We start from the raw sequence: 144,179 nt of genomic DNA, 5'->3' as shown, positions 1-144,179 counted from the left end.
AATTGTTAACATCAACAAAACCTTTTGGCTGTTGTATGTAAACATCTTCCTCTAATATGCCATTCAAAAATCTAGATTAAATTTCAATTTGATAAACATTGAAACCTTTGGATGTAGAATAAGCAAGTTAGAAAATGTCTCTCCATTATCAATTCTTTCTTCTTGTGCATATCCTTTGCAAACTAATCTTTCCTTGTTCCTTGTGACTTCACCATTTTCATCTAGCTTGTTTCAGAATACCCACTTGGTTCAAATCAAATTTTTGTCTTGTAGTTTAGGAACTAGAGTCCATGTTTTATTTTTCTCAATTTATTCAATGTCTTCTTCCATGCCTTTATTCCAATCAAGATCTTCTAAGGCATCTCTCATTGATTTAGGTTCTTGCATGCTTAGTAAACATGTATCATTTCTCAATCTATTTCTTGTCATTGGTTTAGCATCTTTATCTCTAATAGTTTATGTAGTAGGATTATGTCTCTTGACATATTTGGACAATCGTGGTTAAGCTCTAGTTTGCTCATTTTGTCTTTCAACTTTAGAGTCACTGTGTACATCTCTGTTAGGTAGCTCGACATCTCTTTCATGTACACTAATCTCCAAATTAGAATGTGCTTGAACTTCATTCTATAACTCAACATTTGAATGTAGTTTATTTCTTGAATGCAACTCAACATTCATAGTATGTGACTGGGTAGGCACTGAAACTTGTTGTTGGTTTGTAGCTTGATTTGCAACATCTTCTTCAATAGGCTTATCTTCATAAGAGTATATAAATAATTTTTATTCTTTTGGTTATTTCATAGGTTCATCCATATGTACTTCTGTATATTCATCAAAATTTACAGTTGCACTTTCCACAACTTTGTTAGTGTTAGCATTTAAACACTTATAAGACTTACTTCTTGTGGAATATCCTAGTGTCATGCCATAATTTTACAAGGTGAAAACATAACCAATAATTTTTTTTAAAAAAAATTTCTGATGAAGAGAGTGATAGTAAGAGCATAATAAATTTTTGAATCAAGAGGCAATGAGGAATGCTAGTAGTAAAAGTGGTTTGCTTGGCACTAGATCTCAAGCTCCTCTTGTGGTGGTAATATTATCTAATTTCCAAACTATGCAGGGTGAAATGGTTGTGAGGTTTCACCCCTTTGTACCCCACATTAAAATCTCCAATACCTAAGTGGTTTCAAATTTTTGTTATTGAAAGTTCCGAAGTTATAACAAGAGGATGATATATCAAATTTACCATGTAATTTCTATTCTATTTTATTCTTATTACTATTATTATTATTCCCCTTTAATTTTATTTTCCTTTATATCCACTATCATTATTACTCAACTTACTATTATTGGACATATATTTCTAAGGTTAATGTATAGCAAATCAGTTTATGTTAAAAATAATACATACTTATTGAAATTATTCCCAAAGTTTATTATATAATCTAATTTAAAAAGTCCCATTTCCTACCTAAATTACCACACTTAAATATATTAATATCCTAAACAACATTATCCATTTTGTTATCAATATGATAGCCAATGTTCTTTCTACCTTTCTAATTCCTATTAATAGATTTGCTACAATATCCTACTCATTTTAACCCTACACTAAACTCTATTCTAAACCTAACTAAGCATCCACATAGCCCCTATTCCCATAGGTTAGGCATGGGTGAAAGGATTTATAAAAAATGTTTTTTTTTTTGTGTTTGTTTTTAAATCCTAACTTATACTATGCGCTGACAAGTGGGAGGTAGATGATGACAAGACTTGTATTTTACAAGCCTTTATACATACATCTTATCATGGAAAACTCTACCCACTCTACCATAAGTACACCATTTTACTTGTTATTGGTGTGCAAGGGAGGTTAGTTGACAAGGAAAATGTCTCATCATGTACCCATGCTGGTCTAAACACATGTTCTTCCCTTTTGAAAAGCTAGGTCATGTTAACTTCAGCAAAAATGATGATGTGGGTAGCCTACTTTTTGGTTGGAGGCAAAATTGCTTAGCGAAGGAGTATTAAATATTAGGATATCCAAATTTTTATATCATAAGCATCATAATCAAATTACTATTCATCCTTAGATTTAAATTTTTTTAGAAGGAAACTAACATTTTGTATTACATCAAAATCTGATAATATTATGTCATAAAACTACACCCAAATATATTCGAACATTTCCTATACAATAACAGGTTTTTTTGTACATATAACCATGTAAGAAACTACTATAGTATCAAATCCACAAAAAAGGAAAATCCACTAGCTATCTAACTCTGTCAAATTATCAAGGTCTCAAATATCAAAATGTGCATAAAACATCTAGGTTATAATGGGTTGGGGTGAGGCCTCACATCCTCCCCCCCCTAGGCATGAACTTCCTCCTGAAGTTCATCAAAAAGATATGGGTATTGTGCCTTCATCTGATTTGTATCCTCACATGAAGCTGAGACCTCATCATAACAATCACACTAGACCTTAACTTGGTCTAGCTCTTTGGCTCAATGTGTGAGGGTCCATCGAGCCAAAATGCAAATGGGCTCCAATGTCATCTATTATTTTGACTCCACCTACAAGGCATCCCAATCTATGATTTGAGAATAGTCATATACATACTTCCTCAATATAGATACATGAAATACATCATGAATGCATGATAGGCTAGGTGGTAGAGCTAAATGATAAGCAATTGGCCCTATCCACTCCAAAATCTCAAAAGGGCCCACAAAATCAAGTGCTAACTTAGAGCCTTTTTCGAAATGCATTGGACTCTTATGAGGCCGCACCCTCAGAAAAACTTTTTCTCCAACCATGTACACCCTATCCTCCCTCTTACCATCTACATATTTCTTTTGCCTATCTTGGGCTTCTCTAAGGCATTTTCTGATCAAAACTACATATTGTTCCATGTCCTTAACCAACTCTGGCCCTATAGATACCCTATCTTCAATCCTATCCCAACTTAGAGGTGTCCTGTAAGGCCTACCATATAAGGCTTGATAAGGTGGCATGGCTATAGAAGTGTGATGCCTGTTATTATAGGAAAATTCTACTAGGTGAAGGTACTCTTCCCACTTGGACTGATGGTCCATCACATACATTCGTAACATATCCTCAAGGATATGGTTAACTCTCTCTATTTTCCCATCCATTTGAGGATGATAAGAAGTGCTAAAATTGAGCTTGGTTCCAAGTGATGTCTGCAACTCCCTCCAAAAGGATGATGTAAATAAGGAGTCTCTATCATATATTATCTTATGAGGAATGCCATGGAGTCTAAAAATATCCCGCAAGAATAGCTATGCTACTGTGGGTGTTGTGAAAGTGGTACAAACTAGTGAAAAGTGAGTAACTTTCATAAAAGTGTCAACTGTCACCATGATGACATCATTATGTCAAGAAGACATTGGAAGACCTACTATAAAATCCATGGAGATAGTGTCCAACTTCCACTCAGGTATCTCATGTGGCTATAAAAGTCCACCTAGATGACCGTGTTCTACCTTAACTCTTTGACACTCTAGACACCTTGCAATGATGTTGGCAATCTGCATTCTCATCCCTAGCCAATGATATAACTACCTCACGTCTACATGACTCATCCTTAGGTATGTGGTGTAAAATGTGCTCCCTCAAATTTGTGCAAGTAACCATGGAAGCAAGCTCATGGTGTCATCTACTTAGGGAATTTGCCACCATGTTCTCCTTACCCTTAATGTAGTGTACATCAAAATAATACTTGCATAGGAACTCCATCCATCACCTTTACCTAGCATTAAGATATGGCTATGTGAAAATATACTGCAAGCTCTAGTGGTCTGAATGAAGTTCAAAGCATCAGCCTAGAAGGAAATGGTGCCATCGTGCCAATGCATGGACCACTGCTACAAGTTTAAGATCACGAGTAGGGTAATTAAGCTCATGCCCCTTGAGTTTCCTTGAATCATAAGCTATGAATCGAACCTCCTACATAAGGATTGCTCCAATTTCATCCAAGGAAGCATCTGTGCATACTACAAAATCCTTCGAGGGGTCAGGTACTGCTAAAATGGGTGCACTAGTGAGTGCTCCCTTAAGCTTTTGAAAAGCTTCTTCACACTTTTCTATCCACTCAAACATTTTCCCCTTTCTCTGCAGAGAGGTAATAGGGTGAGAAACCTTAGAGAAACCTGCCACAAACCATCTATAGTATCTTGCTAATCCAATGAAACTTCTAACCTTCAAGATGTTGGTAGGGGTTGGCCAATCCATGATGGCTCTGATCTTGGATGGGTCCACTGAGATCCCATCGCCTGATATTATGTGACCCAAATAATGCACTTCCTATTTGGAAAAGGCATACTTTGAAAAGCTACCATAGAGTTGATTCTCCCTCAACCATTACAACACCTACCATAGGTGCTCTTCATGTTCCTTCTCATCACGAGAGTAGACCAATATGTCATCAAAGAACACTACAAAAAACTTGTCTAAGAAGGCATGAAATACACCATTCATGAGACTCATGAATACAACTAGGGAATTTGTGAGACCAAAAGGTACCACTGTGAAGTCATAGTGACCATATCTCATGCAAAATGATGTCTTGTGGATGTCACTTTTCATAATGCACAATTGATGGTACCTTGAATTCAAGTTTCTTTTGGAGAATACTCGAGCACCTTGTAACTGATCAAATAAATCATCAATCCTAGGCAATGGATATTGCTTCTTGATAGTCAACTTATTCAGCTGCCAGTAATTGATGCATAACCAGAGTGATCCATCCTTCTTCTTTAAAAAAATTATCGGTGCTCCCCATGGTGATACACTAGGTCAGATATGACCCTTCTCCAAAAGTTCCTCTAGCTAAATTTTAAGCTCATTGAGCTCATGAGGGGTCATCCTGTAGGGTGCTCTACATAAAATTTTAGCTCCTAGTATGAGTTCAATATGAAAATCAATTGCCCTAGGTGGTGGCATACCTGGAAGCTCTGATGAAAACACATCTGCATACTCTTGTAATATTGGGTAATCATCGAAAGAAGATTCCTCCCCTACATCATTCTCTCTATCACTAATGGTGATGAGAAACAATTGACATGCCCTTCACATGCACTACTTAAGCTACATGGAAAAAATCATACGAAGGGATATTGGTTTCTGAACTCTCAAAATCACCCTCGGTATACCATGATCATCCACATACTCAATCCTTTTCCATCTACAATCCACCTTGGTGTTGTGTGTGTTAAGCCAATCCATGCCAAGGACTACATCATAGGATCCCAATGGAGTAATATGCAAGTTTGAAGTGGTGACCGCATCTCCAATCTAAATTAGGCACTTATGGATCAAAGAATCAATTGACACCCTAGTCCTTAAAGCTAGCTCAACCTCCCAATTAACATCTTATCTAACTACCACTAGCCTGTGATGCTCTACTAGAAATGGTGAAATAAAAGAGTCTGTAGGTCTAGAGTCAAATAGTATATTCACCTTAAAACCTCTAATCATACCTATGACCTCAATCACTATAGCCTGATGGTCAGCCTAACGGTCATCAACTACTGCAAAGACCCTATGGGACCTGCCCATGTCACCTACTATAGGCTCTGAAGTAGCTCCTTGTTGACTACCTATTATGGAACCCTATGACCAATCTCTAGGAATATGACCCATACCACCACAAGCATAGCATGGCCCATAAGTCTAAATCTATACTCCCTGTGGCCTAGATTGTTGCTAATTCCTATCTGGCTATATGTACTTTCTTTGTGGTCTCTGATCCCATCTAGGGCCCTGTGACTACCACTATTTGGGCTTTGGGCCCTAATAACCTCATGATGGTCTCTGCCTAGTGTCCTGCTGCCCTTTTTGCTATATTTGTGGCCCCTTTGAGGGCCATGTTGATCAACTCTAATTCCCTTTCCAAAAGGGTTTCTATTGAGCTGACTTTTGGGAGGGATTCTAGTTATAAGACCTATCTCGAGATTCTTATCTAGAATAAATATCCTCAGCAACCAATGTTGTCTTGACTATCTCTCTGAAAGTATTAGGAAAAGAAAACCACACTAGTCCTTGCAGTGATAATTTGAGGCCCTTAATGAATCAGTGGATGCAAAGTTTCTCATATTTCATGTACTCCACATAAGGGAGTGTCTCTAAGAACCTGCTCTCATATTGGGCCACTATGAGATCCCTCTATTGGAGATCATGGAACTCTTCAACCTACCTCTATCTAAAGTGTTCTGACAAGTATCATCCCCTAAAAAAGTCCATAAAAGACTCCCAAGTGAGCGTCTCTATATTGATCCTCCTTATAGTCTCCTCCCACTGCCACCACATGGAGGCATCATCTTGTAGAAGGTGTATGGCCAATCATGCTTTCAGGTTTCTCCCATGGGTAAGCAAATCAAAGAACCTTTGCAAGCTTCGTAGCCATGCCTCTACTCGTGTGCCATCTATGGTACCAGTGAATAGGAGTGGCTTGAGTCATAGACGAACACTAATCTCATTTCCAATATCACAGGGTGCTTTGGCCTATGCTTGCTCTACTATAGGGGGTGGCTCGACCTGATGTATTGATGCTTCCCCCTGACCCTTTGCAAGTCTAGGTGGCAGATTTTTACTCCTTTCCTTGATGTTAGCCCCATGGCCCCTGATGTACGAGCATCTAGAGGTATAAGGGCAATCCTATGTTACCCAAAAAAAATACTTAGACTTAGTTTCTATTTCATGTGTTTTCATGTTTGGATACCCATTTGGGTCAAATAAAGTTTCCAACTCTCACAGTTCCACTATCAGTGTGCTAGAAAATCTCAAAAAAATAGGAGCATGTAATTGGGCCATAATTTTGGTAAACTAGAAGGTGTAAATTGGCTAGATTAATGTAATTGTAATTTAGAGCATTCCAAAAAAAGAATCAGGTCAAAAGGCTGCACGGTTTGAAAGTTATTGCAATTTTTTAGGTTTTGGAGACCTCCTAAGAATGCTTCAAAGTCAAGTTAGGGGCATTAAATGACCTTGAAAAGGGCTGGAAAATGGGGGATGAGCAAAGCTGGTCCATAGGGCTATAGATCACTTCAAGAGCTTTCCAAAAATGTAAATAGTTTGTCAATCAGAGCTATGGTTCAAAAGTTATGCCTCTCGAAAGTTTGGTTACCATTTTTGGATTCTTCTAGATTTGAGTCGACTTCTAACGTAGCTTCTGGAACCTTCTATTTGGTCAGTGGATGCTTACTAGAACTTTCTAGAATTTACTCCTAGTCCTTAACCCTCTGGGGTCTATTTAGGAGATTTATGGCATTGTAAAAGGCAGTTTGGAGTGGAGTTTGAGAGGAGGTACTGACAGGAGAAATTATCTCCAGATTTATACTACTGTAAGCCCTTGGGGCATGTTTTGAAGTTTATTTTCTCTATATTGTTTGTACTAGCTTATTTTTTCAGTTAATATAATTTCCCCTTTTCTGTTGTGTCCATTCTGTTCTTGGATTGTGTCCCCATCAAGTGGTATCAAAGCTGGTTTTCCTGAGTGTGTAGACAGAGCGCCGACTATGAGGCAGTTTGCACCAGGATTGTGTGGTTGTGGGTTTGAGTTAAGAAGATGCCTCCACGAAGAGAGAATGGAAAAAGGGCCAAAGATATTAATCCTAAGGAGGTTAGAGCTCTCCAAAGGCAGGTACAAGCATTGCAGGAGGAGCTCCGTAGAGGAGCAACTGTGGCCGCAGGTGATGAAAGTGAAGATGACAACGAAGAAGATGGAATTGGACCAGAAGGGGAATTTGACAGGGAAGTTCTGAATCATGCAAAGGAAAGGCTTTTTAGGGACATTACTAAGTTTGGGAAAAGACCTACAATTGAAGTGGGTGTATTTTCAGGAAATCTGAAACCAGACGAGTTGATCGATTGGATCAATGAACTGCAAGAATACTTTGAGTATGAGGATATCAAGGACCCAGATAGGGTTAAGATTGCAAAGGCCAAACTGAAAGGCCATGCCAAAATCTGGTGGCAAGAGGTTCAATTGGAAAGAAATAGAAGAGGAAAGGAGAAGATCACAAGATGGGATCACATGGTGGACAAATCGAAGAAGTAGTTCATTCTTGTGGACTATGAGCTTGATTTGTTTAAGAAGATGCATGGGTTAAAGCAAGCAGGAAGATCAGTCCAAGAATATATAGAGGAATTTTACTGACTCTTGATTAGAGTGGGGCATGCAGAAGCAAATAAGGAGAAGGTTGCCCATTATATCAGTGGGTTGCGACCTAGCATCCAGGAGGAATTAAGTCTGGTAAGAATGACTAGCATTGAAGAGGCATACCAATTTTCCTTACGAGTTAAAGAGAAGCTGAATAAAAGGTTTGAAGGAAGACAAAGAGGGCATGGTCATGGAGGAAGGGGAAGTGGTAGATCATCTGGAGGCCGTAATGAAACCTAAAAGAAAAATGAAGATGTGGGTACTAGTAGGAACCAAAGGAATGAGGGTTTCAACTGCTCCCATGATTAAGACTTTGGAAATCAAAGAGGAAGAGGTAGAGGATGTGGACAAGGAAGATGAGGCTTCTGTGGTACCTATTTCCATTGCAATGAAGAAGTTCATCGTGCCTTTGAATGCCCTCAATGACGAGGAAGGATAGATAGGAGAGCTGAGGGCCAAGCTAGGGTTGCTCATGTGGATGAGGATGCACAATCATCAAATTCAAAGGATGCAGAAAGAGGAGAGACCTTGGTAAATGAAAGATTCCTACTAAGTGGTGAGATTGAACTAGGACAACAGAGGAGTTTGTTCCGTACTAGATGCAAGTGTGAGGATAAATGTTGTGACATGATCATTGATGGTGGTAGCACTGATAACCTAGTATCAGAAGAGATGGTCTCTAAGCTGAAGCTCAAGAGGGAGAAACATCCCCAACCCTATCGAATTTCCTGGGTAAAAGATGATCATAAGGTCCTGGTAAGTGAACAATGTTTAGTGAAATTCAAAATTGGAAGTTATCATGATCAAGTTCTCTGTGATATTATTCCGATGGATGTTTGCCATCTATTGTTGGGTAGACCATGTCAGTTTGATAGACATGAAATACATGATGAGCATGCAAACACATACTCTCTGACAAGGGATGGCGTTTGCCACAAATTGAAGCCCATGAAAAAGGAAGGTGAAACGGTATGTAGCAGTGCTAGGATTTGTCTTGTTGATAGAAGGATGTTTTTAGATGGCATGAAACATTAGCATATGTGCTATGCTTTGATTCCTAGGAAAGATAAAGAAGGTAGTAGTGAAATACCACTTGAAGTTTCAAATTTACTAGGGGAGTTTGGAGATATTATCTCTGATAATGTTCCAGATGGATTTCCATCTGTAAGGAAAATTAGACATCAGATAGATCTGATTCCAGGAGCTAGTTTGCCTAACAAGGCTGCTCATAGGATGACTCCTAATAAAATAGAGGAACTAAATAGACAAGTTTAGGAGCTATTGAGGAAGGGTTTGATTTGAGAGAGCCTGAGTCCATGTGCAGTACCTGCAGTACTCACACCAAAGAAGGATGGAGAGTGGAGGATGTGTACATATTCTCGAGCTATAAAGAGGATAACCATCAAGTACTAATTTCCTTTGCCAAGGATGGATGATCTTATGGACTGCTTGAGTGGAGCTCAGTACTTCACAAAGATAGATCTCAAGAGTGGCTATCATCAGATATGGATTCGAGAAGGAGATGAGTGGAAAATAGCCTTCAAGACCAAGGAGAATCTTTATGAGTGGTTATTCATGCCCTTTGGATTGACGAACGCCCCAAACACCTTCATGTGGCTCATGAATGAGGTACTTAAGAAGTTCTTGGGAAATTTTGTTATTGTCTATTTGGATGATATTTTAATTTTCAGCAAGACTTTGGAAGAACATTTATTGCATATTCGTAGTGTCCTTGAAAGGCTAAGGGAAGAGACAGGCTAAGGGAAGAGACACTGTTAATTAATTTGAAGAAGTGTATCTTTGCAAAAGGGAGTTAGTCTATTTGGGGTTTGTTATATCACCTAAAGGTCTCAAAATGGATCCAGAGAAGGTAAAAGCCATCTTGGAATGGCCTACTCAAAGGTCTGCTACTAAGGTAAGATCATTTCATGGTTTGGTTAGTTTTTACAGGAAGTTTATTAAGAATTTTAGTGGCATATGTGCACCCGTAATTGATACAATAAGAGGGGATAGAAAAGAGTTCAAATGGACTGCAGCAGCTACAAGAAGTTTTGAATTGTTGAAGAAGAAGGTGATAGAACAGCCTATGTTGGCACTTCCATATTTTAGAAAAGTGTTCCAGGTGGATTGTGATGGTAGTGGCAGCACTATTGGGGCTGTATTACGCCAAGAAGGTAAGGCTGTTGCATATTTTAGTGAAAAATTGAATAATGCAAAGAAGAAGTATTATGTTTATGATCAAGAGTTCTATGCAATAGTTCAGGCCTTAAAGAAATGGAGGCATTATTTATTTCCAAAGGAATTTGTTTTATATACTGATCATTAGGCATTACAATACCTAAATAGCCAAGGTCAATTATGCATTCCATGGAGTTCCATGAGGGAAAATCTGATTAAGGAGAAACATAGTGGAGGGATGGCAGGACATTTTGGTTGAGATAAGACCATTGCCATTCTCAGAGAACATTATTTTTGGCCTCAAATTTCATAGGATGTGAAGAAGTTTGTACAAAGTTGCCAGGTTTGTCAAGTTGCCAAGGTGTTTAGTCACAATACTAGCCTATATCAGCCATTGCCTGTTCCATCAAGGCCATGGGAGGACATGAGTATGGATTTTGTTCTTCGATTGCCAAGGACACAAAGGGGTAATGACTCAGTATTCATGGTGGTTGATATGTTCTCCAAAATGGCACATTTCATTCCATGCCACAAAACTCATGATGCTGTCCATATTGCAGACTTGTTTTTCAAAGAGGTGGTAAGACTACATGTTCTTCCAAGGAGTATAGTTTCTGATAGAGATACTAAATTTTTGGGGTATTTCTAGAGGAAATTGTGGAAAAAGTTGAGAACAGACTTGAAATTAAGTTCCATGCATCACCCACAAACTAACGGCCAAACAAAAGTGGTAAACAGAAGTCTAGGCAATTTGCTGAGATGTTTAGTTGGGGATAAGCCCAAGGGATGGGATTTGATTCTACCACAAGAAGAGTTTTCTTACAATAACTCTATAAATAGGAGTACTGGAAAATCACCATTCCAAATTGTATATGAGAATAGCCCAAGGACTGCACCAGAATTGAGGAAGATATAACAACGGGAGAGGAAAAGTGCTAAAGTTGAGGAATTTGCTGAACATATCAAGCATCTACATGAGGAGGTTTAAGCACATATTACCAAGATGAATCAAGAGTATACAGCTAGGGCTGATCAAAGGAGAAGACATAAGGAATTCCAAGTAGGGGATCTAGTCATGGTGCACTTACAAAAAGAAAGATTTCCAGCCGGTACTTACAACAAGCTAAAAATGAAGAAATTTGGCCCCTGCAAAATTTTGAAGAAACATGACTCAGGAAATGCATATGATGTGGAGCTGCCAGATGGTATTCACATTTCTCCCATTTTTAACATTGCAGATTTAATAGAGTATCATGGTGATGGTGCAGATGAGGAGCTTGTGTTAGAGCCATGTCCAATTCTTGCTTCTAATAAGGAGGAGATAGAAGACATTCTAGATCATCGTGTGGGTAGGAGTACCAAAAACAGGCAGTATGAAGAGTATTTGGTCAAATGGAAAGGACGATCGATTGAGGACCCAACTTGGATTTTAGCAGCTGAGGTTTCCCATTTAGGATTTCCTCTACCATTCGTAAAGTGATAGGGTCACTTTTCAATCTACCCTGGGTGTTTGATGCAGGAGCATCCAAAGGTATAAGGGCGAATCCTGTGTCACCCAAAAAAATATACTTAGACTTAGTTTCTGTTTCATGTGTTTTCATTTTTGGATATCCATTTGGGTCAAATAAAGGTTCCAACTTTCACAGTTCCACTATCAGTATGCTAGAAAATCCTTAAAAAATAGGAGCATGTAATTGGGCCATCATTTTGGTAAATTAGAAGGTGTAAATTGGCTAGATGAATGTAATTGTAATTTAGAGCATTCCAAAAAAAGAATCAGATCAAAAGGCCCCACGGTTTGAAAGTTATTGCAATTTTTTTGGTTTTGGAGACCTCCTAAGAATTCTTCAAAGTCAAGTTAGGGGCATTAAATGACCTTGAAAAGGACCAAAAAATGGGGGACGAGTGAAGCTGGTCCATAGGGCTATAGAGCACTTCGAGAGCTTTTTGAAAATGTAAATAGTTCGTCAATCGAAACTACGATTCAAAAGTTATGCCTCCCGGAAGTTTGGTTACCATATTTGGATTCTTCTAGATTTGTGTCGACTTCTAACGTAGCTTTTGGAACCTTCTATTTTTTCGGTGGATGCTTACTAGCACTTTCTAGAATGTACTCCTAGTCCTTAACCCTCCGGGGTCTATTTAAGGAGATTTTTGGCATTGTAAAAGGCAATTTGGAGTGGAGTTTGAGAGGAGGTACTGACAGGAGAAATTATCTCCAAATTTATGCTATTGTAAGCCCTTAGGGCATGTTTTGAAGTTTATTTTCTCTATACTATTTGTACTAGCTTATTTTCTTAGTTAATATAATTTCCCCTTTTCTGTTGTGTCCATTCTATTCTTGGGTTGTGTCCCCATTAGCCCCCTACACTGTGCTATCCTGGTGGTGGTAATCTCTATTGTACTACTCCAATCAAATTATTGATAGCATTCAAGACTTGATCGAGATTTAGAGGTTGCCCCAATGGGGGCCCTCCTGCATCCTATCTTGCCCCCTCTTGGCCTATGAGTTTTACTCTCAGACCCTTGGCCCTTTGACGACCATTACAAGTGACTACAGGCATCCTACACAAGTTGTAATTCATAAGTTAGATGGAGTGGATTAGATTCCTAGTGTCGAACCAATGGCTCTAATACCAAAATGTCATGCCATAATTTTACAAGGTGAAAACATAACCAATAATTTTATATTTTTTGTTTTTTTGATGAACAGAATGATAGTAAGAGCATAATCAATTTTTGAATCAAGGGGGAATGAGGAATGCTAGTAGTACAAGTGGTTCACTCGGCATTGGATCTCAAGATCCTCTTGTAGTGGTGATCTTAACTAATTTCCAAACTATGCAGGGTAACATGGTTGTGGGCTTTCACCCCTTTGTACCCCACATTAACATCTTGAATACCTAAGTGGTTTCCAATTTTTGTTATTGAAAGTTCTAAATTTATAACAAGAAGATGCTATATCAAATTTACCATGTAATTTCTATTCTATTTTTTTTAAATTATTATTATTATTATTATTGTTATTATTCCCCTTTAATTTTATTTTCCTTTATATCCACTATCATTATTACTCAACTTACTATTATTGGACATACATTTCTAAGGTTAATGTAACAAATTAGTTTATCTTAAAAATAATACATACTTATTGAAATTATTCCTAAAGTTTATTATATAACCTAATTAAAAAAGTCCCATTTGCTAACTAAATTACCATACTTATATATATTAATATCCTAAATAACATTATCCATTTTGTTATCAATATGATAACCAATATACTTTCTACCTTTCTAAGTCCTATTAATAGATTTGCTACAATATCCTACTCATGTTAACCCTACACTAAACTCTATCCTAAACCTTACTAAGCATCCACATAGCCCTTATTCCCATAGGTTAGGCATGGGTGAAAGGATTTAACAAAAATTTTTTTAAAAAAAAATGTTTGTTTTTAAATCCTAACTTATACTATGCGCTAACAAGGGGGTGCTAGATGATGATAGGACTTGTATTTTACAAGCCTTTCTACATACATCTTATCATGGAAAACTCTGCCCACTCTACCATAAGCACACCATTTTACTTGGTATTGGTGCACAAGGGAGGTTAGTTGACAAGGAAAATGTCTCATCATGTACCCACGCTGGTCTAAACACATGTTCTTCCCTTTTGACAAGCTAGGCCATGTTAACTTCAGCAAAAATGATGATGTAGGCAGCCTACCTTTTGGTTGGAGGCGAAATTGCATACCAAAGGAGTTGTAAATATTAGGCTATCAAAATTTGTATATCATAAGCATCATAATCAAATTGCTATTCATCCTTACACTGAAATTTTTTTAGAAGCTAACTAACATTTTGTATTACATCAAAATCTGATAATATCATGTCAGAAAACTACACCCAAATATATTCGAACATTTCCTATACAATAACAGGTTTCTTTGTGCATATAACCATGTAAGATGCTACTATAGTATCAAATCCATAGATAAGGTAAATCCACTATTTATCTAAATGTATCAAAATATCAAAGTCTCAAATATCAAAATGTACATAAAACATCCAGGCTATAACAGGTCGAGGTGATGCCTCACACCTAGGAATATACCTTCTTCAATCAAATTTACCATTCCTAAAGTGTTTAAGAATATAATATTTGTTTCCAAATACCTTAAAGTATTTTACATTGGGTGATTCTCCATATCATAGTTCAAAAAATGTTGTATGAGTACCTTTCTTGACTTGTACATGATTCAAGGTATATACTTTTATAATTACAACTTCTCTACAATATTTCAAACCAACATTTTTCTCCATCATGAGCATTTTAGCATAGTCCATTATAGATTTATTCCTCCTTTCAGCTATTCCACTTTGTGGAGTAGTTCTAAGGGTAGATGTCTATATTTTAATTCCTATGTCATTACAAAACATCTCAAACTCATTTGATGTAAATTCTCGTCCTCTATTAGATCTCAAACACTTTAGAATTTTACCTATTTCCTTTTCAACTCTTGCTAAGTACCACTTAAACATTTTTAAAGCATTAGATTTCTATTTTAGAAACATAAATACCATCATTCTAGAGTAGTCATCAACAAGCAGCATAATGTAATTATCTCCTTTGTAGTTTTATATCTCCTTTATAGTTTTACACTTCAATTTTTCCACACAAGTTAGTATGAACAATCTCTAGTATACATTTAGAGGTATGAGTTTCACTCTTAAAACTTGACTTTGTCATTTTTCTTGACTGACATTGTTTGCACATTATATTATTAGACTTCTTCAACTTAGGAAAACCTCTAACTTTTCTCATGTTACTAATACTGACAAAGTTATCCTAATTTACATGACATAACCTTTTGTGCCATAGCCACACATGATCAAACTTTCTAATTAAACAAGTAACATCCTCTATTACAAGATATAATAGATTACTCCTAGTTTGATCACCCTTTCCAATCAATTCTCTATTAGTGTCATATATCTTAGAAATCTTATTTTCAAACTCAACCTTACATCCAAAATTATTCAGTTGTAACACATTCAAGATATTATAGTTAAGTCCTTCAACATAGTAAGCATTTTCACATAAAATCTTATATCTAAGTCTAATATAACCTTTTTCCTTTTACCAAACATGGTGCATCATTACCAAATCTTACACTATTTGCATCATAATAATTCAACGTAATGAAGTTACTTTTGTCTCTAGTCATGTGATGTGAACACCTACTATCAATGATCCATCTATCATTCTTGTTCATACATGTCAAAAGTGCAGTTGTGTAATCTTCATCAGATTCATCCTTCATTGAAACATGCACCACTTCATCATCATGCTCATTAGATTCATCTTTTGTTTCCTCTTAAGAAATATAGCAATACTTCCTATTTTTGTCTTTGTAGTCCTTACTATCTTCATCTCTCCTACTTTTGTACTTGTCACCACCTTTATAGTTCTTCTTCTCTAGACATCTAGTAGCAATATGACCAACCTCATTGTAAGTCAAACAAATGATAGTTAATTTACCTTTGAACTTACCTTTACATTTGTGGAATCTTCTGTCTCATAGTGCTTCAAGTTGTTCTACATCCTCTTCATCTGTATCACTATCACTAGACACATACTTTATCCTTTTCTTCTTTTCCTTCTCATCAAGTTCCTTCACTGACATCTTAGCTTTGAGAGCAGATTTAATATTTCCAAGTTCATAATTATCAAAGCTCGATATCTCAAAAGTAGCAACTCTACCTACCAAACCTTCAAGTGTTAGATTATGTTGGCATTATGTTGTATTTCTCATTAGTGATAACACTTATTCAATTCTGAATGGCTACTATGCTCATCATTAGTTTATAGCTTATATTGAGCATTCAGTGGTTGCCAAGTAAGTTCATCACTCAAGCAGTTCACACAGTTCAATAGTGTATACCAAGCTTCATAGTGTCTACTGAGTCATTAGTTTCTGTGATATGAAGCCAATTTCTACCAAGTGATGGATGTGTAGTACTTATCGAGTAATAACAAGGTAAATGAAGGATTCAGTATCTACCGAGATACACTATATCTATCAAGTGACACTATATGTACTGAGTCTCCAATGGTTACTGAGTTCCAAGCTATTTTGTGTGATTAGTATGGATTGAGATTCCACTTCTACCAAGTGCATGACGATGTTGAGTAATGAAGTGGATGTCAAGTATCAAAATTTCACCAAGTCAGCTTGAAGAACCTGAGTTTTGTAATGTTTGGCTGACTCAGTAATATTTTGTTTACTTATGTTTTAGCTAACCTTGTAATTGTAATTATTGGAATGGTATATATGTAATTTAGTGTATCATTTGCAATGTATGGATGATGTGCCAAGGAATGAACATGTAACTTTTGAAAAGAGTGAATGCAAATTAGTAGCAGAGCAGAGTCTACAACAAGGTTGTTAACGAGTAACAAAGACATATCAATCATAAGAGGTGATCTATACTTCAAGAATCTAATCATCATTCAACTTGTAAGTCAGTTCTACTATTCCATCTTGACAGGTGAATCAGTTTTCCAAATCCTTTAATAGGGTAGACTTAAGAGTCTTTATATAAATCTCTTAACAGAGTGCATACTTCATTGTATATTTTTAAAACCTCTAACAAGGTGGACTCAGTAGTCCCAATTGCTCCTAACATGGAAGATCATAAAAAGTGGTCAATGTAAGCCCTAACAGGCCAAATTTATGTTAGATTGTGGTGACTGATCAGGAAAGTACTGTACATACTTCATGGTAGCCGACATATTATGGCCGACATATGGCCGACATGTTATAACCCTAAAGCGGTTTAATACTTGTATAAAAAGGGCTTAGGGTTGGGTATTTTTTATGTGTGGTGATACGAAATTGGTTCTTGCGGCGGTATTGAGCTGTAAGGGATTACAGATTGTAATCAGGTTGTAATCACTGGATTGTAATAAGATTGGACTTGCTGTTAGGTGGACGTAGCCCAGGGATTGGGTGAACCACGTTAAATCTTGGTGCCTTGTGTTCATTTCTGTGTGTTCTATTATTTTTGTTATTGGTTATATTTGCATGTAGTTTTTATTTCTGTCAGTGGTTTATCCTAACAAGTGGTATCATAGCCTAGTTGTTTCTCAGTTATCTTCTGCAGGAAAGTCTCATAGTTAAGTGGGAGTCTCACGGTTGAGTGGGAGCAATGGCAGATGATGGTAAGATGAGGGTTGATAGGTTTAATGGGCAGAACTTCCAGTTATGGAAGATGCAAATGGAAGACTATTTATATCAGAGGGATTTATGGAAGCTGTTGGAAGGAAAAGCCAAGAATCAGGGAACTATGTCAGAGGCTGAATGGGATCTTTTGGACAGGAAGGCACTCTGAAGCATTCGGTTATGCTTGGCACCATCGGTGGCATTTAATATTACAAAAGCAAAGACGACAGAAGATTTGATGAAAACCCTAGCGACATTGTATGAAAAGCCCTCCACTTCAAATAAGGTATTTCTCATGAAGCATTTATTTAATATGAAAATGGCAGAAGGTGGATCTGTTGCAGATCATTTAAATGAGTTTAATACTATTACTAGTCAATTATCTTCTGTGGGTATCAATTTTGATGAAGAAAATAGGGCTCTCTTGATTTTGTGTTCTTTGCCTGAAAGCTGGAATGTCTTGGTAATGGCGGTGAGTAATTCTGTTCCTGGATCAAGTACCCTAAAATATGATGATGTGATCGGTGTTATTTTAAGTGAGGAAACTCATAGAAAATCCTCAGGTGGATCTACATCAGGAAGTGCTTTAAATGCACAAAGCAGGGGCAGAACAACTGAAAGAGGAAGTAACTCTAGAAATCGTGGGAAATCAAGAGGAAAGTCAAAGGGGAGGAGGTCTCAATCGAGAGGACCAAATGATTGCTGGTACTGTGGAAAACCAGGGCACAAAAAGAAAGAATGCTGGACTCGAAAGAAAAATGTAGCAGATAAATTAGATGGAGACAAAGAGGCAAATGTGGTTAGTAATAAATCCGAAGAGGATGCTTTGCTTCTGTCTTTAGAGAGTGTTGATGATTCATGGGTTTTAGATTCTGGTGCTTCTTTTCATGCTACACCTCATAGAGGTTATTTCATTGATTATGTCCAAGGGGATTTTGAGCTTGTTTATTTGGGGGATAATGAACCCTGTCAGATTGTTGGAAAGGGAAAAATTAAGATTAAGTTGCAGAATGGGAATCATTGGCTACTACATGAGGTAAGACATGTTCCAAAGATGAGTAGGAATTTAATTTCAGCAGGGAAACTCGGTGATGAGGGTTGTGTAATTACTTTTAATGATAAAAATTGGAAGGTTTCAAAAGGTTCCCTTGTAGTAGAAAAAGGTGTGAAAGTAGGCACCTTATATCTTTGTACAGGTCATATTGTTCCTTCTACTTTGATTGTTTTAGAGAAAAATGAATATTCAGGAACAATTACTGCAGTTGAGCAGGGAGAACAAATAGCTACTATAGATTCTGATACAGCGCTGTGGCACAATAGACTTGGGCACATGAGTGAGAAAGGTATGAAAGTACTTCATTCAAGGAAAGTTTTACCAGGTCTAAAATGTGTGAATATGGATTTCTGTGAAAGTTGTGTGTATGGAAAACAAAAGAGAGTGAGTTTTGTAAAGACAGGGAAGGAAAACAAAAAGGAGAAATTAGAGCTTGTGCATACAGATGTATGGGGACCAGCTCAGGTATCTTCCCTTGGTGGCTCTCATTATTATGTTACATTTATTGATGACGCAACTAGAAAAGTATGGGTTTATTTCCTTAGACAGAAATCTGATGTATTTCAAACTTTTAAGAAATGGAAATGCTTGGTTGAAAATGAGACTGGTAAGAAATTAAAATGTCTCAGATCTGATAATGGTGGTGAGTATTGCAGTCATGAATTTGAAGATTATTGCTCCACTAATGGTATTCGTAGACAAAAAACTATTCCAAGGACTCCACAGAAAAATGGAGTGGCTGAACGCATGAACATGACTATAATGGAGCGCGCAAGGAGCATGAGGTTGCATGCTGGGTTGCCCTTACACATGTGGGCGGAGGCTGTCAATACTGTAGTATATTTGATTAATAGAGGTCCCTCTACTCCTTTGGGCTGTGGTATTCCAGAGGAAGCATGGACTGGTAAGAAGGTGAGTTATTCGTTTCTCAAGACCTTCGGTTGTGAAGCTTTTGCTCATATATACTCTAAAAATAGAACCAAGCTAGAAGCGAAATCAAAGAAATGTGTCTTTGTTGGATATGGCATTAATGAATTTGGCTATAGGCTTTGGGATTTTGAAAATCATAAAATTATAAGAAGCCGGGATGTCATATTCAATGAAAAAGTGATGTACAAAGATCTGTTGCAGCAACATGAGAAGAAAGAAGATGATTATGTAGTGCTGGATGATACTCCAAAAGCTGATGTTCCAGCCATTCCTCATGATGTGCAACAACTGCAACAACAAATACCACACACACCAGTGAATGTTAGACGGTCAACAAGGCCAATTAGACCTCCACAAAGGTTTTCTCCCTCTTTGTATTCTATTTTACTTACTGATGCTGGTGAACCTGAAAGTTATGATGAAGTTGTGCAGGTGGATACTAAGATTCAGTGGGAGTCTACAATAAAAGATGAAATGGACTCTTTGCTGAAAAATAAGACATGGGATTTGTGCAAGTTGCCTGCAGATAAAAAGACTTTACAGAATAAATGGGTTTACAGGTTGAAAGAAGAGGAAGGAGGTAAGAAAAGATTTAAGGCTAGGTTAGTTGTAAAAGGATTTGCACAGAAAAAGGGAATTGATTTTGATGAGATATTTTCTCCTGTTGTTAAAATGACTTCTATTCGTACTGTTTTAAGTCTTGTGGCTACTGAAGATTTTCTTTTAGAGCAGATGGATGTTAAAATAGCCTTTCTTCATGGTGATTTGGATGAAGAAATATATATGGCTCAGCCATAGGGTTTTGAGGTCAAAGATAAGGAGAACTTAGTGTGCAAATTGAAGAAAAGTTTATATGGCCTGAAGCAAGCACCTCGGTAATGGTATCTGAAATTTGACAGTTTTATGCATGAGCATGGATATAATAGGTGTCAGTCAGATTACTGTGTTTATTTTAAGAGGTTGGATGATGATAGCTACATTATTTTATGTCTATATGTTGATGATATGCTTATAGCTGGGTCTAACATGCATCATATTAAGGGGCTAAAATGCTAGTTAGCACATGCATTTGCTATGAAGGATTTGGGGGCAGCAAAACAAATCCTTGGTATGAAGATTTGCAGAGATAGGAAGAACAGAACATTGACGCTATCTCAAGCTGATTATGTTGAGAAGGTGTTGCAACGTTTCTCTATGGAGAATGCTAAAGCTGTCAGCACACCTTTACCTGGTCATTTGAAATTGACTAAGGAGATGTGTCCCAAGACACAGGAAGAGGAGGATAAGATGTCCAAGGTACCCTATGCTTCAGCTGTAGGAAGTTTGATGTATGCTATGGTATGCACTAGGCCAGATATTGCACATGCAGTGGGAGTCGTTAGCAGGTATATGAGTCATCCAAGTTTTGAGCATTGGAATGCTGTCAAGTGGATTCTTAGATATTTGAGAGGAACATCCAATAAGTGTTTACACTTTGGGGGCTCTACTACTGATTTACAGGGCTATGTTGACTCAGATTTGGCTAGGGATATTGATACCAGGCGGAGTACTACAGGTTATGTCTTTACTATTGGTGGGGCAGCCGTGAGTTGGGTTTCTAGGCTACAGAAGATTAATGCTCTCTCCACTATAGAGGCAGAGTATGTTGCTGCTACAGAGGCAGCCAAAGAGATGATATGGCTTCAGTTCTTCTTGGAAGAATTGGGACATCCTTAGAAGGATAATTATTTGTTCACAGATAGTCAGAGTGCCATTCATCTTGTTAAGAATTTAGCTCTGCATTCTAAGACCAAACACATACAGTTGCGGTACCATTTCATTCGGTTAGTTTTGGAGGATGGACAGTTAAAGCTGGAGAAGATACATACCAATGAAAATCTAGCAGATATGTTGACAAAGGTTGTCACAAGGGAGAAGCTGAACTCCTCTTCAGCTTCAATTGGTCTTTTAGACTAAATGTGAATAAAAGAACAGTAGAGTCCAGGGTGGTTTGATCCAGTGGGAGCCCCATGCGGTAGTTGTATTGCTACAGGATCAGTCTCCAAGTGGGAGATTGTTGTTTAGTGTGGAGCCTGATTAGCCCCCAAGTGGGAGATTGTTAGATTGTGGTGACTGATCAGGAAAGTACTGTACATACTTCAATGAGGGTTTCTAAGGTTATATCTTGTGTCACATTTTTGTGGGTATGTTTAGTATTCTCTTGCATGTGGATTTTAATTCCATGCTTAATTTAGATCAATTATGGGTTATGTGGAAATGGTTAATTTTTTTCTTGCAAGTTTCCTTACAATTAAATATGTTCATTCCTCCTCATGGAACGTAGTTGTGTCCTACTAGAACTTTGACCCAGTTGACCAAAATGCTAAATTTCCTTTTGCATTACATTGTAGATGTTAGAGACTTATTCTGTTTCAATTTTTAGCTTATGACGAATCCGTTTACACAATTTTCAAATGTGATTCCAAATACAATTTCTATCTTTTTACTAGTGTCAGCATTTGCAAATTTGTTAGAACCCCTGTTCATGATGTTATATCTTGAGATCTATCATAGGTAAGATAAAATGGATTATACCACTATGTTTTCCTCCAAAAATAATTTAAGTGTGCCAATTTTCACATCTTGACGAATCTGTCTGCACACTTTTCCAAGTCAATTCCATTTGCAAAAATTGCTTTTCTGAAATTGTTTCAATCTGCAAAATTCAAGTAGCCTACTTTGACTTCTCACCATTTGCGCCCAATTATTCATCATGAGCCTAAAATGTAGATTCATACTATCCTTGTGACAGAGAACCAATGCCCCAATTTTTGTTCTCCTGAGTGTCAGTTTGCCTAGTTTTCAAAGCCAAATCCGAACCTGATTTGTAGTCTTGTGACATGTTTTCTTGTAGATAATTCTGAGAGGTAAACTTTGATAGAAAATATCTTTTGACCTAAAATTAATAATGAGACGAGATTTTATAGGGTGCAAGAGTGCAGAGCAAAGAATCAGTGTGCCAATTTTTAGAGCTTAGTCAGGTGTTTGGGTCAGTTTTTAAGGCCAGTCAAAGGACCTTCTGACCCAACAGTGACGATTTGCAGATCAATGGTAAAATGAGTTTCAATTGATTGATAAGTGGTTGAACTTGTTTCCAATCAATATGATGGGTTCAATCGGCTAGTTTGAGAAATTAGGCATTTGAAAATGAATTTTTTTTTAGCTGAACCCACTTTGGGGCTCAACCAATTTCAGTAGATTGCAAATTTGTACCTTCTCGAAGGAGTGAGCTAACATAAATTAAAAATCAGGGCAAAATCTAAGATGGTCTTCAATCTAAATCATTTTAAGGGAAAATAGTTTAGGTGCACAAAATTCTCTAGTAGCCAAAGATTCTAGTGTAAATTCTATGGCTACAAATATCTTTTCAAATCCAAACTCTTTCAATAATCAGAATAAACACTACTGGGAACCTCTACTTCTAGATGATATTACACCAATTTTTTATAATTCAGAAGATAAGCTAATGGATTTGCAATCATATAAAGAAGAGAATATAAATACATTCCATTGGGATTCTTGCAAAATGATTTCCTAATTTATCAGAAGAGAGTGCCAAATGTATGTGTGAAGTATGAGGATGACCAAGGAGCTCAACCACCTATAGAAATATGTAATGCTGAGGTTAGTTTTTACAATGATATGACAAAGAATACTGGAGATGGTCAAATGATGCCTTTTAAAGAGGAGTCAGGTGTACTGACTATAGGCAAAGACTCTAGTAAGGCAAGTACTTGTATTCTAGATGTTCATAAAGGAACATCAGAATATGCACACCTAGTTGTAGAAAAGGTTCAACAAGAAGTAGATACAAATGAAAAATCAACTATATATTTGAATAATTAGGGTGTCAATTTTCCTTGCAGTCTTAAAAAACTTCCAACCACAAGATAATGAATTGTGGGATGCCAAACAAACACAGGACTCTGTTGTGGATGAAGATAAGAACATGGATGTTGATATTCAGTACCTCTCTAGTATAAAAAGTATTGCCTCTATGGATGATAATCAAGCAAGCATGATAGAAAAGGAGGAAGAACACAAAGGAGGCACTGATACATTAGTTCATCTAAAGAAGAAAAATGGACAACTTCTTGGTAGAATTTTTGACCTTGAGGGCTAGGAAAATGAATCTCAGCAAACTAAAAAAATGATGAAGACGACAAGAGAATGGGAGGTAACTTTCCCTTGAATTAGATAAATAGGTCCTTGAACTTTCTAGTGTGGCTCGTGACTACAAAATGGCACAAGAATTTTTTGCAAAAGAGATGGAGTAGATAGAGTGTGACTATGAAGCAACTCGCGGCATTAGCAGGCACCCACATGAAATCTAAAAGCCACAATGTAAATGGAATCTCGCTTAGATTAGCACACAGTGTGGAGAATTAAATCAGCAGTAGATGAAGAATTAGGAACCTGAATTATAAATGAAAGAAAGCATCTTTTAATAAATTTGACCAAATTCTACCCCCACATTAGAATGCTACAAGGAAACCTAGTGAAGCTTAAATGAGAACAAAATGAAGCCGCAAGAGCTCCACATTTAGCTGCAAGATGCCATGGAAGTCAAAGTGCATAGCCAAAAGGAAAACCCACGTAGGTGAAGATGGAGGAAAAAATGCAGTTGAAGGAGTAATACAAGATTTTAACAAAGGAAGTGTTAGATTGTGGTGACTGATCAGGAAAGTACTGTACATACTTCATAAATAGTGTGGTTCGGAGCATCACCCCGAAATTTTTTTTTTTTGGAAGTAGCCGACATATGGCCAACATGTTATAAACCTAGAGCGGTTTAATACTTGTATAAAAAGGGCTTAGGGTTGGGTATTTTTTATGTGTGGTGATACGAAATTGGTTCTTGCGGCGGTATTGAGCTGTAAGGGATTACGGATTGTAATCAGGTTGTAATCACTGGATTGTAATAAGATCGGACTTGCTGTTTGGTGGACGTAGCCCAGGGATTGGGTGAACCGCATTAAATCTTGGTGCCTTGTGTTCATTTCTGTGTGTTCTATTATTTTTGTTATTGGTTATATTTGCATGTAGTTTTTATTTCTGTCTGTGGTTTATCCTAACACTCTATATTACAAAAGTGAAATTTTGTGGGTATCATCCCCAACCAAATTTTACTCTCTATTTGGAAGGTTTCTATGTCACCAAAATAATATGTTCATGTGTTATGAATGTTTATATTTCTCATACATGCAATAGATTAAATGAATTAATGGTGAATGATTTATATTCCTAAGTGTTGAATTGTTTTAAAGTTTTCATGGTTATTGATTCACCCCTCCCCTCTTAGTAACCTAGCCAATCTTGATTATTTCCAACAATTGGTATTAGAGCTTTGTGGTTCTCAAGATAAAGTTTGACAGCTTGAGCAAAGATCAAGGACAATGGGGATATTTAGACTTGATAAAGCTATTGAGAATGAGAAGTTAGATATGGAAATGGCCATAGCTCAACTCAAGGAAGCACAAGAGCATCTTTCCCAATCACTAAAAAGAAGGATAGAACTTGCAAGATAGATGAATGACCACTAGTATGTTGAAGAAAATATTGAAGATTTTTTTCCATTAAGTAGTTCAGATGAGGCTAACGAGGAAATCAAAGAACTCCTTGAGAAGAATGGTTTTCTACAAGAAGAGTTAAGAAAATTGAAAAGAGAAGAAGAAATTTAGTCAATGACAATGTGTGAAATTTTGAAACAAAGGAATAAGGCAAATGAAGACTTGGAAGAAAGCAACAATGCCAATTTGGTTCTTTGTTGACATGTATTTTCTTTTGTGTGCAAAAGTTTTTCCCATTTAAAGGTTCTGTTGTATGGAGAAAAGATGTTCCTATTCTATACCAGATAAATGAGCTCATTGTAGAAATGGGTGTAAACTTTGACAGCATTATGGACAACTATTTTGAAGATTTCAAGCAAATGATGAACAATAGGTTCAAGATTCCTCCTAAACTTATTGAGGATTATAAATATGATGTGTGTTTCATGGTTGACTATGATAAAGTGTACATTTAGGCAGTCATGCCCCAAGTTGCATGGGTAAAACCTCTCCCATATTAGGTCAATATTGATGAAACTAGGAATATTATTGAAGCATTGGTAAATGAGCCTATAGATCCCAAGCAAGCAATCTTTGGAACATATGATGAGGTCAAAGCCAGCATTGAGCTTGAAATCAAACTACCCTAGGCAATCAACAAAGGAAAGAGGAAGATAGCCAAGATGAAAACCATCTCTAGCCCTCTTATGCTTACAAAAGGTAAAGGGGCAGATGAAAAAGAACAAGAATGAGAAGGAGAAGGAGAAGAGCAAGAATCTGAGAAGGAGGTAGAGCCAACAAAGAAGAAGGGTAGGGTAATCATTACCAAGCCACGAAAGGCCTCCATAGTTGTCTTCACTAGAAGATCAAAAGGAAAAGGAAAAGGTGAAGTTGTGCTCACAAAGCCCCCACTTACCTTCTAGGAAAGATTGAAATAGATGGAAGAAGGAACAGGTATAAAAAACTTCAAGGCCCTCAAGTTTGAGACAAGGACTGATGCTGATAAGATGCAAATTGAGGAGTTGGTACTCAAAAAAATGGGAAAATGGAAATATTCCCCGGATCAAATTGCTCCTCAAATCTCAAAAGAATTGTTAGTAAGATTGCAACCAAGGTGGGAATCAGTTGTACAAGTAGCTAAAGATATTTATGAACAATCTTTGAGAAAGTTATTCCCAAATCTCATTGATGTAAAAGTAAAGGTAGTGATGAAAAAAAATGAAGGTAAAATGATGATTAGATTCCATACATGTTTTATTTTAATCAAATATATTGAGCATGTTGTTAGAGATGCAACAAACATGTGGAAGAACATCTATCATCTACATAAGCCTAGCGATGATCCAGTGGAAATCAAGGATGATTATTGTGACAATGATGAAGAATAAGATAACACTCCATGTGTTACCTTTGATATTGAAGACTATTAGGCATTAATGGTTGATGATGAAGAGAAAGAGGAAGAAGCTTAAGAGGAAGACAAGGAAGAAAATGAAGAAGATGATCCAATGAAAATTGCAATAGAAGTCATTTCTTCCCTTCCTCGTTCTCCACCTAAAGCTGCTACATCATCAGGGTTGGAGATAGCTTCAGCAAGTATGATTGCCACCACCACAGATATATCATCTACACTTGCTACCTCATAGCTCTAGGTATCTGCAATAGAAGTGTTAGCTGCTTCATCTACCAAGCTATAGCCCTCTTCATCAGCCCCTAAGCAATCTACCTCAGTAGTATACATAGTTGCTAGTTCTCTGATTGTGTCAATTTCTACAGCACCATGTACAATAAATTTTCCAATATGTTCTACAATTTTTTCACCTATAGCTTTAATTGCACCAACCTTTGTGCTAGTCAGTTCTTCAATTATGAATATTCTAGTAGGGCCACCCTGAATAATCTATTTTAGGGATTTGCAGTGGCCCCTTTCAAATATAGGGGAGTTTCCCACCCACTCGATCAACCTGCTAGAAGAACTAATCACGTGACGTAGATAATAGATGATAGTATCCAGCTTAGCGCAACTTGTCCCTTAGAATAGTGGGGCACTTCAGCTCTTCTAATCTGAGAAGCATAGGAAGGATAGGCAATAGAACAATGGTAAAAAAAACCAATATGCCTGAAAACTAGATCCACCTCTTACTTGCCTTATAGGTAGTAGGGTCCATAAAATTTTAGGCCGATCACAGGGTGGCACTAAAGCTAGACATCTTTGGAAATAGGCTCATGTCGATTACTATGGTTACGCCTGGCACGGGCAGCTGCGGAGCTCCCACGGGCTGAATTGCACTTGACAAGGTCATATGGTACAATGATGCTATGGGATCCGTACCAGCAGGGAAGAGCGTCGTTAGCAATGGAGCTGACATTTGTGTTTGTCCATTAAGGTCGACATGGATGCTTCTCCATATCCCCGATACAGTAAGGCCCATTATTATGACTATTCTATCTCTTATTCCATCCTCTAGGGTTTATCTAAATTTGAACTCTCTATCTCCAGGGTAGGGCCCTCTGATCCCAATGCCTTCGCCTGAGATGACAACGAATAGAGAAACATACATCACTATTGGTACTTCATTTTTGGGAAGCATATCAATTTTGGATACAATTAGCACTTCTTTAAGTTTTCCTTCAAGTAGACCCATTCAAGTCTTTTTCACAAGTCCAACAATTTCTACAATTGTTTCCATTTCTAAGTCTAAGGGAGTAAGATCAAAAGTAAAACCAAAGACTCCTCTAAAAAAATTTCTTACTAGCAAGGCAATAAATGAAGATATCAATTTGGATAAGGAAATTGTTATTACTATGTTGGATTTGGACAATGCCACAATTGATGAAATGAGATTGGTTAGTAAGCTTTTAGAGAAAAAGGTAAGGTAGAAATAGCTTAGAGATGAAAGTGATAGAGAGTTTACTATAATTGAAAATGCTAAGAACATAATAACTAAGGCTATAGGTGTTGATTTTAACTCATCTCAATAAATTTTGTTACAATTAGAAGAGGTTATAAATAAGTTCAATGAGGATACCTCTGGCCAAGAAAAGCTCATTGAGAAGGAAAAAAAGAAGTTTGATAATAAGGTGCTTAAGCACATTGCTCAACACATTGCCATTAATCAGGTACAAAAAACTACAATTTTGAGCTATCTCGAGCAATCCTTCACTAATGTAACATCACTTTTTGGCAAGCTTTTTGATGTTAGCAAGTATACGAAGGATATAAAGGAGAAATTAAGTAAGATTGATGTTGATATGAAAGCAAGCACTAAAAGGCTATAGCTTAACCCTAGTTCAAGCTCATCACATCATATGAAGGTGAAATTTTTGTTATAAATGAAGGTAGAATATCTATGAGAGGAAGCCAGGATTAGGACTACACTGATTGATATAAAAAATATGATCCTTCCAATTATGGACTCAAGGCAGAAACACATTGCATACTTGAAAAAATTGGTCCAAGACAATAATTTTTCCTTAGCAAATCATATGATTGTACTTTTTGTAGAAGTTCAAGTGGCACTTTCCACTTGTAACATTTTGCAAGGCAATTGGGATAAGAAATTGGCTCTTATTCTCAAGGTACACTCTAAATTTCTCTCATATTTTGGTGTCTCTATTTGATTATTTTTGCATATACTCTTTTGCATTACTGTCTAAAAGGGGGAGTAAGAGATAGTAAGAGACATGGGAGTAAGAAATGATAAGAGATTTGCAAAAAAAGAAGGTAGAAAATAGATTGATATATGTAAAGATAAAGGCTATGTATATACTATGCCATATGTATGGGGGAGATATGTGAGATATGTAAGATATGTATATACAGTAGCTTTACAAAGATCAATTTTGAAAAATAAAAAATCAGTATGTTAGTGTACATAAGTTTTGGCTGATAAGTGTTTTTGTCACTAATGCCAAAGGGGGAGATTGTTGGCATTATGTTTTATTTGTCATTAGTGATAGCACTTATTTGATTCTAGATGCCTACTGAGCTCATCACTTAGTCTACAACTTATACCGAGCATTTAGTGGTTGCCAAGTAAGTTCATCACTCAAGCAGTTCACACCGAGCACTCCTGAAGCTACCAAGTAAGTGTGTAGTTCAGCAGTGTATACTAAGCTTCATAGTGTCTATCAAGTCATCAGTTTGTGTAATATGTAGCAAGTTTCTAGTGAGTGATGGATGTGTAGTGTTTACCAAGTAACAACAAAGTAAAAAAAGGATTCAGTATCTACCAAGTGACACTATATCTACTGAGTCTCCAATAGTTACCGAGTTCCAAGATATATCATGTGATTAGTATGGACCAAGCTTCCACTTCTACTGAGTGCATGATGATGTCAAGTAATGCAGTGGATGTCGAGTATCAAAAATTCACCAAGCCAACTTGAAGAACCTGAGTTTTCTACTATTTGGCCAACTCAGTAATATTTCATTTACTTATGTTTTAAGTAACCTTGTAATTGTAATTATTGGAATGGTATATATGTAATGTATTGTATCATTTGCAATGCATGGCTGATGTATCAAAGAATGAACATGTAATTTTTGAAAAGAGTGCATGTGAATCAATAGCAAATTAGATTCAATAGCAAGGTAATTAAGGAGCAACAAAGACATATCAATCATAAGAGGTGATCTATACTTCAAGGATCTAATCAGCAATCACTTTTTAAGTCAGTTCTATTATTTCACCCTAACAAGTGAGTCAATTTTCCAAATCCTTTAATAGGGTAGACTTAATAGTCTTTGTATAAATCTCTTAATAGAGTGCATACTTCATTGTATGTTTTTAAACCCTCTAACAAGGTGGACTCAATAGTCCAAATTGCTCTTAATAGGGAAACTTTATACTACATTGGTGAATTTTTGTGGGTATCATCCCCATCCAAGTTTTACTTTCTATTTGGAAGGTTTCTGGGTCACCAAAATACTATATTTATGTGTTATGAATGTTTATTTTTCTCATACATGTAGTAGATTAAATGAATGAATGGTGAATGATTTATATTCCTAAGTGTTGAATTGTTTTATAGTTTTGAAGGTTACTAATTCACCCCTCCCTTCTCAATAACCTAACCAGTCTTGATCATTTCTAGCAAGATTATTCCCTAGTGTACGTCCTAGTTCTTGAATTATAGAAATTCTAATAGCACATATAGGAAAAAATGTTCTCAAAACTTTTCTTTGTACAATATTATCATCTATTTTACTAGTGGCTCCCCTTATTGCATTAACAACTTCTTTTATCCTTGCAACCCATTTAGAAATATTTTCACCTTCTTCCATTTTCATATCATCAAACTTACCTATGAGGATTTCAAGTTTGGCTATCAGAACATTAATGTCTCTTCCATAGATGGTGGTTAAGGCATCAGATATTTTCTTTGCACTATCAAGACCTTTAACATCATCAAACTCAACATAACTTTTTTCATATCCTCAGTAGTTGGAGCTCTAGCAAGATCAAAATGCTTAGTAGTAATCATAGATTGTGCATGATCTCCAAATCCTCCAAGGTGTATCCTCATCAAACTTTTCCATGCAAGAAAGTTATCTCTATTAAGCTTGGTTACTTCTCTTTTTGACATCTTGATATTTGTGCTTCCAGTACCTTCAAACTAGTCCTCTTAAGTAGATGATATTGATACCAATTATTAGAATACTTTAGAATAACTAAGAAAGGGGTGGGGGCGGGGGCAGTGAGGGTGGGAATGAATCAATTATCAGAGGTCTAGATGTATAAATAAAACTTTGAATAGCTTAGTTAACCCATAAAAAAATTATAATCATGCATGCATCCATTAGATTATGCAATCTTTTAAATCTTCTATGTTACTATTGAATAAACTTGTACAAATGTAGACATGAAACATAAAAAATTCAGCAAAATACTTGATGCAATAATTTATGTGGAAATGCAATTTTAAAAAAACCACCAGTAACATGCTACCCTTTTTCACTCTTCTAAAGTGATGCCCTGTAAGGCCAACCCTGTTAAAGGTTACAACACTAGTAAAGGATTTCAATACCCTATTAGGAGTGAGCCTTGTTAGAGGACTTAGGACCATTCACTTGGAATGTCACCTAGTTAAAGGATTTATGTAAATGACTATTAGGTCAACCTTAATCAAAAGGATTTACCCTAGACTAATACAATTATTAAAGAGTAAAAGTAAAGTTTGATCTGATAATAAGTTACAACTCCATTTGTAGATTATAGAACTCTATTCCAATCCTAAAATCTACTTAGCCTCCATACATTTCAGCTCTAATAGCTTCTTCACCCTTTAAGAATTCATACCTTTAAGCCTTCTTTCTTAACATGCCAATGAAAACTCTTTTCTTAGGTCACTTGATGAAGCAAAACCCTTGACTCTTTGTCTTCATTAGGTTGTTATACATGAAAAACCTTGCTTTTGACCAGCCATTAAGATCTTTTTCCACTCATTCTCCATCATCCAATTTAGGGTTAGAATAGATTAGGTAGGATACAATGAATATACCCAATTTTTTATATCTCTTCTATAAACTTCTCCTTCAATCCTTTTCGTATTGACCTTAAAATGGTTTACCTTGAATTTTGTGCCACCAACTCATCAATCTTATCTTCCATCTAGTTCAGATAATCCAAGAAAAAAACTTATCAGCTCAGATCCATCGAATTCATGATCCTTCAAATAATACAACCATTTGACATTAACTTGCTTTTGATTCTTGGCACATACTATTTTTTTTACATCCTCTATAAACTTACTCACCATGAACTAAAGTTATTGGTGCTCAACATCAACTAAACTTTAATCGAAATCCACTATTTTTCTTAGCATACACTAGAATAGACTTTTACTCGAATCAAACTAATTTTTTTCTTGGATTGCACTGACTTTTCTTGGCTCCTACTGTCCACTTCGTCAAGCTTGGTAGACAAACTTCATTTAAGTTGTTCTTTTATACTTGTTTAGTGTAACTAGCTTTGTAACCTTTAGTAGATTATCAATACGTCATGTTATCACTTTCTTAGTTGATTCTTGTACTCCTCTACATATCATAACTTAACCTTTCCTTTAGCTGCTATTGTTACATCTTTTGATCAAATCCTCTTCATCAATCAAATAAGTGATAGTACTTAAGTCATATAAGCAATTGTTTTACCAGCAAACACTAGGTTTGACATCAATGACAAAATGATGATTGAAACATATTGATCATAATTTTTTCAATCTATTCTCCATAGTCTCTTTCTTCAAAAATCTTTCTCAATATATTCTCAACATTATGCTCTTAATAAATTTAGGCATTGCATCACTAGATATGAGATATTTATTCACAGTGACCATTTTGCTTTAAAATATTTGGTGAACAAACCTACAATACTTGGAAGATTGGCTTGGTCATTATTTCTCATGCAAGAATTTGTCATCACCATAGTTAATATACATGGTAGGGACAATATCGTAGTTGAAGTTCCCTCTCAATTACATCTCCCTGATGATCTTGCAGCCATTGATAATAGATTTCCAAATGAGTATCTTTTTCTATTAGCCACACAAAACCCTTCGTATGTAGATATTGCTAATTATCTTAGCATAAGAAAAATTCCAGTATATTTATTTACCTAAGATAGAAAACTAATAGAAGAGAAGAGCTTTAATCATTCATTGATTACTAGGTTTATGTTCTATACCACTCCTGATCAAGTCATGCATAGTTGTCTAAGAGAAGATGAAATATATGATATTCTAAAGGCCTATCATGATGAACCCTATGGAGGTCACGTTGTAGACAAAAGAACAACCTTCAAAATCTTAACAACCAAGTATTATTGGCCAGGCCTATACAAGGATGTATCTAGATATAAAAAGAAATGTGACAAACATAAATGAATGGGAAGACCCACTAAGATAGATGAAATGCCCTCATAGCCTCAAGTAGTTGTCACAACCTTTGACCAATGGGGGATTGACTTTGTAGGACCCATTGAGCCTACTTCACAAGGAAAATCCTATATTATGGTGTGCACTGAATATGTCACTAAATGGGTAGAAGCTTAACCCATCAAACACCTAAGAGATATCAATGTGGAATTTTTTTATATGAATCTAATTTTACATGGTTTGGTGTTCCTAGGAAATTGACATCTAATCAAGGGATTCAATTTACATCCAATTTGATAACTTCTCTTATGAAGTAGTATACCTTTATGCATGGTAAATCATCACCTTATCATTCTCAGGCTAATGGCCAAGTTGAATTTAATAATAGGGAGCTAGAATCTATTTTAACTAAGACTATAGTACTTCATGGGAAGGATTGGGAACAATTCCTTTTTGAAGCTCTCTAGGCTTACAGAACTACCTAGAAATCCACAACTAGTTTTACCCCATTTGAGCTTGTTTATGGTAAATTAACTATAATGCCTATTGAGTTTGAATACAAAACATTGAAGACTACCTTGGAGATCAAGATAGAACTCAACATTTCCTAATAGGACAAAATCCTAAATTTAAACAATCTTTGATGAATAGAAGAAATATACACTAAATAATACTAAGCTCATTCAACACCGAAAGAAATACTAGCATGATAAGTTTATCAAATAGAAAATGTTTATCGTAGGTAATTCGACACTCCTTTATGACTAAGGATACCAACATCATCTAAGAAAGTTCCAAACACAATAGTTAGTACCATATGAGATTGTTTCTATATTTTGAAATGGTGTAGTTCAATTATCTACCATTAATCCTATTCACTTCAAATTTCTTGTCAATGGGCATCACCTCAAGGTTTATCATAAAATTTCTAGTTGTGAAGAGTTCCTACAGCAATTCCAACACAATGAGGATATTTTCATTCTTGTAGCCATTGAGTTTGGCTCTTCTACCTTGACTCTTGCTAGTTCTTGACTCCAATCAAGACTTTCATAATAAACACTTCTTTTTGAAGTACTTACTTTTCATCCATTCCACTTCCACACTTCTCTCTTCCATCTTACCATTCCATCCCATTACTATGTTAATTTCAATGATTATTTCCGAACATCTTTCCTGTAGTAGTTGCTAGGCACCTTTTGGATAACTCTAAAAGCATTTTATTTTATTCACGCTTTGTTATGATTTGTTATTGTTTATGTTTAACCACTCCTTCTTATCCTATCTTGGTGGGACCCATACCTTCATTTAGTTGGGGGATGGGAATATTTAAATAATTTTTTTAAAAATCATTTTTCAAATCACATGTACCTTCAAAGTGTGAGATGACTGGAAATAAGTACATATTTAATATCATGTGTTGGTAACTTCTCCTTCTATGAGTGCATCATTATTCAATTAAGGACATTAAAAGTGGTCTTTTAACCTTTTAAATATGTCTTGTAACATGTTTGGTTGACAAACTTATACATGCCTAAAAATCATGAAATTCAATGCAAAGGGATAGTATGAGGTATGATGTATTTAACTTCTCAAGTACAACCATTTTTTCTAAAAAACTAGAGCCAGTTTTGTAAGCATTGATTTGCTAAGTTTTGAACATCATTGTTTTTTGGAATTTAGTTGTAACTGACCATGGGCAAGGTTATATAAAGGAATGAGCTTGTTGATCATCGATTTCTTTCAAGAGATGTAGCCAGCTATGAAATATTTAGGAGAAGGGGATGGCTAGATTATTTGCTTCATTTGAGTGGATTCAATCAAGAAGTAGCCCTTCAAATTATGACCACCTTAATAGATTGAGTTGTAGTGGTTAAAGGTGAAAGAATTGATTTCTCAGAGGAAGTAATAGTAGAAGTCACTGGGTTTCCCCAGGAGGAAAAAAACTAGGAGAAAGAGTTTGATTTTAAGATGGCTAGGGCACAATTTAGCATACACTAGGATCTACCATTGGATATTGATAAAAAAAAAAGGAACTTTGAGGCTATCCTTTCCAATGGATATTACTCAACCTACTACATTTTTCATTTGATATTTCACATGTGAGGGACGATACAAAAATCTGCATGCTCCACATTTGAAGCTATTGGCTCACCTATGATATGATTATAGAAAAATAAACCTTCCCAATCTTTTGTTCAATATTATTAAGAAAAAAGCTTCTTTCATATAGTTACGTAGTGATTAGTATCAATCTCTCATAATGGTATGATAACTTGTATTGTAGAAATGAAGTTAAATAAACAAGCAATTGCATAATGGGAGGAATTCTCATAGATGAAAGAGGTAAAACCTAGGTTGGTCAGCCTTAGAGGCTAGGGGTTAGGATGGAAGGGAAAGAATGTCCATAGGATTCTATAAAGTTGTCCCTATAGCTAAGAATACTCCTAAAGTCTCTCCCTCTAGTCTTAAGCCAACTAAGAAATGGATTTACAAGGATGAACACTCAATTGTTAGAAAGAAGAAAAGAAAAGAGATAGAAACTACTAGTGCTTCTACAGCCCCATCATCTTTTAAAAATAGGTCCTCTACTAAGAAGGACAAAGGAAACTTTTTGGAACCATTCATATATAAAATGGAGAGAATCATTATTTTCAAGAGGTTGAAATATGTTAACATATGTTGAGGTTTCTATAGTGAAAGCATATTTATTGAACTAATAGAGGGAGAATCTTGAGATTGATTGGATGAGAATCAGAATGAAACTAAGAAACAAAGAAGAAAAATACAAAAGGACATGATAATACATTATTGAAGTTTTGGATTGCATGGCCACGAGTGATTTATGATTGGTGTTTTAATCAATGCCAAAGATGGAGAGTGTTGGAAAATATAGTTGGAGTAATTATTATGCTATCATTGATGTCATGCCTATTGGTAAGGAAGAGTGTAAAACCTACTAGAGAGACATTTTACTAATAGCATAGGCTGTCTTATTATTTGGTTGATTTAGAGGATTTGAAAAGAAGAGATCATGAGATGACCTAGTGAATGGTTGAGTTGAAATGTGTTAAGTGGCATGGAAACACAATGGGCACTTCATAAGTTAGTCTTTGACAAGATAATGTGATGTTCAATTAATACATAAAGCAAAGAAGATATTTGGATGAAGCTAAGAATTGAAACAAGTCAAAAGAATAAGCTTGGCTAAGTATTGGTATTGCACAATCAATGTAGGAGTTGAAGTAGAACATTAAGGAACTCAAGTAGAAGCCAATAAAAATAGTTTAAGATGAGTGTTATTTATTGGTGAGAAAATGTATGAAGAAGTGTAGTAGCAACTAAGAATATTAATGGTTGAGTGAGCATATTGATTCTAAGTAAGAAATTATAGGGATGATTGAGATACACAATGATGACCAAGCTAAAGAACACAATGATTTTTGAGTGACAAAAGTAGTTATAGTTTGAGAAACTTTTGATTTTAAGGTTTAGACATATGGAATTTTGAATTAGTCAAAGTGCATGGAAGATAAGGACTGATGATATGTCATATCTAATGTATGAGGAGATTTTTTTACATGATCAAAGGAAATGACTTCATCAAAATTTTTTAGAAGAAGAAGGAGAACAAAGAGATTGAAGTATTTGATGAATCTAACCTAGCCCTAAGTTCAATAGTGATGTTTAAGTAGAGAAACATTGAAATCACCTATTTAAGGAAGTATAAGGAATGAATTTGAAAGTTGGTTTTCTATTGATTAGTGATATTAAGGATAAATTGTGAAGAGGAGAGAAATAGAGGTGAAGTGTGAAGAATTTGTGAGGAATGATTTCTTGAGGAGATGCTAGGTATATCAATAATGAAGATGTTAATAAATTAGCATATGAGTGAATGGAGATCTAAATTTGCAAAGTGAGTTGTAATTTATAGATCAAAGCTACTATTACATTCTAACCATTATATCAATCTAAAATCCTTTCATCAAGGTTGACCTAACAATAATTTTGTAAATACTTTAATCAAGGTGACATTATAATGGAATGATCCAAAGTCCTCTAATGAAGTCATTCCTAATAGGGTGATTAATTTGATTAATAAGGTCACATTTAATAGTGTTTTGTATAGCCTTCAATAGGATTGGTTCTTAACCAAGCTCACTTCAGAAGAGTGAAACATCGGTAGCATGTTTTGATTGAGAAAGGAAAGAAAATTGGTAGCATGTATTGTACAATTTTTTATAGGTTTGGTTGTTAATAAAGCTCACTTCAAAAGAGTGAAAAATTGGTACCTTGGTACTTGGTATTTTTTCCCTAATTGGGTTTCCACATTAATCCTGGTGTCAAAATGCTATTTTCATGTGTGGATGTTATTATTTTGCATGCTATATTTTTTATTAGTTTATTTGGTATTAGTTGACACTTATAGAGACAATGAGTTAAGTAAATGCATGAAATGTTAAATTGTTGATGATACACTATAGAGATGAGTGGGTATCTGAGATTGGTTAATCTATTTGAAGTGATTAAAATTAAATTGGTACATATCCAGACCTGATGATATTGATTCACCCACTCTTAGTTATTCTAAATCATTAAATAAATACTTTCCTCCTTTTTATGCTAATATCAAAGTAGCTTTAAATGTAAAAATACTTACTTTGGATGAAAACCAAATTGATCAAGAAAGTCTTTGTGATTTTTCACATAATAGTAAGGGTACTATCCCAATTGGACTTAATTAGCTCAATGATTTGCTTCTCTATCCTTAACTTTTTTGTGAGATGTATCATATGATTAGAAATTTATTACCTTGGGGAAACTATCAGATCCTTAGCATCTTTAATATGATCTTTGATAACCTTTTGCTGAGTTAATAGCAATGCTTAATTTTTGTGATAAAAACTCACATATTACATTCTTCTTTTAGCAAATCAAGTTGAAGTCCAACTAGAAATTTCACTTTGTTGTAATGCATGAAGGATGTACTTGATCTATTTTTAATTCATCTACACTTTCCTTCATATCATCATTGACCTTTTGCAATTTATCTTTAACTTTACTTTTTACCAAGATAATATCACATAGTTTTTGAAATAAAAATAAAACATTCTTCACAATATTTTCTAGTTTGATAACATATGTGGACAAACCAACTTGTTGTATAGTAATTTTACTTGTAATTTTCTCCAATACTTGTCTCTCAAATTTCTTCTCTAATTGCTCCATAAGATTTGATTGTGTATCTATTTATGGTTCATTGAGCTTATTCCCAATATGTACTAGCTAATCGAAAATCAATGCTTTATAATTCCATACAATGTCTAGAACAACATCTAGCAATATATCCTTGACATCATGTAGTACTTATTTCTTCTTGTGCTCTTTCCTTAATCTAGCTTTATCCTTTTTCATTTCACAGAGCTTACTATATAATATTAAATCTTTCTTCATCCTATGTATTTAGTTCTAAGTTTTGTATGACAATCATTTAATCTAATGTCACTAGGTTATTCTTGAGTCCTTGTAAATCCTTCTACTTTTTCTTCATCTTGTTTCCATTTGAATCAATGTGGCATGTGCTCAGGGATGCTTGTAAAGGCATTAGAACCAAAGACTCCATATGTGTCTATTTTGGTTCGTCAATTTATTTTTAAATCATTATTTTACTCCTTTATCTATTAATCTTGTGAAATATTTTTACCATTACTAGTTTACAATGGTGGCAGTTTAGGCATCTCCTCCTAGATTATCTCAATGTAGTAACATATTTTCTCATTACTGTTCTTATCTCCTTAATGATTAGTATTAGGTTGTGTATAGTTTCAGAGTTGATAAATAGGTTTTTAGATAACTTAGGACAATGATAAGTCTTCTAGCTTCTTAAAATTTACAGAATCTTATTGGCATTGCCTAATAATTTCCTCACTCAGAGGTCAATGTGTTGGTTCTTTTTCACATGTAGTAGAATCATCTTCCTTGTACTTTATGGAGTCTACTCTAGTTTGAGCATGTTTTGCACCAAAAAATTTAGTTCTTTCTTCAATACATATAGATTCAATCATTTCTCCCCCTTGTCCCTTTAGAGTCTCTTGAGCCTATTGCTTGGTATCTAAGTCTTTTTTTCTTCACCAATTATCATAGGAATAATATCAACAAGTGTATCAATGATATATATACATGTATGTATATATATATATGTATATGTATATGAATATATATGTATATGTATATACATACACATATACATACACACACATATATATATATACATGTACATATATATATATACATGTACATATATATATATACATGTACATATATATATATATATATATATATATATATATATATATATATATATATATATATATATATATATATATATATATATATATACACATATACATACATACACACACACACACACACACACACACACACATATATCATTCTTATCTTTTGATATCTCATTTGTGTAATATTGTAGGTGTGGTTTGACTTTCTCAATAACGAATGCATATCTTATAATGTGTACAAATGTTAGCTATATAGATGTAGGACCTTCATCTAGGGAATCTTCAATTGTTATAGCTCTTCCTATTATGTCTTCTACCATTTTATGTCCAAAATCTTCCCATTCTTATGGTGAAATAGTAAAAAAATCTTCATGTTTTTTATCAACATCAACACTTTGTTCTGTCTCAGTGTTGTCCGCTTGAATTACTTCTACTAGATCCTTGATGTTGTCCAATTGTTCCCAAATCAGCTCTAAGTCTTCATCAACAAATTTCAAATTATCCATCAAAACATAAATAGCTCTTTGTATTTTAATAATCTATCTGTATGAGTATGTAATTCTTCACTTATGTCTTCAAGATCAAACTATGGCACAACAGTAGCCAATTTCCTTCCTTACATTTCCTTCTTAGTCTTAAGAGCATATTTGCACTGATTGTCAATTGTATCATATAGATCATCACAAATTATATTTCCACTTTCTATCATTGTATGCTTTATTATTGACATCATAACTATCACAACACCTTAAACATTTTTCTTTTCCTCCTCACTCATTGAATCACATTTTTAATACTTAAATGTAGGAACTCTTATACTATTTTTAATATTCTTGGTAATTTTCTCAATAGTCTCAAGTCTTCTATGTATAGAAAGTCTAAGGTGACTTCGTTCATCTGACTATGGTTTCTCAATGTCCTTACTCTATTTATTACCATCTTTCAAAATTAATATTTTTCTCCTTTAAGTGGGTTTCTTTATATATTTTCTTGTTGACTCGAGCACCTCCTTTTTCTTTTGATAAGTCTTCTTGTGGTTGAGAGGGCTTGTTAATCTTGAATATACCCTTTTTCAATGGTGTTCTCATTTCCTATACATATCAAGTCCTTTCTCATGTATTATTTGGACTTATTGGTATTTCAAAAGGTATTTTGATTCCTTTCTATGACTTTAGTTTGGCAAAACCATAGGTTTATCGTTATCCTCTTATTCATCAACCTATCCACCCTTAGCTTTAGTGATCATTATGGGAAGATTATCATCTCTTGTGCTAAGTTTTCTTTCAAAATTTCCAATCATCTTCTTAGTTTTCTTTAAAAACTTGGTTGAACAATATCCATGTTAATATTTCTCTTTTCTTCTTTATATATCTTGAGTGATTGTGCATTCTTATAAAATCACTTCTTCAAAGAAAGCTTCAATGGCCTTGGTGGCCTAGTATAAATGCTGGAAATAATTGTGTATTATCTTTGATGTTACACAAAATGTCAAATCATTTCTAGTTAGTGTGAGTTGAGCTCACTCAAACATTGAAGATAGTTTAATATGTCTATTGAGCATTCCAGAGTTTTTCTAGTTTAGAAGACAATGCCTACTAAGTTCACTTGGGTGACAAAGGAAAGTTTACAGAAGTTGAGTGTTAACTAAGCTCACTCAGTTAATGAAGGAAATGTTGGATGGAACTAGTGCTAATCGAGCTCACTTAGTTACTAAAGGAACTTTTTTAATATGTAGTGTTATTGAGTTCACTTGGTTAACACAAGAAAATTACTTTCAGCTAGTATCCACCAAGCAAGGTCAGCTAATGAAGGATTTTCTTGTTTCAGCATATAGAGTTCAATTGAATTGTTTGTTGGTTCTAACTAATTGAGAAGATGAATATTAATTATTCTAAGTTTTATTTAAGTTGACTTGCAAATGTGTAAAATATAAATATAAAATCAAGTAGAGGATTATAAGAAGAAGCATAAGTGGAACATAATTGAAGATTTGATGATGCTCAGAGGAAGTGAATTAGAAGGATAAGCAGAATATCCTTGTTGAGATGCAAAGGTACATTCGATCAGGAAGGATCAAGTATAAAAGCCAAAATTGAGATATATAATCAGCAATTTAGTTGTATCAAAAATTAGGTTATCCTATTTTTACTATCTAACTATTGTAGTACTAATCTAAATCTCTTAATAGAGTTGGATTAATAGCTATTTGCTAATCCTTTAATAAGGTGGAATTTCTATTGAATTGTGCAAAGACCTCTAACAAGGCCACTCCTAATAGGGTGATTAAATCCTTTAACAATGTCACACCTAATAGTGTGTGGTGTAACCTTTAACAAGGTTGGCTCCTATTATGGCTCACTTCAAAAGAGTAAAAATTAGTAACTAGTTGCAATTGGTGGTTTTTTCCCATATTGGGTTTCCACATTAAATGTTGGTGTCAATTGTGTTCATACTATTTATTTGATGTGGTTTTACTAAGTTAAAGTAATATCAATCATAGATAATATCTTAAAAATATTTTCATGTTAAGAAATTTCCAAGTTATAGCATTTGTTAGTGTAAATCGAGTGCCTACATATTGGTCGAGTTACAATAGAGTTTTGATTTTATATTGACATCTAAGGGATCTAGGATTTATTTTAGAGGTAAATAAATCACCCCTTCCCTCTCAGTTACACCTCTTATATTTCCAATAGTTGGTATTAGAGATTTTGGTGGTTATAGAGAAGGTTTTAAGGACCAAAGCTAAAGATCAGGATGCCTTACAAAAGAGAGATTCCCAAGTTGAATTGAGATAAATGTGTAGCATGGAAAGGACTTATAAGGTTACATTTGGTTGCTATCAATAATTTAGGATGTAAATATCTCAAATAGTGAATAAAAGACTCCTATTAGAACATTATTAGTTGAAGATATTTCTAAAAAGAAAAATCATAACATCATGATGATTGACATTGCTTCTACTCTTAATTATGTTGAATTTGATGAAGTCAAAAGTTGCACTATAGCTTATGATATGTGGATCAAATTAAAAGACATCTATGGACGAGATGATAATCTAAGAAGAGTTAAAGCCAAAAGTCTCCAAGGAGAGTCTAATTAAATGAAGATGAGAGAAGATGAAAACATTGCAAAATATGTTGACCGAATTAAAGCAAGTGTGAGTGAAATCAAAGCATCTAGAGGAGACATTGATGATAAAATAGTTGTAAGGTACTTAAAAACCTTATTCCTATGTAATGCTACACCCAGAGATCCTTGGAACAATAATTCAATTCAAGCCAAGATATTTCTTTTACAAGTATGAATGCACATGTCAACATCATACATAGATCACACAGATCACAGTGGAAAACCTTAGCAACAATCCCCACAACCAGGGGATCTCCAAACATAATTGACCAAACAAAATGACTAACCATGGAAGGAAAAAAAGAAATATTAATCCGATAACCTACCAAATTCAAAATGTAATTCTAAGGTTTTTGAGAAAACCATAAAGGGTGTCCAAAACATCTCTGAAAAGCTTCCAGTCAACCCAAAAAGTGCTCACTATCTACCCAAATAGTTTTTTCCAAAACCAACACAATACTCTCAATCAACACAGTAGAATATTTTCTAGTATTGTACAACCTATCTAATGAAGCTGTGTATAGAAATCATGGTTTGGGTTAAACATATCATGAATGTGTGTGATACTTTATTAGTATTGTATGACCTTTCTACAAGGGGTGTGCAATACAATAGAGTGTTGCACAATAGAGTTTTCAAGGGCATGCAATACTTTCTAGAGTCGCATGATTCTTCTCCTTTGGACATGCAATACTTTAAAGTATTGCTTGATGTTGATGCATTGTTGCCCAGAGAAAGAGAGAATTTCTCTAAGGGCCAAAATAATGGATCAAATGGGAAATCAAACCTCCACACTAGGGAGTACCAAATCCACATAGATCAAGGAATGAACACTTGAGTTTAAAAACAACAAGATGCCAGAAAACATGAAGCATCTATCCATCTAAACTGAACTAAGTACATGGTTCCTCCCAACCATCAATAGCATCATAAGACCATTATGGGTCCTAGCCATCCCCCACACATAACATCCCAAGCCACCGATCAGATTGTTGGTACTATTGTAATGGGGATGACACTATGAAAATGTGCTAGAACATAAGCATAAGGAAATCAACATGCTAGAAGTAAAGCATAAGATAATTCCACAAAGTAGATAACATCACCCATCACATGCTAATCATCATAATAAGGAAATGTGATAGTAACTAACATCATCTAAGCATGATATACAAGCATTGCAATGTAAGCATAAATTACAATGAAGCATACTCCAGAACTTGAAGTACCAAGTGAAAACATCCAACAATAATTGAGTTAGGACAAAAGACCATCTCTGTACACTAGTCCTTAGCAGTGGTGTACGTAGGTATGCTTCCCAACCACTTAGCAACCTTAGCTCCACTCCCATTATGTTGATGGGGATAATGATCCAACCACAAACACACACAAAGGAAACATCCATGGCTAACACTCACACAAGACAATATAATGGTTGTAACCAAGAACCTAAGATAATGGAAGTAGTATAGGTCCTAGTTAGACACTCAAAACGCTACTAAGTAGGGGTTGACATTTTTGGCAGTAACTTATTATGGCCATTAGTGACAACACTTATCTATATCAGTATAGCTACCAAGCTCAACACTCAGTTTCCTACACTCACCAAGCTTCATAGTTTACAACGAGCATCTATAGTGTATATCAAACATTCAGTGGTTACCTTGTAGGTTCATCACTTACCGAGCATTCATGAAGCTACTGAGTGAATGTGCAATCTAGTAGTTTCTACTGAGTTTATAGTGTTCACTAAGCTTCAGAGAGTTTATCGAGTAATGAAATTATAGTGTTTACTGAGTGATGAGAGTACAATGTTTACCGAGTGATGAGAGTACAATGTTTACCAAGTAATGAAAGTATAGTGTTTAGAAAATGAAAACAAGGTAAATGAAGAATCCAATTTTTACCAAGTGACACTATATCTATCGAGTCTCCAATGGTTACAAGGTTCTAAGCTATGGTGTGTGCTCAGTATGGACCAAGCCTCTACTTCTATCGAGTGCATGATAATGCCAAGTAATACAGTGGATGTCGAGTATTAGAAGGTCACCAGGTCAGCTTGAAGAACTCAAGTTTTCTACTATTTGGCCAACTTAGTAATGTTTTGTTCATTTTTTTTTTAGCTGACCTTGTAATTGTAATTATTGGAATGGTATACATGTAATGTATTATATCATTTACAATAGATGCATGTGATTATCAAGAGAGACATGTAATGTTTTGAGAAGAGTAAATGCGAACCAACAAAAGAGCAGAATATTTAGCAAGGTCTACAAGGAGCAGTAAAGATTCATCAGTCACAAGAGGTGATCTATTTTTCAAGGATCTAATGAGAAATTAAGTTTGTAATTAGATCCACTATTTCATTCTAATAGGTGAATCAGTTTTGTAAATCCTTGAACAAAGTAGACTTAACAATCTTTGTATAAGTCTCCTAATAGAGTGCATACTTTAGTGTATGTTTGTAAAATCTTCTAACAAGGTGGACCTAGTAGTCCTTTGTGCTCCTAATAGGGAAAATCACCAGAAGTGAACAATGTAAGCCTTAATAGGCCAACTTCATACTACAGTAATGAAGTTTTGTGGGTATCATCCCCACCCCAATTTTACTTTTTATTTGGAAGGTTTATGGGTTACCAAATCACTGTGTACATGTGTTATGGATGTTTGATTTCTCATATATGTAGTAGATTAGATGAATGAATGGTGAGTAGTATATATGGTTAAAGTGCTAAATTGTTTAAATTTTTTGAGTTACTGATTCACCCCTCCCCACTCAGTAACCTATCATATCTTAAATATTTCCAACAATTGGTATCAGAGCTTTTGTGGTTCTCAGGATAAAAGTTTGACAGCTTGAGCAAAGATCAAGGACAATGGAGATGTTTAGGCTTGACAAAGCTATTGAAAATGAAAAGCTAGATCTGGAAGTGGCCATGGATCAACTCAAAGAAGCTAAGAAGAATCTTTCTCAATCCCTGAAAAGAAGGAAGGAACTTGCAAGACAAATGAATGATCATCAGTATGTTGAAGAGAAGATTGAAGACCTTTTACCATCAAGTAGTTCAAATGAAGCAAATGAGGCTATCAAGGAACTCCTAGCAAAGAATGGCTCTCTGCAAGAAGAGGTAAGAAAGCTTAAAAGAGAACAAGAAATGCAATCAATCAGGCTATGTGAAGTTTTGGAATAGAGAAACAAGGAAAATGAAGACTTAAAGGCAAGAAATAATCAATCCCTTCAGCATGAAGATCTTTTAGATCAACTATCTAGTGAAAATGAAGAAACTATGAATATGAGATCTGAGAATGAAAGCCCGAGGAATGATTTAATCACTGAAAGACAAATCAATGAAAGCTTACAAAGTGACTTAAGATTTGAAAGAAAAATCAATGAAAGTTTGGAAAATGACCTAAATACAGAAAAAAATCAATGAGAGAATGATGAAACCTCAAGCAGACATGACTCAATTAAATCAACAAAGTGAGCAGAATCTTCATAGACAAAAGGGTAAAGCAGGTCTTGGTTATAAGGAAGAAGGTGAAACCTCCAAACAAGGTTCCCAAAGAAATCAAAGACCTACTTTGAATCACTATGGTAAGTTAGGTCATACATCAAACAAATGATGGAGCAATGGAAAAGAAAAATTCAATGGTAAATGCTACAATTGTAGTCAGTATGGTCACAAAGCTAATGAATGCAAGGAAAAAATAAAATTTGAAAGAAATTGTCACAAATGCAAGAAGCATGATCAAAAGGCATTCCAATGCAAATCCAAATCATTCAATCTAGCTGAACAACTTGTTAAAGAGATATTTGGATGGGACTACAATACCTAGTGTAGATGTCAATATTGTGGGGAATATGGACATATTGGTATAAACTATGCAAGACATCACCTAAGGGAGAAGGACACTACTATAAGATGTTATACTTGCACTGAACTTGGTCATATAGCTAAAAACTACATGAACATAGGAAGAGTCAAAGATGAAAAGAAAACTAAAGCTGATAACATTCAAAAGTAGATGAGGCAACAATGGATTCCAAAATCTACCAAGTAAGATAGTTCAAATGATGGCAATGTCACTCAAGAAGTGGGTGACTCCACCATTTCCAATTAGATTCATAAAGGAGAATATGGAACTATATCTTCTAGTGATATCTCAAGAAGTTCCAAAATACAAAGAAATAAAAATGATCAAATCAGTATTCCAGATACACAGAGATCAAAGAAAGTGTGTCTTTTTTCGAGTTGCATCTATCGAGGAAAGTCGATTGAAGACCTTGCTGAGCTAGGTCAGGAGCAAAACAAGTTTTATTTAATCACTAAGTTGCAAGCTTCTACTGAGCAAGTGAATGATATCCTGTCCAGCACTATGTCATCTCAGCTATCTTTGTACCAAGCATTTATGGCTAAATTTTTGTCAAAAGGGAAAAATTTTATTTTATTTTTCACCGCGATTACAGAGCTAAGAAATTTCCAATGATTCCAAAGAAAATTCCAAAGTGATTTCAAGAAATTTTTAAGCGAAGAATTTTTTTACACCTATCGAGTAGTAATGACATCTGGGAGTAGTAGCAGCACCAAGGAAAAATGAAGTTCAGAAATGGTAGTTAAAGGTGTGGAGTGGAAGGTGTCAAATTTCAAACTAGTTCTAGCAATTGCAGAATCACTCGACCCCAATGGAGCTGAATCACAAACTCCACCAAAGGTACTTCTCATAAATGACATGTGTACTCATTTCAAATGTTCTGTTTAAGAGATTAGAAACCTAGAGATGGATAATGCCCTAGGAGAAATGAGTGTTGATGGTTCTTTGAAACTCAAGCATAATCATCTGGAGACTAAAGGGTTAACACACATCTTGCATATGCCACAAAGTTTTCAAACTAAGTTGATTAGCTATATACTCAGTCATGTTCACAATGGGCAACTATGGTTAGAACATCTAGTGTTAATCACCAAGAAGATGATTAATAAGATTATTAGTCTTCCCATACTAAGTAAAGTGAAAACTACCAAAACCCTAGGTCGTGAGGAGTTACAGAAGAAAACCCTAGCTGAATGGGATAGTAGAGGTTTGAAGGTTAGCACTGTGTCTAATGTTGAATAAAGGTTTGGAATTCACATCATTGCCCACAAAATTTATAGCTCCAGTAATTTGAATAGTGTGCCCTGTGAGGCTATTGATTTGAATTATGAAGAAAAATCTTGAATTTAACTTGTCAAAATTGTTGTTTAAACAATTGAACAAGAAAATGGACAACATAAGGACTTCAAAGAATAATCCCTACAAATTTGGTTCTTTATTAATTGAAAACTAAAGGAAAGAAAAGGAAAGAGAAAGATAGCCAAATTGAAAACTAAAATCAGCCCTCTTATGCTAACTGAAGGAAAAGGCGAGGATGAAGAAGAAGAAGTAGAAGAAGAAGCCAAAGAACTTGAATCTAAAAAAGAAGAGGAACCACCAAAGAAGAAAGGAAAGGTGATTATCACCAAACCTAAAAAGAAGCCTACTGCAGTATTCTCTAGAAGAACTAGACAAGGCAAGCAGGAACTTGTACTTGTCAGGCCTCCACTCACATTTGAAAAAAGGCTAAAACAATTGGAAGAGGGAGCTAGCATCACAAAATTCAAGGCATTGAAATTTGAAACAAGGACAGATGCAGAGAAAATGTAGATTGAGGAACTAATACTCAATAAGATGGGAAAATGGAAATACTCCCTAGACTAGTTTACTCCTCAAATCTCCAAATAACTATTGGAGAGATTGCAACCAAGATGGAGGTCAGCCACCCAAATGGGCAAGGACATATATGAACAGTCCCTAAGGAATCTTCTATCGAGTCTTATTGAAGCAGAAATAAAGGTAGAAATGAAGAACCATGAAGGTAAAATGATGATTAGATTTCACACATGTTTGATTTTAATTAAGGACATTGAGCATGTTGTAAATGATGCAAAAAATATGTGGAGGAACATCTATCAAGTGCACAAGCCCAGTGATGACCCTGTTGAAATCAAGGATGATGACAATAATGATAGTGATGATTTTGATAGCACTCCATCCATCACACTTACTCTAGGAGAGCTACATGCACTAATGGAAGAAAAAGAGGAAGAAGACAAGGAGGAAGAAGCACATGAGTAAGAAATAGATGAAGAAGATCTAGTAAAAATTGTAACATAAGTTATTGCATCCCTTCCTCACTCTCCACCAAAGATAGTTACATCTACTTTGGAGATAGCTTCTACAAGTGAGATTGTGAGCACAATAGTCACATCAATCGCTCAATCTTCACCAACCTCCTCCTAGCTCCAGGTATCTATAACAGATGTGCCAAACACTTCATCTACCAAGTTGTCTATCACTTCTTCAACCAACGAGTCGGCCTCCTTAACTCCTTCATCATTAGTGGGTGTAATAGTAAGTTCTACAATTTTCTTTCCATCAATTCTAGTAAGTTCTATAGTTTTGTTTCCATTAGCATCATCTATATCCACTTCCACTCCAATTAGTTCAGATTCTACTGTGGGTACTTTACCAAGTAAGATACCATTTTTGGGAAGTGTTTCAATTTTTGATCCAGTTAGTACTTCTATTAGAATTTAAACCTCAAGTCCTATCTCAGTTTTCACTGCTAGCCCTTCTATCTCCACTATTGTGTCTATTCCTAAGGTCAAACCAACCATCACAGAAGTCTAAAAAAAGCATCCATTAAAATTCTAATCACTAGAAAGGAAATTGGAGAAGACATTAACTTAGAAATAGAGATAGTGATTCCAAATATTGACTATGACAATGCTACCATTAAAGAAATGAGGTTAGCTAGTCAACTTATAGAGATGAAAGCTATGCAAAAATAGTTAAGATCAGAAAAGGATAAGGAATATAGAATAATTAAAAATGCCAAGAATATAATTATAGATGCTATAGGTGTTGATTTGATTCTACTCAACACATTTTGATTCAGTTAGATGAGGCAGTACAAAAATTTAATGAAGATTCTTTTGGACAAGAGAAACTTATTGAGAAAGCTGAAAAGAAATTTGATAATAAGTTGCTAGAGCATATTGCTCAAAAGATAGCAATCAAGCAAGTTGAATTGTGAACATTTTTTGGGAAATTTTGAAAATTCTTTTAATAATGCAGCATTAGTTTTTGCCAAACTTTGTGATGTTTCTGGTTTTACCAAAGAAATAAATGATACATTAAATAAGATTGACATTGATATGCAATCAAGTGCTTCCAAGCTAAAGGTGGACTCCTCCTCCACAACCTCCCATCACACCAAAATCAAATATTTGGTAGATGTATAGGCAGAACTATTGATAGAGGAAGAAGAGATCTAGTCTACACTCATAGACATCCAAAACATGATCCTTCCTATCATGGACACAATGTAGAAACATATTACTCATTGCAAAACATTGGTCCAAGATTAGAACTTCTAAGTAGCTAATCACTTGATCCAATTATCAGTAGAAGTTCAAATTGTTCTCTCCACCTATCAAATCTTACAGCAAAGGACAATATGTTTTCCACCATCCTCAAGGTACATCAAGAATTTCTATCTCACTTTGGTATAGTCATATAAACTGTATATATGTTGTCCTTTGGCATTATTGTCAAAAAGGGGGAGAGATTAAACATAATAAGTGAGGAGAGTTATCACTAAAGTGATAGGGGGAGTTAGCACTCAATAAAGTTAGCATGTTACTTAAGTATCTTTGTATATACATCATCAAGAAGATATATATAGAAATGTATATGCAACAATTCTACAAAGATCAATTTTGAAAAGCTAAAATTCTTTAAGCCAGGTTATATGTTTTGGCTTATAAATGCTTTTGCCACTAATGCCAAAGGGGGGGATTATTGGCATTAAGTTATTATTGACATTAGTGATAACACTTATCTATATCAGTATAGCTACCGAGCTCAACACTCAATTTCCTATACTCATTAAGCTTCACAGTTTACACTAAGCATCTATAGTGTATACTGAGCATTTAGTGGTTACCTTGTAGGTTCATCACTTACTGAGCATTCATGAAACCAGTAAGTGAATTTTCAATCCAACAGTGTCTACTAAGTTTACAGTGTTCACTGAGCTTCACAGAGTTTACTAAGTAATGAAAGTATAGTGTTTACCAAGTGATGAGATTATAGTGTTTATCGAGTGATGAGAGTATAGTGTTTACCAAGTAATGAAAGTATAGTGTGTACCAAATTAAATCAAGGTAAACAAAGGATCTAGTTATTACTGAGTGACACTATATCGACCAATTCTCCAATGGTTACCAAGTTCCAAGCTACATTGTGTGGTTAGTATGGATTGAGCCTCTACTTCTACTGAGTGCATGACGATGCCGAGTAATGCAGTGGATGTTGAGTATCAAAAGGTCACCAAGTTAGCTTGAAGAACCCAAGTTTTCTACTGTTTGGCCGACTCAGTATTGTTTTGTTCACTTGTGTTTTAGCTGACCTTGCAATTGTAATTATTGGAATGGTATATATGTAATGTATTATATCATTTATAGTAGATCCATGTGAGTATCAAGAGAGACGTGTAATGTTTTGAGAAGTGTAAATGTGAATCAGCAAAAGAGTAGAATATTTAGCAAGGTCTATAAGGAGTAGTAAAGATTCATCAGTCACAAGAGCTGATCTATCTTTCAAGGATCTAATTAGAAATCAAGTTTGTAAGTAGATCCACTATTTCATTCTAACAGGTGAATCAATTTTGTAAATCCTTGAACAGGGTAGAATTAATAGTCTTTGTATAAATCTCCTAACAAAGTGCATACTTCGGTGTATGTTTGTAAAATCCTCTAACAAGGTGGACCTAGTAGTCCTTTGTGCTCCTAACAGAGCAGATCACCAAAAGTGATCAATGTAAGCCTTAATAGGCCAACTTCATACTACAATAACAAAGTTTTGTGGGTATCATCCCCACCCAAGTTTTACTTTCTATTTGGAAGGTTTCTGTGTTACCAAATCACTGTGTACATGTATTATGGATGTTTGATTTCTCATATATGTAGTAGATTAGATGAATGAATGGTGAATAGTATATATGGTTAAAGTGTTGAATTATTTAAAGTTTTTGAGTTATTGATTCACCCCTCCCATCCCAGTAACCTATCATATCTTAAATATTTCCAATAGACATCATAGAGAGTGATTTGGTATCGACAAGCCCAAGCTAGTCTTGGAAGTTGTCCACTTCCAAATGGAAGGAGCACATCCTAAATCCTTTTTATTATATTTAAGTTTTATTAACAATCACACATTTTATTTAGTTATCACTTGATTACAAAGCTTCTACATGCCAACCTCTGGAAAATAGACTCTAGGCTACAGATATTGTAGCCCCCTCCATATGCTAACCTAGCCTACCCATGTTCATCCTATGATAAGGGTCCATGGGCATGCATACTCCCATCCCAACCCTAGTGATCATAACTTCTAGAAGTAATATAAGAGGTCAAGACCCATAAGTCCTCCGATAAATGTATGCACCCATACTTGTGTGTGGCACACTACCATTGCAAAGATCATAACATAAGGACTGGATGAGAATATAATGCAAAAGATCACTCAATCAAAAATAACTCAAGAGGATAGATTCTACATAAATCCTAAAGAATAGTAAAACCATACATCATGGAATGATTCAATTGGCCTCAATCTGAGAGTATGGGTTCAACATGAATCACAATGATGCAACAAGACCAAACATCATCTGTAATGCCCCACCCGGAGATCCTTGGAAACAAGGATGAAAAACAAGTCAGAACAATTTTTTTTTTACAAGTGTAAGTGCACATGATACAACCTACACAAACCAAAAGATCGCAACAGAAGAATGAAAGAAAACCAAGCACCAAAGGATCTCCAAACGCCACTACCAACAAGAACACAATCACGAAAACCACAAAAGCCTACCAAGCTGAAAGACATAAGCTAACTCTTGGAAACTGGCTAAGTCTAAAATCCTGAAGCCCTGAAATTTCCTAGATTCTAAACCTTAGCTCATAGAGGTGTGAACCCATCTCAAATGAATCGTCGCATATATTAAAATATATCTTAAGTATAAGAAATACTTAAATGATATATTTTAAACCCTGAAGGACTACAACAGAAACCCAAAAACTGAATTTCAAAAGAAACCTCCTGAATTCAAAATGCAACAATATAGGCTTGAAGAATGCCCAAAAGGGTATCCAGATAAACTCTCAAAAAGATCAAAACACTACAAAAAGTGCCTAATTTTGGCACACGTAGGTTTTTTCCCAAAGACGTGCGACACTTTTCACTAAGGGAGGGTGACACTTCTCCCTTACTGCGTGTGACACTTCTCAAGAAGGCATGCAATACTAGAAAAGTATTGCGCGACATTTCTCATAAAGTCGTGCGACACTCTTCCAATTTCATACGACACTTTTTCAGTAATGTGTGCGACACTTTATAGTATCATGCGATATTATTTCTATGGGTGTGCAATAGTTTATCAGTGTCGCACAATGCTGAACAAATGTCACCCATAGAAAGTAAAAACACTTCTAGAACTTGAAATTGGGGAAAATTTGACAAAAGAACCTCCACACTGGGGAGTACCGGATCCACATTTCGAGGCCAAAACACTCAAACCAAAGTTGAGTAACACAAAACAAAATCTAACCATCTATCAAACAAAGAAGGGAAAGTACAGAAAGGAAACATCACGACAACTAAAATAACATCACAATAACATAGATAACATTGCAATGAGCAAAATAGCCAACTAAGTATGCGGTTCCTTCCAACTATCAATGGCATCATAGGACCATCGTGGGCCCTAGCCATCCCCCACGTATAACATCCCAAGCCACCGATTAGATCATCAGTGCTATCATGATAGGGACATCACTACTAAACATGCTACAATATAAGTAATGAAATCTAACATGCTAGTACTAACATAAGATAACCCTGTAATTAGATAACATCATCTACTACATGCTTATCATCATAATGAGGAAGCGTTAAAACTAAAATCATCTAAGCATGATAACATCATAATGAGAGCATAAATCACAAGAAGCATACTCTGTATACCGAAGTACCAAGTGACACATCCAGCAATGATCACACTAGAAAAATAGACCGTCTCTATACACCAGTCCCTAGCAGTGGTGAAGGTAGCTATGCCTCCCAACCACGTGGCACCCATAGGTTCACACCCGCCATGCTGATGGAGATAATGATCCAACCACACACACACAAAACAACAACCATGGCTAACACACATGCCAAGCAGTATGATGACTGAATCCAAGACAAAGAAAATGCATAAACTAGGGGTCCTGGTCAGACACCTCAATGGGCTACTACGTAGGGACTGACATCATGGAGAGTCGCTTGGCATCAAAGCCCAAGCTCGGATCTGTGTAGCTCAACTCCCTCAACAGAAGGCCAATATACAAAAGTACCATTTATTATCTTTAATGTTATTACCACCCCAAGTTTTAATTTAATTATCACTTATATAAAACTTCCTCTTCCAACCGAGAAGTAGTCACCAGGTTACATGATAGAAGCCCCCTCCATATGCTACACTACCCTACCCATGCTCATCCAATGATGAGTGCCCGAAGGCATGCAAACTCCCAACCCAACCCCAATGATCACAACTTTTGAAAGTACCACGGAAGATCAGGCCCCATAGGTCACCCGACAATGTACATGTGTGTGGCACACCACCATCACAGAGATCATACACAAGGACATGATGAGAATGCCAACAAAAGTCAATCAACCGAACCAAAATAGGGATGACGGATGCTACATGCATCCCAATGCAACAAAAGATACAAAAGTGTTTCGACTGGTATCCAAATGGATCATCCAGATCCGCAAACCATAATGTGCCAAGAAAGCCCGAGAAAACAAGGCAGCACGTAAAATGAGGTAAAAACTCCAAATTTTGGAAAAATTCCAAAATTAAAACCCATTTGGCCTTTGGGTTCAAAAACCCCAAAAATCCAAAAATAATCAAAAACAGACACCGTATGCAAAAACGGCCAGGATAACGGCCCAAAAACCCAAACCCCCATTTCAAAAATAGGTAAAACGTTTATACCCGACCAACCGGGCAGAACTAGCAAACAAAAATAGAGGGGAACACTAGTTCGCAGCCTCGTAACATATTGCTACAAGAAATGAAAGTAGAAACAGAGATAAAACATTAAAACGGGAAGGCCCTACCTGACAGCAAAAAGGGTTGAAACTGAAACCCATAGAATAAAATAAATACTTTGCCGAAACTGCTAAAACTATTGGCAAAGTGAGAACTCCTCGAGCCAAATCCAACGAGACCAACCTCGCAAAGATCCCATGCTCACAGCTCCTGCAATGAGCAAAAAAATAATCCTTTAGAAGAGGATTTCCAAATTTGCTCTCCAAACTCAATTTTTCAAAATGTGAGAAGTGAATAATGAATTCATTTTCCAATATTTATTCATTTTGAGTGAATAACTAAATATGGAAAATAGCTAGCTGGAGTAGTTAAACTCTGAAACAACCCAAACAAAAATAGGTTATTATCCGTAATGGAAATTCACCTAAGGCAAAGCTGCCATAAATTAAATCCAAAAGATTAAAAACCCAAAAACCCAAAATTACAGAAAAACACTTAACACTTTCGCGATGAATGTGAACTTCTAAATGCACAGACATGTTCACTGGTCTAATCACATAATGGAACTGAGTTCAGATTTTCTAATCACCGAAAGGTTTTAATATAAAACAACTAAATAAGGATACATCGACCATATAGGAGCGACATTGGCAAAATATGAATAGCTGGATCACTAACTCCATAGGCCCTCTGCTAGGGATATAATTCCTGCACACTAAAACACACAATCAAGTGAAATGAAAAATAATATCATAGCCGAAGCAACATGTATTAAAATACCTATTTAATCCATTTACATCACTCACATTCACAGAAAGTGTGAAGATACAAGAATGAATTAAATAACCATAGCATAGAATTCATCTCATAACATAGTCAACAAATAGGTCCAATACATCATATAACCAGATAATCAGTTATCATAGATCTACTGTCATCTCAAAATAACATCAACATGCAAATATGATAAACTGAACAACATAGTAACAAAGCATCTATGGTATGGAAATCAAAGTATAACATTCGACCCTTAGGTCGTCTCAAGGTACAAATATCAAAAGAGTATCAAGTATCTCTCGAATAAAAAATAGACAAGGTACAGATTGCAAACACAAGAGCCACTACATCATCAACTCACTCAACCAACCTCAATCTGGGAGCATGGATTCTACATGAATCCTAGTGTCCACAAAATAGTAACAAAGGTTTAAAAGAAATCATAACATCATGTACAAGATCACTCAATCAAACACAAAGTTAGGAGTACAGATGTGACACACATCCCAATGTAAACACAAAATTGCAACAAAGGTATGACTAATATCCAAATGGATAATCTAGGTCTTTAACCCAATTCATTCCAATAAAACCCAAGAAAATAGGGTGGGATGCAAAACAAGGTAAAAATCTAAAATTTTGGAACACTTCAAAATTAAAATCCATTTGGCGTTTGGGTAGAAAAATCCCAAAAATCCAAAAATAATTGAGTTTAGACACTGTATGCAAATTTTTTTGGCATAATTGCACAAAACCCCAAACCCTCATCTTATAAAATAAGGAAATGCTCATACCCAATCAACTAAGTAGTACCAACAAACAAAATAGAGGGGAACACTAGTTCTCAGTCTTCTAACAAATGGCTACAAAAATAGAAGCAAAAAAAGAGCAAATAAAACAAAACAAGAGAGACCTACCTTGCAGCCAAAAGGGTAAAATAGTAATGTGAGCCATAAAATAAAAATCCTCTAGAAGTGGCTGAAAATCATTACAATCCAAGGTCCCCCCAAGCTAGATCCAATGAGCTCAACCTCACGGTGATCCCATGCTTGTAGCTCCCACAACGAACAAAATAGTAAATCCTTATGAGAAAGATTTTGGGTTTAACTCTCCAACTTTCTAACTAAAAAGTGAAAAGTGAGGAAATAAATTCCTTTTTGGATATTTACTCACTTTTTGAGTGAAAAATCAATTAGAGCAAATAACCAACCAACCTAGTTAAATCCCAAATTGACTCAAACAAAAATAGGCTATTCTTAGAGATAGGAATTCATCTATGGCAAAGCTACTAGAAATTAAAATAAGTCAATTAAAAAGCCAAAATACCCAATAAACACAGAAATTTCCTTAACAACTTTTGCGATAATGAGAACCTCTAAATGCATAGACACACTCACTAATCTAATCACATAATGCAAATGAGTTTGGATTTAATAATCACCAAAAGGTTTAATTAAACAATTAAAATAAGTATATGTTGAGAATATATAGTTGAAGCAATAAATGCATTAAATCACCTCATTTAACCATTTATTTAATTATGTTGAAATAATATATTTACATCACTCATGTTAGCATAAAGCATAACAAAGTAGGAATAAAGTAAATAACCATAGTATAAAATCCATCACATAACATAATCAGAGATATGCCCAAATATTGAATAGCTAATCTCATCATAAAACACATTGTCATCTCAAAATGGCATCACCATGCAAATATGATCAAATGAACAACATAGTAGTCTAAAATCTATGATACTAAAATGAAAGTATAAAATTTGACCCTCAAGTCATCTCAAATGTAAAACATAACATAAGTAATAAATATCTCTCATATCAAGACATAACAAAGTAAATACCTATTGCACATAACCAATGAATCCAACATTGACAATCCATCTCTAATTGTTGAAGTATTTAATAATGGTTGTAAAAATAACATGAAAAGGCACTTAAAACACATAAGTGAACACCATCATAAACATGACTAACCATTACTATAGGAACCTAGTTTAATGTAGTAGGGTAATAGTACATAATGCAATTTCTATAGACATCTCAAGGTAATCATGGAACAACCACATTATTGTTGGAATTATGGTATATTTGTCATAAGTGCAAATGCTTATTCAATTCTAAATGCATATCTAGCTAATCACTTAGTCTATAGTGTATACCAAGCATTCAGTGGTTACCTTATAAGTTCAGTAGGTAAACAGTTCTCACCAAGCATTCCAGAAGATATCGAGTGAATGAGAACTTCAGTAGTGTTTATCGAGTGAAAAAGGTAAACAAAGGACTCAGCGTTTACCAAGTGAAAAAGGTAAATGAAGGACTCAGTGTTTATCGAGCAAAGCAAGGTAAATGAAGAAGTTAGTATCTACTGAGTGACACTATATCTACCAAGTCACCAATGGTTATTGAGTTCCAAGCAATGTTGTGTGGCTAGTATGAATCGAGCCTCTACTTCTACTGAGTGCATGATGATGTCAAGTAACATAGTGGATGTCGAGTATCAAAAGGTCACCGAGTCAGCTTGAGGAACCTAAGTTTTCTATGATCTGGCTGACTCAGTAATGTTTTGTTCACTTGTGTTTTGGCCAACCTTGCAATTGTAAATATTGGAATTGTATATATGTAATGTATGATATCATTTGTAGTATGGGAATATATGAAAATATTTGAAGAGATTGATGTTCACATGTAAAGAAGTTATTGCATATTAGCAGTAGAGTAAAAGGGATTCAACAAGGTCAACATAGGAGCAGAAAAGTTATATCTATCACATCAGGTGATCAATGCAAAATGGATCTTATTAGGAAACACTTGTAAGAAGATTCATTACTTCATCTTAATAGGTGAATCAGTTTATAAATCCTTTAACAAGGTAGACTTAACAATTTTTTTTAAAATCTCCTAATAGAGTGCATAATTCATTGTATATTTGGAAATCCTCTAACAAAGTGGATCTAGCAGTCCTCCTTGCTCCTAACAGGGTAGATCACCAGAAGTGATCACTGTAAGCCTTAACAAACCAACTTTATAATGTAGTATTGAAGTTTTGTGGGCATCATCCCCACCCCAGTTTTACTTTCTATTTGGAAGGTTTTTGAGTCACCAAATCTCTGTGTACATGTGCAATGAATGTTTGTTCTTTTAGTTATGTAGTAGATCAGATGAATGAATGGTGAATGGTTAAAATGCTGAATTATTCAAAAGTTTTATAACTTACTAATTCATCCCTCCCCTCTTAGTAACCTATCTTATCTTGAATATTTCCAACAATACCACATTGATCCTGGTAACCACTGGCACAAACCTCAATCAACCAAAAATCACATAATAATCTTAAAAATCAGCCAAAGCATAATCAAATCAACTGATATAAAGCATAAATTCAAAGACCTCAATGGTGTAGACCACTCATGGTCACAATCATGATCCCATCCCAATGAAATATCAACAAGGTTACATCCATTGGGATGACTTACAAAAGTCAAATGGGAGAGGCACTACATCCAATCTATGCAATTACAGTGTCTTCTATTCAAGAAATGAGTTGTGATCCAAATAAAAATATAACTTTGGGTGTTGGAAGATTGGCATCTTTTGAGTTGGATAACTATGATAACTATGTCCCTATTTCCAAAGGTACTAACTTTGCATTTGAATCCAAGTTTTCACTCAAGAAAAAAGGTAAGAAATCAAAAGAAAATCAATCAAAAAGTGAAGAAGAAGAAATTTTAGACAATAATCTTAAAGTTGTTGAAGCCCTACTTGAAAGGAAATATTCCAAAGGTAGACAAAAGTACAAAGGTAAGATTCCTCTAATCTAGTTTTCTTGTGAAGATGTTGGTCACATTGTTGCAATGTGCCCAAATAGAGAAGATAAGGATGAAAAGAAAAGAAAAAAGTTCAAAGGAAAGAAGGAATTCAAAAACTAGAAGGACTAAAATGAAAAAGGAAAGAAATATAGTTTAATGGATAAAGATTTTGATAACAGTGAAGATGAAATGGTAAATATTGTTGTAAAAGATGGATCTGATGATGAAAAAGATAAAATGACACTTATCTCTCATGTTAGCAAAAATGATACATTGATTATTGTAGTGGTTTATCACATTACATAACTAGTGATAAATCAAAATTTGAACACATGGAACATTATGAGGGTGGAAGTGTGAGATTTAGAAACAATAAACCTTGTTGCATAAAGGGAAAATGTTGTATCTCATTAACGAATGAATTTAGATGGGATAATGCTTATTGGGTTGAAGGACTAAAGCATAATCCATTGAGTGTGGCACAGTTGAATAACATTAGATTCAAGGTACAATTTATGAATGAAAAGGTCAAACTATTTGATGGAAAATGAAATCTAGTTAGATCTGGCAAGCAAAGAAAATGTAATCTATTCTATCTAGATCTCAGTGAGAGTTCATGTTTTATTGGTAAGGTAGAAGAAAGTTGGTTATGGCACAAAATATTACATCATGTAAACTTTGATAATCTAGTCAAGGTAAGAAAAAATAGAAGAGTAAGAGGTATTCCTAGCTTGAGGAAACCTGATATGGGTCTATGCAAAAATTGTCAAATTGGTAAGATGGGAAAACCTAGTTTCAAAAGAAAGAACTATCATTCTTAAGAAGTCTTAGAGCTTGTACATATAGACTTATGTGTACATATTGGAATAGAGAGTTATAGTGGAGATAATTTTTCATTCTTTTTGTTGATGATTATTCTAGAATGATGATTCTAATGTATCTAAAAGAAAATTTGAAGCTTTTCAAAAATTTAAGTAGTATGTGACAAGAGTAGAAAAGGAAATTGGAAAGAAGCTAATTTTTTTGAGATTATATATAGGTGGTGAATTCATTTCCAATGAGTTCAATGAATTCTACATTGAAAAATGAATTAAGAGATAGGTATCAACAATTGGTACACCTCAGTGGAATGGTATAGCTGAAAGAAGGAACATATCTATCATGGATTATGCAATTAAACCAATGATAGAAAAGAATGTTACAATCAAATACTAAAAAAAATAAATCAATACTATAGTACATACCTTGAATAGATTATAGTTGAAGAAAGACTGAAATAAAACTCCTTATGAAATATGGTATGGCTACAAACCTAATGTAAGTTACTTTAAAGTATTTGGTAGCAAATTTTATATGTTAAAATAATCTAGGAAAGGTAAATTTTATGTCAAAGGTCATGAAGGTATATTCAAAGGATACTCCTATAGAAGTAAAGCATACCAATTTTTAAATTTGTCTCCTCATAAAATCATAGAAAGTGCACATGTGAGAACTGGTGAGTTTGCATAAAAGAGTGAATAAGGGAGAAACAAAGAACCTAAGAATTATAGAAGATGTGTTTACTTTGAACCTAATACTTTTCCATTTGAATCTATATAAAAGTTAGGAGGTCTCACCTCCCAAGTCCCCAAAATCTCCAAAAGCTACCGACTTGCAATCAATATAACCCGAGTCACAATCTGAAGAACCCAAGTTGTAGTCAAAAGCTAGAAAGTTATTGCTACAGTAAACCAAGTCTGATGGACCCAATTCACATATAGTGCGACCCAAGCTTAAAACAAAAGATCATGAAGAAGTCAATGAAATAAACTCCAAATCTAAAGTGCATGTGTAGCAAGATATATCATAAGGTATCATGCACCTAGTTAGATCATTGGAGACAAGTTAGATGGAACAATAAAAAGAAACAAATTGAAAGGTACATGTTTACTTGCTAAATTTGAACACAGAAATGTGAAAGATGATTTGGCTAATGAAAGTTGGATTAAAGCAATGAATGGGTAAATAGAGAAGACAAAGAAGGAAAAAATTGGACTCGTATTTCTAGACCCAAGGATAAAAATGTAATTGGCATGAAGTTGGTATTTAGAAATAAGATAAATCAAGATGGAGAAGTTTCCAAAAACTTCTCAAGAAGAAGATATTCATCATGGTGAAACTCTTGCTCCTATTTCAAGAATAGAAGGTTTTAGAACTTTACTAACATGTGTAGCTCATAAAGGATTTAAATTTTATCAAATTGATGCAAAATCTACATTCTTGAATGGAATTCTTGATGAGGAAGTCTACATTGAACAACCTAAAGGTCTTGTAGTTCCCAACAAAAGAGATATGGTCTGCAAATTACACAAAGCACTGTATGGTCTCAAACAAGCTCCCAAAGCTTGGTATGTAAGAATTCATAAATACTTGATAAAGATTGGTTTTCAAATAAAAAATGATAAAACCAATGCTATTAATATATCAAAGAATCTAGTGATGCATACCAAAACAAAAGACATCACAATAAAATATCTTTTTTGAAAGAATTAGTATAAGATAATGAGGTAAGATTGGAATATGTGAATAGTAAAGAACAAGTTGTAGAAAAATTCACTAAGTCAATAAATAAAGATTTATTTTTTACCTAAGAGGTAAGTTAGGGGTCATTCCCCTATCTAAAGTTTACTAAATAAAGTTTAGTGATGCACCAACTAGAGCATGTTAAAGGTTAGTTAATTGATGTAGTATCGACAAGGGCATATTGCAAATGAATCAATACATGAGGTACATTGATATTCACTAAATATTTCATTTTGCATTAGATATCAAAGAGGCAGAATTTTAATATCATATCTCATATAAATTTTATAAAGATAAAGAAATGCCAAAGAAAGAAAATGAACATGGTCTGATATCAAAGGCAGACGTTTCCTATTAGAAGAAGATATTGAAGGTAAAGGGAGTTCACATTGATACAAGGAGATGAGTTCAAATGGAGGAGATTTAGAATGAAACTAAGTATATCTTCCTTACTTTATTCTTACTCTAAAATTTCATTGCATTATGACATGTTGCGTTGCCATCAATGCCAAAGAGGGAGATTGTTGGAAACAATTGATTAATTATGTATCATCTTTGATGTTAAAGAAAAATGTCATATCATTTCCAATGAGTGCATGTTGATCTCACTCAAGAATTGAGGATATTTTCCTATGTCTACCAAGAATTCCAAATTTTTCCTAATTCAAAAGAAAATGTCTACTGAGTTCACTCAGGTGACAAAGGAAAGTTTATAGAAGTTGAGTGTTAACCAAGCTTGCTCAGTTAATGAGGAAAATGTTGGATGGAATCAGTCCTAACTGAGCTCACTCAGTTACCAAAGGAACTTTTGTGAATATGACATGTTAAATGAGTTTACTTGGTTAACATAAGAAAATCAATTTGAGCTAGTATCTATCAAGGGTCAGCTAACAAAGGGTTTTCTTATGTCGACAATAGAGTTAAATTGAATTATTTGTTGATTCTTGCCATCTAAGAACATGAATATTAATTATTCTAAGTTGTATTCAAGATGAATTGAAAATTTGTAGAACATAAATATAAGATTAATTAGAGGATTAGAAGAAGAAACACAAGTGGAACATAATTGAAGATTTGATGATGCTCAGAGGATGTGAATTAAAAGGATAAGCAGGATATCCTTGTTGAACTACAAATATACATTCAATTAGGAAGGATAAAGTATACAAGACAAAAGTAAGATCTATAATTAGTAATTTAGTTGCACCAAAAATTTAGAAGTGATCTAAATCTCTTAATAGAGTTGGCTTAAAAACTATTTGTAAATACTCTAACAAGGTGGCATTTCTATTGAATAGTCTAAAAACCTCTAACAAGCCCACTCCTAATAAGATGATTAAATCCTCTAATATGGTTAGACCTAATAGTGTGTTTTGTAACCTTTAATAGGGTTGGATCCTAACATGGAACACTTTAGAAGAGTGAAAATTAGTAACTAGTTACAATTGGTGATTTTTCCCAAATTGGGTTTCCATGTTAAATCTTGGTGTGAATTATGTTCATGATATTTTTTTATGTGTTATAACTAAGTTAAAGTAAGATCAACTATAGATAACATCTTAAAGATTTTCATGTTAATCATTTACTAATTTATTTCAATGTTTACCAAGTTACAATATTTGTTAGTGTACATCGAGTACCTATGTATTTATCGAGATACAATGGAGTTTAGTTTATAGGGAGTTTTGATTTATATTGACATCTAAGGGATCTAGAATTTATTTTAGTGGTAATTGATTCACCCCACCCCTCTCAGTTACCCCTCTTATATTTCCAACACTATATTGATCTCATTGTCCATAGGTGAAATCCAAACATCCCAAAGACTCACTACTTTCACTAGTGTGTTATTGGTATCCACCAAAAAGAAAATAAAATGACTTCCAAACCTTTGATGCATCCTATCCTTGAAGTTCTCAAACTAATTGGTCATTACACTATCATAGTTGTCTCCTTGTGTCCAAATAAACTTGTTGATTTGGTATATGATACGTGTGTCAGTTCTCCAATTTACTTGATCAATAGAGTGAAAATAGTTGTTCATATAAAAGAAAAATCATACTAGAAATGAGGAAAAGTTTTAAGTATTAGACATTGTGGCCCAAATAGTCTTCACTTTTTTTCGAGTTGCATCAACTATAGATCATCAATATCTTACTTATGACCCTTTTTCACAATTTTATATCCTAGGTCAACCACCATGCAAGAAACATTCTTGGAAGTCCTTGATTGAAAAGTTTTATAAGCCACAACATAGACTCCACATTTCAATTTCAGGTCATCAATTGGAAAAACCATCAGTCCTTAGTTATCCCCATTGATATTTTGTGTTCACTTCAGTTTCATTTTTGGATGTCATTTGTAATACTTTAGATTTTATCGTTATGCAATACCTGTTAACCATATGAATTACTATTGGAAATATGGATATGTAGGATGAGTTAGGTTTGTCATTTATGGAAACATATATCTCAGGATGAGATGGTAGGTTATATAACTAATTATTCTATAGTCAAAGATTGAAAATTGTCTAAGTGTTAGACAATTTCACTAACTAGTATAGAGATAGTTTTTGGTATTGCAAAGGCTATAGAGATATTTGGAAAGTGTGATGTTAAGGAAAAGTATAAGAGAGTTTCATGATGGCATGCCTAAGTGTGTAGATCAATATGGATAGTACACACAAAGTTATAGTTCAAAATCTTGTAAAGGCAATATGCACATAAGAACATAGTACAACAGAAACAAAGGATAAAGTGTTAAGGAATTATTTCGATCACAAAATAATTACTTAATTATGTAGGGACAAGATCCTAGATATTTACCCTAAGAATAACATGTGATTGCATCAAAGGGACTACAAAAGAGTTTTTATGTAATAAAAGAGTATGGTAAAGAATCATTTCATGTGAAGTGTGTGATGTATATTAGATGTGATATAATGCAAATGTGAAGTATATCATGAGTATGTAAACTATCTATATGACATGTGAACTTGTATGGGAGATCTATGATATGAATTCTGATGTCAAATCAAAGCTTTGCAAAGTAAAACAATTACCAATAGAGGTTTTTCTATTTATCTCATTTTGTATAAAGGCATTGTATTGTATAATTGCATGTAAGAGAAATGGGCTCTTTTTACATACATTTTTAATAGTATTACCAACTCCTAACAGGTTTAAGACTTTTAACATGGAACAAGACACTATATGTAATTCATACACTCTTAACATGATCAACATCCTTAACACGATAATTTTGATTAATAGATCTGTCATGCCCTAAATTTACCCTAAATCTACATTAAGCACAATTTTTTTAAAAAAAAATTATTATTATTATTCTTAATTAATTAATTTCAATGTCATCTTTACTAATTTGTCATATGAGTTAACATTTCTTCAATGCATGTAACCCTCGATTAACCATCCATAGAACTATCATCAACTTTGATGCCAACTATGCTACTTTAGGCAATCGATTCAAATAACAATATATACGTAATTAACACTTTTCTAGAGTATTTAAAATGTTCCCAAAATCAATGGGTGTATATTTTTATTTTTTTTCATATCCCAACTTACATCTTTCATTGACATAGTTATTAAGATTGAATTATCTATTTATTATTCATATTATATCTCTAATGCAAGCGACATCACATTTTAATATTAGGTTCAATACCTACTACAATTGACATTGTAGTGAAAAGAATTATCAATTCACTTATATAAACATATATCATAAAAGAATGATTTTAAAAGATAATATATCCTTACTAACACTAAGGTAACAAAATGAATGCATATGAACATATTAATTATCCATCTATCTAAAATACCCTATAATCTTCTTCACTTACCCATAGACGAAGTGAATTCCTTGGGTTTCTCTCCATGGTGCACTCACTTACCAAAGTTTTGGCCAAGACAAGCATAGGCACTTTTTCCATGAGTCAAATCCTATTAATTTTGAGCTAGAAGACATGCATTTCGAATTCTCATGTTAAATCGACTTGCTACTTGGTCCCATATTATTGGCAGCGTGGAGTTTATCCTAGTCTTAATTAGGTGGGTTAAGAAAGACATATAAAATGCAATAACTTCTTCCAAGGCAAATCAAGGCGTCAAGGACAAAATGGAAGCCATCCCCTCTTGTTAGAATTAAGTCATAAACTTGCATGGTATTCCAATATAATATTTGAAGGCACAAAGCACTTATGGAATAGGTGGATGAAATAAGTCTTGGTCATGTTAGAGAAATTAAATACCTTGGTCTCCATAGCATATTAAAAGAATTTCTCATTCACCAACCCATGCTCGCCTAGGGTAGATAATATAGTAGGTTGTTTGTCATGCTATGTCTTGTTTAAAATATTACTTGGTGCTAGTTTAGGTCTGTTTAACATTAGCATTGCATATATTTTTTTTGTAAGTTTCTTTTGATTTGATAGGGTGTTGACTCGAGTTATGTGTCTCATATGAGCTCCCTTCTAATGCAAGTAATATGATGGTGAGTTTATTATGTTAAAATATGCTTTATAGGTTATAGGGTCCTAGGAGTCTAAGGAATAATCTTGAAAATTTTAATGTCTGTATTAAGAGAAGAGATTTATTTTACTTTCTCATACGTTTTCCAGAGGATAAAATGTGCACCTACAGCAAGCTTATGTCTTAAGCCTTGTATATTTTATATCATCACTTGATTTTCTTCTTCTGTAATCTAGGATATTCAAGGTAAGTTATTGCAAGGATAATTAGGAGATAATTATAAACTAAGTATAGTTTTAAAATTTTGATTCATTTAGCATTCAAAACATTAAACTTAATCCAATAACTCAACATTTCATGAACAGACTTTATTTGAAGTTATCTGGATTATCCCTATCTATGAGTTATGAAATTTAGAAACCATTTTCTCAACATTATCTTCCTATGTAGATCTAGAAATGAATGTACATTCACAATTGGTAAACAATGGAACTAAAATGATAATAGAAATCCACCAGGATAATCCTTCCTATGAATATTATCTCTTCTATGATATCAAATTTCTTTTGCATTCCACTCAAGAGCATCAAGTAATTTGGATCTCTGATTGGTGTTACCATCCAATAAAACAACAATATTATTACAATGAATTATCTTCAGTAATACCCTCATGATACACAAAAAGGTTGTGAAGTCAACATATCATAATATAGACAATGGAAAATACTTTTACTACACATGAGCACTCACAACCTTTCCATTGACAATCAAACCAAAACAGTAGCTTTCTCTTACAATACATTTAGGCTCACATAACAAAATGGAGTTTTTCTCTCTATCTCATCTCAATGCATTATTTTCTTCTCCTCCTATGCACATGGAAGATAACAAGGACTCCAAGTTTCCAAGATTTTTATCTAAGAACTTGCAAATGCATCACCACAAAACAACAAGGACCATGGGTCCTTTCCACCCAACCATAGGCCTCAAAGAGACCACCCCCGTGCTAGGAGAACAAGGCTCAAACAAAATCCACATACACACTTGTAAGAACATATACACCACATAAAAAAACTACAACAAATCCTATCCCAAGGATATTTCACAAAGGCTCACCATTGGAACCTTGAACATAGGGTGAAGGTGGAAACACAAGGAGGTTTACCATTTCATATTATATTTTCCATAAAACTCATGCCCTTTTGGGGCTAAATCAACAAAATACAAGGCCCTTCCGAAGCTTCATAATATCATGCCCTTTCAGGGCTTCATAAACATCTTCCACCACACACACTACCAACACAACATCCTCCACCATACACAACCAATAACTTTAGCTTCCCACAAACCCATACTTCAGTTACTTCCTTCCTCACCATTTTTTTTTTAAATCTTATCCTCCCCCAAAGAAAAATATGAATATGAAAATGGCATACAATGGAGCCCATACTCCAAGGTCCTCAACTATGCAATCCAACTACTGCCTGTTCACCTTGGACTTCTCTTCTCTTCCCACATGGGTGAGTGTAAGTCCCACACCCATAAGAACACTCAAGCACAACAAGAAAAAAAAACCAAGTAGCAATAAAACAATAGATTTTCAAGTGCACATCACATTATCACAACACAATATCACCACCCATAATGCAACAAGGAAATAGAGGAAATCCAAACCTCATACTCATAATACTCCACACAATACAGAAAGATGCACAATGGTGTCACATTAATCTGCATGGAATGAACACCATTCAAACACTCACATGAATGCTACTCCACAATTCAATGCAATGCATACTCCATTGATAAAATCCACACTTGCAGATTGGCTTAACCATGCTAAAAGAAAGAAAAAGGAAAGGAAGCAAGCTTGAGATACCAACCTTGGTCCGAGCTAGGGTAAGGATAGTTGTAGTAGAGCTCCCCTCCTCTCCTTCCAAAACCTAACTATCTCTAAAATTAGAGAGTGGCCAAGTAGTTTCTCATTTAGCCATACCTCTATATATATATATATATCCTTCTCATTTTCGGATTCCATAAAGAATGTCATTTTCATGGGGTCTCCTAGGTCCACTAGACACCCTAGAGGTCATTAATAGCTCCCTAGCCTATAATACTAACATGGGTGCGGTTAATTTTAATCCCAACTTACCTTAAAGTTATTTTATGACCCTCCAAAAGCTAGATGATTCAAATTTCAAATTCCCCAAAGTGATGACCTTGTCCTTTTACTGACTAAGGCAATAATCAAATTCCTTAATTGAGACATTTATCACGGAATAAGGTGGCTACATGATCCATTGACAAATAACATGTCATATCACATAACAAGCACAAGTTTCAAGTGACACACACAAAATATCACATTATATTAAAAAAAAATGACTTGTTTTACAATAATACATGAACTAGGCTACTACGCACACATACAATTCACATATACGAAATAAAACACATTACAATTAGGTTTGAATCTTTTCCACTGATTCAACCTTGGTTATGTCATGTTTGTAGTAGTTTGAGCCTTAATTCCCCTTTAACCCATGGTCAAATTCTTGCACACTAAACTCGAGCGTCAGTAGCCCAAGAAAATCATATAAGCATATGTAAAATAAATCATTATCTCATTCAACATTAGACTTGCATATATTTCATCATCTCAAATTAACATTCCCTTTCTTAATCATTTCAAATATAACCTTCAAAATATTAAAATATCAAAACTTACATATCACATTATACATTTGAGTTCCATACTTCATTCCTTATAATTACATTACTTCTTCTAAAAATTTCCATGTAAAATGTTCAAAATACTATAAAACTAAACTTTACTTATCAACATAACATTGTTAATTTAATATTCTAAATAACTTCATATTCTATGACAAGATGCTGAATCCATAACTATTAAATCCCTAGGTATGCGGGTTAGGTCTCAATGCATAACAAAATTTATCTTTTAACTATAATTTCCACTTCAACATTACCTTCTTATATTACAAGTATTTCTACCATTCAATTTCTATTAAAGCAATGTCAATAGCTTACAACATGAAATATTATCATTAAATGCATCAATTAGGTCATAATATGAAGATGTAATTGTGGATCATCAAAATGCAGATATTAAAATGACATAACCCTACAGTCTCAAAAGTGTATCAAACATAGGATTAAAATCACCATAATGAAATTATCTCATTGGTAATATGACGAATTGGGTGTGGCCTCACATCCTCCCCCCCTACGCATGAACCTCCTCCTAGAGTTCATCAACTAGGTATCAGTGTTGTGTTATTGCCTATGTTGTAATTATCAGAGCTGACCCTACTTGAGTATTCTACTATTGGTGCCAAGTAATTCCAATCCTTCCTTTACTAAGGTCTAACTACTAAATTGCTTACATCCTTGCTTAGGGTCCCCAACATAACAGGCATCTATGGTCTTAACTAATTTAATATATATAGCATACCTATGGTAAAAGAGGTTGGTCCTTATTCCATAATTATGACATACAAAGGGGTTAGTGTCTTAGAGCTCTTGTGTAGCAACTTTTCAATGGATAACTAGAAAGTTTATAGGTACATTAATTCCCTAAATGTTTTTTCAAGGATTGTCCTTGGTATGGCCATTTCAATACAATCCAAGAAAATGCCTCAAAAGAAACTCAGAAATAAAAGGAATATTTTACAAGATAATAATACGTATGTGGCCACATTAGTAAATTTTCAAATAACACAAGACATGTCCCTGAGGCACAATGGGACCAACTTAAAGAAATCTAATGAAATGTGAAGTGTCAAATTATTAATAGAAATAAAGATGATATAAATGTAAAGTTTGAAAAAAATGACCAACAAGAATTCACATCAAATATGAAGCTCACAGAAATAACATAGCCATACCAGGGTTCCCTGGTGGAGAAGAGGATACATTGTTGTTTTATGGAACTGATGGCTTAGTAAGAAGTCTCATATCCCCTATGTCTCAAAGTGCTTCATCCATAGCTTGTGGTTTAATTGGGTGTACTAATACATCTTACACGAAGTTGTCATTTATTGCATATGTTGAAACATAATGGGTTAGGCACCTAGTATTGTAATTAAACTCTACTAATAATTGATCTCAGAAGGAAACATATGCTTACGGAACCTTACTATAGAAATATCCTTTATCAATGATTCAATTTAACATCCTATCCTTGAGGGTAAGCATGATATCTATAAAGTAACATGTAAATTCTTTTTGAAACCTAGATTCCCAATTTGAATTGTGTCCAAATGGATGTGCCTAAATAAGTAATTATCTAGCTTATCCAACATGTACACTACCCTAATTTATATGCTATATTTTTATGACACCTAGACCCTTCAACACTATTATTAATGATAATCAATTATAATTGTCATATATGTACAATTAATCATAAATAGTTAATGTTGTTAGTTATAGGAATATTATTAAATTGGATCATAATATATATATTCTATTAAATATAATGGATAGTATACCTTGTATTTTTATATTTGTAATACCTCAAATTGGTCTCAAAAACTAACTTACTCCTGATCAACAAAATCCTAATTTATTTGGCATTTTCTAGTCCTAATTGACTCTATTTGATTTAAATATCAATTGTAGAAAATCATTAATCTACAAAAATCACTATAAGAATTAATAAAGAAATAAATATAAATAAAATAATAAGCTCATGAATATTGACATCTTGGCTATTAAACCCACTAAATCAATTAATTAAATTAAATTTTCCTCATACTTTGATTATATTAATCTAGATATTTTCTAAAATTACATGCAATATGAATTTATTACTTATTCAAATTAAATATCTACATATATATATTATTTGAATTTAAATATTCAAAATATGAGACATAATTTTAACAAAATCTCCAAAATCTTCTTTTGATTTGTTTTTATACAAAAAAATGGAAACATTGAGTGATTTTAAAAAGAACAAGGAAACAAATCAATTAACTCTCTCTTAAATGGAAACTTCCATTTCAAAGTGAACATTCATTCAATCTCCACCATTCATCTAATTGATATACACCATTGATTTATTTTGGATTTCTCTATAAATTGGGAACTTATGTCTCTCATTTGAGAGGATGAAATTTGTGAATGAATAAACTCTATCAATTTGAGTACTCCACATTTGTGCTTTTTAAAACAGTTTATTACATTATCATTCAATACTTTCATTTTACATGTTCTAGCTTCAATGTTTTCTTACTAACTCTTAGATTAAATTTGTATTTTATCTAGTTTATATTTATTTACTTGCATAGAAAATCTTAGATAAATCTTGCATTTATTTTCTTTACAATTCCTTCATTATGGTTCAATCTATGGTCACTAAGCTCTCTTACATGCAGTGACAAATGTGAAATGCATATAGGAACATTTTTGACACATAATATTAACTTAGTATTCCTTTATCAATGGAATGAGTAAAGAAATACAAGTTTAGCTAATGTTAGTTTAAAGCAATACTGTATAGATTATAGTTTTTTTTTTTTTTTTTTTTTAAAGAGTAAAATCTTATAAAATAAATTTAATCTTTTAATTGAAATTCAATTCTTGTTTATTGTTGATTTCTTTCTTTTCTTATTTTCACTATAATGATATTAGTAGTTTCTCAAAAAGATCTTTCATCTAGGAATGTTAGAGGTAAATGTTTTTATATATGTCTTATCTTGAAGTTGAGAACAACACTAATGATAGATCATTGTTCACCTATGAGATAAGAAAAATGCTAGCTTCTTGATGCTATCTATATAACTCTTTAGATCTATATGTAAGTCCTTATTTATAGTAATTTTATGGCAATGGCTTGTACTAAATCTATAAGTAGTGAGAGAAGGTTTTGGTGAATGTATTATTAGGGTTAATTATTTTATTTTAGTATTAATTTTCAAAATGAAATTATTATTACCAATGATGAACAAAGTTACCTAGTACTAGGAGAATTATATTGGTTAGTATCATTTAGAATAATCTATTTAATATGATTAAAAGTCATTTATAAAAAAAAATTGGTCAAAGGTTATCTTATCAACAGGTTAAGAACAATAAGGGTGTTATGCTTTAGTTGACTCTCTCATAGCAGATACTAGCTTAAAAGATGAGTCAATTGAAGTTTTTCTCTTTTAAAGGTAACATTTAAATTTTACATTTGTTTATGGACCCATCAATGCCCAGTGCTTCAATTAGGATCTGATACCAAAATGTCATGCCCTAAATTTACCCTAAATGTACATTAAGCACAATTTTTTTTAAAAAATTATTATTATTCTTAATTAATTAATTTCAATGTCATCTTTACTAATTTTTCATATGAGTTAATATTTCTTCAATGCATGTAACCCTCGATTAACCATCCATAGAACTATCATCAACTTTGATGCCAACTATGCTACTCTAGGAAATCGATTTAAATAACAATATATATGTAATTAAAAATTTTCTAGAGTATTTAAAATGTTCCCAAATTCAATGGGTGTATATTTTTATTTTTTTTCATATACCAACTTACATCTTTCATTGACATAGTTATTAAGATTGAATTATCTATTTATTATTCATATTATATCTCTAATTCAAGTGACACCACATTTTAATATGAGGTTCAATACCTACTACAATTGAAATTGTAGTGAAAAGAATTATCAATTCATTTATATAAACATATATCATAAAAGAACGATTTTAAAAGATAATCTATCCTTACTAATACTAAGGTAACAAAATGAATGCATATGAACATATTAATTATCCATCTATCTAAAATACCCTATAATCTTCTTCACTTACCCATAGACCAAGCGAATTCCTTGGGTTTCTCTCCATGGTGGACTCACTTACCAAAGTTTTTGCCAAGACAAGCATAGGCGCCTTTTCCATGAGTCAAATCCTATTAATTTTGAGCTAGAAGATATGCATTTCGACTTCTCATGTTAAATCGACTTGCTGCTTGGTCCCATATTTTTGGCAGTGTGGAGTTTATCCTAGTTTTAATTAGGTGGGTGAAGAAAGACATATAAAATTCCATAACTTCTTCCAAGGCAAATCAAGGCGTCAAGGACAAAATGGAAGCCATCCCCTCTTGTCAGAATTAAGTCATAAACTTGCATGGTATTCCAATATAATATTTGAAGGCACAAAGCACTTAGGGAATGGGTGGATGAAATAAGTCTTGGTCATGTCAGAGAAATTAAATAACTTGGTCTCCATAGCATATTAAATTGTTTTCTCATTCACCAACCCATGCTCACCTAGGGTAGATAATATAGTAGGTTGTTTGTCACACTATGTCTTGTTTAAAATATTACTTGGTGCTAGTTTAGGTCTGTTTAACATGAGCATTGTATACTTTTTTTTGTAAAGTTTCTTTTGATTTGATATTTTCTTATGTCTTAAGCCTTGTATATTTTATATCATCACTTGATTTTCTTCTTCTTTAATCTAGGATATTCAAGGTAAGTTATTGCAAGGATAATTAGGAGATAATTATAAACTAAGTATAGTTTTAAAATTGTGATTCATTTAGCATTCAAAACATTAAACTTTATCCAATAACTCAACATTTCATGAAAAGACTTTATATGAAGTTATCTGGATTATCCCTATCTATGAGTTATGAAATTTAGAAACCATTTTCTGAACATTATCTTCTTATGCAGATCTAGATTTGAATGTACATTCACAATTGGTAAACAATGGAACTAAAATGATAATTGTCTTCTCCTCCTATGCACATGGAAGATAACAAGGACTCCAAGTTTCCAAGATTTTTCTCTAAGAACCTGCAAATGCATCACCATAAAACAACAAGGACCATGGGTTCTTTCCACCCAACCATAGGCCTCAAAGAGAGCACCCCCACGCTAGGGGAACAAGGCTCAAAAAAAATCTACATACACACTTGTAAGAACATATACACCGCATAACAAAACTACAACAAATCACATCCCAAGGATATTTCACAAAGGCTCACCATTGGAACCTTGAAAATAGGGTGAAGGTGGAAACACAAGGAGGTTTACCATTTCATATCATATTTTCCATAAAACTCATGCCATTTTAGGGCTAAATCAACAAAATACAAGGCCCTTTTAGGGCTTCATAGTATCATGCCCTTTCGGGGCTTCATAAACATCTTCCACCACACACACTACCAACACAACATCCTCCACCACACACAACCAACAGCTTTAGCTTCCTACAAACCCATACTTTAGTTACTTCCTTCCTCACCATTTCTTTTTTTTTTCTTATCCTCCCCCAAGGCAAAATATGAATATGACAATGGCATAGAATGGAGCCCATACTCCAAGGTCCTTAACTATGTAATCCAACTGCTGCTCGTTCACCCTGGACTTCTCTTCCCTTCCCACAAGGGTGAGTGTATGTCCCACACCCATAAGAACAATCAAGCGCAACAAGAAAACAAAACCAGGTAGCAATAAAACAACATATTTTCAAGAGCACATCACATTATCAAAACACAATATCAACACCCATAATGCAACAAGGAAATAGAGGAAATCCAAACCTCATACTCACAATACTCCACACAATAAAGCAAGATGCACAATGGTGTCACACTAATCTACATGGAATGAACACCATTCAAACACTCGCATGAATGCTACTCCACAATGCAATGCAATGCATACTCCATTGATAAACTCCACACTTGCAGATTGGCTTAACCATGCTAAAAGAAAGAAAAAGGAAAGGAAGCAAGCTTGAGATACCAACCTTGGTCCAAGCTAGGGTAAGGATAGTTGCAGTAGAGCTCCCCTCCTTTCCTTCCAAAACCTAATTATCTCTAAAATTAGAGAGTGGCCAAGTAGTTTCTCATTTAGCCATACCTCTATATATATATCCTTCTTATTTTTGGATTCGATAAAGAATGTCATTTTCATGAGGTCTCCTAGGTCCACTAGACACCCTAGAGGTCATTAATATCTCCCTAGCCTATAGTAATAACATGGGTGGGGTTAATTTTAATCCCATCTTACCTCAAAGTTACTTTATGACCCTCCCAAAGCTAGGTGATTCAAATTTCAAATTCCCCAAGGTGATGACCTTGTCCTTTTACTGACTAAGGCAATAATCAAATTCCTCAATTGAGGCATTTATCATGGAATAAGGTGGCCACATGATCCATTGATGAATAACATGTCATATCACATAACAAGCACAAGTGTCAAGTGACACACACAAAATATCACATTATATTAAAAAAATGACTTGTTTTACAATAATACATGAACTAGGCTACTACATACACATACAATTTACATATACGAAATAAAACACATTACAATTAGGTTTGAATCTTTTCCACTGATTCAACCTTGGTTATGTCATGTTTATAGTTGTTTGAGCCTTAATTCCCCTTTAACCCATGGTCAAATTCCTGCACACTAAACTCGAGCGTCAGTAGTCCAAGGAAATCATATAAGCATATGTAAAATAAATCATTATCTCATTCAACATTAGACTTGCATAGATTGCATTATCTCAAATTAACTTTCCCTTTCTTAATCATTTCAAATATAACCTTCAAAATATTAAAATATCAAAACTTACATATCACATTTGACATTTGAGTTTCGTACTTCATTCCTTATAATTACATTACTTCTTCTAAAAATTTCCATGTAAAATGTTCAAAATACAATAAAACTAAACTTTACTTATCAAAATAACATGGTCAATTTAATATTCTGAATAACTTCATATTCTATGACAAGATGCTGAATTCATAACTATTGAATCCCTAGGTATGCGAGTTAGGTCTCAATGCATAAAAAAAATTATCTTTTAACTCTAATTTCCACTTCAACATTACCTTCTTATATTACAAGCATTTCTACCATTCAATTTCTATTAAATCAATGTCAATAGCTTACAACATGAAATAGAATCATTAAATGTATCAATTAGGTCATAATATGCAGAGGTAATTGCGGATCATCAAAATGCAGATATTAAAATGACACAACCCTACAGTCTTAAAAGTGTATCAAACATAGGATTAAAATCACCGTAATGCAATTATCTCATTCGTACTATGATGAATTGGGTGAGGCCTCACAAGATCATTCTATGGGTGACATCCCTAGTGTGATTTTCACTTGGCCAAGGTTTCCCTAGTTAAAAAATTATAGTGCTATGAGTTCTCTTTGTGTATGGTTTTATTTACATTCCAACATTATTGGTTTACTTTTATATGCATGTTACAAAGTAATTAATATTAACCATTTGTGGGAAAAAAAATTTAGAATACTAATTCACACCCCCCCCTCCTCCCTCAATATTATCTATTTCCAATAATTGGTATCAGAGCCCAGTTACTCAGAAAAGGCTTAACAGCTTGAGTAAGATCCCTATGGATATGGAATGGTTATTTAAGAGGAATCTTGAAGAAGCCCTAGAGAAAATTGATCTTCTTATAGAAGAAAGAGGAAACTTGAAAGAAAGGTATGAAGATGCAAAAAATTACATTGGTAAACTAAAAGCTAATATAGATCATCTCAAATATAGAAAAGAATTAAAAGAGAAGACTAATGATAGTGAGGAAGTAGTAACCCTTAAGAAAGAAAATGAGATCTTAAAACATGAGTTTAAAATTGTTGAACTTAAGTTTGAAGAAGGATGATAGTAAGCTTGAAAAGGTCTAAAATCAAAGAATGTAGACCTAAGATCCCATCTAGCCCAAGTCACATATGTATTAGATTCTATAAGATTAGAGCATGTGAAATTGGAGATGTACAATATCATTGTGAGAGGACAGTTAACTAAGACTAAGCAATAGTTAGAGAAGCATTATTCCAATAGTGAGAAAATTCACGAACAACTATTTTTCTAGAGATCTTCTTATGATAAGATAGGTCTCAGATATCTTATTAGAGATAAATCAACCAAGAAAACTAAAGTTAGGAAGGAACCAAATCCACTTGTCGAAACCCTAAAGCCTAAAGAAATTGATTAGAATAAGATTGAACCAAATATATCTATAGAAGTATCTGAAGAAGTTGAGAAAATTAATCAACCTAAAAAACATGATGAATTAAAACAAATAGAGCAAGTTGAACCACCTAAAGAGGATAGATATGAACTCAAATGTAGAAGTTTTATATGTAGTGAAGTTGGTCATATGAAAATAAATTACATAGGTAAGTATTTTAATCCTATCACTAATTTTTATTGTTATAATTGTCATGGTTTTGGAAATAAACAAATAGATTATAAGTAACCTAAGTTTGATAGCAATAATGGAAATAGTAGATTTTTTAGGGCTACTAACCCTATAGGTAATGAAAGAAGGTGATCACAAAGAAGATCCAATGATGGAGAAAGACCTAATGAAATAAGGAACCAAATTCTATGTTACAAATGTAAAATACTTGGACATATTGCAATGAATTTCAGTCAACTAGATAATTAGAATGGAAGAAATCATTGAAGGAATGTACCTATATGTCAGTTATGCAATAACTTTGGGCACATAGAGAGATTTTGAAAAATAGTTAAAAGAAATTTCAGTAGGAATCCCAACTATAGAATGAACAACAATAGAAATGACCAAAAAAATGATAGTGGTGGCACTAACAGTCAAAAGAAATAACTTAAAGAGAATGTTGAAGAATTAAAGGAAGTATTTGTAAGATAAAATGATCCATAAAGTTTACATACAATTTTAGAGGAACATTTTTTTGATCCATGGGAAGAAATAATGAAATTAGCCATAGTGTTTAATTCAACTTATTTGAATTAAGCACCAAAAAGATGGAACATAAGTTAGAACTTGAGCTGAGAATTACAAAGTTAGCACAAGCTAATAAAGACCCTAAGGAGGATATGGTTAAGAGTGCAAGGAATTTGGTGATCAAATGAAGGAGAATGAAGACAAACAAGTTTACTAGTTAAATGAGTATCAACTTTACAAATTCTGGTAGATGTGTAATTAATGTGAAGCTCAATTTAAAATATTTAAGGAATGTGAACAATATTTTGAGTACCATTCAATCATGTGAAGAGTTAAGGAGTGATTTAGAGAAATTCAACAAGTAAAGGTGAGTTTGAAGTATTTATAATTCACAATGGAAAAAACCCTATTTTCATGAAATTTGGATATTTTATGAAGCTTTTGAAGTGTTTGAATTATCTAAACAAGAGAATCCTACTATCATTGATATTAGTGAGAGGTCAAGATATGTGTTTAAGAAACACCCATTCATATCTCAAGTTGATGATCCCTTAGGAGCATTTTTGCATATACTAGAGAATGTTCTTCATGTAGAGGATATCAAGTCATACATTCACTATAAATTTTAGAACATTGGAGACAACGAAATTCATAAGGACCTATACCTAATGTGTCTAGGAGACTTTTTGTTGAAACAAGAGTTCACACACCTCATGGAGTTGAACATTTTTAACCATATGTTCAATATATACTTTGACAACCTTGAATGGAGCAAAATTATTCTAAGCTACATTCATAAAGAAATTTTTATGGCTGGATATGTTCTTGTCATTATTGAAAATGACATGATACATAGGTTAACTAGTTTATGCAATGAGGGCAGAAACCTAGCTAATGAAAAGAATGTGAAGAAGTTGGTAGAGACCAATCTAAAGACCAAATCAGATTCCAAAAATATGAGGATTGAATTCATAAAGAAAATAAATAAAATAGATGTGAAAGTGATAAAAAAGACCATTGGCTATAAGATGAATCATAGTTCAATATTGAACTTATTACTTGTTGGTTTCCTACATGCAACATACATGATGACAGCTAAAAAAGAAAAGGTTAATATGTATGATATTTTGAGGCATTAGTTATTGGACAACACAAATAAACATAAGAAGATAAGAAGTGCAATGTTCAAGTTTGAATCTCTATTGATAGACCTATTCTTCCAAGTGATTAGGAAATTCCCTACAATGACTAATAGGGAATGGGACAAAAAGAATCAGTGCACCATGATCTTGGTGACACATAATTATAGAAGATAGTCTATGGAGAAGATTGTTGAAGACATCAGTAGAATGATGAAAGACTTTCAAACTATGATGAAGTAGAGATACAAGATACAACCCTCACTATTGGAATAGTACAAGGAGGACATATGTTTCATGGATAAAACATATGTAACATGCATGGAGGAATTTGTGTTGAGAGTTAAGTGAAGAAAAAATTGAAGGGTATGTGAAGATCACACTTGAATTTGAGGAGGATAAAGATACTCCTAGATGGGGAACTTATGCAAAGAAAATATGAGAATTAGAGAGAAATATCTGCAATAAGGATATAAAGAAGAATTTTGAGAAGAAAATTGACCAATTCTCAAAGTATTAGGAATGACAAGAGAAGAATTAAATGATGTAAAAGATATATCTTTGGAGATGAAGGCTAGTGATCAAATGAGGTATTGCTAGCTACTCCTATTTCCATAGTAGGACTCGTAGATGGAGTAATTGTAGTAGGTTCTACATTGAAAATATGTATTGATCCCTAAGCTATAGTAGCCCAAGTGTAACCCACTATTGTACAACTAATAAAGAAGATTGATGAAGAGGATGTAGAGATAATAGAAAGTAAATCATCTAATCCTCCAAGCCAAGAGGAAATCAGAGAGACACACTAAGGTGGAACAGGAGGTTGAGTCACGTAGAAAGAAAAGGACCATACAACTATCAAGTGGCCCTAGAAAGGGAAGAAATACATTATAGATGGCTGAATCAGATGGGTTTGAATAATCTGAAGATGAAGAGGATAGACCTACAAAATGGGTAGTTGGTGAAGCAAGGAAAACCACTATAAAGAATCCATGGAAGCCAAAGGTAGAAAATTTGAATATGCAAATCATTAATGACAAAAAAATTATTCAACTGAATAAATTTTATAGCATGTATAGAAATATGGAAAGAATTCAATTAGAGAATGTAGTAGTAAGGAATATGATCTAGAAGAATAAAATATTGTAAGATGTACAAAGACATATACCAGAGGACCTATGTAATAGGTTGATAAATGGGAGAAGATTTGTAAATGAGGAAAAAAAAAAACATGATCAACAAGCTTTGCAAAGTTGATAGTGATGAAGACATGCAAAATATAATGAAGGGTATTGGGCCCCTGCTTAGAAATAAAAGAAGATCTATTATTTTGATAGAAGTGAATTAAAAAGAGATAAATAGGGAGACAAAAGAATCCAATGTTAAGTGCATGAATTTTTTACCCAAGAAGTGAGCATGAAGTTAGGGGAAGAAATTCTTATGTCTATTAAATAGTTTACTCCACTAAAAATAATAGTAAAAGATAAGGGCACTCTGATGGAAGATCTATCTTCATAGATCTCCATTGGAATAGATAGTATGAAAGTTGGCACTACAAGTATGATAGTAAATGTCACAAAAGATCCTTTAAGGCATCTCAGGCCAAACACTATTCGCAATATCATTGATTACTCCAACTCAAATGACGAGGAGAATGTAAAGAATGAGGGAGAAGAAAAGAAGAGAAAATAATATGAATAGATAAAAGAAGAAAGGAAGAAGAAGAAAAGAGTAGAAGATGAAAAGAAATAGAACTTGAGTAAGAGGAGAAAAAGAAGAAACGGGAAGAAAATGAAAAAAAGGAAAAAAGAGGACAAGAAGAAGGAAGAAGAAGAAGAGAAGAAGAAGAAAGAAGAAGAGGAAAAGAAGAAGGAAAAAGAAGAAGAAAAGAAGAAGTAGGAAGAAGAAGACGAAACAAGGAAAATATATGAAGAAATCAAAAGAAAGGAAGATGAAAAGAGGAAAGTGAATGAGGAAGAAAAAAGAAGAAGAGGTTGAGTAGGAAACTACACCCAACACATCTTTCACCTTAGTTGCACTTACTAGTTATGATGATGATGATGATCAATCAGAGTGGATATCATCCCTTAGTAAGATTGTAAATAGGAACAAATAGGTCAAGAGGTTACATAAAACTCTTATGGAGGTAACTAAAAAATTACAGGGACTCATGACTATTAAATCACTCTATTCAAACCCTAAGGACAAAGAAAAAGCTATGATTCAAGCATTTGATGTTGAATTCACAAGTTTGTTAGATATTTTAGTAGCACAAGCTCAAACTAACCATGATGCATATATGTTTGACAATTTCTATCAGAACATTATAAATAAATTGTTGACTCTTGATACATTCATCAATAAATTAAGGAAATGTGATCTTAAAGGAAAAGATATGTATGAAAAATGTGTGATGTCTTTTATTTTCACAAAATAAATTGAAAATGAGATTAAAGGGAATCATGTAGAGGTAGAAGCATTGATAATCTAGTTAAGTCAACTTGGTGTGCAGAATGAATCATTTGAAGCATAGGTTAGCAAGACTAGTGATGAGATAAGTCCACTAGAAGACAAAAAAATCAAGAATAACAAATAGGTTCTCACTTCTAAGAGAACACCTAGCTATAAAATTAAGAACAATTGAGCATGATTTTGAGGAATGCCTATCAGGTATGACATCATTTGACAACTTTGTGTTCTTAGATCTCAATGTAGTGGACATAGCATCATATGGATTGTATGTTACTCTCAACATTTTTGAAGGAGTCAATGACTCATGGGTGAAGAGCATGAAGAGTCTGGCATTTTGGTGATTATATTTATTTCTTGTTATCCTAATAAGAGGCATTGAATCACAATTTTGACATGTAAATAAGGTTTTACACCTTTGTCATTGATGTCAAAGGGGGAAAAGGAAGAAAATTGTATAGAGTTGTATAGAGTAACAATATGCATACAAATAGTTATATACTAAGGGGGAGAAATGTTACTTAGTATTATATTATATTATGAGATATAAGGAATATGGTTATAAGTGTAATGATTCAAAAAATTTGTAAAGTTTTGAAGACCACTTTTGAGTAGTTCCTTTTTTTTTATAACACTTTGGGACTTAGAGAATGTTCACATATGTTCCCATCAATGCCAAAGGGGAATATTTTTTAAAATATGGGTAGGTAGGAGGATTTAGGGTTTTCATTTATGGTAACATATATCTTAGGATGAGAAGATAGGTTATATAGTTGAATATTCTAGAGTCAGAGACAAAAAATTGTCTACGTATTAAATAGTTTAACTAAGCAATGCAAATAAATATTTTGGTATTGTGAAGGTTATAGATTTAAGTATAGGTATAATAGAGTGTCGTAATGACATACCTAAGTGTGGAGATCAGTATGGAAAATGTGGACAAAGTTATAGGTCAAACACTAGTAAAAGCAGTAAGCACAATAGAAAAGAGTACAACAAAAAAAAAGGATTAAAGTGTTAAGGAATTATTTTAGTCACAACATAATTACTTATTTATGTAGGGATGACATCCTAGATATTTACCCTAAGTTAGCATAGTGTGTGATTGCATCAAGCTAACTGCACAAGATTTTTTGTGGAAGAAAAGAGTATAAATAAAGAATCATTTCATGTGAAGTGTGTTATATGTGATATAATGTGAATGTGGTGTATATGAAAAGTATGTGAACTATGTATATGACATGTGAAATTATGTGAGAGATTTGTGATGCAATTTCTAATGTCAAATCAGAGCTATACAAATTAAATAGAAGTCAATAGTAAAGAGGTTTTTCTATCTATTTCATTTTGTATAAAGGAACTATATTATATAATTAAATGTTAGGGAAATGGGCTCTTCTTGCATAGAGTTGAAATTGTATTACCAACTCCTAACAAGGTTGAGGATTTTAATAGGGCCTAGTCTTGTAAGAAGGACCAAGACACTATATGTATTCATATACTCCTAACTGGGTCAACATCCTTAACATGATTCTTTTGATTAGTGGATCATTCTGTGGGTGCCATCCCCACTAGGGATTTACCTTGGCTAGGGTTTCCCTAGTTAACAAATTATGGTGTTATGAGTTCTCTTTTTGTATGGTTTTATTTACTATTCAAAATTATTGGTTTTCTTTCATATGCATGTTGCAAATTAATTAATAATATCTAGGTGTGGAGAAAATTTTGTAGAATAATAATTCACCCCCCCTCTTAGTATTATTTATTTCTAACAATTACATCCCACGTAATCTGAATAGGTTCATCTAGTGACACTTTTATTTGAAGATCTTGGCTCAAAAAATGTGAATCCAATCATCATTGAATTCCTTTGGGAAATGAAGGAAATGTATGAGAGTCTTGGTCTTCAAGTGTTTTTATTTAGCTTTTAATTTCCCATCTACACATAGTTCTTCATACAGTTCTTAGAGATCAAATTTGAAAATTTCATTTTTTTCAATATAGAATGAACAAATATCTCTTACCAATAAAACTCTAGGTGAATTAGGAGATAGTGCCCCACCTTATTTGTTTGTGTAGTGACTTCTAGGCATAATATGTATTTTGGATCTTTGCATGTCTCATTTTAGATCAATTTTCCTTTGTATTTCTCTTCACACTTTCAAAACTTGAAGCCATTTTCATTGGTTAGGGTTTTGGAAAATAAGATACTTCTCACTTCACTCAATTCACAATAGATTCTTCTTTGCACTTTGATTCTCACTCAAAATTTGCACTCACAGACTTCTGAATTCAACAACTATCACAAATTGCTCAATTTTTCTATGTTCTTTGAATGTAGGGTAAAATAAAAAAATTATTATAATTCCCTATATAAATTATAAATTTTACTTTATGACCACAAGGGAAAATTAAATGTTTCATACCCCATGTTCTATCATTATTAATGAACGTGATTACCACTTTATTGCTTGATCAAGCTCTTTTCCCATCTCTTACTTAGTTAGCATAATATAATTTTCTTAAATTGGATAGCACAAAATTTTTCCTTATAACATCACTTTCTTGATTAACATTACATCATTTGATTACTGACAGTCTTATTGTGACTTGCCAAATTTGTAAAATTTCCAAACTTCATTAGTTGTCCTTGCAATTTGTATAATATGTGGATATGGACTTCCTTCCATTTTATTCTAAGAACTGATGTAAGATATATCAATATCGTGTAGTTCCTTATCTTCTTCTAAGGCTTAGTTGGATGTGGAGGTTTCACCAAATCCATGGGATGAGGTGTCACCATCTATTGTATTTGATGTATCGTTCTCTTCTAACTTCTTCCTCTATATCTTTTTTATTTTTTTATGTATTTGATCCATGTTAACTTTTCCTATTCCTTTTAAATTTTCCTCTTTTGGTGCTGACACTCAGTTTCTATAGTTCTTTCTTAAGTGACTAACCTTTTGGTAGTGATAACATGTCATTCTAGGATTTCTCCAATCACCCGATCTACCTACAAAATAAAACCTAATACACATTCAAGCAATATGACTATACTTTACACATGCAGTACAAGAATACCATGCATTGTAATCCTAATTGATTGCATGACGTTTCTTTCTTAGTGACCAGTTATACTTCATCTTTGATCTTACCTCTTGTGAATTGTGTACAAACTTGTTGTAAGTATGCGATAACCAATTAATTAAAACTTCTTATGGGATTTACTAAACTTAGATCTAAATTAATATTCTTGGTGTCCATACTTACCACAATTATAATAATAACCATCAAACTTGAGACTAACATTGATCTTATGATATTTTCTCTTGCAAACATTTTTTGTGTGTTAAGTTTTTCCATAGTGATAGCACGTACACTCCTTTGGCGTGTGTTCAATGTACACACTTCTCTCTTTAGATTTTATTTTATGACTCTCCTTGCTAAGTATAGCCTAGTCTAGATGTATCTCTTGGTCATCTTTGTCCTTTGAGTTGTTCATCAAGTACCTTGATACTTCCTTCTAATCTTTTCCATTTTCAAATGGTTTCTTTTTCAAATTTTAGTTCACTCTTCAACTTTTCATTCTCAATTATTAATTCAACAATCTCTTACATCTTTCTAGTAATCTCATGATTTGCATAAAGTACCTGGTTTACCATATCACAATGATTTTGTGTCAATCTTTTGATTTCTTCATCCTTAGCATCAATTCTTGTAGTGATTTGTCCTTTTCTCCCTTAATCATTTGTGTGTCATCCTCAAATTTCATCTTTTGTTCCTTTACTTTGCACATCTTGGTAGATTGCAACTCTTGTTCTCCTTTTAATGATTTAACCCACTAGATAAGGTTGTGATTTTTTTGTAATAGATCAACTATGGAAGTATCAAATTCATTAGACATGTTTCCATTAGACAATTCTTCAATAACTTCTTCCTATTATGTTGTTTCATTTGTATCCAAAGAAATCTCCTTCCTCCTTTTCAATGAATTTCTCAATGTATCTTTCATCTCATTCATTTCATTCATGGTCATACTTAACACTTGTATCTATTTCGTAGTAGTCATATCAAGTCTACACCTCTCAATGTCTCGAATCTATACTCTTACATAGTAAAACCTTTAACAAGAGAGCTAAGCTTGTATACTAATTGTTGGAATATTGGAAAGGTAGGATGCTAAGATGGGGGGTTAGTGGAGGGGGGGGGGGGCGCATTAAATCAATATCCTCAAAAGAATTTAACCTAAAAAAATGTTAGAGTTATCCTTGATTCCTCTATTATCTTGGTAATTACTAAACAATTTCCACATTACTTGTCAGTGAAAGTAACTTAACTAATTCAACATTCATCAACCATAAACTCATAAACATAAAATCATAACACAAAACAAAATTATTTTGTCACACAGAAACCTTGGTTAGAGGGAAAATTAAGTTGGGGATGGTACACACAAATCCATCACTATTGCAATAAGAGGGTGCCTTTTTAGGGCTACAATATTTTTTTTATTTCTAGTAAATAATTTTGTTAGTAGTGTACAATTAGATCTACTAGTATCTACCTTTCTCAATGATTTTACAATAATCTACTAAGTGTGGACTCATTTAAGAGATTTACATAAAATATAGTAGGGTCTGTTGGTGTTTGAAAACGTTGGAGGGTTTTCAATTATCCCACTAATAAAGTGACACATCTAGGGGTAGCTAACTTCCATTTTCAGCATGCCATTTTTGACAATAGGCCAACTATAAGGCATGACCCTTCTTCTACTTCAGGCTCTGCTAAACCTAGGTGGGTAAACCTCAGATTCAAATGATACCATACCATTGCAAAACATATCCCTGAATCTATTAAGAAGATGAAACCCCTTATTTCTCCTAAAGACTTATGAAATGACATGGACCTACAATAGCTAGGTGCACACCTATGGATCTCAGAAGTTGAGTGAGGGTTCAACTTTTATGCCCACTTCAAACGTGAACACCTAAATTTATTTGAATAAAATATTTGTGCAAATACCATTCATATCATCTTGCATCTGATTTAGTGATCAGTGCCTTATCCATTGAAACATAGAGTCATTACCAACAGGATGACCTAACTTGGTTGCATTACAATCAAGTTTATCAACTAAAATCCCTAATCCCATTCCTATGCAATATCCCCTTCATACACCTAGAAACCCTATCAAAAGTATGCAACATTTACTTAACTACTTGAGTCAAAAGCAACAAAGATCTATTACACACTTCATCCAAAATGTCTTAAACCAAATGAACATTATCAATTCAATTAAAAAGTTAATGACACATGAAAAATTAGGAGACAAAATTAGAAGACTCAGATAATTCCTGTAAATCACCATTTGTATTTATCCTTGGAAAGATTAAATACAGTAATTGGTAACACAAAATGAAACTCAAGATAATTCATATGATTTAGCATCAATATCCAATACTTCAAAATAAAAATGCATAACATGGAATGAAAATCTTCACATGGCGGATGTGTGGCCTTCACTGCTAGAGCTCAGCTCAAAGTCAGGAAGTAAAACCATCTACAATCCTGGTTTCAATAGTAGAACTAAAACCCTGCTAGTATTACCCAGTGCAAACTACCAACAACAACCAAATGAGAAGAAGAATGAAAGTTATAGGAAAGAAGAAATTTCCTAGATTGAATCTGAACATGACACTTGTCCACCCAAAAAACCTTCTCAGCAGGTTAAAACCATCTTTCTTATCTTTTCCTTCTAACTAAAAATCAAATCTCCATCATTTTACCATTCAAAGGCATCAAAATATCTCACAAATCTGATGATGAAAGTATGTAACTAATTTTGGTGTTGAAATGAACTCGGTAAAAGTAACAAATCAGTTGAAAATTTCTTGTAGGATGCAAGAAAACTGTTAAAGCTTGATTTTCTTCACATTTAGATTCCAAAAGACCTTCAAAACTGCTCTGCAACAAACTCTGATAATTGATTATCAAATTTGTCTATTCTGTTGCCAATGCACCAAATTTTACAAATTGAACTATAGCTCAAACTTGTGAGCACCTATGCATAAACTAACCTCAAATTTGAAAATTTTAGATCTTTCTAGTTCTAGTGGTATATTGGAGTGTCTATTTTGGATAAAAATTTATCCTGTTATGCCCTTCTAAAAATTAGGTCTCTGTCTTATCACTTCATGGCATTTGAATTTTTTTAAAAAAACTTATCTTTTATAAAATTTCAAACTATAGCATAAACTTCAATCTTTATTAAAAAGGGTCTGCACATACTTCTAACAGAGAGGTAAAATAAAAACTTTTAATTTGAAACCTTATAAATTTTCCTACCATGTAATTCTAGGTCAAACCTAGTTTGACCAACTTTGACATGTGGAAACACATGATCAGTTCTCTTCCTGCCATGTCACTGCCATGTGTCATCTTTCTATTGTGTTTCTATGTCACTATGTTATCTCTTGAGCAACTTTCTCATTGTGACAAAGAAACTACCCTTCGATCTGCCACATGGTATGATCTTGTGGAACTAAGACACCCACTGCCACATCATAATCTCCTAGGCCCGCTACCATGTGTCATCACTGCATCAATCCTTACCATGTCACTATGGTAACTTTCATGCAACTTTCGCTTCCTGATATAGTGAGGACCACCGGATAAGGACACGTTTCAACATCTCCTTCCACCTAAACTCATTTTTGTTTACCAGATTTTTGAATTTTTTCAGGGACTCGCTATGTTGCTTGCCAAATTTTTTGAAATTTTTAGGCTAGCAAATTTTTACTTTATTGGCATCTCCAATCCGTTGACATCATCCCTTTTTTCGTATGTTTTTTAGCGACTCGCTATGTTGCTAGCCAAATTTTTTGAAATTTCTTGGCTAGCAAATTTTTTATTTTTCAGCATCTCCAATCAATTAACATCATCCCATTTTCCATACGTTTGGTCAAAAGTTTGACTCTATAAATTTTCCTACCATGTCATTCTAGGTCAAACCTAGTTTGACCAACTTTGACATGTGGAAACACATGATCGGTTCTCTTCCTGCCATGTCACTGCCATGTGTCATCTTTCTATTGTGTTTCTATGTCACTATGTTATCTCTTGAGCAACTTTCTCATTGTGACAAAGAAACTACCCTTCGATCTGCCACATGGTATGATCTGGTGGAACTAAGACACCCGCTGCCACATCATTATCTCCTAGACCTGCTACCATGTGTCATCACTGCATCAATCCTCACCATGTCACTATAGTAACTGTCATGCAACTTTTGCTTCCTGATATAGTGAGGACCACTGGATAAGGACATGTGTCAACATCTCCTTCCATCTAAACTCATTTTTGTTTACCAAATTTTTGAATTTTTTTGGGGACTCGCTATGTTGCTTGCCAAATTTTTTGAAATTTATAGGCTAGCGAATTTTTGCTTTATTGGCATCTCCAATCCGTCGACATCATCCCTTTTTTCGTATGTTTTTTAGCGGCTCGCTATGTTGCTAGCCAAATTTTTTGAAATTTCTTGGCTAGCAAATTTTTTCTTTTTCAGCATCTCCAATCAGTTAACATCATCCCATTTTCCATACGTTTGGTCAAAAGTTTGACTCTATAAATTTTCCTACCATGTCATTCTAGGTCAAACCTAGTTTGACCAACTTTGACATGTGGAAACACATGATTGGTTCTCTTCCTGCCATGTCACTGCCATGTGTCATCTTTCTATTGTGTTTCTATGTCACTATGTTATCTCTTGAGCAACTTTCTCATTGTGACAAAGAAACTACCCTTCGATCTGCCACATGGTATGATCTGGTGGAACTAAGACACCCGCTGCCACATCATAATCTCCTAGACCCGCTACCATGTGTCATCACTGCATCAATCCTCACCATGTCACTATGGTAACTTTCATGCAACTTTCACTTCCTGATATAGTGAGGACCACCGAGTAAGGACATGTGTCAACATCTCCTTCCATCTAAACTCGATTTTGTTTACCAGATTTTTGAATTTTTTCGGGGACTCGCTATGTTGCTTGCCAAATTTTTTGAAATTTGTAGCCTAGCGAATTTTTGCTTTCTCCAATCTGTTGACATCATCCCTTTTTTCGTATGTTTTTTAGCGACTCTCTATGTTGCTAGCCAGATTTTTTGAAATTTCTTGGCTAGCAAATTTTTTCTTTTTCAGCATCTCCAATCGGTTAACATCATCCCATTTTCCATACATTTGGTCAAAAGTTTGACTCTGACGGTGTTGATCTGACCAACCAGGTCCACCATACAAGCCACACGCTGTCGAGAAAGCGTGCCTCTTTAAACACTTCATTGTTGCAATGAGTAGTGTTTAAAGATTATAACAGTACACTATATCCCCAATGTGGGATAATTGTTTTGAATGCACTGCGCATGACACTTTCCTCTCCAACACTGGGGCCTCCATTGTATAACAATATTTTTTGGTTCTATGTTTGCTTGTTCACCTCATCCATGGTCTTATCGACATCATTAAATAGACATAGCTTTCTGGTAGCGGCTCTTTTCAACATATGTTATGCTACCTTTTATTAGTGAAGAAGAGGTTTCAATCGTACCTAGCATTGTCTGAGAATATCCTATTGCATAGACAATATCCTACCACATCATACCCTTGAGATGGCAACTCCTGCGCATGCTCTACCTCCCCTGTTGTGGGATCCTATTAAAACAATGGCTCCATTTTCTTTATTCTCTATCATTGCTTTCTTGTATTTTAGCATAGGCTTCTTACTAGCTGCTTTGTTCAACACCTCCCCTATTTGCAGAATTTTTCATGGGTTGGGCATTCTTTTTAATGCATGGTCTTTATTAGTGATCACTTCCTTTTGCTTGCTGGAAGCTTGCTTGAGGCATGTGGTCTTCCTTTTTACTGCCTTCCATTTCACCTTAAAACTCCCCTGTCAAGCTTACTCAAAAGTGAGTGGCCACTTTCTCTACTTATGGTTCCATCTTCCTGCCGGCATGAGCTTCCAAAAATTATCTCCTTGCAAGATATCATGGCCAGAACCTCCTATTTATGTTCTTTTTCTGAAGCTAACTTCCTCTACCTTTGATATCATGGAACTCTTTTATTTGGTGTTTGCTTATGTTGGGGTTTTGAATGCATGGGGCTGCATCCTATGGCATTTCCTTTTTTAAAACTCCCTTGGCGTGAGCTCAAATTTCTATCCCCAGCGACTTCTACTCTAGCCTTTAAAACGCAAAGCTCCTCCTTCTGCATGAGCTCTCCTTGCTCTTAGACAACTACACTTCTTTATACATGGAGTACTGACTTTTATTAACTGCATGAAGAGGTCTATTATTTATTTACTTATACAATAAGATTCTCTTTGATTGATTAGATTTATAATCTTGGTTCAAGTAAACAATTTTAATTCCTCTTCAATCTCCTGTGCCCTTTTCAATGTTGAATGGTTTCATTTTGTGTGGTATTCCTCTATCCCAAGCACGCTACCCCTTCCATGGTAGGGTCAACGCCTGCTCTACAGATGCTACCTTATTTGAATTTAGCCTTTATGTAATTTGGGTAAAAATTAATCCCCATTTCTATCTCCAACTACCATTTTTATAATCATATTTTTTGCACCTATATGTTCTTTTTTTTTTTCTTTTTTTTGAAATATGATTCAACCATTTATTAAATTATTTCATTTCAATCTTCCAAACTTGAAAAATCTTTTGTTTGGATAACTCAGTCCAAACTCAGGCTTACAACACATGGGGCTCGTGAGTAATCCTCCCCTTATATGTATATATTGTTCTTTCTATCATGGCTTCTTGAAACCTAGTTTAAAATGGAAAACACATAAAAATTTGACTTCCCATCTATCTCATAGTTAAAATTTGATGTAGACATTTGGCTTTGCTTGTCTTTTCCCAATAAATGGTTAATACCTTATATCTCACTTCGAACCCAATCAATCGTAACAGAATTAGTCGAGCCTCAACATGGGTCTGACTAAAACAAAAACTTCATTTTCGAACAACTGTTCTCCAAAACTAACCAACTAAGGCTCTTGAACTGATTAGAATCAAGTTTGACCACTAATTAATCAACTGAAAACCATTTTACCACTGATCTACAAATTGTCACTTTTATGCTAACAAGGTCCTTTGACTGGCCTTAAAATTGATCCAAACATATAACTAGGCTTTGAAAATTCAAGATACTGAAACTCTGTTATGCATACTCTTACCCTGTCAAATCTTGTCTCATGAAAAGTTTAGGGTCAAAAGATATTAACCGCAAAAGTTGACCTCTTAGAATTACCTACAAGCAAACATGTCAAAAAGAAATAAAATGGGTTTGGATTTGGCTTTGAAAACTAGGCAAATGAGCACATGGGGAAATGAAAAGTGGGACATTGGTTCATTATCATGAGGACATTATGGATCTGCAATTTATGCTCATGAAAAATAATAGGATGCATTTGGCATATGTTCAAAGCAGGCTACTTGGATTTGCAAACAGGAAAAAATGACAAGATAACAATTTTTGCAAATGGAATTGACCAGGAAAAGTGAGCATATGGATCTATCATGACTTGCAGACTGGCACACTTCAAGGATTTTCAGAGGACAACACAGGGGTACAATCCATTTGATCTAGGCAATCATAGATCTCAAGTTATAATTTCACAAACAGGGGTATCAAACAATCTGCAAATGTTGACACCAGTAAAAGGATGGAAATTGCGTTTGGAATCGCATTTGAAAACTGATCAAATGGATTTGTCAAGAGATAAAAATTGAAAAGTAGGAATTCTCTGATGTCTACAATGCAACACAAAAATAATTTCAACATTTGGATCAAATAGTCAAAAGTTAATACTCGTCAAATAGGGCTTCCCAGAATTATGTGCATAATGCAAAAGCATGAAAACAATAACTGACCAACTTTGAGGGATTCAAAACCTAGTCAAATGAACTCAAAAGGAGTTGAAATCTGAAACATAGGTTCTTAGGTATGGACACTAAATAATACCAAAGTGGTGATTCATGAAACATTTTTGGGTGTGAGATATTCAATAGAAAACACAACCTCCTATCGCTATTTGACACTTAAGGTAAAAATGCAGATTTAACAATTGCTCAAAACAAGGTCTTACAGAATGGCTCAAAATGGTGATTTAACTTCATAGAACACTTGAATGGCTAAATGGAGGGTGTTATAAATGTTAAACACCATTTATGCATTAACTTAATAGTGGGGTACACATGCTTCACAAAGCATATATAGACCTAATTTTCTCAAAATTTACGAAATGTGACTAAAAATGAAGCATGCAATTTTTAGTCCCAACAGTGGCTCTATCTGGAGATGCATGCCCCTTGTGGGCATGGCAAGATTTCAGATCTCTGGGAGAAGTAGACCACACACCTGAACTTCAAAAACTCTCCTGAATAACCTTATTGAAAGCAGGGAAAACAATTACAACTACTACATACAAGGGATGGCCCCTAGCCACCAAAAAGTTTTAGAACCTTTTACCTATGTCATATACCTTATTTTCATTTACATTATCCTAAGGAAATCTGGACATCTCACTATCCTTTATTTCGCCCAACATATCAATATTTTCAATCATTTCATTAGGCAAAACAAAACTATTATCATCATCTTCATAATGCGTATAGAAATTAGACAAACTTTCTATACCTTGCTCACTATGAAAATATGCATCAGTGTGATCATAACAACTAAAATCAAACTGAAATTGATTACTACTAACAGAGTCATGTATTCCTTCAACTGAAAACACAAAATCTTGATATTCTACTTCATTGAATGAGTTACATGAATCAGATGGTAACTCACCTTGTGCCTCTGAATATGAAGAGTATGGAAAATCTGATTTATCCTTCTTTGCAACATTAGTACACCATATATCAGATTAAATATATGCTGCATTTTCTTCATATTCCAGCAAATGATTAGATCCCAAATCATAAGAATTATCATGAAATTGCATTCCTAGAATGTATTGATCTGTATCTAATTCTTTCTCAAATAGCTCACTAGGATAAACCATTTCATTACTATTTCTCTTATCACATGAGCTATCTAAACTTATCTCAGCCTTATGAAAATAGGAAAACATTGAATCAACAACAACTCTTGTCTCTCTATTTTCATTCTCATCATAGAAGTCATTATGTGCATTGACATACAAATTACTATCACATACACCCCCCCAAACTTGACATAGCACATTTTGAAACTACATCTTTCTCAACATCATACTTCGGGAAAATGACTTCACCACATGAATTTGCATAATGTGTCAAAACACAAGAAACCTTAGATTGGTTAGCATACCTTTCAAAATCATGAGCCAAAAAATCAGAAATCTCATCAACACTTAGCAAGATTTCATCCCTAGTTTGTCCACCTTGGCTTAGATCATTATCTGGACAGCTTGACAAATTTGTAAAAATGGACTTGTTAGTAATACATTCTGAAAAAATAAAAAATCTGATCATCGCATAATTCTTCTTCCTAAGACAACACATCAACAATCGACATCTCAACACAAACACATTCATCATTAGAAGAAATATTATCATTACTACTAGACTGTTCTTCTTCTGTATACTCATCATCATAAGAAGTTGAACTAACATTATGCATATTATCAGACTACTGATTACTATCCTTTGATTCATAAAATTGAGACTCTTCATTTTCTATATCATCTTGAATAGACTCATTACATTCACTAAAATTAGACTTAATAGCCTTTAACTCACATTCAAATTCTATGATAATATCATGAAATTTAATAATCTTTTGGAATTTTGCCTCCTCTAGCCAATCAACCGAAGATAGTGTAAACACTTCTAGGAGCAACATTGGTCATGAATACTTCTCTGGTCTATAGGACTCATGAAGATCCATGACTGCGGATTTGAATTTCACGTAAATCTGCAATCCATCAAGACCCTTAACATCACTAATTCTACTTCTTAATATGACAAATAGATTATCATGATCTTCTCTTTCTAATCTAGCAATCTTTGCATGAAGACACTCTAATTCATATTGATATCCAGACTCAGAATCCATTTCTTAAGATTTTAAACTTTCTACCTCTTTTCTTAGTGTTGAAACACTAGATGGAGGCAACCATTTCTACCATTCAAATTTCATGAAAATAGATACATGGAAACTAAAAATACATTTATGTGTTGTGGTATAAAACCACTGATCTGCTGATTGCAACAGGTGCAAATATGGAAACCTTCACACCACTAATCTAATCCTTTGTAGAGTCACCACCTCCTTGAAGAGGAGAAGGGAATCGCAATAGTGATTCACCCTTTGAAATGAATTACTTCAGCAGATACAAACAATCACATAAAGCATTAATCAAGAAGCTTATACTTCCTCTTTCCAAGAGACTAGATCTACCCACAAATACTAAAAGTCTCTGATATTTTTTTTAAAAATGATGCACTAGCATAGAGACTTACTTCAAAGTCACCACTCATACTTAGTGAGAAATATATAAAACAATTTACCACTTATACAGTCTAATTCAGACTTTCAATATGAAAAACTTGCAGATCACTAACACTTTTAGAAAGAGAGTACACTTCATTCTTAGATTCTTGATTCTAACTTTCATTACAGTAGCTCAAAAAATTGAACTGATTTAAGGTATATTCATTTCTCAACACAAATTACAACCAATTTAGGAACTAGTACTATAAGAGGATAAAGAATACTAGGGAACATAAAAATGTAGTAAGAAAATGGATAGATCACATGAACTTATTGCTATACAAAAACTTTCTCCATGTCGTTCCTTTTGTTGTGTTGAATTCCTTTAATTTCTCAAGGTTTTTCCATCATAAATCTCAACACAACTCCTCAATAGAGTCACCATCTCGTTGGTGTTTGAAAACACTGGAGGGTTTTCAATTATCCCACTGAGAAAGTGACACATTTAGGGGCAGCTAACTCCCATTTTCAACATGCCATTTCTGACAACAGGCCAACTATAAGGAATGACCCTTCTTCTACTTCAAGCTCTACTAAACCTAGGTGGGTAAACCTCAGATTCAAATGATACCATACTAGTGCAAAACATATCCTTGAATCTATTAAGCAAATGAAACTCCTTATTTCTCCTAAAGACTTATGAAATGACATGGACCTAAAGTAGCTAGGAGCAAATCTATGGATCTCAGAAGCTGAGTGAGGGTTCAACTTTTATGCCCACTTCAAACATGAACAATTGAATTTATTTGAATAAAAGATTTGTGCAAATACCATTCATATCAGCTTGCATTTGATTTAGTGATCAGTGCCTTATCCATTGAAACATGGAGTCATTAACAGCAAGATGACCTAACTTGGTTGCATTACAATCAAGTTTATCAACTGAAATCCCTAATCCCATTCTTATGCAATAGCCCCTTCATACACCCAGAAACCCTATCAAAACTATGAAGCATTTACTTAGATACTTGAGTCAAAAGCAACAAAGATCTAATACACACTTCATCCAGAATGTCTTAAACCAAATGAACATTATCCATTCAATTACAAAGTTAATGACACGTGAAGAATTTGGAGATAGAATTAGAAGACTCAAATAATTCCTGTAAATCCCCATTTTTATTTATCCTTGGAAAGATTAAATATAGTAACTAGTAACACAAAATGAAACTCAAGATAATTCATATGATCTAGCATCAATATGCAACACTTCAGAATAACAATGGATAACATGAAATGAAAATCTACACAGGGCAGATGTGTGGCCTTCACTGCTAGAGCTCAGCTCAAAGTCAGGAAGTAAAACCATCTACAATCCTGGTTTCAATAGTAGAACTGGAATCTTGCTGGTATTACCCAAAGAAAACTACCAACAACAACCAAATCAGAAGAAGAATGAAAGATATAGGAAAGAAGCAATTTCCTAGATTGAATCTGAACATGGCACTTGTCCACCTAAAAAACCTTCTAAGCAAGTTAAAACCATCTTTCTTATCTTTTCCTTCTAAATTAAAATTAAATCCCCATCATTTTACCCTTCAAAGGCATCAAAATATCTCAAAAATCTAATGATGAAAGGATGTAACTGATTTTGGTGTTGAAATAAACTCAGTAAAAGTAACAAATTAGTTGAAAATGGCTTGTAGGATGCAAGAAAATTGTTTAAGCTTTACTTTCTTCACATTCAGATTCCAAAAGGCCTTCAAAACTTCCCAGCAACAAAATTTGATGATTGATGATCAAATTTGTCTGTTCTATTGCTAATGCCCCAAATTTTAAAAATTGACTTGTAGTTGAAACTAGTGAGCACCTGTGCAGAAACTAACCTTAAATTTGAAAAATTTAGATCTTCTTGGTTGTGGTGGTATATTGGAGTATCTATTTTGGATAAAAATTTCTCCTGTTATGCCCTTCTAAAAATTAGGTCTTTGTCTCATGACTTCATGGCATTTGAATTTTTTTTTAAGTTTATCTTTTATAAAGTTTCAAACTATATCATAAACTTCAATCTTTATTAAAAAGGGTTTCAACGTACTTGAGAGATAGAAGTAAAATAAAAACTTTTAATTTGAAACCTTAGAAATTTTCCTGCCATCTCATTTTGGGTCAAACCTAGTTTGACCAACTTTGACACATGGAAACACATTATCGGTTCTCTTCTTGCCATGTCACTACCATGTGTCATCTTTCTACTATGTCACTACATTGCTATGTTATCTCTTGAGCAACTTTCTCATCACGACAAAGTGACTACCCTCTGATCTACCACATGGGATGATCTGGTGGAACTAAGACACCTGCTGCCACATCATAGTCGCCTGGATCCACTGCCACATGTCATCACTACATCAATCCTCGACATGTCACTATGGTAACTTTCATGCAAATTTCACTTTCCAAGATAGCAAGGACCACCAGATGAAGACATGTGTCAACATCTCCTTCCATCTAAACTAATTTGTGTTTTCTGGATTTCTAAATTATTTTGAGGACTCGCAATGTCACTAGCTAGATTTTCACTTTTTTGGCATCTCCAATCAGTTGATGTCATCCCTTTTTCCATCTGTTTGGTCAAAATTTAGTCTCTGACTGCATTGATCTGACCAACCGGGTCCACCATACAAGCCACACGCTACCCAGAAAGTGTGCCTCTTTAGACACTTCATAGTTGCAATGAGTAGTATTTAAAGATTATAAGAGCACATTGTATCCCCAATGTGGGATAATTGTTTTGAATGCGCTGCGCATGACACTTTCCTCTCCAACACTGGGGCCTCCATTGTATAACAATATTTGCTAGTTCTATGGTTTCTCATTAACCTCATCCATGGTCTTATTGACATCATTAAATAGACATGGCTTTCTGGTAGCAGCTCTTTTCAACATATGTTATGTCGCCTTCTATTAGTGAAGAAGAGGTTTCAATCATACCCAGTGTTGTCTAAGAATATCCTATTGCATAGACAATATCCTACCACATCATACCCTTTAGATGGCAACTCCTGTGCATGCTCTGCCTCCCCTGTCATGGGCTCCTATTAAAACAATGGCTCCATTTTCTTTGTTCTCTATCACTGCTTTCTTGTATTTTAGCATAGGCTTCTTACTGGCTACTTTGTTCAACACCTCCCCTATTTGCACTATCTATCATGGATTGGGTGTTCTTTTTAATGCATGGTCTTTATCAGTGGTCACTCCCTTTTTCTTTCTAGAAGCTTGCTTCAGGCATGTGGTCTTCCTTTTTACTGCCTTCCCTTTCACCTTAAAACTCCCCTGTTGAACTTACTCACAAGCGGGTGGCCACTTTCTCTGCTTATGGTTCCATCCTCCTGCTAGCATGAGCTTCTAAAAGTTATCTCCTTGCAAGATATCATGGCTAGAACCTCCTATTTATGTTCTTTCACTTAAGCTGACTTCCTCTACCTTTGATAGCATGGAACTCTTTTATTTGGTGTTTTCTTGCACTAGGGTTTTGAATGCATGGGGCTGCATCCTATGGCGTTGCCTTTTTTTAAACTCCCTTGGCATGAGCTCAAATTTCTATTCCCAATGACTTCTACTCTAGTCTTTAAAATGCAAAGCTCCTCCTTTTGCATGACCTTTCCTTGCTCTTACATGGCTACTCTTCTTTATACGTGGAGTGCTGACTATTATTAACTACATGAAGAGGTCTATTATTTCTTTACTTATACAATAATATTCTATTTGATTGATTAGATTTATAATCTTGGTTCAAGTAAACAATTTTAATTCCTCTTCAATCTTCTATGCCCTTTTCAATGTTATATGGTTTCATTTTATGTGGTATTCCTCTGTCCCAAGCACGCTGGCCCTTCCATTGTGTGGCCAACGCCTACTCCATAGATGTTATCTTATTTGAATTTAGACTTTTATGCAATTTGGATAACAATTAAACCTCTTTTCATTGGTAATCCCCATTTCTATCTCCAACTACCATTTTTATAATCATATTTTTTGCGCCTATATGTTCTTTTATTTTTTTTATTTTTTTTTGAAATGTGATTCAACCATTTATTACATTATTTCATTTCAATCTTCCAAACTTGAAAAATATTCTATTTGGGTAATTCAGTCCAAACTCAGGCTTACAACACATAGGGCTCGTGAGTAATCCTCCCCTTATATGTATATATTGTTCTTTCTGTCATGGCTTCTTGAAACCTAGTTTAAAATGGAAAACACATAAAAATCTGACTTCCCATCTATCTCATAGTGAAAATTTGATGTAGACATTGGGCTTAGCTTGTCTTTTTCCAATAAATGGTTAATACCTTATATCTCACTTCGAACCCAATCAATCTTGAAAGAATTAGTCGAGCCTCAAAGTGGGTCCGGCTAATAAAAAAATTTCATTTTTGAACAATTGAACTCCAAAACTGACCAACTAAGCCTCTCAAACTGATTAGAATCAAGTTTGACCACTAATTAATCAATTGAAAACCATTTTACCACTGATCTACAAACTATCAATTTTCTTCTAACAGGGTCCTTTGACTGGCCTTAAAATTGATCCAAACATATAACTGGGCTTTGAAAATCTGGGATACTGAATCTCTATTATGCATACTCTTACCCTGTCAAATCTTGTCTCATGAAAAATTCAAGGCCAAAATATATTAACCACCAAAGTTGACCTCTCAGAATTACCTGCAAGCAAACACATCGAAAAGCAATAAAATGGGTTTCGATTTGGCTTTGAAAACTAGGCAAATGAGCACATGGGGAAATGAAAATTGGGACATTGGTTCATTGCCATGAGGACATTATGGATCTATAATTTAGGCTCATGATGAATAATATGATTCATTTGGTAGATGTTCAGAGTAGGCTACTTGGATTTGCAAATAGGAAACAATGACAAGATAACGATTTTTTGAAATGGAATTGACCAGGAAAAGTGAGCATATGAATTTGTCATGACTTGCAAACTAGCACACTTGAAGTATTTTCAGAGGACAACACAGGGTTATAATCCATTTGATCTAGGCAATCACAGATCTCAAGTTATAATGTCACAAATAGGGGTATTAAACAATCTGCAAATGCTGACAATAGTAAAAAAATGGAAATTGCATTTGGAATCGTGTTTGAAAATTGATCAAATGGATTTGTTAGGAGCTGAAAACTGAAACATAGGAATTCCCTGATGTCTACAATTCAACACAAAAATAATTTCAATGTTTGGATCAACTAGTCAAAAGTTATTACTCGTCAAATAGGGCTCCCCAGAATTATGTGCATAATGCAAAAGTATGAAAACAGTAACTAACCAACTTTGAGGGATTCAAAACCTAGTCAAGCTAGCTTAAACGGACTCAAAATCAAAAACATAGGTTCTTAGGTATGGAAAATAAATACTCCCAAAGTGGTGAGTCATGAAACATTTTTGGGTGTGAGATATTCAATAGCAAACATAGCCTCTTGTCGCTATTTGACACGAGGTAAAAATGTAGATTTAACAATTGCTCAAATTGGGGTCTTACAAAATGGCTCAGAAAGGAAATTTAACTTCATGGAAGACTTGAACGGCTAAATGAAGGGTGTTAGAAACATGAAACACTATTTATGCATTAACTCAACAGTGGGGTACATAGGCTTCACAAAGCAGTTATAGGCCTGATTTTCTCAAAATTTACGAAATGTGACTAAAAATGAAGCATGTAATTTTTAGTCCCAACAAGGTCTACCTTTTTCAAGTATTTAGTACTACTAAAGTGATTAGAATGTAGAAGAAAATGATGTTTTTAATAGAAACTTACTTTTATTGATTAGATCCCTCTTCTACTCACTAATACATGATCTTGTATGATTGACCTACAATTCCTTCTTAGTTCTTCTGAAGTTTGTGATCTTTGACCTCTGATATCCTTTGTTCTCTACTCTATCCTCTAATCTCCTTTCTTGCTTTAGTACTTCTTGCACCAAAACCAACAACAAAAACAACGTTTGAAGTTATTATTTTTTGACTCATTTATACTTTTCTTTTTCCTTTTTCATTTATACATTTCTTTTGCCTCAAAGATCAAAATCTGAGCTAGGGTTCTTTTCATCTAATTAAAAAGAGTATAGTTTAACTTAGGATTGACTATTGGTTTTTGAGTTAAAATTCTTAGATGTCACTTGGTTTGGCTTGCTTGGTTGACTTGAATCGGATCCTCTAATGACAAGCAGACCTTGACTTCATGTGACAACATTGAGATTTTAAGATGATACTCTAGAGTGAGGACCCCTTAGCACCAAGGTAAGTTTTTCATCAAAGATAGGAGAGTCTATGTCAAGATTATAACCATAAGGATCTTTATTTATCATCATGTTGACATCATCTTCTACTACTTCAAGCATGTTGACAATATATTTTTCATTCACGTAGGTGTAATTTATCTTAGCTTTTAAATTCTTAGATTTAGAGGTATCCCCCTTATCATACTTGGGAAAAGGTTCTTTGAAGGCTATGTGAATTGCATTAGTGTTCAATTCATCCACTTGAAGCTTACCTTTCTCAATAAGATCTTGAATGATATGCTTGAGTTTCTTGTGATTTTGAATATTATGTATGATGTCATTGTGAAACTTGTAATAGGCTTTATTGCCATTTTTTGCCTCTCGCCAAAATTTGAAATTTAAATGCTTGACCTGACCAATGACTATTTCCCATTTTTTATATTATTTTAATGCCCCAAAAATATGAAAAATTAAAAAGCATTTAAAATTTATGGTATTTCCTTTTTTGTTTTCGCCAGTCTACAACTTTCTGCATCATCAGATCTTGCCTAGATCTACGATGGTCACTTTCCTGCATTATCAAAACAAGTGACCTTTAAAAATTGTAGGGAAGCCCCTTAGTGATGTGTGGATTGTGCATTTGTGTTCTTTCTATGGGCCGTAGGATGGGAAGTGATAGGATGAGCTGGCAATTCAATTGTTGGCCACTTTCCTGAATTCTAAGCTTCATCAAAACATTTTATAGTGTGGGGAAGCACTTTGGTGATGCGTGTCTAGATGACATCACGATGCATATTCGTAGAGGTCCAAAATGGACGTATTACGAGCACCATTAGATTTCTTGAGATCAATGACTGGTGCTTGCCCACAATATAAAGATACAAGAAGATTAAGGAATGTGGGCATGCACCCTGGTGACACCTATCCCATAACCTTTCATGTTCCTAGTTCCACCTTCCACCATTCGATGCTATCTAATTAGTGGTTGGCGCTTCCCCACAAAATGAAGATGCAAGGATTTTGAGGAATGTGAGCATGTGCCTTACTGCCATGTGGCCTTATGGGGTCAGTTTTTTTCCAAGTGGTGCTAGTTGTATGCCAAGGTAATGCAGAGTCAATCCAGGTTGGATGCCAAGTTTTTTGTGGACCCAGGTTTTCATGGACAAGCATAGTGAATGGAAACTCTTTCCCAATCATTGATCTGGTGTAGATCGACAATCAGTGCTTGCCCACAATATGGAGGTACAAGGGAGTTAAACACTGTGGGGAGGTGCCTAAATTCCATGTGTCCTTGTGGGCCTAAGGAGATACGTTGCGGCTAGGTAGCGTGGTTAAGGCTAGTGGTTATGTGACTATCATAATTAGGATTTTGAGGAGTTGGCATAGTTAGTAAAGTCCAGGTGTTGGTCAATTGCATGAAGAATCCATGGGGTGGAAAAATATAATGAAATCATTGGTCCATGTGGGTCATCCTGATACCAAAATCTAGTTGACTATTTGATCGTGCTAATTCACGAGCCATAAATAGGGGATATCAAACTTACTCACACGATCTAATATTTATGATTGATTCAACCACTTTTGAGTGAATATTGTGCTTGGTAAATGAAGGAGAACACTCCACCACCTCTGATCTTATCCATCTCCCTGGTTAGAAATATTTAATGGTGTTCTTCCACCTTTTCAAGACCCTATTCCATCAAAGATCAGATTTCTTAGGTCTGCACCAAGGTTGGATTTTCCCTAGATCTACATGATTATTCTCTATAAGCCTTAATGGCAGTGGTTGTAGAATAATTTTATTTAGAGGACATCTTAGTTATGCTTGAGCTATAAAGGCCATTTTTGTAGATTTTTTTCTAGTTGACTCTTCTATGACTTCTCTGTTATTGCTCTACAATTTCATTGTAAATTCCCTTTGCCTCTAAACTGTACGACGTTCTACCTTATCTCTTTCAGCCATTAATGTGAAAGTGCAAGAACTATTTTCCTTTGATTGGTTTTTCGTAGAGATCTGTAATCTGCATGAGTGTATCTCTTTAGGCCTGTGAATGATATATAAGTGAATCTTCTCTTCCTTGTGTCATTCATCTAGGTTTTCTGATCTACATGTGGTTGCTAGGTTAAAGAAAGTCTAAATATGTATATCCTTTGGTGTCATGATGGTTCAGTAGTGCATATATGGGTAGGGATTGGTTGAACACTCTATTTTGGTGCATCACCCCCTTAAGTTAGAATAGGTAGATTTTCTTTTCATGCATTTCTTCTCCCTTTTCCTCTCCAAGAGTAGTTATGTGCACCCTAACAGTAAAGGAAGTCGGCCTTCTCCAGAGACTCAACCTCACAGTTCAAGTCCCATAGCTTGGAGGTTGTTTCCATATTTCACAAGGTTGTCCTTAGGTAAAAACTTTGGACAAGAGTATAAACCTCTATGACAATAGTTTTTGGCACGCCTAGTCGGACTCTATTCAAAAAATTTCAAGTCTACTAGTGTCAAAAGGAAGATCTCAAGATTAATGTCGAGGAGATAGTACTAGCTTTGGTGTTCAAGCCTTCAAGAGGCTCATTCTTCAACTACTTGGTGACTCTAAGCTTCAAATACATCTGGTTCCAAACCAAAGTTGCAGTAATTCATGCCCAAAGCTGAAACAAGGGCATCTTCTAGAGGTAAATTTTAGTACCAAGAGCTTTCATCTTCAAATCCTAGAAAAAGGAAGACTAGAGTATCTTTATCATGAGTTAGGAGTGCAACAATAAAAAAATACACCTATAAGATCTATTTCTACTCCTCATACTCTTAGATCTTAGCCTAGATTGCCATCAACACATATAAATAGATCACTTGTCTATATGGCACAGCCTAGAGCTTATACTTTTTCCACCTTTAATGGTGGGAGTCCTCTTTTATTTTCTCAAAGACATGACATACCAATAGGTGCACTCAAGAGTATACCAAAATTTACTAGTGAAACTTCTATCTCTCCCTCAGAACACATTCAAGAGATTGCAAATATCTATAATATCCATTGTATTATAGAGGATGATGTTGCTATTAGGCTCCTAGCCTCATCCTTGAAAGGAAAAGCACTACAATGGTATAGAGGTTTGGCTCATGGTTCTATAATAGATTGGGATGGATTAGGAGCAGGACTATGTTAGCACTTTGAGGACAAAAGTGACCATTTGTCACTTTTAGAAAAATTGACTACTATAAAAAGACCCCCCCATGAATGTATAACTGATTTCAACTATAGATTTCAAAAAACATGGGATAGAATACCTACTTCAGTAAAACCTACCCCTAGTAATGCCTTCTTGCATTACCTCAGAGCTCTTAACAGTGACATTGCCACTACAATCCAAACTATGGGAGGAGATACCTTGCCTAATGCTTATGGCATAGCAATAAAGTCAAAAAACATCCTAATACAAGGAGGCAAGCTAGCTCCAAGGCCTTGCATGCTTTTCTTTCCTGATGTTCCAAACCACCAACTGACAATGGCTCCTCTTCCCATAACTTCCACATCACAATCCCTTGCTCTTGTCCCTCTAGCTTCCACATCTTCAAATGGAATAGATGAAATCAAGGGGATGATATAATATATGATGTTGAACATAGATAAAAGATTGCAAGTTCAAGAGAAGAAGCTGTAGGATAGCTTCTCTGTGATGCAGAAAATGAGCAATAAGGTGGTGACTTTGGAGAGATAGAAAGCTCAAGGTAGTAAAGCTCATCAATTGTAGCATCAAACTATGAATAGTGGAAGCCCTCCAAATTAAAATTCTGGGAACAATTCTTTTGATCAGATTAGGTAGAGTAGTCATGCTTCAACCTCAAATGTGAACCAAAGTAGGGTCATAGTCCCTCAAAAAAACATGGCCCAAGATTAGGATTTTTGTCCCTCCTGTAACTACTCCTATGCTCATTGCATGTGTCAGAAGGTTGAATCTTATTTAGCTTTGACCATTCAAGAGCCTGTAGCAAGAAAATCATACAAGGAGGACCAATTTAAGGAGGCCTCATATATGAAAAGATAGGGTGATTGCTCCTTTATGAATCATCAAAATGGAGGAACATTTTAATGTAAACCAAGATTCCATTGCTCACAACACTAGGAGTAAGAGAAGAGCTATTGAAGATGATATCCCTCATCTTCAAATGCAATACCTCATGATCAATCAAACACCTTTTAGCAGTAGAAGCAAGATAATGGCAGAAGGAATGTAAATGATCCTTGGTTTGTCCCATCTCAACCTCCTACAAATGTAGATCCTAAGGCTTCTACCAAAGCACCTACTATTCCATTCAGTGTGGTAGAACAAATGAAGAAGACAAATGTGAATATTTCCATGTGGGATGTTTTTGCTACTATACCCATGCAAAAGAGGTTGTTGCAGCAAGAATTGGAAAGTATTGAACCAAAGGATCGGCCACCTAGCATGGAAAGTGCCACAAACCTAGTACAGCCATCAAGGGAGGAAGAAAAAAGTAAAAAGGTTAGACCCCATCCATTTTATGTTTCTTTAATTATAGGGGATAGACTAGTCCACAATTGCATGATTGATTCAGGGGCTAGTAGCTCAGTGATGCCTAGGTGTGTTGCTGATGCTTTGGGAATGAAATATGAACCCATTGTTAGGGATGGGTTATAGTTGGATGGTAGAATTGTCAAGACTATAAGGATCCTTAAGAATGTGTAAATGGCCCTTCATGCGTACCCTAGTTGTACTGTAACTCAAGATATATCCATTTCTGAAGTCAAGCCATATTTTTCCATTTTCCTATAAAGAGACTTCACTTCCCAAATAGGTGGTTACATATCTTCTAATTGGTCATATATGTTTTTTAGAACAAGATATGGAACCAAAGCTTTAATTAGAGAAAAGCCTCTAGCCCTCCATCATACCAAGCCCTACACCCCTAATCTCATCAACATGAACTGCACTATCCTAGAAGTGGATGAGAATGACATAGTGAATGAGCCTACTATGTGCCTATCAAAGATACCTGATTTTCTCTTAGATGAATGGGCTGATGTACATCAATTTGATCCTATGTTAGAAACCCTTGAAATAGGTCTCAGTACATATTGTATATTAGAGAAAGATGCTCTAGTTCCAAATCTTGTGGAGAGTAATGAAGACATGAGTGGGCTATGGAGTATGTACTTTGATGGTTCAAGGAATAAGAATGGATTAGGGGCTAGTGTGATGTTGATTTCTCTTGCACAAGTAAGGTACTACTTCTCCTTCATGCTCTAGTTTAGTTGTGCTAATAATGTGTTCGAGTATGAATCCTTGATTCAGGGTCTCCTACTTGCTCGAAAAAGAGGAATTCAAGCCTTAAGTGTATATGGAGATAGTGAGTTGGTGGTTAATCAAGTGAGAAATCAAAATATCACCAAGAACAGCTTGCTCAAGTCTTATAAACATAGGGTATGGGATCTGCTTGAGTGTTTCAATGCGTTTAATATTCAAAGCATCCTTAGAAGAGAAAATAAACATGTTGATAGACTTGTAGCAATTGGTGCATCTCATGATGTGGTAGGGGATCTTGAGGAAAAGAAGAAGCAACAAATCAGGATGGTAGTAAGGCCTACCATCCCTAACAACAATAGCCATTTGAAAGTGTTTGAATCTGATGAACAAATTGTAAGCTTCTTGCAGAATGAAGCAGAATTTTTAGACAGAAACCAGTCAAGACTGCAGGATCAATATGGTGATCAAATCATTAACCTTAGTTTCAAAAAATTTCCTTAGGGTCTTATTACCTTAGAGAGTGTTTTTAATCCTGATGACCAAGCAAGAGGTAGAGTCATGAACCTAGTTGCTAACAAAGATGATCACACCCCAATCATGGTTGGTGATGGAAAATCCTTAAATATAGGGAAGGTATATTCTGAGACTAAGCATACAAGTTTTATTCATCTATGTCAAGAATTCAATGATATATTTGCTTGGACATATGATTATTTAAAAGGTTTTAACCCAAGTTTGTTTCAGTATGCCATAGATTTAATTGATGATGTCAAACCAGTAAGACAAAAATAGAGGCCAGTGAATCCCTAGATTGAGCCCTTAATGAGAAAAGAGCTATCCAAATTGATTGAGGCCAGTATAATTTTCCCCATCAAGCACTCATCATGGGTAGCAAACCTTGTCCCTATTAGGAAGAAGAATGGAGAAATTAGACTGTGTGTGGACTTTAAGGACCTTAACCAAGCTTCCCTTAAATATCACCAACCTCTCCCTTCCATGGAGTAGATTTTGTCCAAAGTCAGTGGTTCAAAGAGGTTTTCATTTCTCGATGGATTTTTTGGCTACAATCAAGTACTGGTCAAAGAGTTTAACTAGTACAAGACTACATTTACCACCAAATGGGGTACCTATGCTTATTGTAAAATGCCATTTGGGCTAACCAATGCAAGTGCTACATTTTAGAAGGCAATGGAGATGGCCTTCAAAAAAATGATTGAAAAGTTTGTATTAGTTTCCTTTGATGATATCACAATGTAGTCAAAGAATGTGGAAGATCATTTTGATCATTTAAGATAGGTATTCTTAAGGTGTAGAGAGTTTGGGGTATCCCTTAACCCAAGAAGTGTGTCTTTTCCACCAATCAAGGAAAATTATTAGGACACATTGTATCTGAGGATGGTTTAACCATTGATCTAGAAAGAAAAAAAGAAATACTTGCTCTTCCCCTTCCTAAACATAAGAAAGGGCTTCAAAGTTTCCTTGGTAGGATAAATTTTGTGAGAAGATTTATCCCTAATCTTTCTACCATGGTAAAACCCCTTACAACTATGCTCAAGAAAAGTGTGGTCTTTGCATGGACCAAGGAAGGGAAAACAAGTTTTGAAGAGATCAAGGTAGCCATAGCCTCAGCCCCTAATCTCATGAATCCAAAATTTGAAAAGGATTTCATCCTTTATACCCTAGGTGGTGAGTCAAGTATTTCTGCTATCCTGACTCAAAAAAATGACAAAGATGAAGAGCAGCCCATAGCCTTCTTTAGTGAAGGGCTTAAAGAGTATAAAGACAAATACAACCATGTAGAGAAGCAAACCTTTGTAGTCATCAGCACTTTAAAGAAATTTAGACACCTCCTATATCATAATAAAGTTCATTTGTTAGTACCTCATGCTAGCGTGAAGGATTTCCTTTTAAGCAAAGATATTAGTGAGAAAAGAGTTGGCTGAATTACTAAAGTAATGGAATATGATGTTGACATCTAGATCACCACGATAGTAAGAGGGAAAGGGTTGTGTAAACAAATGATATCATCTCAGGAATCTGATGTGGAATTTTCCATGATGCTAATAGAGCAACAAGAAGAGAGAGGTGATGACCCAAGGAGCTGGATGGATGATATGATGAATCTCTTATTAGGAAATGGATATCCTCAAGGATTAGATAGAACTAAAAGGAGATAGTATAGATTATAGTCAATTACTTATGTCATAGTTGATGTTATCCTTTTCAAAAAAGATTTTAATGGAGCCCTATTAAGGTGCATTAGCAAGGACCAGGCTGAAAGAATGATTAGAGAACTTCATGATGGCCCTGATGGTGGTCACTTCTCAGCAAGGACAACTACAATGAAGATCATGAGAGCTGGTTACTACTGGCCATCCCTGTTCCATGATTGTCATAAGTATGTGAGGAAATATTAAAAATGTTCTTTCTTTTCTAGTAAGTAAAAGCTTGCAACTCTTCCTCTTCATCCCATTTAGGTTGACCAACCTTTTACTCAATGGTGATTGGATTTCATAGGCCCTATCAATCCTCCTTCTAGTTCTGGTCACAAATGGATTTTAGCTGCTACAGATTACTTCACTAGATGGACATAGGTAATTTCATTGAAGGATGCCATAGAATCTTCAGTTGTTGAGTTCCTTGATGGAATTGTGACTAGGTTTGGTGCCCCTTCAAGTATTATTTCAGATAATGCAAGATCTTTTGTGGGAGCTCATATTTGCGCATGGGTAGTTGATCATAATATCTACTTGAGCACATCCTCAAACTACCATCCCTAGGGCAATGGTTTGGCTAAGTCCTCCAAAAAAAACCTGATTAGGATTATGAAAATAACTATAGAGGGTAACCAAAGGTGTTGGCATCAAAAGTTAAGAACTGCATTGTGGGCTAACAGAATAACACCTAAGAGGTCAATAGGGAATTCACCATTTATGTTGTTATATGGTAGAGAAACAAGGATTCCAATTTTATTGGAATTTCCATCCCTAGAGCTAGCTCACTAGCTAGAGTTAATTGAAGTTGATGCCATGACAATAAGAATGGTAGAGCTGATGGAGCTAGAAGAGAAAAGAAGTCAAGCCATGCAGACCCTAGAAACACATCAGCAACAAGTGAAAAGGAGCTTTGACAAGAAGGCTAGGGTCAAAACCTTTTGAGAGGGTGATTTAGTTTTGAAATGGGATGCAAATAATGCAAAACTAGGAAGACATTGAAAATTTGATGCATTGTGGAGTGGTCCCTATTTGATTGTCAGTTGCAAGTAGGCCAATGCTTTTCAATTAAGCAAGCCTAGTGGTGAAATTTTGCCTATCCCAGTCAATGGGATCTATCTCAAACCATGTTTCTGACAGGGCTTGAATTTTCCTATACATATTAGAGTAGTTTCCTTTCCGTTGTTTTCCAATTTTCCAAGAAGTGCATGAGCACATGTGTTTTTTCGAGTTGTCGAGTTCCAGAGATAGAGGTTTTTAGTGTTTTGTTACTACAGAAGTAGAGTTAGGGTTTTAAGGTGCACTAATCCACATCTTTCATGACTCTATAGCCCAATGGATGTTTCAAGCCACTGATCTTATGCATAGGTAGCTTGCATCCCTTATGAGTCACCAGAAATGTTGCCATTTTTTGCCTCCCGCCAAAATTTGAACTTTAAATGCTTGACCTGACTAACGACTATTTCCCATCTTTTATATTATTTTAATGCCCCAAAAATATGAAAATTAAAAAGCATTTAAAATTTATGGTATTTCCTTTTTTGTTTCCACTAGCCTGCAACTTTCTATGCCATCAGATCTTGCCTAGATCTACGATGGGCACTTTCCTGCATTATCAAAACAAGTGACTTTTAAATATTGCAGGGAAGTCCCTTAATAATGTGTGGATTGTGGGTTTGTGTTCTTTCTATGGGCTGTAGGATGGGAAGTGACAACATGAGCTAGCAATTCAATTGGTACCCACTTTCCTACATTCTGAGGTTCGTCAAAATTTCTAACAGTGTGGGGAAGCACTTTGGTGACATGTGTCCGGATGACATCACGGTGGGTATTCGTAGAGGTCTAGAATGCACGTATTACAAGCATTGTTAGATTTCCTGAGATCAATGACTGGTGCTTCCCCACAATATAAAGATACAAGAAGATTAAGGAATGTGAGCATGCACCCTGGTGACACCTGTCCCACAACCTCTCATGTTATTAGTTCCACCTTCCACCGTTCGATGTGATCTGATCACTGGCTGGCATTTCCCAGCAAAATGAAGATGCAAGGATTTTAAGGAATGTGGGCATGCGCCTTGCTACTACATGTCCTTGAGGGGTCAATTTTGTTCCGGGTGGCACCAATTGTATGCCAAGGTAATGTCGAGTCAGACCAGGTCAGATGCCAAGTGTTTCGTGAGCCTAGGCTTTCATGGACAAGTGCAGTGAATGGAGAGTCTTTTCCGATCATTGATTTGGTGCAGATTGATGATCAGTGCTTGCATACAATATGGAGGTACAAGAGAGTTAAACATTGTGGGGAAGCACGTAAATACCACATTTCCTCGTGGGCTCAGCGAGATACATTGCTACTAGGCAATGTGGTTAAGGCTGGTGGTTATGTGATTGTCACGGTCAAGATTTTGAGGAGGTGGCACAATTAGTAAAGGAGGTGTTGGTCAATTGTGTGAAGACTACATGGGTTGTCAAAATAGAAGGAAATTATTGGTCCACATGGCTCATCCTAGTACCAAAATCTAGTTGACTATTTCACCATGCTAATTCACAAGCCAAAAATAGGGGATATCTAGCTTACTTGCATTATCCGATCTTTATGATTGATTTTAACCACTTCTAAGTGAATTATGTGCTTGGTAAATGAAGGAGAACACTCCACCACCTCTGATCCTATCCATCTACCTAGTTAGAACTATTTAATGGCACCGTTCTACCTTTTCAAGACCATGTTCCATCAAAGATCAGATTTCTTAAGTCTACGCCAAGGTTGGATTTTCCCTAGATCTACAAGATTATTCTCTGTAAGCCTTAATGGTAGTGTTTGTAGAGTAACTTCAATTAGAGGACATCCTAGTTATGCCTTAGCTATAAACGCAATTTTTGTAGATTTTTTTCTATCAGACTCTTCTCTGACTTATCTATTATTGCTCTGCAATTTCACTTTAAATTCCCTTTTACTCTGAACTATATGACATTCTACCTTATCTCTTTCAACCATTAATGCAAAAGTGCAAGAACTATTTGCCTCTCATTGGTTTTTTGTAGAGATCTATAATCTACATGACTATATCTCTTTTGGCTTGTGAATGATATATAAGTGAATCTTCTCTTCCTTGTGTCATTCATTTGATTTTTTGATCTGCATGTGGTTGCTAGGTTAAAGCAAGTCTAAATGTGTATATCCTTTGGTGTCATGATGGTTCAATAGTGCATATATGGGTAGGGATTGGTTGAACACTCTATTTTGGTGCATCATCCCCTTAGGTTAGAATAGGTAGATTTTCTTTTCATGTATTTCTTCTCCCTTTTCCTCTCGAAGAATAGTTAGGCACACCTTGATAATAACGAAAGCCAGCCTTCTCTGGAGATTCAACCTCATAGTTCATGTCTCATAGCTTGAAGGTTGTTTCCATGTTTCACAAGGTTGTCCCTAGGTAAAAAATTTGGACAAGGGTGCAAACCTCTATGGCAATAGGCTTTCTCATCCCACCACCATGGCTTATCCTTAGTTATACAAAAATTTATGGGATGAAAAGGACACACCATGTTGCAAGAAACAAGCTTTCTCAATATCTTTTCATATAATTCACCAAATGTTACAAAATTTAACCTTTCTCCCTTTGTCCTATCTTGGTATCTCGGCTTAATTCCTTGTTTGTTAGCACTCACCAAATGAAGAACACCTTGATCATTAGATTTGGAGGAGTCCAAAACTCCATCATTGACCACTTCTTTATTTCTATTCCAATATGAATTATTTCCTTTATCTTTGTTGTTGTTACTTTGGCCATTATTTATATTATTTCCATGTTTGGCCAAAGTTCTTTGTTCTTTCATAAAAAATGTCAATTCTAAATGTTGTTTCAAAGATCATGTCAAAAGACTCAAAAACCATCTTCTTAACTTCATATCACATTTTGAGAATCATGTTGCTAATAATTATTTCAATCAAGTCTCTTTTTTAAGGATAGTCCTAGAGTAGCGAGAGCATTGCTATGTCCATCTTTCCAAGAACATGACAAAGTATTCTTGTTTCTTTTTCTTTGTGTTACACAAGTCCAATATGGTGAAATTTTTTGAAAGGTTATATGAAAAGATTTGAACAAATCTCTAAAAAAGCTCTTTGAAATTCTTAATAGGAGGAGTTATGTTGGTGAACCATTCAATTGCTTGACTCCTAAGAATCCTTGGAAACAATCTCATAAGGTACAAGTCTTCATGATGAGATTCAAAGCTCATGGTATAAAACTGATGCACATGATCACTTGGATCCCCATTCCCATCATATTTTTCATAATGGTGGATCTCAACCTTTCTAAGAAAGTCTTTCATATCAAAAATCTTATAAAAAGTGTTAGGGAAAATGATATCAAGTGAGAAGGAGCTATTGTGTGCCATGAAATTGTCTACCATACACTTCACTTGAATAAATTTTCTTCCAAAGATGGATCCTACCTCTTAGTTCTTTAGACTAAATCATAGTTATAGGGAATTTTAGCATCCTTTTCAATTAAATTCTTTAGGAATTTGTCTTTGTTTTGATATGTATTATTCTTCACACACTCTTGGAAAGAAGGATCTTTTTGTATGTTGACATTCTAGTCATGTTTGTTATTAATGACATATACTTATTTAGATTGTAATTTCATAGTAGGCATATTGTATAGTTAACAATGTTATCCAAGTATTTTAGTTGGTATTGAGTTATATAGTTGCTACCAAGTCCTATGGATAGATTTTAGTTTGCATAGAGCATTTACTATATTGTTGATGAATAGTAGTGTAAAATGAGCATCTAAGTGTATGCCAAGTTTACTAGTGTAAATTGAGTTGTGTAATACTTATTGAGTTCATAGTTAGTGTGATGAGAGTCTAGTGTAAACTGAGCTACTTGGTGTTAACCAAGAGACTTAGTTTATACCGAGCTTGAGGTGATAGTGTTTACAAAGCTATGTAGTGAGAATCAAGTGATTTAGCTTATATGTTGAGTTTCATAGTATTCACCAAGTCACTAGTGTAGAGTGAGTTCAAGACTACTTGGAATTGATTAGTATGGACCAAGCTTCTATGTCTACCAAGTGGATGATGATGTTGAGCACTGATAGTCAATGTCAAGTACCTGAACCTCACCAAGTCAATCTTCAGAGCCTAAGTTTCTACACTTTGGCTGACTTTGCAATATTTGTGTAAACATGCATTGTGGCCAACTTTGTAATTGTGTAATTGGATTGATATATATATGTAAGGTATTTTATCACATCTAAATAATCATAAAGAAGTAATGTAATCATCAGAGAAGAGAAGAAGAGAAAATTACAAAGGCTACACGTAGTATAAGGAGAAACAATGATTCATCTATCACACCAAGGTGATTTGTATGCTTGGAGGAATCTCATTCAACAAACTAAGTTGCAAATTAGAGATTAGCTACTATTTCATCCTAACAAGTAGATTAGTCAAATCCATTAGCAAGGTAGACGTAAAAATTTTATGTAAATCTCTTTAGTAAGTGCATACTTTATTGTATGTTTATAAATCCTTTTGCAAGGTGGACCTAGCAATCTTTATTGCCCCTAATAGGTAGATCATTAGAGGTGATCATTGTAAGCCCTAACAAACTAACTTTATACTATAGTACTAAAGCTTGTTTGTATCATCCCCACCCAATTTTTACTTTCTATTTGGAAGGTTTCTAGGTCACCATATCTTGTGTTAAAGTGTTGTGTATGCTTTCATGTTTTTAGTTTCTCATGCATGGAGTTAGATTAGAATAAATATAAAGGATTAATTGCTAATTGGGATAAAAGTTTAAGAATTTACTGATTGACCCTTCCCCTCTTAGTAACTTAGCTTGTCATAATATTTCCAACAATTGGTATCAGATCATTGTGGTTCTTGGTGAAAGGTTTAACAAGTTTGAGCAAAGATCAAAGGCAATGGAGGTATTCAGACTTGACAAAGCTATTAACAATGAGAAGCTAGACTTGAAATTAGGAATTGGACAACACAAGATATGAAAAGAGCTACTCTCTCAGTCCTCAAAAAGAAGAAAATATCTTCCAATCTAGTTGAATGATTCACTCTACATTGAAGAAAGAATTGAAGACATCTGCTCAAGAAATTTAGATGAAGTTGATGAAGTAATCAAAGAACTATTGGAGAAGAACAATACTTTTAAAGAAGAAGTAAGAAAACTAAGAAGAGATCGAGAAATTTAGTCAGTAATATTTGTCAAGTCACGGAAGAGAAAAACAAGATAAGAGAAGCGATAGAAGGAAAGAACAATGAAATTTAGCACATATTCCTTCAACAAACAAACTTTATTGATCAAATCACAAATGAAAATGAATAAATCATGACTTTAAGATCAGAAAATGAAAGATTTCAAAATGATCAAAACATTGTAAAATAAACCAATGAAAGAATGATGATATCCCAAGAAAACATGAATCAATTGAATGAGCAAAGTCATTTAAGACAAAAAGGGAATGCAAGAATTGGATATATAGAAGAAGGTGAATCATGCAAGCAAGGAGCTCAAAGGAACAACAAACCTACTTGCAGTCATTATGGTAAGATAGGTCATACATCAAACAAATGTTGGGGAAATGGAAAAGAAAAATTTAATGGAAAATGCTACAATTACAATCAACATGGTCATAGAGAAAATGAATGCAAAGAGAAACCAAGGTTTGAAGGTAAATGTCACAAATGTTAGAAGCATGGGCACAAGTCATCAAAATGCAAAACCAAGATATTGAATCCATTAGAACAAATTGTGAAAGCTATATTTGGTTCATATTACAACACTTGGTGTTGATGTTATTACTATGGAGAATTTGGACACATAGGAATGAATTGTGTAAGGCATTATATGAGGAAGAAAGAAACTACCAAAAGGTGTTTCATCTATATATAAGTTGGTTGTCTTGTCAAGAATTGTATGAATACTGGAAGAATAGAAGATAAAAAGAAGGCAAAAACTGATAACATAAGAAAACAAATGAGACAACAATGGGTTCCAAAGTCTACCAAGAATGCATCTCCAAGCAATGATGATCAAGTCACTCAAGAAATGGATGACTCCACCATTTCAACTTGATTTCTCAAAAGAGAATTGAAACTAGGCTACTAAAGAAGACATCTAAATAAGTTCCAGTTGACAAGACAAAAGATCCATATGAGCATTCAAGACACAAAAGGATCATTGAGTAAAAGGTACCAGTTACTACTGAGTTACCTTCCTTACTAAGTGAGGTTGGGTCACAGACTCTACCAAGCAAGGTTGGGAATAACTAAATCTTATATGGACACCAAATGATGGAAGACTCTTCCAAGTAATCAATGCTAGCAAAGTGAATGATAGTCTATCAATTTGATATAACATTCATTCTAGGCATTTATGGTGAAATTTGATTAAAGAAATAAAATCAAAATCATTTTTACTGTTAATTTTTTAGAGCAAATTGTGTAGAGCAATCTTCAAGAGCATTCAAGTGATTTGAGTGAATTGCTACCAAATTTTTTTGAATTCTCTCAAACCCTATAGAGTGAAGATGGTAGCTACTAGTAGTAAAGAAAAATGAGGTTCAGATATGTTGGTTAGTGGTGTAGAATGGAATGCACTTGATTTCAAGTTCACACATATAGTTGCAAAAACCCTAGATCTAATTGGAGGATAGTCACAAATCCCTCCCAAGGTACTATTGATCAATGATATCCATTCTCAATTGAAATGTGTTATTCAGGATATTGGTAGACTAGAAATGGATCAATTTTTAACGGAGTTATGTGTTGATGGTGTATTGAAACTTGAGCATCAACATCTCAAGGCTAAATTTTTAAACCATATTTCTCACATGCCATGAGATTTCCAAGTAAAATAGATTAGGTTTATCCTTAGTAATGTGCACAATGGTTAGCTATCACTAGAGAAATGAATTTGATAACAAAGAAGATGATCCACAAGATTATTGGTCTCCCAATGTTGGAAAAAGTGAAAATAACTAAAACACAAGGTCAGGTCAAACTAGAGAAGAAAACTCTAGCCAAATGGGATGGTAGGAGAATGGAAATAAGTAGTGTCACTAACATGGAGTTAAAGTTCAATATTCATGTCATTGTATACAAAATCTATAGTTAAAATAGATTGAGTAGTGTGTCATGCGAAGTAGTTGACCTAGAATACAAGGTAATCAAGAATAACCTTTCTCTTGACTTTGTCGAGCTATTATTGAATCAATTCAATAAGAAAATGGAAAGAATTAGGACATCAAAGAACAATCCATGTATGTTTGGCTCAATATTGACATGTTTATTTTTTCTATGTTTAGAAATTCTTTCCATCAAAAGGTACTGTTGTTTGGAGGAATGATGTGCTAGTAATTTATTAAATAAATGAATACATTACTAAGATGGGAGAAAATTACACTAGTATCATGGAGAATTATTTTGATACATTCAAGGAAAAAATGAATAACAGATACCAAATACCCAAGAAACTAGTTGAGGATTATAAAGATGATGTTTGTTTTATGGTGGATAGTGATAAGGTATACATTCAAGCAGTTAGGCCTAGAATTGCATGGGTGAAACCTATAGGATATGAGGTAAATATTGATGAAATAAAAGATATAAAAGAGGCTTTAATAAATGAGCCAGTTGACCCCAAGGCTGCATATTTTGGTACATGTGATGAGGCTAAGGCAAGGATAGAACTAGAGATTAAGCATGCTCAGGTGGTTTAAAAAGGCAAGAAGAGGATTGCCAAGCTAAAAAAAAGTTGTACTCTCTTGGTGACTGAGGGAAAAGGTGAAGATGAAGAAGTAGAGGGTGAAGAATTAGAGGAAGAGGATCCACTAAAGAAAAAGGGAAAGGTAATCATTATTAAGCCTACCAAAATAACCACTATAGTATTCACTAGAACATTCTCAAGGAAGAAGATAGACAAACAAGGAGGAGACATAATTTTCAAGAGGTCTCCACCCACATTTGAGGAGAGTATGAAAGTATTAGAATCAAGTTTTGGGATAATGAATTTAAAGGCATTAAAATATGAAACCACAATAGCTAATGAGTTGAAGCAGCTTGAAGACATGTTGATATCTAAGATGGGTAAATCAAAATACTCACTTGATCAGCTCACTCAACAACTTCCTAATGATTTAATGGAAAAAATCAAGCTAAGATGGGGAACAAGTAATGAAAACTACAAAGAATATTCATGAGTAGACCCTAAGACAACTTATGCCAAATTGAATGAATAAGTGGTGAAAGAATGTTTAAAGAAAAATGAAAAAAAAAAAACTTTAACATTCAATATTTTTCTCATTTTGTTGAATTAAATAGAGCATGTTGTGAATAATGCAACAGAGACATGGAAAAATATCTATCTTCTTCACAAACTAAGTGATTTTCTAGTTAGTATAAGTGACAAGTATGATGAAGATGATCAAGAAAAAGATGAAGAGAAAGATGATGAAGAAGTAACTCATTTTGATAGTATTGATGATGAATAGGAACAATAGCAAGAGGCTACAAAGGGAGATACACAAGGTATTGAGGAAACTGACCTAGTTAAGATTACTATAGTGATTATTGCCTTAGTTCCTCACTCTCTAAGAAAAACATTGACAACACCAAGCACACAGAAAGCCTCAATAGGATTGATTATGACAAGCACTACAAGCACAAGCATTCAATCAATTTTTGCACTAGCCCATCTCAGCACATCATTGACCGAAGAATCGAACACTTTATCTACCAAGCTACAAGTTCTATCCTCTAAATGAATTTTTGCTACAATAGGTATTTCCTCTATATTTCTATAATGAGTTCAGTATCAAGTTTTGTAGTGAGTCCTACTATTTCTACTATTGTTTCCTTTTTTGAGTACACAAGTGATAAGTGTAAGGATAGTTGAGACCAAGCCTCAACTGAGAACTTTTTTTTTTGGGCAAAGAGAAAGAAAAGGAGGAGGACATAGATCTTGTTGAGGAGATTGTCATTCCAAAATTGGACATCTCAAATCTAAGTCTAGATCAGATGCAAACCTTTGGTGAAATGTTTCAAAAGAAATCCAAGTAGAATAGGCTAAGAGAAGAAAAGAATAAAGAGTTCAAGATCATTGAAGATGAAAAGAACATTCTAGTAGAGGCTATAGCTATAGAGATTCATACTTCTCAACCAATTTTGTATCAGTTGGAAGAGGCAGTTCAAATATATAATGAAGATCTAAATGGATAGGATAAATTATTGCAAAGAGTAGAGAAAAATTTTGAGAATAAGGTTTTAGAACTTGTTAGTGTAAATAAATAATTATTATTACACTTTACTTAAGTTTTTTTAGGTTAAATGCATTATTTTATTATTTATCATATAGACACCTAGAATATACATAGTTAGATGAGCTATCTTGTTGACAACATAGGAGTTTGCATAATCATTTGAGTTGTCATGTAGACAACACAATTGTTCCACTCTAATTAAGAACATGGTGTCTACAACATCTCTTTATGAGATACACCTTGGTATTCTTATCCTCTCATCATCACACTAACTTTTGTGCTCAATGGAGGATAATCCACTCTTGGCAGACATGTGCTTAGTTGTGAGGCTTATTGCTTTGCTAACTCCTAGTCAGACTAGAGGCCTTCATATGCAGGCACATCTAACATGTATGTAGACATATGATATTGTCATTATTCTTATTCTAATCATCCATTATTGGTCCATATTCTCCTAGTGTTTGAGCTTCTTGATTTTGGTGTTTTTTTCACTAAGGAAAATTCTTACATAGTATCAGGCCTAAAGGAGCTTCTCTTCACATAGCCATTGGAAACCATTTTCTTCACCTCTCAAAGGACCACAATTTAGATTAGGAGTATCTACAATTATTGGGAGTCTTTAGAGCCAAAGTAAACCTCACTATTGCATCTAGAGGATCGATTCAGTGAATTTTGACTATAAATTTTCCTACCCTAGGCGATAGTGAAATCTGAGGCAACATTTTTTGCAAATTGGAACCTAAAGGCCTGATTTGCGAAATTCATATGATATCTTTAGATCTTTATAATTAATTTTTCAAGTCTAAATATTTTAGTGTCTATTAATTTTTTCTTTTTGGATTTGCATTTTATTTCTAAAATTCTATGAAAAAAATGGACTTTTAAGCTAGTCAGAGAGTTTTTTTACAGGACAAGATTGGAGCTTGCTGGAACATATTAGATATTGGCATTATATTCAAAAGATAAAAAATTCCCCAAATTGACTTTTATTTCATCAAAATTGGACATTTGAGTTGAAATCTAGAGTGAATTGATTTTTTGATGTGTGACGACAGTGATTGAAAAAAATAATTGCAGAGGTGATTTTCAAACAACGATATCTCCCTCTTATAGACACCTTTTTCCTAGTAATTTTTTTTTGTTTTGGGGTAGAATTTTATGATCTACACATTGGTGAAAGATGTTTGAGATCTCTTCTCCTAAATATTTCTATAGACTGCAAATCTCAATTTTTGTAATTTCAAAGGCTTAGTTTGGGGTCATCTTGACACATATTTAGGTTCTATTTTTTTTTTAAAGTGCATAATTTTTCATTTATTTTCTAGATCTACAATTAGATTATAGGCTTGTGTGGATAGAAAAACTACTTTTAGAAGTAGGTCCTTTTTTGCATTGTATTGCTTTGATCAAACTTCAAAATTTTTGTATATTTGAGATGCATTGCTAACTACCAGATTTGAACTCTAAGAGAAGGTTGTTAAAAACAAAATTAGAAGTCCACTTTTGTCTATTTTGAAAAGTGGCCTATTGTAAATGCACTACATATAAAATGCCTAAAGCATTCATTTACAGGGGGTTCCTTGATTGAGTGAAAAGGGTGTGGTCTGTGTCATGTGTTCTTGTGTCTCGTTGATATTGTGCTCTTTCTTTTTCATTATTGGTTGTTTTTCTAAGTTAACACTACTCAATTATGCTCCTTGGAAAGAAAATATACAGGAATTATTAGTTGAAAAATGCTTACTACATTATCTAACTAGTGCAACAAATAAACCTAATGATGACGTTCATGAGTCTTGTGAAGAAGACCAGGCATCAAAACAAGAAATGGCCCTAGGAACCTTGTTAAAGAATATCTTAGATCCTATCAAATATCACATAAGAAACCTTGACAACCCAATAGAAGTCTAGGATAAAGTTGAAGAATTGTATGGGATAGTGGATGAAGATGTGGCCTACACCATTCAAGACAATCTTCTCAAATTGGATCCTGGGAATTTTGACACCATCAAAGATTATCTTACCCAAGTAGATATATAGGACACAACTTAAGAATTGTATGTGATGACTAATCTTTCTCTTGAATATGCAGCTTTGGTTTCCAATTATAATACTCACAAGTTAACAATGGGTAGTGCCTTCATTTGAATCATTTTTGGGAATGTTGGTCTTAGAACATGAAAAGTTAGTGAGTATTGAAATTCAACAGTCTTCTAGGACTAAAGCCTTGGTACCTAATCAAGGGGATCCAACTGGTAAAAATTCCAACAAGAAGTAAAAGCAATGGAAGGCTAAGTCACAATATGACACACAAAAATCTTCCTCAACATGTTAATCTTCCTCAGATCAAGATAATTATTTTTCCAAAAAAAATAAGAAGAGAAATAACTTCAATAAAAGGGAGAAGAAAACTTGTGACTATCATAAGAAGAATGGTCATGATGAACATTTGTGTAAAGATAAGAAGATTGATGATTTGTTAAACTTAACAAGGAAACAAATAATTGATGTATAAAGTATCTTCAACCAATTCAAAAGGTAAGGAACAAGCTTTGCTAGAAAGTACAAACAATTATGAAGAATGGGTTCGATTCAAGAGCTACACAACATATGGGTTCTTAAAGGGAGAAATTTTCCTCTTTGAAACAATTGCATGTACCTTACATCTATGTGGGAAATGACACTCAAGTGGAAGTTGAAGGAAAGTGAAATGTTGAGTTGGACAATGGAGACTTCAACGATGTTCTTCATGTTTCCAATGTTAGCACCAACCTTTTTTCAATCTACCAAATAACTCACTATAGATGTGGAGATAAAGTGGAATTCCTTCCTGATTTAGTTGTGGTGGAAAATCTAAAGGATGATTCTATAGTGGCAATTGGAAAGGCTAATCATGATAAAAGGCTTCATTCTTTTTATCATTTTGTACCTAATTCCACTTCCCTTTCCTTGTTGACGCACTCAAATTCACAAAGTAAGCTATGGCATGAAAGGTTTGGACATCTCAATTACTGCTACTTTCAATAGCTTAGAAACAAGGATATTTTCATACGTCTACCTCAAGTCAAGTATTTAAAGGGTGTATGTTCAATTTTTCAAGTAGGAAAGCATCCTAAAGAGAAGTTTGACAACGGGAAGTCATGGAGAGCTACTATTGTTCTTGAATTGGTTCCTAGTGATGTAGCTAGCCCATTTCTACTACCATCATTTCGAAAGGCTCACTATGTGCTCACCTTTATTGACAACTTTTCATGCTACACTTAGATCTTCTTTTGTGCTCATAGGAGTGAAGTGTTTGATAAGTTTACCACCTTCAAAGCTCAAGTTAAGAAGAAAATAGCGAAATCCATCAAGATTCTATGAATTGATAATGGAAGGGAATATATGAACTCAAGGCTTACAAAATTTTTTACTCATGAGGGTATTGATCTTCAACATTGAGTTGCATAGACTCCATAAGAAAATGGTGTTGATAAACAGAAGAATAGTACCCTTAAGGAGATAACCACATGTATGCTACAACATAATTCTCTAGATCAATTTTTTTGGGAAGAAGCCATGAATTGTGCCAATTACAACCAAAATAGAAGTCCCCATAAGGCCTTAGATGGAATTTTACCTTTTGAGGCTTGGTGTGGAGAAAAACCAAGTGTAAAACACATTAAATTTTTTGGTTGTATAGCATGGGCAAGGATACCTCCACAAAAATGAAATGCATTGAAACCTCAAAGAAAACCTTATATATTTGTCAAACATCTTGACCATCTTAAGGCATACAAACTCATGGATCTAGAGACGCATGAAATATTCTTTGAGAGGAGTGTTCATTTTGAAGATAATTGTCTATGTTTGGCTTCTTCAACTCCTCCTTCCTCCATCATGGAAAGTGATGATAGTGATGATAGTGACTTGGAAGATGATATTCCTTCAACATTGACTCATAAGACACCACCTTCATAGGGTCCATAAATAGTTGAGGATATTCCTTTGTCTTCTTCCACTAGATCTCATTGTGCACAACAAAAACTTAATTCAATAGGTTCATTGGTGGGGAATCCTTCAGATACTAGGAGGACAAGGCCACAACACAAATCATTTCCACATGCATATATTTCTATTACTTTTGATCCATAGTCATTTAAGGAGGCATCAGGGATTCATGAATGGGACAAGGCCATGGAGGAATAATATAACTCTTTAATGAAGAAAAACACTTGGGACTTAGTTCCTCTTCCTAAGGTAAGTGATTGGTTTAGTGTAAGTGGATCTATTAGACCAAGTTTGTAGCAGATGGAAGTGTGGATAAGTATAAGGCTAAACTTGTTACAAAAGCTTTATCATAGGTTCTTTGTATTGACTATTCTAAGAACTTTGTAGTGGTAGCTAAGATGAACTCTATTTGTTTGACACCAGCTATTGCTATAGCTCATGGTTGGGTTATTCATCAAATCGATGTGAAGAGTACATTCTTCAATGGTGATCTTCTTGTAGAGATTTATATGGAGTATGTAGTGCCTGCCCCTAGGTTGCAATTTTTCTATCATTTTTGAGCTCTTTAAGGCTAGTTTTATGTTGATGGTTAGTAGCATTATTTTGAGACTATCAGATATTGTCCTATGGATTTAGTTTATTATGTGATGAGATCACTTAGAATTTATATTTCATGTATGCATAATGATCATTACATTGCTTTCAGTTATTAATGATAATTAGTTAGATGGTTTATTATTATCATATGTATTTTCTTATGGATACTTACCCCATATTTGCATGTGTATGGTGTATGTGTTTGCTTCTATATGGCGTGTCTGATGTGGCTAAGGAAGGTAGTCATAGTCACTTGCTAGTCAGGATCTACACGATGCACCACTTCCTGTCATTGCCTATTTAGTGTAGTATATATTGTTCTTGTACATGCGTGGTTTTTATGTAGGTTGCAGGTACCAGGTATCGACTTCTCTGAATTGCCAGGATGAGCATACCCTATTACATTATCTCAATGATAAGAGAGGGGGAGATAAATTGTCAAGTCCAAATTCCAACCCTTTAAGCCATTTGTTCTAATTGAAAATTAGGACAAGTATCTGAGTTGAGTACCCTCCGAATACGTTGGATAACGTAATTTGTGATATAAACCCTTGGTTTGATTTTGTATGTATCCTAGCTATGATAGATTTTCGTATTTTACCCTTGTGAGTCTTTGATGTATTTTCTATTAATTAAGCCTAATTAAAAGATTTAATTAATGGTTTAATTTAATGAAAAATTAATATGATATTTTAATTTTAATTTTATTTAATTAATTGGGAAATTAATTAAATAAAATAATTAAATTTGAAAATAAAAGTTAAAAGTTTAAATTTGGAATGTGACAATATTTATTTTAATAATAATATATTTGGAGTTCATTTTTAAATAAATGACTAAATAATATTTTTATTAAAGCTAACAAATATTTTAGCAATTAAGTTTTGAAAATGAAATTTAAAAGTGGAAAATATATTAAAATTATTAAAAGATTCTAGATTCATGCGATTAAAATATAAATATATTATGATTGAAAAGTGGAATTATTAAAATTAGTGCATAAGGTTTAATAATAAATAAATTAAATTGGAAAGAGTAAAGTAAATATTAAATTAATGATTGTGCATTATTTTAATATTTGCTCACATAGGAGTTGGCAAATTCTTGAAAGTTGTCATGTAGACAACACAAAAGTTTGCACTCTAAGAATGCACTAGTTGTCTACACTTAGGAGTTAGCATTTTATTTGAGCACATGGTGTCTACAACCTTATGACTTATCTAGAAGGTTGGAGAAGATTCATGCTTGGTTGTCATGCTTATCTTCTAGTTATTTCTAGAGACACTCTAGATGCATCTTAGAGGCCTTTAAATAGAGGCTCTCCTACTGTGTTTGGACAAGCTACAAGGTACAAGATACAAGCTTCAAGCTTCAATGCTTCTACATGCTCATATGTTTCTATATGCTTCTATGCTCCCTCTAGCACTTCTAGTCATTTGAAGGTTTTCGGTTGGCTTGGATCTTGCAGGGATTTTGAATGATGGAGAAGGAAGGGATTTTCTATGGACTTCTGAGGCATGGAAAATTAGCATCAGTGCCGAGGTGCACTCATGATATTCACATATTCCTTTTGCACTCTTTCTCTTCTTGTCTTCTTTATGACTGTTATATGTGTCTGAATATTTTCTATGATTGAATCTATAATTTGATATTGGAATCTAGATATGTATGGTTGCAAAGAAAACATTAGAAAACCCTAGTTTCAATCTAGGAAGGAAATTAGACCTAAATCGGGTTTCAGTTTGAATTAGAATCAAATTGATAAATAAATTTGAAAAGGGTTTCTAAATCTATAGAGAAATCTATGGTTAAATTTAGAGAATAATTATTCTAAAGAGAAAATTCTTAATTTAAAGAATTTGAAAGCTCTTCTTATTTATATATATATATCTGTGTTCTCTTTCTAAAATATATATAAAATCTGCATACTTTTATATATAAGTATATATATAAGTACATATATATATTTATATATTTCCATCATTGTGATACTGATTTATAATCTATATATATATATATATATATATATATATATATATATGTATATACATATATATATATATATATATGTATATACATATATATATATATATATATGTATATACATATATATATATATATATATGTATATACATATATATATATATATATATGTATATGTATATGTATATACATATATATATGTATATACATATATATATATATGTATATATATATATACACATATATGTATATGTATATATATGTATATATATATATATACATACATATATATATACATATATATACATATACATATACATATATGTATACAATTGTTAAAATGCGACGGTAAAAAAAAAAAAAAAAAATATATATATATAATAGAAATTTGAATTCACATGGAAACATTTTAATAGAAAAATGTTATACGAATTTCTTTTGAACATTATTTTCAAAATGTCTGATTAAATATATATAATAATTTGGGGGGGGGGTGGGGGTCTCACCCCATCCAACCCTTTTTTCCTTACATATGTCGGGTACGGTCTGTTGACGTAGCCGTACCTACGACTGTGGTTGCAGGGCCGATTGTGGCAGCAACCGTCAGTGCACAGTCGTATAAATGAAGCGACTATGGTCGCAGAGGGTGGAACAATACCCGTGCTAGAATAAACAGTGGTGTCAATGTATTATATTAATATATATGTCGATTCGACTTTATGATTTATGAGTTGTTTTGTGTATTTTGATTTTGGTATTACATTTTATGATATGTGCATTGCGAAAGAAATAATTTTTGCATTTCAATTTTGTAATGTAATTATTATTAAATGTTTATATATATATATATATATATGTATATAAGTATGTATATGTATATATGCTATTCATAATAAATAATTATTGTAATGATTTAAAAATATTTAATTAACATCGTAATGATAAGGGGTCATGGATTGCAAGATTATGTACATTATTAATTAATATGATTTACTGGGATGATGTTTAATTCGAGTGTTGAGATTATTGTAAAATTTATTTAATCAAGATGAATTTGTTTAATAATTTAAATGGTTACTTACCCCTAACTATTTTAAATTAGAAATATTCTTGATTTTACAGAATTGAATTTGGGGTTGACTTTTAATGTATATTAATATTATTTAATATATATTAAATAATTCTGAGATGATAATTTATGTTATGTTGGTTTAAATTTAGATTCTCTAAATGATATTGGATTAAGATTGAATTATTATGTTATTTAATACATTTGAATAACCTATTGATATACCTTAATGGAGTTAAGAGTTAGTCAAATATTAACTAATGAGTTTATGAAAGGATTCTATAGATCCAGTATTTATAGTTTGATGAGTTTATGATTTATTAATGTTTGTAAGGACTAGCAAACTATTAATAAATAATGGTTTAAATAGTTATCAACAAATTTGATTAGAGTTAATCTAGTGGAGATTATTTATTGATTAATGTTTTGTAAAAGATATTAGTTTTTGGATTTGAAGTATAATTGATTTTAAATCAATTGATATTCATTGAGTTGATATTATAACTATGATATTAATAATTAAGTTGTGCGATAGAGTCTTATTTGAAATGATTAATGATAATATGAATTTGTCAAGGGAATGTTGGTATTCTTTGAAAGATGATGAATGTGGTCATACAAAATTATTATTAAGACTCCCAATATAGTTTGTATTTAAATATTATCAAGGTATTGTTATTGAACTATTAATATGATCATTTGAGTATTGAATTATAGTTGACTTTTATCTTACATAATTCTAGTTAGTTATTAGTCAACTGATATTAATTGGAACGTTGCTATGGTTATGCAATTATTAATTAAATCAATTAGTGAGAGTTAATTAGATTTAGTTAATAATTATGTTATGTAATAGAGATTTAATTGATATGATTCTTTTAACAAGATTGTGAAAAATATTGATATCAAAATTGGTAGGTCTTATTCTGATGACTTCAATAATGAGCTTAGATGGCGAGACTTAGTAATATTGAATTGAAAACTATAAGAATGATAAAAGTCATAGAATTGTGTATCTAGGTCAATTGATCGATTTAATTGATCACTTTAATTAAGTTATAATATTCCTATTCAAAGATTGATAATTAGCTTTCTTATAACATAAATAGAATAGTGATCCTTGATTTATGTTGGAAATTGAAGTAACATTAAAGAAGAGTTAATCAATTAGAATATGGATCATAGTTAAATAAAGAGATCAAGTTAATTAAAGGTCAATGATGATCAATTTAATGAGTAAATTATTTACCCTTAAGCTATTCTTAGAATATTATTTTAAAATAATAGAAGGATAGTGCTATTAGGGGAACAAATGGGTTGACTTGTAGGTCAAATGATTAAACTTAGACACTTGAGGTATACTTGCAAATAGAAAACTGAAAACCTCTACACTTAATTCAACTACGTGATTTTAGTAAACCAAAACATATGTATGCATTGTGTATTCTCTATGCTTCTTCTTTTGGGTTTTGGGTTGACTAGATTGTTGACCAATCTTAGGTTGTTACCAGAGGCTCAAGGGTTATGCGAATGTGATGGCATGTTGATCTTATTTGGTCTTGATCTTTATAAACCCAACCATGGTAATGTGATCGTATGCTCTATGAAATGTTTGTATTTACTGATTGTTATTGCTTTTCAGTCTTCATGTGTGAAGCTAAGATGTATGTATCTGAGACACTTGAGCTAATTTTTTTTGAGTCATCGATCAGTTATCCTTGGATTATTTTCTAGTCGCCATGATGGGACTAAAGTGTTGATTTATTTCTTGATGATGTCATGTTGTGACATGTTTTGACTCAACCATTTTGGAGTCTTATTTTAGTATGATTTTGAGATATTTTTGGTTATTCTGAACTAATGGATACTTATGATTATCAGTGATGCCTTCAATTTCCAATAGAGAACTATTGTGGTCTTGATTTCTATGGATGGTTTTTCCAGATGGTCATGGAGATTTGATGATTCTTATTGTGGATATTTGATGCTTTTATTATGGATATTTGATGATTCTTTTTATGGATTATCTTTTGGTATTTTTACAATCTCTTGTATAGGACTATGGTGATTTTATGATTCCATGAGCTTAGGGTAGGTTATCTACTTGTAGTGTCGAGAAGTGGCTTGCAATGGGGGTCGGCGCCTTAAGTGGCTGCCAGGGTAACTCATTGTAAGTTTGGTTAATAAGTGACAACATTTACACACTAAATGGGGATTAAATGAACCTAAAAAGATAATTGTTTTGATGTTCTCGTCCATGCCTTGAGTACTTGTATAGACTAGGATGGGAGTATGGAGAATGCATGGTTGCAACCTTGCATTCCATAGTATGCCTCCTTAGTATGAGAGGATACTAGTGGCCGCATGAGATCAGTATGGATCCATGGAGTTTAGCTAACTGCCAGGGTAACTTGTACGTGATAAATGTGATGAAACTTTCCCACTTGCAGAGTAGGTTTCCTACATGTCATTGTGTGCCTCTGGGAACTAGATGTCATTTTTGTGATTGGAACCTTTGAGTTAGTATACTTTTAGGATTTCTGGACTTATAGAGATTTATACTTTGTGGTTTTGATAGCTTGTTTGGGACTTGAGATTATCTCCTCGGCACGGTGGGAGTGGACCACTTAGGTTCCACATGGTTAGTTGGTAGTATTTTTTCCACTCTGATCATTTGAGATCTGTCCAAGACACTGTGGCTGAAGTATTCTTTGTTGGTATTTATTTTCATTATGTTCTTGGATCATTATGATAGATGATATACCTTATGATTGATGTATTTACTGGTATGTTTCTTACATTGATGATTTTCATATGTCAGTTGATGATATATTATGCTTTACTTTGCATGTTAGCAGGATGTTTTAGGAGTGACATTCCTAATACGATAATACTGATGATCTCTTCAATGCTTTGGAATGTTACACATGGAGGCATGGATAGGATCCATGATGGTCTAATGATGCTATTTATGGTTGGGAGGAACCGTGCACTTAGTTATTTATGTTTGTGTTATATGGTTATCTTTTATGATGGATTTTTATACCTTTATGATGATGATGTATCATTAATGACATGTGGTTTCATTATGTTATTGCATCATGGATTAATATTGGATGATGATGTACTTTATTTACATGGATGATTATTCTTCCAAGCTCTCATACCTTGTAACATGTATAGTAGATGATTGAGCTAAACTAAAATGTAATTACAAAAAGGATACTTGTATATGGTTTAAGAATGTTGCATGTATCATTGTTATTTCATAAGGATGTGATGTTAGATGAATAGTTAATTTAGATGTGATACAACATTAAAGGATCTTTAAAGAATGTAATCTGTTAAGTATGTTATGTTTACTTTCATTTGAATTTTTGCTTCCATGAATGTTATGAATGGTTTTACTTTCATGTTTTAAAAAACAAAATTGTTTGGAAAACTTAGTGATATTTTAGATTAATTCTTTGGATCCCTTGGTGAGGCATTACAGAGTAGCCATAGGGTTTCATTCAAGATACTACTTTAGTTTGTAGGTCAAAAATTCCTATCTATGGCCTTAACTAGGCTCCTCAAGCTTGGTATACCAAGATGGATTACTTCCTACTCTCAGCAGGATTCACCAAGTGTCATTCAGATTCGAATGTCTACATTCTTTAGAGGGATGACTCACACTTGATACTTGTGCTTTATGTAGAAGACTTGATCTTTATAGGAAATACTTCAATAATCATTACTAGTGTCAAGGATATTTTCCAAGATAGATCTACTATGATAAATTTGGGTTTACTTCATTATGTTCTTGGTATTGAGATCACACAATTTTTAGTTGGGATCACACTTTCACAACCTAAGTATGCTCTTGATTTAATTTCTCAATTTCACAAGAATGTCTACAAGCCTACACCTACTCCCTTTCTTTGAGGTGTTAGGTTAGAGATGAGGTGTTCCACTCAACTAGTTGATGCTGCATTATATAGATAGTTGGTTGAGAGTCTTATCCACTTGAAACATATACACCCTAACATAGCTTTTGTAGTTGGCATGGTTTCTCACTTTATGCAGGAGCCACATGATCTTCATTGGAAGGCCACCAAATGCATCTTGCACTACATATAGGGTACACATACACATGGGATATGTAATGTAGTAGATATTGGACTTTAGTTAGTGTGTCATACAGACTCAGACTATGCAGGAGATCTTGATTCTTATAAGTCTACTTTAGGCCACATGTTTCACCTTGGCTCTAGCCCTATTTGTTGGAAGAGTAAGAAGCAAAATACTATTGCACTTTCTTTGACTGAGGCTAAGTATCAAGGAGCTATCACTATGGTGACATAATCTATTTGATTACAACATATTTTAAAGGATTTTGGATTTGACATACCTAAATCCATAATCATTCATTCTAATAATCAAAGTACTATTGAGATCTCAAAACATCCATTTTAGCCACAGTAGACCAAACACATTGAGGTTCATATGCACTGTATTAGAGAGTTGATTCATGAACAAGTCATTACATTGCAGTATTGTCCTATAGTAGAGCAGGTTGCACATATCTTCACCAAACCCTTCACTAAGGTCAAGTATCTCCACTTGCAAGATCTCTTGGGGTATAGGATATTTTAGAAAAGTGAGTCACTTGACTTCTCTCTCATCTTCTTTATTTTACTTATCTCTCTTTTTGGGGGAAGGTTTTTCCCATGAGGTTTTCCCTCTTTCTCCATTTTCAAAGAGACTACATTGCATTGCATCAGATTATATGTAGAGCATTGCATTTGTATATGGGTACCTAATATGACCTAGTAGCTGGAACCCATCATGCATTTTCATTATAGATTTTGTGAGCTTAAGTGCAGTCACCTAAGTTACAATTAAGGGGGGATGTTAGTGTATATAATTAATTATTATTATAATTTACTTATGTTTACTTAGGTTAAATACATTATTTTATTATTTATCGTGTAGACACCTAGAAGTATGCATAGTTAGATGAGTTGTCTTGTTGACAACACAAGAGTTTGCATAATCATCTAAGTTGTCATGTAGACAACATACTTATTCACACTCTAATTAAGCTCATGGTCTCTACAACATCTCTTTATGAGATACACCTCAGTATTCTTATTCTCTCATCATCACACTAACTTTTGTGCTCAATGGAGGATAATACACTCTTGGTGGACATGTGCTTAGTTGTGAGGCTTATCACTTTGCTAACTACTAGTCAATCTAGAGGCCTTTATATATAGAAAATTCTAGTGTGTATGTACACATGATATTCTCATTATTGTTATTCTAATCATCCATTATTGGTCCATATTGTACTAGAGTTTGAGCTTTTTGATCTTGGTGTTATTTTTCCCTAAGGAAAATTCTTACAGAACTTATTGCTACACAAGTTTCCATTCACCAAGTAGAGATATCTACTATTTTGGGTTCTTAGGAAAAATCTTGTATTAATGTGTCATTAATTTTGGAAAAGTTATGTAACACATAAAATTTCACAAAAGAAATAAAGGAAAAATTGTCTAAAATTGATGAAGATCTGAAGGCAAGTGCACAACAATTGCAGCTTGACATGAGTTCTAGCTCTACTCGCTTCAACAAAATCAAATTTCTAATAGACATGCAGGTAGAACTACTCAAAGAAGAGGAAAGAATTAGATCTACATAGATAGATATATAAAATATGATTCTCACTAACATGGATGCACTTAAAAATAAAATTTCATATTCGAAAACCCTCACCCATGATAATAATTTCTTTATTGCAAACCACATGGTTGAACTATTAGCAAAAGTATAGGTTGCATTGCACACATACTGGGTATTGCAAGAGAACTGAGACAAGACCCCGGTGCTCATACTAAAGGTAAATTCAGACTTCTTATCTCATTTTGGCATTACTATGTAAATATAAACATAAATCTTTGGCACTAATGTCAAAAAGAGGGAGAAACTATAGAAGAAGCTAAGCTATAAAGGGGAGAAGCTTTAAAGAAAATGGGTAAGAAAGATGTAAAAAGAAATGGGGAGAAGATTGTAAGAAGAGTGTAAAGAAAATGTATATTTTATATATAGTATATTGTATATTATACTATGGAGAAGCATTACCATGTAAAGAAATGTATCCTTTACAAAACCAATTTTGAAAAATCTCAAAAATAATATACTCTACTGAGTTTGACACACAAGGTGATGGATAACTCAATTTTGACTAATAAATGTTTTTATCACTAATGCCAAAGAGGGATATTATTGACATTTCACTCATGTTTGTTATTAGTGACATACACTTATTGAGATTGTATGTTCATACTAAGCATATTTTATAGTTAATAGTGTTATCTAAGCATTTTAGTTGTTACCAAGTTCTACAATTGTTACCAATTCCTATGGAAAAATTTAAGTTCACACCAAGTAGTCACTATAAAGTTGATGAATAGTAGTATAATCAAGCATTTCAGTGTATGTCAAGTTTACTAGTGCAAATTGAGTTGTGTAATACTTATCGATTTCATAGTTAATGTGATGAAGTCTATTGTTAACTGAGCTACTCAATGTTAACCAAGAGACTAAGCTTATACTGAGCATGAGGTGACAGTGTTTACCAAGCTATGCAGTGTGAATCAAGTGATTCAATTTATATGCCAAGTTTCATAGTATTCACCAAGTCACCAGTGTGGACTAAGTTCAAGACTACATGGAAGGGATTAGTATGGACCAAGATTCTATGTCTATCGAGTGCATGATGATGTCAAGCATTAACAGTGGATGTCAAGTATCAAAACCTCACCGAGTTAGTCTTAGGAGCCTGAGTTTCTATACTTTGGCTAACTTTTCAATATTTGTATAAACTTACATTGTGGCTAACTTTGTAATTGTGCAATTGGATTGATCTATATGTAAGGTATTGTATCACATCCAAATAATCATAGAGAAGTAATGTAATCATTAGAGAAGAGAAAAAGAGTAAACTACAAAGGCTACAAGCCGTATAAAGAGTAACAAAGATTCATCTATCACAGCAAGGTGATTTGTACACTCAGAGGAATCTCATTCAAAAAACCAAGTTTTATATCAGAAATTAGCTACTATTTCATCATAATAGGTGGATCAGTCAAATCCTTTAACAACGTAGACCTAATAGCCTTATGTAAATCTCTTTATTGAGTGCATACTTCATTGTATGTTTGTAAATCCTTTTGCAAGGTGGACCTAGTAGTCCTTATAGCTCCTAATAGGGTAGATTATCAGAAGTGATAATTGTAAGGCTTAACAAGCCAAATTTATACTAAAGTACTAAAGCATGTGGGTATCATCCCCACCCTAGTTTTTCTTTCTATTTGGAAGGTTTTTGGGTCACCATATCTTGTGTTAATGTGTTGTGTATGCTTTCATATTTTTAGATTCTCATGCATGCAGTTAGATCAAAATTCATATAAAGGATTAATTGCTAATCAGGACAAAAAATTTACAAGTTACTAATTCACCCCTCCACTCTTAGTAATTTATCTTGTCACAATATTTCAAATAGTGGCATTGTCATGAAATCTAGAGAGTTATAGTCAACATTTGAACTACCTCTCTCATAATTTAAACCATGGTGAGCATGTTGTGAAGGCTGTCTTGAAATGCTAGGAGGTGTTGGTCTCTTATAATGATCATGTCTTGAATCTCCTCTTTGTTTAGGGCAAGGAGATCATGAAGGTGTTTGTGAATGTCTTTCACTTCTTGTAGTCTTAGGAGGGGTGGATGGAGGAGATTTGTTTCCACCACCAACAAGCATGTTGTTAAATTGATCATTAAGTTGTTGAGCCAAGAGTCTATCTTAATCCTCTTGAAAAATTTTCCTTTCTATTTCTAAAAAATTTTGTCCTTCTTCTTCCATACATTTAAATTTCTCTACCTTCATAGCTTGTTCCTCTAGCAAGGCTTTCTTTTCACACTTGAGTGTCTTAAGTCTGTCACATGTTTACATTTCAAATAATTTGAGCTATGAACTTGGTTTTGACTATCTAAGAATGTTGTTCATATATATATATATATATATTACATTCATGAAAGCACTAAGAGGCTCATGATATTGGTCTTCATGTTGTGATTGGTCTTCTCTATAAGCTTTTCTCTTATCTCTTTCAACCGTTTGGTGCACATCTAGATATCTAGTTGAGAAAAGGGGTGAGATTGGTCAATTTTCACAAGAGGAACTACGAAACAAAATGGTTTCCTAATGTTTTTAAAATATGTCATCAAGGTGTTCATCCATTTCTTCCTTCTCTTGTTGAGTCACTATATAACTCATATCCATGTCTGAACAATAAGGTGCTAAGGGTCTACTCAACTCACTAAGGTCACTACTAGGATCAAACCAACCTTCTGGGGTATTCCTAGGTGATTGATCAAATTTAAGTTATTTTTCCTTACATTTTTGGTGAGTTTGAACTAAGGGTAATTGGTTAAATACTACTTTAGGTCACTTTCCTTGATCTACTTGATATCTTGTTGTAACAAACATGAAAGAAAAGGTGCTAGTTGATGAGGAAACCCTAAGAAATATTAGTATCAAAAGAGAGATGATAAGATATAATTTTTTGCAATTGGCATAAAACCAACACTACCACAAAGTTACCCACTAGTTTGGATGAGTACCCTAGCACATAGGATTAGGAGAATGATTTACCCAAATTATAATTAATGAAACTAAATTTGAATGGAAGTGAATGGATAAGAGATTACTAAGACTCTCCTACTATGTTATCAAAGAATCCAAAGGTTTATCTTCTAAACAAGAATAGTTTCTAACTCACTGACTCCAAGCAAGGTCACTCATAAGATCAACGATTTCTAATTCAAGAAGAGGTCAAAACACAAAATCCAAGGTGAAAACAAGCTTCCAACAGTGGGGTAAATGACCTTATTTGACCCAGATCAACCAACGAGGACATAAAATGATAGGATAACAAATTGACAAAGGTTTCAACTTGAGAAATCCATTTTCTTGTTCATTTTAATTTATGAATTAGATACATCAATAGATTTTTATCATAAATTAGGGATACAAGACAACACTCAAGAAGTTCTAACAAATGTCCACAAGAAATGGGAAAGGGACAAAGCAACCCTGCTAATAAACAAGAATAGTGTCTTAGTACGAATCTAATCCATAGAACTACTACTATGTATGTTCTCAAAATGTTTTCCATCATAAACATAGTCCTAGAATAGAAAAATTGAGCTACACTATGGTTTTGAGTAATGATCAACTCTACAAATATTACAAGCTCAAGTGGAGAAAATCAAATCCCAGTCCAATAAGGTTTTGACACATTTGAAGAATTTAATAAATCAGAGATGCTAAGGAAGAATTTCTTCCATAAGGAAATTTATATAGTAGGTTTTGGTACTACAATGAAAGTCACTACTACCAATCGAGGTTTCATCGATGTAGTTTTTCCAATAAAGGAAGTTAACTCTCTCTAATCAAGGAAAACTCACAAAAGTGGACCACATGGGGACTTAGTTCAAATTCAAGGGTTGCAAGTTTTTGATTTTCCCAAAATGAAACAGAGCATACTCCTCTAGCCTTTTCACCAATACCAACAAATATGAACTACAGACCAAGAAAAACAATGAAATATTATCAAATCCCTTGTTAGAGTAAATAATTAATTTAATAATTATTTATTCTATTTACATAAACTTACTTAGGTAAATGCATTTATTTATTAGTTTTAGTCTAGGAGTTTGTTATAAGTTGTTGACAATATGGGAGTTTGTTCTCTCCTAAGTCATACTTATCCTCTCACATTGTTCGAGGACTTTCCACCTCAAGTGGATGTATGCTTAGTTGTCACACTTATCTCCTAGCATCTTCTAGCTCGTTCTAGAAAATTCCTGGAGCTCTTTATATTTGGTCTCCCTCATTGTATCATAACATCACTTCTTGCATATTGTAAATTCATATTTTCTTGTGTTTGCATATTTTCTCTCTCATGTCCATTTAGGGTTTCTCCCTTGCTCCACACTCTTCTCTCCTTGGATTCCCTTTGACAAGTTCTTGCATGCAGGTGATCTTGGGCATCTTGGAGTTGGATTTCATCAAATTCAACATAGCATCAGAGCATAAGGGAAGTGATAGGACCTGGGCGAAGCGGCGAGAACGAGCACTGCACTGGCAGAGACAAGCGGCGTAGGAGAAAGAAACATCGATGGAGGTGCTAACATGGGGTCACCACCTACAGAGAGGCCGCAGTGGCCCTACGGTGAGACACAAGCTATAGGAACTGAGGGCGCCGCCTAATGAGTAGAGTGTTGGCGGCCTCGTGGTGGCCACTATCATGTTTTTCTTTTGTTTGCATATTTTTGTGTCCCATGCCCATTTTTTGAAAACTTTATATTTTTGGAAAGCTAGTTCTATCACATTTTTAGAAATGTGGTCCTTTTTCTTAGTTTTTGGCCCATGCTCTTTCTATCATATTTTTGGCATTTTTGCTATATGGTGGATATCTTGAGTGTTTTAGGCTTGAGGATCATTTTCCTTGCATGGTTTTCTTTGTTTTAGGCTATACTTTATTTTGTATTAGTTTTTTTTTGGTTTTGATCATTGTAGCTATCATTTTGAAGGACTTTTATGTATTGCAATGAGATAAAGTGCCACTTTGCATTTCAGGGATCATGAACATTGTTTTGAGTCAGTTGTACATGCACTATTTTTATAAAGCGCCACGGGGGTGATAGTTGTTTTCTATTTTAGGCATTCTCCCTTTGTCAAGTGAGTGTCCCTTCCATGAAATTAGCCCCATGCAACGTCAATGTGACTGTGTCTTTATGGGTGTTTGTACCTCTTTCCCTCTCTCAGTGTTCTTGGTTCATTTGTAGGAGACTTTGGCCCACCTTCTCAGTTGCCTATCATCACACCCCATCTGCATTAAGGGGGGGTTATTTTGTTGTTCAAATGCATCTTTGGTTTGATGGTTTGATAGTGTGAACTATGTATTCATTGGTTGATCCTATGTACAAGGCAATTACAGTGGCTGGCTACCTATCCATTTCGGTGAGATGGATCATCTACCATATAGACATGCTTGGTTCATGCCTTCTTCTTCCATGGAGGTTCTATAGATAAGTAGTTTGGTAGATTTTGCAACTTCGTCATGCTTCAGTGATGCTCTTCATGATCACTCTTTGTTCTTATTTTAGGGGACATTCCCCTAGTTTGAGGCTTCTTCAGTTCTTCACTAGGTTATCTCTTTTTGGAGAGGGGTTTTTCCCACTTGATTTTCTCCTTTGCTTCAGTTACAGAGATTGCATTTTCTTGCATTGTACATGGGTATCTAACATGGCCTTGTTGCTGAGACCCATTCTGCATTTCTTAGTTTTGTGAGCTTAAGGCATTTCCCTAAGTTGCACTTAAGGGGGGGTTTTAGAGTAAATAATTAATTTACTAATTATTTATTATATTTACTTAACCTTACTTAGGTAAATGAATTTATTTATTAGTTGTAGTATAGGAGTTCATTATCAGTTGTTGACAATATGAGAGTTTTTTCTCTCCTAAGTCATACTTATCCTCTCACATTGTTCGAGGACTTTCCACCTCAAGTGGATGTATGGTTAGTTGTCACACTTATCTCCTAGCATCTTCTAGCTTGTTTTGGAAGATTCCTAGAGCTATTTATATTTGAGCTCCCTCATTGTATCATAACATCACTTCTTGCATATTGTAAATACATATTTTCTCCCTCATGTCCATTTAGGATTTTTTTCTTGCTCCACGCTCTTCTCTCCTTAGCTTCCTTTTGATAGGTTCTTGCATGCAGGTGATCTTGGGCATCTTCAAAGTTGGATTTCATCAACTCCAACATCCTTCCCTACCTATAAGTAGAGCATCACATATAAGGAAAGAGAATAAAGCTCACTCTCTCAAGATCACCAAAAATAGTGTTATAGTCCAAATTTTATAAAGATGTATAAGAATACCTTAGATCCAAAATAATGTGTACATATCACTCTCCTAATCTAACGAGCCAAGCAATTGCTCCAAGAAAACAACAAGCAAACCAATACAAGATAGATATGTCTTTTGCAAACCCTAGGGTTAATATCAACATCCGATTGTTAGGACCAATAATAACTAGCAAATAATCCAAATGCAAACTCACATCATGCATTGAACTATGTGAAAATGAAATGAAAGTTAATCATTAAAGGGCCTTTTCTAATTTTTGATTTTTTACATAGTCAACAAGATTGGAACTACATGCCATGAATTTGGACCCAAAACTCTACATACAAAAAATAGACCCTTCTTTAAGAATAGAAACCTTTCCAAAATGTCAAAATTTCATAAAAATATTTCCATATGTGCCCTAGGGACCCATTTTTTGAAAATATACTACCTTTTATTTAAATCGAGTGTTTAAGTCCTGATATGATCTCTAAACTCAAAACACGAAGAAAAAGCTCTATTTAGAATTGAGATACCTTTTCAAAAAGGTATACTTTTTTGAAAACATTACTAACTTGTGCTCAAAAATGTTTTTTTTTTGAAACATAAAGAAAAATTTATTAGAAATATGAATTACCTTGAAAAAATATGAGTTTTTAATTCAATTTTCTATGATATGTTGCAAGCTTGTAAAAATAATTTCAAACCAAAACACCAAGCCATTTGGGAGATCATATGATTAGATCTTTAAGATCTAGGGTTTTATCTCTCCAAATAAATCTATGCAAGGTGGTTAGCTCAAAAAAATAGCCAAAACCAACATGCAAATGTGGGTTTCCCCATGGTGGGTGCAAAAAATGTGTGGTAAAATGTAGACACACTTCTATGAGTCATTATATCCAAGATTCCTCAAGAATGAGGTCTCATATGATGACTCATAGCTCTCTATTCATGGAGTGCAAGGATTTATAATGGAGGCCCTTAGTCTAACCTAGTTTTTGCCCATGCAATTTCATCATAAAATGAGAGATTCAAAAAGATAAATAAAGAGTGTCAGTCTCTAAGATCATCAAATATACATTCAAATGAAGATGAGAGCTAATCTAAATAATAACAATGCAAAGCAATGCGAAAGAGAAAATCTAATCTATGAAAGGAAATAACAATGTAATATTAATCTATGAAGCAAATATGACTAAGCTAATATGAAAATGCAAGGATGAAGCATGATGATGGAAGTCATGGAGGCATGAGAGAAGAACACAAGAAGAGAGAAGTTGCAATGAAGCTCCAATATCCAAACCCTAATGTTCAAACTCCTTCTCCAAAATCACTCTCCAAACATGTAGTGTAACGCCCTACCAAGGGATCCAAAGAATTAATCCAAAGTTTCACTAAGTTTGGTAGCATTTTTTTTTTTTTGAAACATGAAAGTAAAACTGTTCATAACATAGTAGCGAAAGTAATAAGACCATTCAACTGAAAGTAAACATAAACATACATAATAGGTTTCATTCTTCAAGGATCCCTTAACATTTAATCACATCTAAATCAATTAATATTAATTTCCATCTAATACTACATCCACAAAAAATAATAATGAAAAGTCCAATGTCCATACATCACTTTTCTGAATGCTCAATCATCCACTGTACATGCGACAGGGTATGAAAGGCTTAAAAGAATATACATGATACATCATCATAAAAGATATAAACATTTATCATAAAGCATAACCATTTATCACAAACATAATTAACTAAGTGCATGATTCCTCCCAACTGTGAATAACATCATTAGACCATCGTGGGCCCTAGCCATCCCTCTATGCATAACATCCCAAATCAGTGAAGAGATCATTGACATTAACATATCAGAAATGTCACTCTTAAATCATACTACATCATATGTAGAAAGAAATCTAACATGCAAGATAAATCATAAGATAACATCATCTAACATATGCAAATAATCAATGTAAGGATACGTGTCCACCATCATAATCCATGAAATGAATGAAGATAGATGCCAACAAAGAATGCATTAGCCACAGTGTCTCAAACAGATCTCAAATGGAAGAGTGGAAAAGCACTACCACTCGACTGCGTGGAACTTAAATGGTTCGCTCCCATCAAGCTGAGGAGATAATATCAAGTCCCAAATAGGCTATCAAATCACATAGAACAAATATACTCTAAGTTCAGGAATCCAAATGTATAGTAACTCAAAGGTTCCAATCACAAATCGACATCTAATCCCAAAGGCACAACAAAGACATGTAGGAAACCTACTATGCAAGTGAGAAAGTATCATCATATGGATCATGCTAGAGTTACCCTAGTAGTCTCCTAATAGACCCCAATCCTCTACTGATCCCTATGCAGCCACTAGTATCCTCTTGTACTGACAAGGCATACTACGGAATGCAAGGTTGCAACCAAGAATTCTCTCTACTCCCGTCCTAGTGTGGACTAGCACTCGAGGCATGGGTGAGAACAAAACCATTATCTTTTTAGGTTCATTAATTCAATATTATGTGTGAATGTTTTCACTTAATAAAACAACTTACAATGAGTTACCCTGGTAGCCTCTTAGGGCCCCGACCCCCATTGCAAGCCACTTCCTGACACTACAAGTAGATAACATACCCTCAGCTCATGGAATCATTAATCACAAAATCACCACAGTCCTATACAAGTGACCAAAAAAATACCAAAAGATAATCTATAAAAGAGCATCAAATCTCCATGAGCAACTAAAAAGCATCCATAGATGATCATGACCATAATATTTCTCTATTAGCAACTAAAAATGTCATCAATAATCACAATATTCATTGGTTCTCAACAAGAAACCAAAAAGTATCTCAAGGTAATACTAATCGAAGACTCCAAAAATGGTTGAGTCAAAACATGTCACAACATGACATCATTAAAAAATAAATCAACACTTCAGTCCCATCATGGCAACTAGAAAGTAATCCAAGGATAATTGATTGATGACTCAAAAATGGCTAAGTCAAGTGTCTCAGATACATATAACTTAGCTTCACTCAAGAAGACTGATGAGTAATAACAATCAGTAAATACAAACATCTCATAGAGCATACCATCACATTACCATGGTTGGGTTTATAAAGAATCAAGATCAAAAGACATCATCGTGACATCATAATCATAACGCTTGAGCCTCTGGTAGACATCCTAACTGGTCAACACTCTAGGACCACCCAAACCCCAAACATGGATAGCATAAAGAACAAGATACAAACACATATTTTAGTTTGCTTTCACAATCACATGGCTAAGCCAAATATTAGCTTTCAGTTTTCATTTTCAAATATATATTTCAAGTGTATAAGGTTCTTCATTAATCTACAAGTCAACCCATTTTTTCCCTCGATCGCATTATCCTTCCATTATTAATAATAATATTCTAAGAATGACTTAAGGGTAAATATTTACTCATTAACTAATATTTTTTAACCCTTAATTAAATTATTCTGTTTATTAACTGATCTTAATTAAATCATATAAATTAATAAATTAATAATATTCAGAGGTACACAATTCATGACTCTATAATACTCTAATAGTTCTTAACTACAACTCAATTAAATATTACTAAAATTTAAGTCTCTAAATCATCACTGACAAAATATCTAAAGTCATTATTCAAGTCATTAGAGTAAGGGTATGTGCAAGATCATGGTGTGCCAAAAAGTGGCAATGTAAAAAAAATGGAGTTTGAACACGTCTAAAAGTGCTTCAAAATCTGCTCTGACTTTTTTTCACCTATCCAGGTACCAAACCTGGAAATTAAGGCCCAAGCCTTATCGGATATCCGATATGAGATCGAATATCTGATATGAGATCGAATATCGGATCTCATATCGGACATCGAATCTCATATTAGATATCTGATATGAGACCCAATATCCGATATTGTCGGCGTAAAAATTGGAGGGAAAAGCCACAAAAATTAAAAGGAAAAATAAATTTGTAAGTGATATAACTAATTTGAGTTATGCGATATGTAAACATATAATATATAACCTATAAATATATAATATAATAACATAACTATTATATATAAAATAATATATAATCTATATATTATATAATAATATAATATAATATAATATATATATACATATATAACGTAATGTAAAGATATCATATATAATAATATATTATGTTATTATTATTATTATTATCTATAAATATAATATATATTATTATTATTTTTACTATATTTTTATTAAATATAATAACGTAATATATTATATATATGTTATTAATACATATTATTATTATTATCATATATAAATTATAATCTATAATATATTATTATTATCATATGTAAATTATAATATATAATATATTATGTTATTATTTTTATAATCTATAAATTATATATATATATATATATATATATATATGATTGTTATACTATATTATTATTATTTTTACTATATTATTTCTAGTGGAGTCATTTATATGAGTCAAAAGGGCTCATAGGATGACCTATGAACCCTTTCAACACATTCCATGATGACATATGTCCCTAAGGGATCCTCAAACCCCTAGAGACATATTAGAATAGTTTATATGGGTCGAAGGGGGTCACAGGATGACCTATGAACCTTTTCGACATATTACAAGATGACATTTGTCCCTAGGGGTCCTAGGACACTTAGGGACATATTAGAATCATTCATATGGGTCGAAGGGGGTCATAGGGTGACGAATGACCACTTTTGACACATTCCACAATGACATATGTCCTTAGGGGTCCTAAGAACCCTAGGGACATATTAGAATCATTCATCTAGGTCGAAGGGGATCATAGGGTGACATATGATCCCCTTCGACACATTCCACGATGACATATATCCCTAAGGGTCCTAAGAACCCTAAGGACATATTAGAATCTTTCATATGGTTTGAAGGGGGTCATAGGGTGAACTATGACCCCCTTCGACACATTACATGATGACATATGTCCCTAGGGGTCCTAGGACACCTAGGGACATATTAGAATGCTTCATATGGGTCAAATGGGTTCATAGGTTGACCTATGACCTCCTTTGACCCACTAAATGATGACATATGTCTGTAGGGGTCCTACAACCCCTAGGGACATATTAGAATCATTCTTATCGATCAAAGGGGCTCATAGCATGACCTATGACCCCCTTTAACCCATTAGATGATGACATATGTCCCTAAGGGTCCTAGGACACCTAGGGACATATTATAATCATTTTTCTAAGTCAAAAGGGGTCATAGGTTGACTTATGACCCTTTTTGACATATTACATGATGACATGTGTCCTTAGGGGTCCTAGGACAC

Source organism: Cupressus sempervirens, chromosome 10 (genome assembly GCF_028749045.1).
Source record: "Cupressus sempervirens isolate cs-2001-9-10 chromosome 10, ASM2874904v1, whole genome shotgun sequence".
Taxonomy (NCBI): Eukaryota; Viridiplantae; Streptophyta; class Pinopsida; order Cupressales; family Cupressaceae; genus Cupressus; species Cupressus sempervirens.
This window is presented reverse-complemented; position numbering follows the sequence as displayed.